General features: G+C 38.3%; 2 protein-coding genes and 1 long non-coding RNA gene across 10 annotated transcripts; 1 reads left to right on the forward strand and 2 right to left on the reverse strand.

Moving 5' to 3' along the window:
• Window positions 1-8,685: 8,685 nt before the first annotated feature.
• On the reverse strand, window positions 8,686-37,480 carry LOC131195562 (Y+L amino acid transporter 2-like). Of its 5 annotated transcripts, none has more exons than XM_058177582.1 (11): window positions 33,748-37,480; window positions 30,840-31,040; window positions 23,396-23,917; window positions 21,497-21,622; window positions 20,451-20,595; window positions 20,114-20,237; window positions 16,066-16,169; window positions 11,974-12,070; window positions 11,225-11,374; window positions 10,502-10,685; window positions 8,686-9,721 (listed from the first exon to the last, which is right to left on the reverse strand). In XM_058177582.1, the coding sequence occupies exons 3-11, from the start codon at window positions 23,898-23,900 to the stop codon at window positions 9,630-9,632; spliced, it is 1,527 nt and encodes a 508-aa protein (XP_058033565.1). In that variant the 5' UTR covers window positions 23,901-23,917; window positions 30,840-31,040; window positions 33,748-37,480; the 3' UTR covers window positions 8,686-9,629. The 5 variants fall into 5 exon arrangements, with proteins under 5 accessions (XP_058033565.1, XP_058033567.1, XP_058033562.1 ...); XM_058177584.1 differs by having other exon boundaries at window positions 30,862-31,043; XM_058177579.1 differs by having other exon boundaries at window positions 30,840-31,043.
• A 6,595-nt stretch (window positions 37,481-44,075) lies between these two features.
• On the reverse strand, window positions 44,076-78,575 carry RIPK2 (receptor interacting serine/threonine kinase 2). Its single transcript, XM_058175521.1, has 11 exons — window positions 77,425-78,575; window positions 60,653-60,806; window positions 59,274-59,429; window positions 57,891-58,045; window positions 56,286-56,335; window positions 55,837-55,998; window positions 53,015-53,100; window positions 50,212-50,307; window positions 47,604-47,688; window positions 45,719-45,871; window positions 44,076-44,422 (listed from the first exon to the last, which is right to left on the reverse strand). The coding sequence occupies exons 1-11, from the start codon at window positions 77,652-77,654 to the stop codon at window positions 44,082-44,084; spliced, it is 1,668 nt and encodes a 555-aa protein (XP_058031504.1). The 5' UTR covers window positions 77,655-78,575; the 3' UTR covers window positions 44,076-44,081.
• A 62-nt stretch (window positions 78,576-78,637) lies between these two features.
• LOC131194475 (uncharacterized) lies at window positions 78,638-115,233 on the forward strand. 4 transcript variants are annotated; one of them, XR_009154193.1, is made up of 4 exons: window positions 78,638-78,754; window positions 95,001-95,206; window positions 98,282-98,469; window positions 114,871-115,233. It is a non-coding gene; the product is annotated as an uncharacterized LOC131194475 (long non-coding RNA). The 4 variants fall into 4 exon arrangements; XR_009154194.1 differs by having other exon boundaries at window positions 114,949-115,233; XR_009154195.1 differs by lacking the exon at window positions 114,871-115,233 and having other exon boundaries at window positions 98,106-99,940.
• The last annotated feature ends 28,946 nt before the right edge of the window (window positions 115,234-144,179 follow it).

Consider the following 144,179-nt stretch of genomic DNA (forward strand, 5'->3'; position numbering starts at 1 on the left):
CTACTTAAAGGAAATTTAGAAAAGTGTGTTCCATCTCCTTATTCCACTTTCTTTGCAAATGTCACGCTACCTGTCTCCATCATAATATTTTTCAGTTGTCTCTCAAAGGATTCAAAACTTTTTCCAATAATAATGTAAGAATCTTAGATTCTTAATTTAAGAATCTTTAAGTATATTTAATTTTTCTGCTTCAAATTGCATAGTTTTAAAAAAAGCTTTTTCTGCATTTCTCAAAGTGGGGGTACTCTTAAATGAATTATGATTATCCCCATTATTAAGAATTATTTTCTTAAAGAAATGGGAATAAAATTTCCATTATCCAAACATGAATGGGAGCTTTAACTGAACTACAAGTGCTTTGGTGGCAAATCAAAGTAGGCAGTTCCAAAATGCTTGAATCAGCCCACATTACAGTACACTTTAATTTCATGCTCAAGGCAGGACATTGTTTCAAATTATACACTTGAAATGGTTCAAAACCTAATGTTTTGCATATCTTATACGTGAGATTATATATTATATTTCACTGAATGAAGCCTAATTATTTTAAATACTAAAACTTTGGATGGTCTTAGTAGTTTTGACATTGTTTATCTTAGCACAAATAAAATAGTCTGTGCTTAGTGCAAAAATTATTCAACATTTCATTAACAAAGATTGTTGGGATTCTAGGTTTATTTAATCCAATATAAGAAATAATAGAGATTTTAGCTGTCCTTGATACTGTGTTGTTAAATTTAATTCAATTTAACGCATGCACATAAACACATGATTATAGTAGTTTGGATCTGCTAATATATTTTTCCATTCTATTTGGATTATGCCATACTATACTCTGAGAAGTGTTGGAGTTAAATTTTTAAATCGTTACGGTTTTGTTTACTGAGTTTGGACATTTGAAAATTGTCATCCTGTATGCGATGATTTTGGAAAATTAAGTATCCAATATCTAATATGTTGTGCCTGTGTGTCTACTTTTATCAGACTATATTTAGAATGATAAAATAAGTCATGCGAATTTAAGTCCTCATCTAGTGACAAAATGTTCCACTATACATTATAATACGGTTTATCTTTTCTTCTAAAAATCTCTTCTGTGTTTAATTTCCTGGCACATGTGCAAAAGGATTATTAGCTTTAGAATCTGATTGTGTCTTTCCTAATGCTTTAAACAAACAGCAACATTTTAGTTTGCTATGCAAATTCCTGTCAGTTATGCTGTGTTCAGTAAATTCCTCTGTGTTAATGTTTATATCTCAATGAACACAAAAGACAAAGCAGTAGGAGTTAAAGTATTAATGCTTGTGGAAACATTTCAAAAGTATATAAAAAACTTGAAACTGATCTACTGTTAGTGTTCAATTAAATATACAGTCCATTTTTTATAATTCATGCTAGTGTGATGTTTTTTAAAAACTAAATCTGTTAACTGTAAACCACCCAGAAATGAGTGTGTTTGTGAAATGGGCGCCAAACAAAACAATAAATTAAAAAAATAAAAACGCAAAAATCTATTGTATTTGAAATCATTATTATATTTTTTAAAAAATTAAAGGGATTCATTTTAATCCATAACTTCTTCCATTTGTTTTAAAAGAGCAGAATTTCAAATGAATGTACCATAAAAATTGCTTATTTTCCTATTGTTTCCTATTGCAAAATAAAGTGAATTGGATTTCCTTTAAAAAATATTTTAAATTGCATATGCCATTTGCTGCATTTTGTTCTGCAACAGAAAACTGCATTATAGAATACTCATAATCAGTTGGCAGAGCTCCTTTACAAGATACTTTCCTGATTATTATGTTACTTTACAGCCAAGGGCATAAATCATTTTTTTTGTCACCACGAATACCATTGTGGTGGTGGTGGTGGTGGTGGTGGTGGTGATGATGATGATTTTAAAAAACTTATTTCCTTGCAAATCTTCTAGTGATATCCTTCATATATGTGAATGGGATTCTTTCGGCATTTGGAGAATAAGTTCTCTCTTAGCAGATAAGTGTCCAAGAAGGAATGCCCTAATAACATCATTGCATCTGTGAGATTGTTTGTATTTGCAATCAAATAAATATCTGAATAACATAAAAAAGCTTGTTTTGATTCAGTATTTGTGATAGTTTGGCCATTTTTTTTTACAGCCTTGCCCCTTACTTGGAGTCTGTCAAAAGACATTCCTCTGTTAGAAATTGTCTTCTTGAGAAACATCTTCTCTTTTCCACTCTACATCTTATTGAAGGAAATAGACTATAAGGGAAAGGAAAAGAGGATGAAGTTGCTTATCAGTAGTGAATCCCTGAACAGCAAGCACATTGATTTATCTTCCCTATTTCGATGAGATCTTTTGAATGTTTTTATTTTTATTTTATTTATTTTGTCACAACATCATACAAAAAGATTATATAGTATATAAACACATATATGAGTAAATATAAGGAGGTATAAGCATATATATATATATAGGAAGAAGAAAAGAAAAACAATAGGACAGGAACGGTAGGCACGTTTGTGCGCTTATGCACGCCCCTTATGGTCCTCTTAGGAATGGGGTGAGGACCATAGTTGAAAGTTTTTGGTTAAAGCTTTTAGGATTATGGGAAGAGACCACAGAGTCAGGTAAAGTATTCCAAGCACTGATGATTCTGTTACAGAAGTCATATTTTCTGCAATCTAGATTAAAGCAGTTAACATTAAGTTTAAATCTATTGGTTGCCCTTGTATTATTGCAATTAAAGCTGAAGTAGTCTTTGACAGGAAGGACATTACAATAGATGATTCTGTGAGTTAAACTTAGGTCTTGTCGAAGGCGACGGAGTTCCAAGTTTTCTAAGCCTAGGATTTCAAGTCTGGTGGCATAAGGTATTTTGTTGTTTTCAGAGGAATGGAGAACTCTTCTTGTAAAATATGTCTGGACACGTTCAATTGTATTGATGTCAGAGATGTGGTGAGGGTTCCAAAGAGGCGAGCTGTATTCTAGAATTGGTCTAGCAAATGTTTTATATGCTCTGGTTAGTACTGTGGTGTTTTTGGAAAAGAAGCTACGCAAGATTAAGTTTACAACTCTTAGAGCTTTTTTTGCTATGTAGTTGCAGTGGGCTTTGGCACTTTAGATCATTTGACATGAAACCTCCAAGGTCTTTAACGGATGGGGTCATCTGTAAGGTAATGTCCATCTAGTATGTACTTAGTTTTGGGTTCTTTTTCCTATATGTAAGACTGAGCATTTGCTGGTTGAAATTTGAGCTGCCAATTTTAGACCAAGTGGTTAGATGATCAAGGTCGTTTTGAATGATAGAAGTATTGTCTGTGGTGTTAAATAGTTTGACATCATCAGCAAAGAGAACACAATTACTTGAGATATGGTCACAAAGATCATTAATGTATAGTATAAAGAGTGTTGGTCCAAGGACGCTGCCTTGAGGAACGCCACTCTTGACAGGAACAGGATTTGATAAAGCATTGCCAATTTTGACCACTTGTTGTCTGTTAGACAGAAAAGCAGATATCCATTTGTGGAGGGGTCCTGAGATGCCATAGGATGTTAGTTTTAGGAGAAGTTTATCGTGTACTACTGAGTCAAAAGCTTTGCAGAAGTCTATGTAGATTGCATCTATTGATTTGCCTTGATCGAGATTTGAAGTCCATATGTTTTTGCAGTGGAGAAGTTGTAAGTTACATGATAATTTTTTCCTGAAACCAAATTGTTTGTTGGAGAGTAGGTTGTTAGTTTCTAAGTGTGAGGTAATGGATTGGTTGATGATAGATTCCATGACTTTGCAGGTGACGCAGCAAAGGGAGATCGGTCTGTAGTTTTCGACTAAGCTGGGGTCTCCTTTTTTGAAGATAGGGATGACTGTGGCTAGTGACCAAAGTTTGGGAAGAGAACTGGTAGTGAAAGCTTTATCAAAGATAATACTTAGGGGTTCTGCTATATTAATGGAAAGTTTTTTTAAGAAATATGCACATAGTCCATCGGGTCCAATAGAAAGCGATGGTTTTAAGTTGTGAAGAGCTTTTCCAACGTTGTCTTCTGTGAAATCTATATGAGTTAAATCATCATAGTCATTGCTGGTTCGTTTGTGGAATGTCGGATATGTGTTATCGGAGTTAACAAAAACTGAGCCAAAGAAAATGTTGAAGAGGTTTGCTTTGATTGTTTTGTCATTGCATTCTTTGTTGTTAGAATCTTTTAGTGGTGGGATGAATCTTGAGTCTTTAAGTTTATTGTTGACAAAATTATAAAAGGCACGATTGGAATTTGTGTGTAGAAGGTTTTCTTCTTGCTTGGTGAGGTAATTTGTGCATTCAGTTTTTATTTGGTTGCATATGTTTCTGTAGCGGTTTTTGAAATTTGTAACATAGCCTTTTTTGTTTCTTTTCCAGAGGGATTTTTTTTTTGATTGAAGCTTTTTTATTGATATGGGTAGTTTGTTTTTCTTGGTCATGGTAGTCATTTGTGGTACATATAGTTTAATGACTCTATTGATTTCAAGTAGGAAGACTATAGTGGTCATCAGCGATTATGCAGGTTGCAAACAGATTTTGCCAGTCCAGAAATGAAAGATCGTTGTTTATAAGGTCGTAATTGGCTTTTTTGAAGTTGTAGTTGGGAGTACTGTTGTTATGATGATTTAAGTATGGACGTATATTGAGACGAAAATCAATCATGCAGTGGTCACTGTTGGAAAAAGGTTCTTTAATTTGTAGTCTGTAAATTGAGTTTGAATTGTTGCAGAAGATGAGGTCAAGGCAGTTGTTGGGTCTTGTATTGTTAGTTACAAGTTGTTCAAGACCTAGGTTTGTAACAGCGTTGTATAGTGTAGTATGGATTGGGTCAGTTGAACATTCATTAGTTGTCCAGTTAATGAGAGATAGATTTAGGTCACCCAGGAAGATGAGAGGATATGGGCAAGAGGTAGCCCATGTTAGCATTGAGGTTAGCATATTTGCATGGGTAATGTCATAGTCAGGGGCTCTGTAGCATAGTAAGAATCGAAGAGTAGTGTCAAGGGATAGGTCGCATACTATAGTTTCAGGAAGAGAGAGTTTATATGCTACTTGGATATTTTTTAGATTCAGTGACTTTTTGTAAAAGATAGCCACTCCACCACCTCTTCGGTTTTCATGATCTGATCGATAGACTTGATATTCTTCGTTTGAGATAATGGAGTTAGGAAGGGATGAGTTCAGCCATGTTTCACAAACAAAAATGATATCAAATGTGCCACTGTTTAATAAGAGGATAAATTCAGGTAATTTGTTGACTATGCTTCTTGCATTTATCAATTTGCATTTGAGATCTCAAGTGATTGGTGTTGAAGAGGTAAGGGGCGTGCATACCTAGTTTTGGATGTTAGTAGGTTGGGGGTTGTGTACAACAGATGGTTGTATAGATGGTTGGATGGTAGTGGATGGTTTTTTGATTGCAGGTTTTATTTTATTTTTGTCTATATTATTTAATATTTGTTCCTACATATCGTGCCCTCTTTTTGTGGCCAGGCATCTCTGCTTTTTTGGGCACTTCCATGTATATCCTGCACTTATTCATGGGTTGGAATGGGAATTGTTAATAGATTTAGGGAACTGGAATCAATGATCTTTCCTAAAAATGTCCAATCTTCCGTATTAACTATACAGCTGGAACATTGGAATAATTACTATATAATGATATTTTGACAGACTTCTCTAATTTATCATTTTGAATTGAACAGATCAGCCTTCAGGCTAAAGATTACATTTGGGCAATTTTGTCAACAATAAAAGCTCAGCAACACAAATGCTATCAAAGGGAAGGTGGGTCATGTTCTGTAAACTAATGGCATATTTGTCTTATGGCAATATTGTTTTATTGAACAGTTATTATTGTTTAAAAAGCAGATAAACAAATTGCCCTTTACATGAAACAGTCTGGGCTGAAAGTAGAATTGAACACTCTCATTCTATAAACAAATTCCTTCCACCACAGATGAGACATTTTCTAGCTTCATCCATGGCTGCCTTCATTCAATAACAGTAGAAAGATCAAACAATTGTTGGGATTATTTGGATTGGAGCAGTTGGGGAAGGAGGTTTTAATACTTTGTCATTGTTCCAGTTCCCCAACAATTGATTTCTGATTAACTGTTCACTCTACATAACCGTGTAAAGCTCTCTTTGTCCTGTTGAGAAGCAAAATTATGGATATAGCTCAGTGGTAGTCAACCTGGTCACTATTGCCCACTAGTGGGCGCTCCAGGTTTCATGGTGGGAAGTACGGGTTTTGTCCGATACTGAAGCACTTTCCTTTTTTTTTATTTAATTGACTTTTAAAAAAAAATTCATAGCATTATTTAAAAACATTTTCATTAGGTTTTCATAAAATTCCCTGTGACAATTTAAATTTCTGAAAATATACTATTTGTATCGCCCGCGCATAAGTTTAGTTCACGTTACGTAAGTGAAACTAAATGGCGCTGTAGTGCGACTGCAAACAAAAGAGCCTCGTCCCAGAATAGCTCGCGCATCTCTCCCACAACCTAGCTGTAACAGACAAGCAGAGCTGGTAGCCGGCGCCCCTCCCAAACCCAATCTGCTATGTGCGAGAGGCATGCACAGATGATACACGATGCATTACTGTGGAACCGGTGAGTGGTTAGAAAATTTTACTACTAACAAGAGATACAAAAGTGGGTGGTAGCTATAAAAAGGTTGACTACCCCTGGTATAGCTAAACTTGCAACCCAGCTGGTTCCTGAACACTACAATTGAAATCTAGCTCCAATTTGGCACTCTCCGTCTTTCTCTCCACACACTACACATAGAGAGATAAAATATAAAATAAAAATTTAATAATAATTATAGGTGAGTAGTTATTTGAGTCTGTTCTTTCTCTGCAAAACCTGGAAGTGTTTAGTATCAGAAAACATATCAAAATCTATAAGCATGATGGAATATACTTACACATTTTTGGGGTCCTTGATGCTCTCTGAGCTTGGTTATTTTCTTGCAGACATTTCATTACAACTAGGTAACGTAATCAGTGCAAAAAGGGAGTGGGTTTGCTCTCATATACTCTTCCCTGAGGGTATATAGCTGCCCCCACTAGGTTGGATGTGTCATGATCCTGATTCTTTCCCATAAGCTTTACTATCTAGTGGGACCTAGGAAGTACCCCTGCCCTGGGGAAAGACAACATTCAAGCTATTCCTAATTTTACTCTTATGGCAATTTTCCTCAGGGGGGTGACATAGCCCAACATTACCAAATGTCAATTTTAATCTGTGTCTTCATAGTCATATCGAACACTAGCACAGAACAACCCCAAGAGGATACATTTCCATTTTTGAATATAATGCATGAATCACTATTACTGCTAAACAGGAATCAGGAATCAGATTTAAACAAATATACCTATGCACACACAAAAAAAGATCTATCAGAGTAGTAATATACAATCAGAATTATATTACTGTGCAAATACATATAAACATTTGTAAATAAGCCTTTTCTGAAATCCCTTTCTTGCAAATAAAATAGCTTTTTTGTTCCACAATATAATGTGTGGTAAATTTCTTATCATAGGACCATTCTGTATATGATTTTATCTGCCAACTTTGGTCTATCATTTCTTCCCAGAGGGCTACTTTTCCTTTATTACAAAGAAAACATTACACCCATTTCTCAAAAATTACTCAGTGTTCCTATAACCTTAATATGAATCTTGCAACAAATGAACTCTTCAACAGTATTACTAATGCTAAGAGTTCTCCCTTTGTGTAATATTTGGTGTTTGATAAAGAACACGTTTATTTATCTAGTATTCTATGTTTAAGGATTTAAAACCAATGATCCTGGGTCAATCTCACTCTTCTTTTCTTCCTTTCTCTTTCAGTCCAAATAAGGCTGCACTCCTGTGCAGCTGAGTGAGGAAAGCATATTTTCAAGGACCAAAAACAGACAGGATGAACTAATAAGATACGCCATTATTAAGTGCAATACTGATATATAGTTTGGCTATAAGATCATTCAACTACTTTGCAAGAAGATTGGCTGCATATCTTACCTATTTAAAAAAGAAGAACTAATCCATAGGAGAGAAAAGAATAGATCAGAAAAAGAGAGGAAAAGAGGAATGTCAGAAATGTATTTTCAAGAGTGAAAATGAATGCTTTTAAGTTTGGTTGAACAAAAAGATTGTTTTAGCATTACCTACCGTTGTTCATCTCTGTTCAATCACTGTCAGTAACTTCCTTTAAAACATTTTTAAAAGCCCAATCAAGTTGTGAGATTAATAGGAAGAAATATCTAGATGGATTAAATATTTTTCTAGGACTCCACAGATTCTTTCATTCTTCCGAAAAATATTTTGCATTAAAGTATAGCACTTTACAAATTGGTGTACCAATATTGTATCACAGTACCATTTTCCATGAGTTTATCTAAAAAGTGAATTAAGGTACCATTGCTCTATTTTAGTGGTCTAAAGGAAATAAGAATAAAGCATATTTTAAGTCCAGCAGAATGTGATGTGTTATAAATTAGCATATGTTGAACTAACATCCCTGTATAAATTTCAGATGAGAATTTTATAGGGAATCTTTGGGATTAAATTCATTTTAGTTCTGTTCCAAAAAAAGTTTTATACAAATTCTGAGAATTATGATTCTTCAGTTATGTATACAATGGCACACAAAGTAGTTATTTAAAACTCAGGTTTATTCAAAACTGAAATAAGTTTGACAGTCATCTATCAATTCAGCATGCATTTTTAAAAAATATATAAAACATTTGGACTGAATGAAAATAAAAATCTTGATTGATGCATACAGTATTTTACAATATTACAAACAATTGAAGATTTAGAAGAAAAAATGATAGTGTGGCATACATAGTTTTCACTGACAGCCTGGTACTGGTGTCATAACTGTTATTTACAGAATCACTAATAGAACGCCTGATATGTCAACAGCTCACATTCCTCTTCTGAAGATGCTGCTAATAGCAAGGTTCTTTACTAATTGTATTTTTTCCATAATACATTAATCTCCCAAGAGAAAAGGCACACTGTGGTATAACAGTGACAGTAACATTTGATGTTTCAATATTGAGCCTAAACATTAGGCACCAGTACAAAGACATACAGTGTCTCCACTGATACCCTTCATGGATTTGACTCAGTGACACAAGATAAACTCTACTGATACAGACTAATTATATTCATCCACCAAATAAATTGGACACCTTCCTTGGTAAAAGAGAATGCTTTAGAATTTTCAAGGATGAACCTGAAACTTGATATCTTTAGTTTGTCTTCCTTCCATTATTTAAACTTTTCCTTCCTATTTGATTGGTATCTATGTCATTTTTCTGGGAAACTCTAAATCCCTAGTGTTTGCTTTCATACAATGGATTGCTTATTTTAAAAAATAACAATCCATGTTTTATATATATATATGTATATATAATATGGGAATATGAAGAAATCCCTTAAATTTATAACAAAGAAAAGGTGGATAAAGTAAAATAGTCTGGGGAAAAAATACAGCAAAATGTTGCACAGTACAGTCATACATTTCTTGGTTTGTTCTACAGCACAAAGGAGTATTTCCAGCTGTTTGGATCTGTAAAGTGTAGTGATTGTCCAAAATAGTCTACTTCGCTTTGATTTCCAATGTCTTTGTTTCAGGGTCCATGTCTGTCAGACAGCAACAGAATAACTTCTGAACATACTGTGTCGTGGTAGCTGTAAGATTAAAAAAATAAAGTCACCATATTATAAAAATGATAATTACATCAGCACTACCGGAATTTCGTACGATGTAAAAGTCTTCATTAACACGGCAACCCTGCTTTTTATAACAAATTGGTTACTGACATTTGATATGAGATAGGGATACAAAAATTTTTGGAAGTTAAGGGAGAGATAGAATGAGGAGGAATGCATTATTTTAAAAAAAACCAGGGCAAGGTAAAGACAAAAGATGAAGACCAAAATTTAATTTTATTCAGTCTAACTTACATTAAACATTAGCTACAATTAAATTAACCAAATATAGTTGGAAAAATTATTCCCAGCTTTCATTTTCTTCTTCTTCTTCTGTCTCATTAAAAGTTATAATTTAATGGAACTATTCTGAGGAACTATATGCAAGGTTTTGTGTGGAAGGATGTATGTGGTTCTAGGACCTTGGATGCAGTGGTGGGATTCAAATAATTTAACAGCCGGTTCTCTGCCCTAATGATTTCTTCTGACAACCAGTTCACCAAACTGCTCAGAAAGTTAACAACCGGTTCTCCCGAAGTGGTGCGAACTGGCTGAATCCCACCACTGCTTGGATGGTTGACTCCCACATGCAGGGGTATCTGGCTGGAAGTGTCAAAACATAAAGCTATGTTTTGTTCCAAACTGAAGAAAATTCTTGGATGAGAAGCGAAATGTTTTCAAGGAAAAAACTAAGACGCTCAGTTGCCATATGGATGATATAAATTTGCAAAATTGTAAATAAACTATGTAGTTTCTTACCAGAAAGCCAATGAAGATACCGAGGTCTCTTTTCTACTGGTAAATAAACTCCCAAAAAGTAAGCAGGAATCCCAGAGAGTGCAATGCCAATTCCAATAACAGAATTGATTGTATCACTATAAAGAGGCACTATAACAAGGAAAACTGTGCATATGCAATATACAATGGGAAAGAAGAGGCTGAGCTGAAAATAAAAAAAAAGATAATTCCAAGTTAAAGTAAGTGCTTCTGAAAAATGTTCTCATTACCACAACTCTCATAATTTCAAGTAAGCTTTTCTATAATTATGTTTCATATCCCAGAAGAAAATAATTATACCCATGACAAAGAATATTTCTTAGTGCATGGTTTGAAATTCTCGGAAACAACAGTAGCAAGAACAATCTGATCTTCACTTTAATCCAGAAGCCAGTTTAACAGATAAAAAGTAGATATCAGAAATATTTTGTTTGCGTCTCAAATTAAAGACTTGTAATTGGGTTACCACATCAGAACTGCAAATATCTAGCCATGACTACCTAACACTTAAAACATTCAGAAAATGCTAGTTCTTTGTTGCCACCCAGTGAATGTATGCATTTTTTGCAGCCTAGGGTTTTTTTGGTCCTATAAGCAAAAAGTCCGTGGTTTTATAAATGAAATTCTCCACAGAGGCTTAATATAAAAATTAGAACTATATATTAATGGTTGCAATTTTAAGCTTTAATTCTCTTATGTACTTACTTTAATGGGCCTTGGTCTATCTGGCTGAATATGCCTTAAATATATTAATCCTGCAATGGATAGTCCGACAAAGAACCAATAGCTGAAACAGTAGTAATTTATCAGGAGAAAGACATCTTCCACAAGGAGGTAAACCAAAGTCATTAAACCCTATCAGGAGATAAAAGAGAAAGAACGATAGAGGAAAAAAATAAATGTATGCTCTAAATCAGTGTTTTCAACTTTCAGCAACCAAGTTCACAACTTTAAGATGTGTAAACTTCAACTTCCAGAATTCCACCACCTGCTCTAAATGATACTTATCACTGATTTGTGTCATCTGATGCCTTACAGTTTCCAAATTTAGTCTCCATTGCTAACAACTTTAATCAGATAAAGTGCACCAATTGGAGACTTCTTTTTGTGCTAATTGCCCTTGAACTTGACAATGAAGGAAAATATGTGGTCCCAATCCCCAGCTAGCTGCTATAGAGTTACATTTGGGGAGTTTCTTTATTTTTGTTGTTGCTGACAGTGGCCTGAGAATAATTTGACTAGAAGTCTTATACACAACCTCAAAGACATACCACTAAATCTAATCCAGTCTTCAAAACTGACATGAATTGGGTCCTGTTGTGACTGCTTGAACAATGCCTACATATTCAGTTTGTGAAAATCAATTGCTTGCCTCAGTTCACATAAAATAAGTATATGAATCCAGGTTTCAAAATAAGCAAAACTTTCTTTTCTTATGCTTTATCATTACTTACATTAAAAACAAGAGCAGGAACAGGGGTGAAACATTTTATATGAATTAAGCTCAAGCTATCAGGGAGGTGTCCTTCTCTAGCTCCAACATAAAAAAGTCTATCAAAAGTGGAAAAAAAGTATTAGTGTGTAATTCTATACATTCACAATAATATTGATGTAAATCATAGCATAATATAGATACTTCCTCCTCCTCCTCATTTAAAATAATTTATAATTTTAATTTTGTTCTTCAGAGAATTCAGGGTAGAACATCTTTACAATTTTTTGCAAAATGAATTAGACTGCGTAAAAATGATTGACGCAAAATTACTGTTCTGTCCTCCTCGCCTCCATCTGAGCGATGGCTTAATTAGCCGGCACTATCAGCTCTGGCAGCAAACTAGTGAGCGCCTGCCAAGTGTCTCTGTTATCTCCCTTGATGCCGATGAGTCAACAAACAGTACTTCAGCTCTAGTCAAGCAGCTGATTTGCCTGCTACGAAGAGGCATAGCAGACCTTGCTGCTTTTATATCCTGTGGGGTGTGGCTGCATGATTCAGCACTTCCTAGGCCTGCCCCACTCCTGCTTCTGTTGTTCCCACCTCTTCTGCCTATGAAACCTAGGGTCCAGCCAGGCCTGATTGCCATCAGTTGGGTCTGGAGGTGTGGCCTGGGGGGGGAACAGTCAAGGGACGGAGGCCTCGTTATCTCCTCCACCTGGCCTGCCTCTGGCTCCTGGAGCTGAGCCAGGGAAGCCAGTGCTCCCGAGGTAAGTCCTGATGGCCCTTCCCCCTCACTTTACAAGTCACTTTCTGGCAGGGGGCCCGGCTCGGGGGCACAGACACAACAATTACCTAATTTTTTAAATTGACTATAGAGTTTTGAAACTGGATCTTCATGGATTAAGTTTAACATTTTATCCCCAGCTGTGCTCCTTGTGGTGATGTGCTAAGGCAGTGTTGGCTAACCTTTGGACTGACCAAAGTGCACATGCGCCCGAACCCCCAAAATGCAATGAGTGTGTGGCTCCCATGCATGCACCCTGCCTTCCTGCGCATGTACCCCACCCCCCATGCATGTGTGCGCAGCCCCATGCATGTGCCCCACCCCCCCATGCATACACACATGTCCCCCCACGTGCCCCCCCATGCATGCATGGCAGTGACCTGCAAACCAGCTGGTCGGCAGGAGGTGCACGCACATGCGTAGCGGAGCTGAACTGGGGTGATGGCTCACGTGGCATCAGAGGGCACTGCGTGCCAGCTCTGGCACACGTGCCATAGGTTCACCATCACAGTGCTAAGAGATGCAGTCCCCACACCATCCATAGGAAACTGCCCTTTGTAATTCCATTATGAAATTAATCATGTGGAAATGTTTTTTAACATTATGTATACATTACCAACAAGGCCTATTCCCTGAATTGGACAAAGACACAGTGCAGGATAAGATATTTTTTGTTTAAATAAAATATGAAATTGCCACTACCAAAACTAGTAGATTGTAACTTCTTTGGGAAGATGACATGCAGCGCCATTGCTAAAAAAAATCTCTGTCTTGTAATCACCTACTGAATCTCAGGATAAATTACTCAAAACCGCATTCGTGTAGTCCAGATAGTTATACAGTATGTAGAAGAGTGAGATCCTTTAGGAAACATTGCTCTTAACCACTTAATATAAAATTGGTGCATAATGCACATTTCTGAACCCCTCCTTTACTCTTTAGATTACAGTCTGGGACTTCCAAGAAAGAAATGGTACAGCTCTGTTAAAATTGGAACTGACCACTGTGGCGGAATGAAGAACCAGCATGGAGACTGGCTCTTTGTAATTCCTCTCTGGAAAAGGAGGGGACTTGAGATCTCCCATAAATGCTCCAGACAATTGCTGCTTGTGAAGAATTTGCAAGACAGCACTATCTGATCAGGATGCAAAGGACTTGCTCAAATCATGGTTGGTGCCTTTAAAAGGGCACTGAGTTTGGATTTTCTAATTTTCTAATTTTTTAATTATTTTCTAATTTTTCTAATTATTTTCAGAAATTGCTTGTTAATTGCTTTTCAGCTATTAGGAACAGTTGGATTACAGGTTTTATAGCACCAGACGAAATTCATTCAATTTTTAGCAAAATAAATTTTAAATGCCAATTTAAAAATTAATTTTTTTTCTTTTGGAATAAATAGGAAAAGGATAAGTAGAACCTTGATTTTGGAAAGTTACAAATGGACTAAGGGTCTGGAGGATTTTAAATAAGATTTTGGAATTAATTATAAGGATCCTTGTTATTATCCTTTTAAAGACAGGATTTCAAAGCGACTTTAAAAGTTGGACACTAGAGGGAACCAGAAGGAAGAAAAAACAGTTTCAGCTTCATAGTTATATTAATAAAAGGAACAGCTTTTAGCTGTCTTGTTCAAAGAAAATACATGTTTGCTTCTTGAGCCATTTCCAGGAATTAATGAATGAGCAGAAAACATTATGGCGGGGATATTAAAAGCATACATTGCCATAAATTTCTGGGCTGATAGTACAATAAATTTCTGTGGTATCCTGAAATTAAGTCTCCTTAACCCAGTGTCCCCCAACAAATATATTGGTCTTCAACTACCACAAGTCTCAGCTAGCATGGCTGTTGGGGATGATGGAATTATCAAAGATATAGCACCTGATCCAGTGGTGGGATTCAAATTTTTTAACAACCGGTTCTGTGGGCATGGCTTATTTTGGGGTGTGGCTTGGTGGTCATGTGACTGGGTGGGCGTGGCTAGCTTTTCATGTGACTGGGTGGGCAAGTCTAGCTGCTCATGTGACGGGTGGCCATGGCTATGGGCATAGAAACTACTCAGAGGGCTAAAAAAAGTCATTTCTGACAAGTCCTCACACTTATGACCATCCTCACATTTATGCCCATTGCAGCATTTTTAACAACCATGTCACTCATTTCACAACTGCTTCTCTTCACCACGGTTACAAGATAGGGCACAAAATGTAAAATGTGAAGACAGTTGTAGATGTTAGGACCAGTCAAAAGTGTGAGGACAGGTCAAAAATAACTTTTTCAGCCCTCTAGTAGTCCCTATGCACAAAATGCTGCAACAGGCATAAATGATGACCGGTCATATGTGTGAGGACTGGTCAAAAGTGCGAGAACCTTTCAGAAATCACTTTTTTCAGCCGTCTGGGTAGTCCCTATAATCACTGGCTAGAGAGACGCTTGGATGCAGGCAGGCTTCGGTTGGCGGCTGCATGGCGCTTGGATTGGGTGGGCAGCGAGGTGCATGGATCGGGTGGGCAGCAGCTTGTGGCTGATCTATGCACCTCGCTGCCCACCCGATCCAAGCGCCACACGGCTGCCAACAGACACTGGTAACTAATGGTGGGGAGGGGAGGAGCAAGGGGCAGGGCCAACTGGCAATTTAACAAACGGTTCAGCCGAACCGCCTAGAACCAGCAGAATCCCACCACTGACCTGATCCTTGTAACAGGCCTTTCCTAAAATGAGATTGAATTTTGCTATCATATTGATGTCTGATGTTTGAGGAAGAGAAATGAGAGAGTAGTCTCTTAAGAAAAAAAGAGTGATAACAAAATAAATTTCACTAAATAGGAATATCCTGTGCCATCTGTCTGTCTGTCTGTCTATCTATCTATCTATCTATCTATCTATCTATCTATCTATCTATCTATCTATCTATCTATCTATCTATCTATCATCTATCTTTCCACAGACAATTTAATAAAATTGTAATGCTTTTTTCACTTATTTAGTAGACCACGGGACACACAGGAAATGCTTAATTTTCACATAATAATTTCTCCAGTAATTTTCAGCCTATGTTGGTTTTAATTAAATTCCAAAAGAGGATATGAACTCGCCTCCTCTTGGACTTTTTGACTAGTGGTGCCTCCTACCTGTCATAGGTTGCTAGGAAACTCTTTCCCCTAGGGAAAATTCAAGACAAGATCCACCCAGTTTCTTTTCCTAAAAAGTCTGAAGGAGAATTTTAAAAAGCGCTTTATTCTCAGCATTACATTGTACAACAGAAACATTTATTAAGAATTGGCTACTGACTTATCAGCCCACTAGTACCCATTTCCTAGTGTCTCATACCTTGAAGCTGCAATAATTGATGAGTTTAATCCTCCATAACAAGACATTGCCACTGCAATAGGGATGATCCATTTAGCATGGCTAAGAGCTTCATTACCAAATGTCTGCAATAGAAAAACAAAGAAGAAAAGATTCATTCATCTAGTTTCCCTGTGTCGGGGAAATTGACTGCATGAAAATTTAAGTTCTAGCATAAAATTATACTCAGTGAATTCCGACAATACCAGCATCTTGATAGAGCTTTTGAATTTAGGTATGCAACATGGACAACTAGATTTCTAGCGGTTAAGTAGTAAAAGACAATAAAGCCAGAAAAAAATTATCATGATCTGATAAAAATTTTTTATAATCATACAAGAATTTTGTAAGTCCCAAACTTCCTCTAGGTAGCAAAACAAATAATCATCTACCTTATTTGCTCCTGCTCACCTAGCAGTTTGAAAGCATGCAAATGCAAGTAGATTAATAGGTCCCACTTCGTTAGGAAAGTAATAGCATTCCATGCACCTTTGACATATAGCCATGGTGGCCACATACATGACCACGGAAGATTTCTTTGGACAACACTGGCTACCTCGACCAAAAAATAGAGATCACCTTGCCCTAAAGTCATCTACAACTGGATAGCCTTCACCCTTATTTGTTTTACAGAAACTTTCCTAACATGGTGCTCTCCTGAAGTGTTGAAACTATGCGGTCAAGAATTCCCTACTACATTGCAAATAACGTCTTCTCTTTATATAGCCTGGGAATTGTAGTCCAAAGTAAATATTTATTTATTTATTTATTTTGTCACAACAATATATGTAGGTATCATACAAAAAGATTATATAGTATATAAACACATATATGAGTAAATATAAGGAGGTATAAGCATATATATATATATAGGAAGAAGAAAAGAAAAACAATAGGACAGGAACGGTAGGCACGTTTGTGCGCTTATGCACGCCCCTTATGGTCCTCTTAGGAATGGGGTGAGGTCAATAGTAGAAAGTTTTTGGTTAAAGCTTTTAGGATTATGAGAAGAGACCACAGAGTCAGGTAAAGTATTCCAAGCACTGATGATTCTATTACAGAAGTCATATTTTCTGCAATCTAGATTAAAGCGGTTGACATTAAGTTTAAATCTATTGGTTGCTCTAGTATTACTGCAGTTGAAGCTGAAGTAGTCTTTAATAGGTGACCAGGTTAAAGATGTGTTTCTAACAGTTCCATAAGATACATATATACTATATATGGTACAGGGAAGAATAATCAATTTATAAAGGAGAATATTTGTAGCCCCGGGTTGAAATGAGGCTCCTTGGTGATCTCAGAACTTGGTTGTTTTCTTGCAGATGTTTCATTACCTAAACTACGTAATGTAATCAGTGCACTGATGATTTTACCTAGTTTGGGTATTGAAACATCTGCAAGAAACCAACCAAGCTCAGAGAGCAAGGACCCCGCAGTAATCAACTTACTGTGAGTGAAAACAAAGGAAGGAGAAAATCAGCAATACTGAGTAATGTGCATTATGTATGTTGTAGAAAATATAATTTGGTTCTACCACTTTAAATAAAAGCTTTCCCTGAGTGATAATGAGGTATTCTTACCAGCTAGTCATACCTATTAACTAGAAAGTTGTTTTCAAGTGTGTTGTGACCAATAATAAAACATCCATTGACAAAACACAAACCAGAGAGTGTGCTTATCAGTTCCTCCAGCCCTTGAGGAGGATTCCTATCCTTCTGTTGTTGTTATGGTTGTCCTGGACAGATGGATAGCCAAACTTTGATACAGCACACCAATCATTTTATAAGTATACTTATGGGTCTCATGTGGAACCCAGAACCATTCTTAGGATGACAATGATACCCATTATTATTATTTTTTTGCAGCAAGGTCTTTAAGAGGCGTGCTTAAGAGCACCAGCGTGCCTACCGTCCCTGTCCTAATGTTCCCTTTTATTCGTATCCATTTCATGTATTCATAATCATGTTTATACTTGAATCTGTTATCTAAACATGCTTGATGAAATAAATAAAATAAATAAATAAAATAAATAAGTCAGCTGTACATTTTAATTATTTTGTAAATAAGATAATTTATTATTTAATATCATTGTAATAATGTACATAAAAATGGGGGGGGGAAATGAACCAAGTTTATGGAACCTAGTGGGAACCTATTGGCAACGTACTGATGATTCTTGATATAGAGTTGATATTTCTGTTCTGCTTTCTAGCAGTGTTCAAAGGTCAGATTGACCATGCTGTAATTTGAAAGAGATGTTTTTGAATCAACATTGGATTCGAGTGTTGGATGAGAAGCAACAATTCATGGGAAAGGAGTCCTGTGTCTCCTTCTATTTATGTCCTCTGTTTAAGGTCCATGGAACTTACTGCTGTAAGTAAAGTGACCCAAGGGTCAAAGTATTCCCAAAGAAGATAATTTGATAGCTTCCAAAACATGGATTGCTCCTTCAGAATAATAATTCACTTTCAAAGTAAGACTCAGCTTTGCTAATTCAGAATCAAGAGGTTATATTTGCAATGCAGCGATAATGTTGCTTAGTTATAATTTCTAACCGCTTCCTGTCTAATTCCCGGATCCTTAGTTCTTAACTATTGCTCTTCTACATGTTCTAACTAATTTGTCTATCTCTATTTTTGTCCCTTAATCACTGATAAAAATATCTAATTCTGTTTCTAAGCTCTCAAGCTTCAAAGATTGCAAAATATATGCAAATATATCTCATTTCCATATTTACTATCTACAATTTTAGTTCAGAATTATGCTGATAATAAATTCCATCACTTGAAAACAAGGAGGCATTGCTATATCCATACATTGCCATCTCATAAATCTTTAAAAAGCAGGCAAAACATGAATTGCATGTAGCTCTGAGCATCCAGCAAGTTCTAAAATTCATTAGCAAAATTATTGCATTTTGCTTGTAATATTTCAGACCATGGGGTTGGGGGATGTTCAGTTAACATGAAAATAATGATTTACCAGGTGATTTTTGCTTGCATTTGCACCCCTAAACAACTGCAATACCTCTCCTATCTCCAATGGGCCCAAAGAAAAATCCAATCATTTTGTTCTACTGATACTGAAAAATTACTAAATTATCTGGCTTTTCCAGAGCTTGAGGTTTTCTACTGCAAATATTGCTTCTTGTGACAAAGCATCTAAGAAAATGAGCTGATATTAAACCTAATGTATACTTCTATGGATAAAAATGTAAAAGATTACTAAAAATTAAAATCAGCAAAAAATGTAATTGATTTAGTCATTATGCTGTCCCTACCCAACATAGATTTCCCATAGGTAAAGGTTCCCCTTGCACATATGTGCTAGTCGTTCCTGACTCAAGGGGGCAGTGCTCATCTCTATTTCAAAGCTGAAAAGCCAGCGGTGTCTGAAGACATCTCCATGGTCATGTGGCCAGCATGACTAAATGCCAAAGGCACACGGAACGCTGTTACCTTCCCACCAAAGATGGTCTGTATATTTTATGTGCTTTCAAATTGCTAGGTTGGCAGAAGCTGGGACAAGTAACAGGACCCCATTAAGCGGTACTAGGGATTAAAACCGCTGAACTGCCAATCTTTCAATCGACAAGCTCAGCGTCTTAGCCACTGAGCCACCACGTCCCTTAGATTTTCCATAGCAGTAGGAAATTCTACAAGATAATTTGAGCACACGAGAAGTTTGGTTCAGAGGCACTTGTAACATACGGGTCTGATGAAAACAATGCTGTGCCATTTCATCCTGTGCTTTTGTATGTGCCTCATGACATCATACAAAGGTCCCAAAGGGATGGTGTTGCGGCACAATATCACAGTACTGTTTTTGTTATTTTGATGAAAGAAGCACTGTGTTGGGACTGCATGAAAGGCAAGTGGTAAGAATAATGTGTTTATTACTAAGGTCAGACTTCTTCAACCTGCCGTTCTCCAGATGCACTGAGGAGTTGCAATTCAATACATGTAGATTTCCTGAGATTGGGGAAGGCTGCCCATCAGAGGCACCCAACAATCTATAATGCACAACATACCACAGCCACGGCATCACTTGCTAAGAGAGCAGTCATGTCCAACACGACATAGTAGGCCACATTGGTCAGCAAGTAAATAATAGTCACTATAGGCATTGATATTGCAATGGAAAGTGGAAGGTTTCTGAAGAAAGAAAGAAAACAAACAAACAGCAGAATACATTAAATGCACCTAAATTAAGGAGAAATCCAAAGGAATAAAGCAAATATTAATACAGCGGTTTGTATAGGAAAGTATCTTGCTATATTACTGACCTTACATATATCTACATGTAAAAAATCACGTCAGATGCAAAAAGAGGAGGAAGAGCTATATTTATCCAGAACAAGCATGTACCTTTCTGGATTTTTCATTTCTTCAGTGACAAAATTCAATGTATCCCATCCAGAGTAGGAAAAGAGGGCAGAATAAAGAGCAAGTGCAACAAATCCTGCATTTGTTGTAGAACCTTCAAATGGTTCCTTGAGGTTGTCAGTTTTTCCTGTGGAAACATCAGAAGTTTCAGGTTTTGTTTAAATTTAAGCATATAGATACTTTATACATATTCAGGTAAAAATGGAGCAGAACCGAAATATTCACTGCACAAAAATCATGGTAACATTTTCCCTTTCCATAACTTAATTTGTAGTTGTTTATATTGCTTGTAAATTCTTTTTAGCCTTCTGGGAAGCAAGTCTATTCATATCAGCTTTCTGGCATCAGAGGAGAAAAGTCACAAAAGATTATTATTTGAGCAAGATATACCGCTTGGAAGCAAATTCTTCCGAGAATTTTCTTTAGTGGAGTTACTTTGCCCACATTAGATTTAAAAAGAAAAATGAACTCAGACCAGCTCCCTGTTATAAAATATAAAATAAAAACTTGCATCTAAATTGCTGAGTAATTATCTGCTCTAGTAATTATCTGCTGGCAGTATATTGTTAAAGGTGTATTTGGAAATAATGATGACTAAGATTTTGACACATTACAAAAAATGGATTTCAAGAAGAATGGGATGCTGATAAAGGTTGTTTTATCCAGTCTTAAAAACTGAATTATTTTGGTGTTTCCTGGTCTACAGCCATAGGAGTAATTATATAATATAATTTATTACATTATCTGATCTGCATGTCCAATATGAAGTTATTCAGAAAATTATATATATTGGAAAACAAGAGTTGTATGGAAATGAAGTGCCCAGAGGTTCATGACCCTAGAAATTACTGCAGATGGATCACAATGTTTTTTTTCCCTGCATAAGAGGAATAGATCATGTCAAATACACACACACGCACACACACACACATAGCATAGAGCCAAAAAGTAAAATCTGATTTAAAATCAATGTTTGCCTCTATCTACTATTTACTTTGTCATATTTATAACAGTAAGTTCATTCTTACCTTGACTAACTTTATAAAGGCCCACAGATATAACCATGATAAGAGCCATCAGTTTTGCATATGTGAAAATATCCTGTACTCGGGTTCCCCATTTCACATTGACACAATTAATAAAAGTCAGGGAGCCTTACAAAAAAAATAGGAAACAAACTTAATAAACTTTGTTAGAATACAAAATTCTAACAAATTTGTTAGAATTTAATAAGAATACAAAAGCTATTTGAAATATCTCTTTTGAACAGCCTGACTGTTTTGTTTTTTGAAAGTGTACATAAATATATTAAAGAGCTACAGGCAGGTCTTGTTTAATGACCATATTTGGGATCAGTAACTTGGTTGTTAAGCGAAGCTGTTGCTTAATAAAATTACAATTATGCCTATGAACATATTTCAGCTTTTTTTTTTTTTTGCTTTTGAAGATTGTAAGTGGAGGGATTGGTCATAAAGTTACTTTTTCATCACCATCATAACTGTGAACAGTCACTTAAAGAAGCAGTTGCTAAACAAGGACTAGCTGTAAAGATGAGCGCCCAATGCAGACCAAAAACAAATTTGCAAGCAGGATATAAATAAATGAATCCCTATCTCTCCTACATTTCCCTTTAGTTGGAGGCAGAAACCAAAACAACTGGAATAACATAAGAGATTCTTTAAAGAAAATATGATTTATATTTGATGAATAATGATATAATTTCTGAGCAAGTTTAACCAGATTTGCCAGTTTTAGGATGGAAAGAATTTGTCAATCAGATCACATGAGTAAACCATGAAGAAATGCCATCCTAAATGTCCTCTTATTTCGCCATCGGGCTGATTAAGACAAATTGTGAGGATTTGTTACAATACTGCACATACTTTCAGAGAAATAAATCAGAGTACTACAATTTTCAGTAAAGGTTGGAATGATTGCACAATTTTTTGAATTCCTTCCTCAGATATTTAACTTATATGGGCTTGGCAAACCTTTCTGTTTTGTTTCAGTTTCCCATTTTTAAAGAGCAGAAATGCAAATGATACAGAAGTATTGAGAAGGTGAAAATAAGTTCAGTTTCAGTTATGTGCTGAATATATATATAATAATATAAAAATATGACCATTTTTAGATGCAAGGCCAATAATAGTGAATTGTGAATTTGCTGCTCAAAATAGCTGGAAGCCACCAGATTACTATCATCTAGATCAGGGGTCTCCAACCTTGATAACTTTACGACTTGTAGACTTCAACTCTCAGAATTCTGGGAGTTGAAGTCCACAAGTCATAAAATTGCCAAGGTTGATCTAGATCTAGATCACATGTGCAAGGTTATAATGTTGTGTTAGAGGACAAAGAGGGTAGAGTCAAATTATTTTTAGATACAGTTAGTCCAATATGATACTACTTGATAATTTCTAACATGAAATATTGGGTCACATTCCAGGGCAGCTTATTTAACTCTCATACATGGAGCTAAATAGTTGGCCTATGTATTTTGGATCTTGCCCACTTTAAATAATAACATAATTTACTAGATAATAACGTAATTTACTAGATTAGTCAATGTCTTTGAATTCCAGTTTTTTGTTCTGTTTGGTTTACCATTTTATCACATATGAAATCAATAATCAAGATCTAAAGAGGACATTCCCAATGAAAACAAAAATCTAAAATCCCCTGCGTACACACTCTTCCCTCTCTGGTAGTTAACAGGAAACTATACAAAAACCTTTCATATTTAACTGCTTTCATCTTCAAACCAAGTCTACTGAGCTAATAAGAATTTAGAAAGTTCTTCTGATGAAATGGCAGATTCTGGAATTTATTTGGCTCACTGTTGTTCCAGAAAATGAATAAAACGTATTACATTCTAAAACTGCACTATATAACAAATCATTGCAAGGACCAAATAAAATTTTACTTACAGATGCAGGCTGCTGCAATCAACCTAACTGCTCCATAGGGTGGCTCACATAATGGAAATATTGGCTGCACAATATAATTAGCAAAAGTAATCGCTATGACTGCCTGAGTGGTAGGTTCAATGATCAACAAGGAAGACCATAGTCTGATAAATGCTATAAATCCTCCAAAGGCTTCTAGAATATAGGCATAGCTTGCTCCTGATTTAAGTATGGATGTCCCCAGTTCAGCATAACATAATGCTCCAAACAAAGAGAAGACCCCACCAATGGCCCAGAGGAGAAGTGCAAGTCCATACGAGCCGCTGTACATCAGCACACCCTTGGGCGATACAAATATTCCTGATCCAATCATGTTCCCTACAATTAAAGAAATGCCGTTAAGCAAGGTGATTTCTTGTTTCATTTGCATTTTTTCCTTCTTGTTCTCTGCCATTGAGTCCAACTCCTGTAATTCATTCTTGGGTTTATGTTTTTTATTGCAACATGTTGTCCAAGGACCCGTCATCTTCAGTTAATCATTAGCTGGAAATAAGAAGGAGAGAATGTTTTGTCTGGGGGAAAAGAATGCGGAAAGAAAGAAGTAATAGTTATACTATAACACTTTAATGTTATGGAGGTTCATTTCTGGTGTCTGTAGGCAGGAGTTTTCAAATATGTTCAAGCCATTGAATATGTTAGTTTAATAATACCGTAATAATCACCACCATCATCTGAAACCTTGTTCAAAACTCTTGTAATTAAAAAATGGCTGCATTCAACTGAATTCTTTGTTTATTTCTGTAGCCTTTCACAGAACTCCATCAAGTTTTCACCCAAGTCTTAGGCTACAACCTCTGGTACTCCAGGGTTTATCCTACACATAACTGCCCTCACTGCTGGTATACCTGGAATGCACTTGTTTTATAAAATAAGTGGGCTTTGTTTGGATAGAGGACAGGAGAAGAAAGAAAACATTAAGTCTAAAATTCATGATTAGAAGAGCTACTTGTCTTTGCAGAAAAGTCTTCATAATAAAATTATGATTTCTGGTTTATGAAAAGCAGACTTTGAAACACTGATTCCACACCTTTTCTAAGTAAAAACAAAAGTTGAATGGCTTTGGTTGGAAATTTAAAATACTAGTAAATACATAGTACATAGTATTAGTGTGATTAATTATTAGTAGAAACCTAAGCAGTGATAGGCACCACATAAAGTTTAGCTATTACAGGTAGTCCTCGACTTAGGACCACAATTGAGCCCAGAATGTATGTCGCTAAATGAGAAATTTGTTAAGTGGGTTTTGCCCCATTTTATGACTTTTCTTGCCATATTTGTTAAGTGAATCACTGCAGTTGTTAATTTAATAACATGGTTGTTAAGTGAATCCAGATTCCCCATTGACTTTGCTTGTCAGAAGGTCGCAAAAGATGATCACATGACCCTGAGACATTGCAACAGTCATAATCTGAACCAGTTGCCAAGCATCCAAATAAAAATCCTGTGACCATGGGGATCCTGCAACGGTCATAAGTTTGAAAAATGATTATGCGGCATTTTTTTCAGTGCCGTTGTAACTTCGAATAGTCATTAAATGAACTTTTGAAAGTTGAGGACTGCCTGTACTTTGTATAATACACACGGAAATTTAATTTGGAGAACTTTCTTTTGAAGCACTGTATGCACTATGTGTTAAAACCATAGAAGCAACTATCCAAGATATGACTCAATATTTTTTGAAGGCTAATATAGTATTCCTTGCATTTCTACATGCAGAATACTACTAGTGGGATAATTGATTTGTTTCAGTGTTGCTGAAACAACCTGATCAGGGACAACCTGATTAGGGACAGTCCCTGGAAAATTTGGACCAGTCACTGTCTTTCAGGCAACCCACATGATTGGGAATTAGGAGATTTGAGCCATAGAAGGCACTTTAACATCTGAAACAAAAGGTAGAATCTCAGGGCAATTGGAAGTCACTTTTTCTTTGCTCACAATGCCAGGCTTGAGTCAGTCAATTCCTGTTGCATCCAATGGATCAACATTTGGTTGATCTGGATAAAAACATACCCTGCACTTGTACGAAAACACTAAGAAGAAAAAATTGAGGTTTTTTTGTTATAACATCTGAGGAAACCCTATCAGGTTTTAGAGCATCAAAAATTGTACTGGCTGGTACTGGCCACTCAGGCGGTGACACGAGGCTGGCTCCAGAGGATTATCAACGCTTCTTTGTTGGAAGGGGTTTTCCCTGCCGCCTTGAAAGAGGTGGTGGTGAGACCCCTCCTTAAGAAGCCCTCCCTGGACCCAGCTATTTTGGGTAATTATCGTCCAGTCTCCAACCTTCGCTTTGTTGCGAAGGTTGTAGAGAGTGCCGTGGCGCGACAGCTACCCCAATACCTGGATGAAGATGTCTATCTAGACCCGTTCCAGTCCGGCTTCCGACCCGGATATAGCACGGAGACAGCTCTGGTCACATTGGTGGATGATCTCTGGAGGGCTAGGGACAGGGGTTATTCCTCTGCCCTGGTCCTATTAGACCTCTCAGCGGCGTTCGATACCATCGACCATGGTATCTTGCTGCGCCGGTTGGGGGGATTGGGAGTGGGAGGCACCGTATATCGGTGGTTCTCCTCCTATCTCTCCGACCGGTCACAGACGGTGTTGACAGGGGGGCAGAGGTCGACCGCGAGGGGCCTCACTTGTGGGGTCCCTCAGGGGTCGATTCTCTCGCCCCTGCTGTTCAACATCTACATGAAGCCGTTGGGTGAGATCATCAGTGGTTTCGGGGTGAGATACCAGCAATACGCTGATGACACCCAGCTGTACTTTTCTACCCCGGACCACCCCAATGAAGTTGTTGAAGTGCTGTCCCGGTGTTTAGAAGCCGTACGGGTCTGGATGGGGAGAAACAGGCTCAAGCTTAATCCCTCCAAGACGGAGTGGCTGTGGATGCCGGCATCCCGATTCAGTCAGCTGCAGCCGCGGCTGGCTGTTGGAGGCGAGTTATTGGCCCCAAAAGATAGGGTGTGCAACTTAGGTGCCCTCCTGGATGATCGGCTGTCGTTTGAAGATCATTTGACGGCCGTCTCCAGGAGGGCCTTCCACCAGGTTCGCCTGGTTCGGCAGTTGCGCCCCTTCCTTGATCGGGATGCCTTATGCACAGTCACTCATGCGCTCGTTACCTCTCGCTTGGATTACTGTAATGCTCTCTACATGGGGCTCCCCTTGAAGTGCACTCGGAGGCTTCAGTTAGTCCAGAATGCAGCTGCGCGGGTGATAGAGGGAGCTACACGTAGCTCCCATGTAACACCGCTCCTGCGCAGACTGCACTGGCTGCCTGTGGCCTTCCGAGTGCACTTTAAGGTGTTGGTTATGACCTTTAAAGCGCTCCATGGCTTAGGACCTGGGTACTTACGGGACCGCCTGCTGCTACCACACGCCTCCCACCGACCCGTACGCTCCCACAGAGAGGGACTTCTCAGGGTGCCGTCCGCCAAACAATGCCGGCTGGCGGCCCCCAGGGGAAGGGCCTTCTCTGTGGGGGCTCCCACACTTTGGAACGAGCTTCCCCCGGGTTTACGTCAAATACCTGACCTTCGGACATTCCGTCGCGAACTGAAGACACATCTCTTTATCCGCGCGGGGCTGGCTTAAATTGGATTTAATGTGAAATTTTATCAATTTTTTAAACGGGGTTTTTAGTTTACGGAAATTTTTAATTTCAGGCTAATTTAAATAAGTTTTTTAAATGGTATTTTAATCTGTATATTGTATTGTTTTTATCTTGCCTGTACACCGCCCTGAGTCCTTCGGGAGAAGGGCGGTATAAAAATCAAATAAATAAAATAAATAAATAAATAAATTATCTCCTCAAATCTGTCTTCCAACTTCCCAGTTTCAGCCACTTAAGATAGCCATCTAATATTATTTTATTCTCATTATTAACTGTTTTTATTATAATACTTCTATATAATTTTTGAGTTTTATGTCTATTTGTACACCACTTAGAATTGCTCTGTGAGGGATAGGGTGGTTTCTAAATGGGATAAATAAATGAAATAACTGAACTAATAAGCATGGCCTTGGAGTTAATCTTCACTTCCTCCACTTCTCTTCCTATTACACAACATAAAATATCTTCTTTTATCCAATGAAAACACTGAATAACCTCAGCTATCACAGCCTATTGAGCATATTGAACATTAATATTGCTGGCCCATAGACATTTTCTAATTCATGCATGTCGTACTTTATGCATTCCAGTTTTTCTTTGACCCAAGATATTATAATTGGATTCATATAATAACCCACAATGTAATTTGGTTCAGCATCTTTAGTAAATAAAGTCAATGAAGCTTGTTGAGAAATCATGATTAAAATAAGTGTGACCAACGTGACTTAAAATGTGAGCCCAGCTATATTATCTCAAATTGATAGCCAAGATTTCTAGCCTGCCACAAGTAACCCATGGTATAGTTTCTTCATTTATTTTGATATTAGTGTATTACAACAAACAAATTCCACAATACAGAGATTAACTCTAAGTTTTACTGGCAGCAAAACTCTATTCCTGAATGTTCACATTTGCCTTAATGACAAAAAGAAATAGCTAAGAATCAACATAGACCTTTACAGATTTCCTCTGGTAAAATGAAGAAATCAAGATATTAAAGTTCCTGGAAGAATGAAGCTAAAGCTATGTTTGGAGAAGTAATTCCAGGTTGACTGTCAGCAGGAATAGGGGATAAATTTGTTCAGTTCATTTTTGAACATGAACATATCACATTTTTAAACTATTAAAATTCTAATTATTCCCCACATTTCTCCTGATTCCAAATTTTGCATCCACCATTTTTTTTAAAAAAATGCAATTAGGGTAAATCAATAGAGGGGAATATAAGGTATATAGCTCAGGGTTGAACTGAATCTTGCAGACATTCCATTAATCAGCTAGGTAACATCATCAGTGTGAGTGAGTATAGGATTTGCTCTATGTTTAGGGAAAGTATATATTAGGGAAAAGTCTGCACAAAACTATTTTCAGTCTTGTTTTCCTTGTTTGCATGCCATCCTCCATACATTTGGATTCAAAGAAGATTCAGATAATTCTTTAAAATCTAGTGTAAAAAAATGTGGTGGGATACTTTCTTTCCAGTCAGGTTTTTCAGAATGATTACCTTATTATTACAAAAACAATCAAAGAAAGCCTTTTGAAATGTATGAATCGATCTTTTGTAGGGCATATTACTTTGCTCATTTTTTTTTGACAAACACCCCCAAAACTTAAGCAGCACAGTAAAAATCAGATGTATAGTACCTGAGCCCATTAAATTATATTCTTCAGCCTGAGGTAGTGGGGGGGACACAAGGAGAAAAGTAAGAAAATCAAATTATTGAGTGATGGTGATGATGTACTGTTTATTTGATGGGTGGCTTGATAAACCAATGAGAATAAACTGGGGCAGAATGATCTGTCAAAAATGTGAAGTCTTTTGTAAATGAATATTAAAAGCTTAAACCAATAGCAATGTTTTTTTTCATTCACAAAAAGTTCATAATGTGAACTAGCAATGTATCATTTGGTGTAACTGTATCACAGTTAAACCTCCCTTTAGTATTACTTTGCATTTAGTAGTTATTACTTCAGTAAATATGCAGAATGATTCTAAATTGCAAAAGAAATTATTTTTAAAAAATAATTGTGGTAGAGGAAAAATTGAAAAAAGTAAGATCAAGGGAAATGGATTTATGTTGTGGATGAAGATACATAATATTAATAAGAAATTAATAAATGGGCTCAGTGGTGAAATCCAAATTTTTTTACTACCGGTTCTGTGGGCGTGGCTTGGTGGGCATGGTGTGACTTGGTGGGCGTGGCTTGGTGGCATGGCAGGGGAAGGATACTGCAAAATCCCCATTCCCACCCCACTCTGGGTCCAGCCAGAGGTGGTATTTGCCAGTTCTCCAAACTACTCAAAATTTCTGCTATTGGTTCTCCAGAACCTGTCAGAACCTGCTGGATTTCACCCTGAATAGGTTCCTATTCTTCATAACAGCATCTATATAGATTTTTGTTGAATCAAGAAAATACCCTTTCTTGTGAAAGGGACTGTAATCCACAAAATTATATAATAATTTTGTTCATATTGAGGGTATATCACAGGTCTGTGACTCTACCTTGATCTTCCACTTTTCACTATTGTTACTACTTCAGTTGATGTTTGAGCCAGAACTCAGTTTAAATTCTGTCTTCTCTTATCTCTTTGGTTTGTTTTCTTCTTTTATTGCCCTGGGCAGAGCCTTCTTTCTCTTCTCTGCTCCAAGTTCCTGGTCTGGTGAAGTTGATATTGCTTACTGTTAGTGACCAGAAAGAAAATATGTAGACTAGAAGGAGATCTATATTTGTTTTGGAGTTCAACTCTTATAAGCCTTGGACAGGATGTCTAGTGGCAATGAACTGTGAGAATTACATCAGAGAAACATTTGTTTATCTACTTTTACAGTACTGGATGAGCTCATGGGACAGTGAAATAGATTTACAATACTAAACCGCCTGGCTGTTATGGTTTTCATCAAAACATTACTTTCAAAACAAATCTTAATCTTAGGAAAACTTTCCTAAGAGATAGCATATATTGCTCTAAGATTTTTCACCTAAAACAGAGCACTTGTTCGAATCCACAGCGGTATATCTATAAATATTTGTTAGCTTGCTCATTGTGTTTGGTATGAATTGGCAATGAAACCCATGCAAAGTTCATTTGAGTTTACCACCTCTTACCTACTTAAAGCAATAATCTTCAGAAATAAATGGAGGTAAATCATCAGTTAGGGGTTTGTTACTTTTGACATTTCACTTAGGTGAGAGGCTTATGTATGCAAATGAAATAAAACACTCTTAAATAATGTATCATATAAGAGAAATGCCTTTACTACCATAGTTGGTGAATAATTAATGGGTAGAAAAAATAGCTGCACTAAGCCATGCAGATCAAATACAGTACTGGAAAATCATCTGAAGCAGAACTCAGTATACGATATAGCTATTGAGTTTGATGAAAAATAAGCTGTAAGAGAAGTCTTTGAATGGATGATGCAATTTCATATGCAGTGTCCTAATATTTCCTAGTGTCGCACACCATGTTTCTGCTTATCTACAATATTGAAAAAGTCCCTTTGTTTCACTTTCTCTAACTTGGCACTTACCAGATCCATAGGACTACAGCACATACTGATGGGGTAGGATGGAAGCTGTAGTCCCAAGTATTTGGAAAGGGCTAGTTAAGAAAGTATATTTCCCAATGAACATTTTTTTAAGTGTAATTTCAACAACAAGATCCTCTCCCCTTGCTTTACCCTCTCAATGGCCCCTTTCTAACGACTGAAAATATCAAAAGGAAAAGTCATTCCTACCTGAAATTAGTCAGTAAGGGTAAAAAGGAGTAATAAGGAGGCTCACCCATGAACGATATCTTCCTTACTTTAGAGGGAAAGCTGCTGTAACTTCAGAAACGGAATGGTGATCTCACTCTAAGTAAGCAACAGAGCAAACAGCTGCCTGATGCAGAGTGGAAACTGATATGAATATGAATAGCCTCTTCGCTCTTTCTCTTCCCCCTTCTCTGTGCTGCTATTTGAGCAGGAAATCCACAATGAGCCGCTGCTGCAACAACAACCAATAAAATAAACTCTCTTCCATTAAACAGCTCAAGTGTACTAATGAGCCACAACTGTTGATGTTACAGCCAAGCTTTAGTGTGCTGTAGATATTGCAGGAGAACTGTGTCAGTCTATGGTAGCCAAAAAAGAATCCTAGGAATGTAGAACACAACAAAAGGAGTCTGGTAGCCCCTTTTCAGACTATTAAATTTCATTAAAAGTCATAAGGCTCGTGAAAAGGTACTGAAATGGAGCTACCAGACTCCTGTTGTGTTCAGAATATCTCACAGATGTACTGTACTTGCTAAAAAATAAAAGAATTCAACAGGACGTGAGCTCATTTTAAGAGAGACGTTGCTTTATGTGATCAGGGATTGGCTCCACATTCATAGGATTTTTAGTTGTTCCTTTGATTTCAGTGTAAAATGGGTGATTTTAAATATTTTATACAACAGTGCTTCCTAAACCTTTTCCTTCATACCCCTAAACTACTTATCAGAAAGTCCTTTTAACCACTTATCAGAAAGCCCTTATTTAAATAACCCTGTTGTGATTGGCTGATGGGTTCATGTATCATTACCCAAAGAAAAATCACTTTTATCCAATTTTGGCTAATTTACCCAGGTTTGAAAATAAATGTTAAGGTGTAAACATAAACCAACTTGTTTTATGAGCAAGGAGTAGAACTAAGGCTAGATGGAAGTATGAGCAGAAAGGAATTCAATCATGAGTCACTAATTCAGAGTCAAAATCAGCCAAGCCAGAAGAAAAGATCAGCAGTAAACCAATCTCATGATATCATGAGTCAGGGATCACAGGGGAAGATATTACAAAGAATGTATAACATTCTGATTGGAATATCTGTTGATTTCAGTGGGAATCCACAAAGTTGTAATTTACAGCATTATTAACTCAAAGAATGGCTATTTTTTGTCAGCTGTGTCTCTGTATTTACATAGATAAACCCATTTAAAATAGAAGTGGAATTGGCAATGAGTAAAGGTTCTATTTGCCTTCTTCATTTCTGTGCTAATTTTAGGGAAGTGTACCTGTCTAAAGCAATCTTCATACACTTCAAAGAGTCTACCTGAATGTCTAACTTTCTGAATCCAAAGAGAAAAATAAAAGTTCATCGTAAGGTAGATTCAACAGTTTTCTGGCAGCTTTACAGCTTGATACTGTGATAGACATCTGATTTATGATCTCTATATATTATAGCTGTTATGAAAACTGTTGAAAACTGTTACGTACCCAGTATTTGATTTTACTACTCTGTTCAACTGTACTTATTTTTAGGATTTTTTTTTTATAAGAGGCTATTAACTCTGTCTTGCACTCTGTTATAAAGACCAACTATTAATCTTCTTTGTTTAGATATTTCAAAAATGATATCATATCCTGCCTCTTTTCTCAGGGCTAAACATCTAATTTCTGCATTGCTCCTTGTAAAACTTATGTTCCTAGATTCATGATCTTCATTGTCTTTCTTTGAATCTTTCTTAAATATGTTTACCCTAACTGGACACAAATGTGCGGTTTATTCCAAACGAACACAGAATATAGTGGAATGTTAATTCTTTTTAATATCAACAGATAAAACAGCCACCTTAGAATTGACAGTTAAGGTACTGAAGTGGTGAATAGCTTTTTACTTTTTAGGATTGACAATCAACAGTAAAACCCAGTAGTCAAGAAATATATCGCAGACTAGCTTTTGATAAAACAGAAATAAAGCCTTGGAAAAAATATCTAGATGCTCTGATTTTAGAATTGTGCAGGTAATGGTTTTCCATGTAATACTCTATGGAAATGAAAGTTGAATTTTAGAGTATCAGACAGAAAAAGTTCTGACTAGCATTGATGATGTTACGTAGTTTGGGTAATGAAGGTATTTAGATCTATTAATACTGCATTGTTGGTTAGTGTGATTCCTTGGATGTTATGTTTGTGTTCCATTTATACAGCCAGGTCTGAAACAGCATTTTTGTAGAATTGTTAAGGGTTATCATCCCATGCTCCTATCTATGGTGCAAAGGTGCCCCACTATGTCCTTAAAATGATTCTATTTCAGCTTCAGTTAACAATTGAAGCAACTTATATTTAACTTAGCTGATCCATTTTAGCTGATTCCTTCTTCTTTTGGCTGTCGATATTATGTGGGATGTTTTGTCAATTATATGGTTGATTATATGGTCAATGACTGGGATCTGCCCAGCACCATTGGCAAATTTAGGCCATTGTGGGCCATAACCCTTTCCATTTAGTCCCTTGGCACCATTTTCCAGGACTATTTATTTGAGCAGCTGGAGAGTAGCTGACAAAGCACTGAGGTGGCTAATCAGAATGACTAGCACATGAACCTGTACATAATTCATGTATTATGAACATGAATTCATAATGCCACTGAAGCATTTCACATCAAAGATTATTTGCCCAGGTTTCCTTCATCCCATTCCATAACTCCATCCTCATAACAAGGAGTTTGATTGTACTTACTGGTTATTTCCCCTCCCCTACTGATTAATATTAGTTTTGCTGATACTCAAATATTGATCACCTGTCTTCATTTCTCATGGAATTAATTCTTCCTAGCTTCATCCCAATGTCCCCAGGTGTGTGTAGAGATCACCCTTTAGATGTTATTTGAAGATGCTTTCAAATTAATTCAAAACAATCCCAACATGTAAAGATGTAAAGAAAAGGCTTACCGCACATCCACTGACTAGATGTTCCTCACAGTCATATAGTCCCTTATTTAGAGCGTGCTGGTTGGCATCCAGAGGCTGAAATGAAGCAAAGTACACAACAGCCAAAGAAGCTGAGTAGAAAAACAGTCCCTATGGAGCGTCTTGTGAGCTGCAGTTTAAGAAGTTAATGAATGCTGGAAAACTGTGAGGCAGTCAAAACAAACCAGCCAGTCAAGGAATGCATTTGTGTCCCTAAAGTCAAAGAGCAACTGGAAGCAGAGTAGCCATGGGGATATGACCTAAGTCAGTCAGGCCCTGCCTTGTTTTTATTCTCAGCATCTGCTAGTTAAATTCCTAGCTCTTGCTTTCTCCAGTTCTTCTCCCTCCCTTTCCGCTCCTTCCACATACCCTAATTGCTTGGGATTTTTAATAGCAGCTAGCCCTAGAAGAATGCATTTGAAGAGTAAATATTTGGATATAAAACATTTTGGTGTTTCTGTTTCCCACAAAGGTTCAAGGTTCAAAACGCTTTTCATAGACTTGAATATTGGCCTCTATTCAACAATATGCACAGCTGAATGACAAGAAATATAAAATTATGTTCTAGGTAGAAAAACCCAGCCAAAACACAGATGCAGAGGTACATGGTAGGAAATAGCAATAGCAATAGCACTTAGACTTATATACTGGTCCATAGTACTTTTACAGCACTCTCTGAGTAGTTTGCAATGTCAGCATATTGACACCAACAATCTGGGTCCTCATTTTCCCAACCTCAGAAGGATGGAAGCTGAGTCAACCTCAAGCCCATCAGGATCAAACTGCAGACTGTGAGCAGAGTTAGCCTGCAATACTACATTCTAATCACTGCACCGCCAGGATTCCTACAATTTAAAAAGGATGCTGAAGAAATGGGAAAAGTACAGAGAACAGTGTCAAAGGTAGTGAGCAACTTGAACTCTAAGTCTTATGAAGAAGTGATCGCTGGTCCTCAACTTATGACCATTCATTTAGCAACTGTTTGGGGTTATGACAGCCCTGGGGGGGAAATGACTTATGTTGGTCCTTGCATTTGCAGCTATCACAACATCCCCACAGCGACATGATCCCAATCTGGGTGCTGGATAAGCAGCTCATATTTATGATGGTTGCAGTATTCTGGATTCACATGACTGCCATTTGCAATCTTCCCAGCCAGCTTCAAACAAACAAAGTCAGTGGGGAAGCCGGCAAGGAAAGTCACAAGCTGTGATCACTTGATGTCTCATTTAACAACTGCACCACTTAACTATGAATTTTTCAGTTGTTATTGTGGTTGTAAGTTGAATTGCAAAAGAACTAGGCATGCTTAGCCTAAAGATGAGAAGGCTAGGAGCAGACATGATAGCCATCTTCCAATAGTGATACAGCCGTCATAGGAAGAGAGTATATCTACAGGTGGACATTTTAAAGAGGTATATCTAAGCTTGAAATAAGGAAGAATCTTTTTCTTTTTTTTGAGAGCTATTAAACAGTGGAACATAACTTCCTAGAAGCACAGAAGGTTTCAAGCAATCCCGTTTGAATGGTCTGAGGATTCCTGCTCAGGGACGGGGGATGGACTAGAAGATCTCCAAGGTCCCTTCCAATCACATAATTCTATGATATACTAATCAGAGAGGTGAATTCTGAATAACATTGAAACATGGAATTTCCTAGGTTTATGCAATGCTTACATAATTGAGATCTCTACAGTCCAGCTTTTTATACTAAATATTCAGGTTGCTTGGCTACAAAAAATTCTGTCAGGAAATTACAAGTCATGACAAAATATTTATATCCATGAAAAACAAACTGGTGAGTTTTTTGTTTTTTTGTTTGTCTTGCCCCCAATTGCAAAATTATAATTCGAGAGGGCTTACTACTGCGAAGCTATTTCCAGTTCTGAGAAATTCTATTCCTTCTGTAATGGTTGTGCTATTTTAAGATAGCAATAAATAAGAAAGAGGGACTGAAAAGCCAGATGATTATTAGGCGTTGCTTCTTTTTCTGCAGGATAATGATTTCCAAGATTCTTTCAATTCTATTATTCAATAACGTATCCTAGAATTTGCAGAACTTTTTTGTCTGAAAGTAGGATGGCCTCATGCCCACCAACTTAAGAGGACAAAACCCCTCAGATCCTGGTGAATGCAGGATTAAGTTGAGCTGTGCACAAACACTTTACTATCCACACCCCAGTTCTCCCAATTTTCCATGCTGCAGAAATCTTGATGCTCCCCCTCTTCATTTTAGAGTAGGGCAAAGGGAGAAAGAGTGACTTTCCCTGAGAAACAAAACCTCTACTTTCCGTTTAGATCACAAAAATCTGCAGATGTCAGACTGCTAGTCCTCTAAATCAGTGGTCACCAATGGGTGGTCCATGGATCACTGGTGGTCCACGAGAAAATGTTGGTGGTCCACAGAAAAATTATTTGCATTTTTTATATTGCACTAAATTAGGAGTCCTCAAATTATAACTCCTGGGATATATGCGATGAACATTTGTATTGCTGCAGAGAGTCTCCCACTTTGGGGTCTTTTTGTGTGGATCAGAGGGGGCCAGAAATTCCGACTTGGGGTCTGTTTTAGCCTCCTGGTGCGGGGCTTTGGGCGAAGGCTAGAGGGAAGCGCCGCTGGTGGCGAAGAGCCGAGGGCCTTGTTCCAGTGAGACTGCATCATGCCCTGGAACTGGCTGACCATCTCAGCTCGTTGAGCCTCCAGGTGCCATTACCTGGCCTTGCACTCCTGCAGGTCTTCCCTCTGCTTGGAAAGCCTATGCTCATAATCCTCAGTGAGGTGCTTCTGCTGAGCCTCCTTCTTGGCCAGATCCAATTTGAACTGAGCCAGCTGTTTTGCCAACTCTCTTATGGTGGCTGCTTAGCTCCAACAACTGCTTCCTGTTGAGGCCCTAAGGAGCCCGTGCGGGCAGGCGAGGAGTGGCTGGGAGGGGAAGGGCGAGTAGAAGCTGGCAAGGCACCCTCAACGTGAGTGACATCAAGTTAGACATCGAGTTGGCCACACCCATCCAGCCGGTCATTAGGCAGATTATATTAGTGGTCCGTGGGATTTCAAATTATGAATTTAGTGGTCCCCGAGGTCCAAAAGTTTGGAGACCCCTGTTCTAAATCTTGCTGAATTACAGTATAGTGCAGAGGTGGTATTCAGCCAGTTCGGACAGGTTCGGCAAACCAGTAGGGTGACCTCTGCCCACCCACCTGGGCGCAATTCTGTCCTATATGGCTGTGTTTTTGACGCTGCACGCATGTGCAGACGATGCACGTGAGCGAATTGCCATGTGGTTTGATGTTGCACGCATGTGCAGATGGCATGCATGAGGAATTGTGTTTTGTGATGCCGCACGCATGCACAGATGGTGCATGTGTGACGGTGGGTTGCTAACGGTTCACCCCAAATCGGGCAAACAGGTAGCGGCGGCAAGCTCCGGCCACCCACTCGGACATCTCTGTGCATGCACAGAAGCTTCTGCGTATGCGCAGAAGCATCGCATGCACCGCAAGCATGCGTGCGCCCATGAGCAAACAGGTAGCGGCCAAAATTGAAGCCCACAACTGGTGCATGAGAGAAGTGTGCATGAGCGTGCACACGCTCACATTTCCGGTGCTGGGCAAACCAGTTGTATATGAAGCCCACCTCTGGTATAGTGCATCCTATAATGTGCATCCATATGTGCATACAGTCACACGTACAATGCTTCTGAGTAATCAAAAGTACAAAAGCACAAAAGCACAAAAGTACAAAAGCAAGCGGGGTGAACGTAGCATAGACATGCTTTCTTTTCTTATCCCATTTTAATGTGGATAGAAATTAAAATAAGAAAAGAAGTGATATGCCGGATCAAAATACTGGAACCAAAATTCCAAAGGCAGTGTTTGGTTTTGGCTATTTGCTCTGGGTTGTTTCTGCCCCCCTTCCCAGTTGTTTCAGTCCAGATTAAGACTTTCTCCTTCTGGAACACTTCAGCTATGGAAGTCATGCAACAAGAGTAACAAGCCAGAGAACTGCATAACTCTGACTGGTGGTTCAAAGTATAATCTCATTCTTTCTTTGATAAAGGCCATATAGGTCAGAGGTGGGTTTCAGCAGGTTCTGACCAGTTTTGAGGAACCGGTAGCAGAAATTTTGAGTAGTTTGGAGAACCGGTAGTAAAAATTCTGACTGGCTCCGCCTCCATCTATTCTCTGCCTCCCGAGTCCCAGCTGATCGGGAGGAAATGGGGATTTTGCAGTAACCTTCCCATGCCATGCCTACCAAGCCACGCCCACCAAGCTATGCGACTCCCCACCAAGCTATGCTACCCCCCACCAAGCCACACCCACAGAACTGGTAGTAAAATTTTTTGAAACTGATACAGATGCAGGTTTCAAAGCTCAATCTTTCTGATCCCATTAAACGGTTATAATTCTCTGCTTCAAACAGGTTCAGTCCTAGCTTGTAATTTTCTCGTTATACTCTTTACCCAACCAGAGGATGACATTCCCTTATGACATGTCATGGACAATAAAGCTTCCAAACCATCAAGACTGTTCTGTTTAGTGCAGGGGTCTCCAACCTTGGCAACTTTAAGACTTGTGGACTTGAACTCTGGGAGTTGAAGTCCACAAGTCTTAAAGTTGCCAAGGTTGGAGACCCCTGGTTTAGTGCATTATAAGTAATCCTTGATTTATGACCACAATTGAGCCCAAAATTTCTATTGTTAAGTTTGTTAAATTTAACAAATGTTACATTGTTAAATGAGTTTTTGCCCCATTTTACGACTTTACTTGCTACATTTGTTAAGTGAATCATTGCAGTTGATAAGTTAGTAACCTGGTTGTGAAGTGAATTTGGCTTCCCCGCTGACTTTGCTTTTCAAAAGATCCCAAAAGGGGATCACATGACCCTGGGACACTGTAAAGGTCATAAATATGAACCAGCTGCCATGTCAAGCATCTGAATTTTGATCACATGATCATGGGGAATGCTACAAAGGTTGTAACTGTGAAAAACGGTCATAAGTCCCTTTTTTCAGCATCGTAACTTTGAATGGTCACTAAATGAACTGTTGTAAGTCAAGAATTACCTCTAGTTGCCTGGTCCTCTGCTTGTAAAGATTATTCTACTCTCCTAAACTAAGCTAAAAATATATTTCAGAAATAATTGCTGGCTTCTTTCTTCCAAAATAGGCCAATAGCTAGAACGCATCAGTGGCTATTATTTTTAAAACTATAAACTTTGACAAGCCACGAATATGTCAAACTGTTAATATGTTTGTATCTGACGTCTTCTTGGCACTTAACACAAAGTGTTTGACACTGACATTACATCTATTACCATTACCTTATTTGACTCCTCTCTGTGCTTTGAATCTGTAACAAAATATTAGTGTTAAAGTTCATATCGGTAGGCCTGCCTGCCTGAAAAATTTGGGGTGTTCTTCAGCTTGGTTTGATACACCCTTGTTTCGAGGAATTTGATGAAATGTTTATAACTGTTCTGTTTATAACAGAGTTGGAAGGGACTTTTGGAGGTCTTCTAGTCCACAGGAAACCCTATGCCATTTCAGAAAAATGGTTGTCCAAACTCTTCTTAAAAACCTCCAATGTTGGTGCACTCATAACTTCTGGAGACAAGTTGTTCCACTGATTAATTGTTCATACTGTCAGGAGTGTTAGGTCAAGGTTGGTTCTTTCCTTGATTAGTTTCCATCCTGTTATATGAAACTAGGGAGCTCCATTGGTAGTAATGACTTATTGGATCAGATCCTCTCAATGTTTTTCAGAGGGCAGGTCCTTGGGTTTCATTGGCTGGCAAATAACATACTCTACTCACATTTGCCAATGACAGCTCATCTACTCTGTGAATAATAGGGGAAAGTGATTGGTAAAGAAAGCACCAGAAATAACTGTGGTCCACTTTATCTAGATGATAACAGTATTCAAAGGAAAAATATCTCAGTAATCCAGCATGTGGTTGACATGCAGAAAATACCAGGCTCCATTAAATAGCAGTGCCTTGAGCAACCACACCCAAACAATTAAAGAGCTTTTCCCAACTCAGGGGGAAATGAATAGATTAGTTAAACTAAGGGTGTAACAGAGTTAGGTGACAAAGTCTTATCTTCAAAAGCAGCAAGCAGGCATTAGCTGAACGTTAAATGTGAGATCTCAAATAAGGTACAAATATAATGCATCAAGTCAACATTTGTTAAGGGTAAACTTAAGGCTGTACATGAAAGTTTGTCAGAAGTTAGAAATTTTTTTTTTAATATAATAAAATTAAATTAAATACTGGTTATCAGTCCATATATATTAATTAATTTTGAAGGGATACTGGGTGCTGCATCTTAAGACTTTAGTGGAGTATATGAAAACCTACAGCCTCAAGTTGTACACCAATGCATTTATGAATTATATCCTGTATGCATTCTCAAGGATTCTTACAACATTCTTGTTAAGTGGATCAGGATTGTCTCCCATTTTGTAGATAATAAGGGATGAACTTTGGAGAAACAAAGTACTGACTTATGTTTTTGAACTGTTATTTGAAGACTCCTAAGAATACAATGGACAGCCAAGGCAGGGTAGTGGAGGGGAGAATCATTAAACAAAACAGCCCCGAATTTTTGCTTAAGGCACAAATGACCTGGCTAAAATTATCCTATCTTTACTAAGACCTAACTCTCTAGAGAAGGCTCCTGAAGCAGGGAAAGGTGGAAGGAAAAAAAAAAGAGAACCAGCAGTAAGGTGGATGGACTCAATTACAGTAGAGATAAGTATACCATTGGAAAACCTAAAGGACCAAGTTGGGGAAAGTTTGAAAAAAAAATTACCAATATAGTCACCAAAATTCAATACTGACTTGATGGCACATAATCAATCAATCAATCAATCAATCAATCAGATGAAATTGAGAGATTTTTGGCTTCCTAATACTGTTTAATAATCTGTAACTGTAGCAATATTTGAACCAAGGACCTTCTAGATATATAGAAACAGAATTATGGAGTTGGAATCATTTAGTTCAGCCACAATTTGCATTTGTATACCGAATTGTGTTTGAATCCTACCAGCCACATGCGAATTAAGATTCTATAAATTAAAAAAAAACAAAAACCTTATTTGGTTACTAAAGAACATTATGTGGTCTCTCTTCTGCCATAGCACCTCTATTCCACCAAACTATATTCAGCAGAATCCTTGATGGTTTAACTGGATAAGAGAAGAGCTTCAAAGGCATTTGTTCATATAAATAATGATAGATAGTAAATCAGGATTTTTTTGGGGTCCCTTTGAGTCAGACTTAATTCCTGGGCACTGCCTCGACAGATTCCTGTAGTTTTATTGGCAAGAATTCCAAAGTGGATTGCCACTGTCTCTTTCCCAAGGCTGTGAGAGGTAACTGACTCAAGGTCGCCCAGTTGGCTCCTTGCCCGACAGAACTACAACTAGATAGCCACTCTCCTGTTTTCTAACTCGACATCTAAACCACTACACCAGACTGGTTTTATATGATTCATACATATTTTATACTATAATCTATCCTTGTGCCATTTATCACATAGGTGGACTACTTGAAGAATCCTTTCCTCTTTTTAGAAAATGCCATTGTCCTACCCTCTCATACCTAAACAGAATTAGAGTATGGAATACAATTTCATTTTATGAAGAGGAGGCATTGTGAGGTAAAACCTCGTTCACACTTGTCTTCAGTTCCTCACTGTCTTTAAAGCAGTGGTAGTCAACCTGGTCCTTACCGCCCACTAGTGGACGTTCCAGCTTTCATGGTGGGCGGCAGCAGTTTTGTCCAATAGTGAAGCACTTTCCTTTTTTTTAATTTGACTTTTTAAAAAATTTTCATAGTATTTTTTAAAAACATTTTCATTAGGTTTTCATAAAATTCCCCATGACAATTTATATTTCTGAAAATATACTATTTGTATCAACCGCGCATAAGTTTAGTTCACGTTACATAAGTGAAACTAAATGGCGCTATAGTGCGACTGCAAACAAAAGAGCCTCGTCCCAGAATAGCTCCCGCATCTCCCCCCGAACCGGTGGGCGGTTAGAAAATTTTACTACTAACAAAGATACAAAAGTGGCAGGTATAAAGGTGGTAGGTATAAAAAGGTTGACTACCCCTGCTTTAAAGTGTTTCTTCTTGAAGCAGAAGTGGCTGTTATATCCACCTTGCCACACCTACTTTTGAATCAAGGTACACTGAACACGGATTACTTTTCATTTTAGCAAAGTATTCATGAACAATTTGAACTATAATCAATGGGGCCTCTATAAAAACCATATAGATTTTTTCTAAATCCCAGCATAATTCATTTGCACAAGGTTCTGCTCTTTGGGGGAATTAATGTTCTTTTTTTTAATTTGCATTTATATCCATTATATCCATTTATATATATGTTCTTATGCCTTGGGCCAGGCAAATCTGGGATTGAGATGTTTTTTAAAGATCATGAACAGACAACAAATTCCTTTCAATAAGAACTTAGAGACCACTGGGTTTGTTTCCCCATTTTACAAAGCTGTAAAACGGTAGTGAATGCATTCCAAAATTCACCTGGGATTTGTCTCATTAGATCTGGTCAATGTTCGACATAGCCAAATGGGGCATGTATATTTTGCTATGGTTAAAAGACAAGCAAATTCATGTAGAAGTGGTTCCTATTCATATAAAATATTTTATAAAGGGGAGTGTTTTATACATTTCTACTAATTCACTAACCCAGTAATCCTTCCCTATTTAAAGACAGATTTAATTGACAGAATGCTTCAAAAGACAGGAAGCCCTTTTGAGTTACCTGTTTTTGTATTTTATATTCTTTTTGTATAATTTATATTTTCTTTTTAGTAATTCCACAAAACACAAATTTATTTTTTTTTTTTTTATTCAAAAAGTTTTTATTAGTCAAAAAAGGTTTATACAAATACATATCAGGTATGGTAAATTTTCATTTTTCTTATCTAAAATAAGAATTTTACTCAAATTTTTTAACACATACAACAGCCATAAGGCAAGCAGGTGACACGAAGTAGCTAAGTTTGCAAATTTTAAATACGTAATAAAGAAGAGTCAAGAATAAACAGAATATCGTACAAAAGAGAATAAGGAAAACCAACACAATCCCAAATATCTTTATCACTTCCTAGTTTTGGATCTCAGAACTCTGGGTTCAGCCTGACCCAACTCCAGGGCCGCAACAGCGGCAGCCGCTCAGCCCCATGATCTATAACCTCCCCTTCTTCAATTCCTGGGTCATCTGATTCCAGGAAGGCTTTGTGTTCCTCCACATAGGCCGAAGCCTCCGCAATTGTACTGATTTTTTTCGTAATGCCCTCCCGGAAAATCATCAATCCCTCTGGCATCAGCCATCTGAAGCCCACTCCCTTCTGGTACAATTTGCTTGACAAAAAATAATATTTCTTTCTTTTTTCACGTACCTGTCTGGGAATCTGCCTCAGAATGGCTATCTCCTGCCCCTGTAAATCAGTGCCCCACTCCTATGTTTTCTAAGAATTTCATCTCTCGTCTCTCTTCTCACAAATTTGACATGAACCTCTCTGGGAACTGCATGCGTGCGTGCATATTGCGAATTAACTCTATAAACTCGATCCACATCCCAATTCATGAAATCAACACCTCTCCCAAGAAATTCTCCCAACAATTTAGTCACAACATCTCTCAAGTCTTCTTGGTCCACTTCTTCCAAATTTTGAAACCTAAGGAAATAAGACATTTTATCCATCTGTAGTCCAAGCACAGCATTGCCTGTCGTCTCCTCTCTTTTCTGCACTGCCCGCATCTCACCCTCCAAACCTTCCACTTTCTGCTTGTTTTCTGCTGAAACTTGTTGAGTATCCTTTAAATCCTTTTGGATAGTCACAATTTCTGCTCTTATTTCATCCAATTTCTTGTCCATATTAGATAACTTTTCCAAAATTCTCTCCATCTCTCCAGCAGTTGGTCTCTGACCTTTTGCCATTAAGGAAAAAAAAATACAAAATCCTCAGGCAGGCACGGTATCCTTGTAATTTCCTCCGGATCCACCAGGGGGCACTCACAGGAGCAACGAGTCCAGAGTACAGTTAGTCAACCAGGAAGCCGAAGGGAAGTGATGTCATCAAAATAAACACAAATTTATTCAGTGAGGAAAGTCCAAGTGTGTTGTTATTTTTAAAAAGGGCAAGAACATTGTGTAATACTTCCATTTGCCAGATGCTCTCCCCCTCAGCCAGCAAACTAAGATCCTCAGTATGGAGCCATGCAGCAGAAACATAAAGAGGTACTTCAGAAATAGAAATCTAGATTGCAAGTCCTGACATTTATAGATGCAAAGAAGTGCTCCTGGATACAGGAGGTATATCTGGGTAAGGCTGAAGTCCCATCTGTCTGTTATCTTTCAGTTTTTGCACGATGATTCTAGCGACATCTTCTCCTTGACTGTCAGTAGTATCAAGCAGTTGCCTGACTCTTGAGGTCCTTGTAAGTTTGGTGTTAACGAGTTCATAATCCTCTTTCATGATTAAATCCTTGGCGAGAAGGGCATCTAAACACTGGTTAATGCAAGTGTCGGTCATCTGATGGACAATATCCTCTCTTTTAGTTTGGATCCAATTACGAGCTACACCGAAATCTTGTGATTGCACAGTCCTCAATATAAAGCCTAATATAGAGAAGGAAAGAAACGAACAACAACAAAAAAATCTGACTCAGTCCTAAAATAAAAATAACATCAAACTACACAAACCAACTTAAAGAGAACACAGCATATTTTCCTAATTTTTTAGCATCGTACTTCAAAAAAACTATGTCCTTTCACCTTTATTAAAATAAAAGCTATATTCTCTAATTATTTCCTATATACTAGCTCTTTCTTCAGCAGATCCTTAATTGTGTAATCTATTTTTTTGTCATATCTGGACACACAGCCATCGCTTTTGTTAGATAAAGATGATGGGCAGGTGAAAGATGGTAAGGCAGATCACATACATTGTTGCAGTCTAGAAACCCCAAACATTAGACTAATATTTCTATCTTGTTGTTTTACCTGAATATTAGGGTCACCTAAAGCATTTGGAAACTGTTATTCAGAGTTATTAAGCAGATACTGTGTTTCAAAAGTCACTGTGTTCCAATTTGTGGTTCTCTCCAACATGAAAGAGACAATCCTGGCAGAAATATGTCTATATGTTCCAGAAACAACTATCTTCTGTACATGTACCTTCAAATGTTTTGTATAACATAGCTTACAGAAGTGGGTCCTAATGGGTTAAATTTCTTTTAGACGTTCACTTCATTTTTATTATACTTATTTTGTTCTAAATATCATTTTAAGGAACACATTTTAAATGTTATTTAATGTTGTAAATCAATATATCAGAACGTTAATTATAATAAGTATAGTATAATCCTATACTTCCGAAGGGCATAGCTAAATGTTTATGGAGATTTTCAGTCATCCAGGTCAGGGTTGTCCCAAAGGTGCTTTTTCAAGAGTTGAAGAAGCTTCTTAGATGAGAAGTGAAATGACTTCAGAGAAAAACCAGAAAGTTCAGTTGCCTCCTGAAAAAGCACCTTTGGGTATAATCCTCATTGTTTAAAACAATCACAAATTCTGCAGTGACATGTAGCTTCTGTTCAAAAGTTCCACCTTCTATATACTTTCCATTTTCTTCTACATTCTTAAATGTGTATGAGCTGAAACCATAAAATGATTAATAGTTACAGTATATCTCTCTCTGAAGATCAATCTTTGTGATAGACGGTCTGTACATTGCTACTAGGGGAAAAAAATTATTTCTTTTTATAAATGCCCCCATCAAATAACTCTCACAAATATGTAAAAGAGAATAATGCATGCACATTGGTGAAAAATGTGTTGTTATTTCTAGAGATCTGATCCAGTTACATAACAAAACAAATTGATCATGAGTAGGATTCAAAACTCTCAGCTGCATACCTGGATTGGCTCGTGCTATCTGTAGCAAGCCTGGCATGGAATTTGATGAATTAGAACTATCTGTGTTAGATGAAGAACTTTGTTGAGATACGCAAGACTGAGTACTCTGGGAGTGTAGAACATAACTGATCAGGGAGTGTGGTTCATCCTTAACTGTCACAAAAGGAAAGTATCTTATTAATTTAATTTAAAAAAGAGTAGAAAATAAAAACAAAGCATGAAATAAACCCAGAACTACTCTGTCATTTACCTACAATTTACCTACCATCCCAGCCACACTGCAACACACCAAATGGCTGCAACACAACCAGTAGATGGATTTTCCTTTTTCTCTTGTTTCTCTCATTATAACATCAAAAGTTATTTTCTGTGAACCAGAGAGACACTATCTAGTTATGATGTACTAATAAGAGGTGAGGGGTCCTTGGTGATCTCTGAGCTCGGTTGTTTTTCTTGCAGAAATTTCATTACCCAAACTAAGTAACATGATCAGTGCTAGTCTGAAGATTCTAGCACTGATAACGTTGTCTACTTTGGGAAACATCTTCAAGAAAACAACTTAACTTGGCATCTCAGGATCCCTTCACAATTGGATAACAGCTTTTCTATCAAACAGACAACAAGTGGTCAAAATTAGCAATGCTCTATCAAATCCTGTTCCTGTCAAAAGCGCCGTTCCCCAAGGCAGCGTTCTTGGACCAACATTCTTCATATTATACATTAATGATCTCTGTGACCATATTACAAGTAATTGTGTTCTCTTTGCTGATGATGTCAAACTATTTAACACCGTCAACAATACAGCTACCCTTCAAAAAGACCTTGACTTTTTATCTGAATGGTCTAAAACTTGGCAACTCCAAATCTCAACCAGCAAATGCTCTGTCTTACACATTGGAAAAAAGAACCTAAACACTAAGTACAAGCTTGATGGACATTACCTTACAGATAACCCCCACCCTGTTAAAGATCTTGGAGTTTTCATATCAAATGATCTAAGTGCCAAGGCCCACTGTAACTACATCGCAAAAAAGGCCTTAAAAGTTGTAAACCTAATCTTGCGTAGCTTCTTCTGCAAAAACATTACACTACTAACCAGAGCATATAAAACATTTGCTAGACCAATTATTGAATACAGCTCGCCTGTCTGGAACCCATACCACATTTCTGACATCAATACAATTGAACGTGTCCAGAAATATTTTACAAGAAGAGTTCTCCACTTCTCTGAATACAACAAAATACCTTATGCCACCAGACTTGAAATCCTGGGTTTAGAAAATTTAGAACTATGCCGCCTTCGACATGACCTGAGTTTAACTCATAGAATCATCTATTACAATGTCCTTCCTGTCGAAGACTACTTCAGCTTCAATTGCAACAATACACGAGCACACAATAGATTTAAGCTTAATGTTAACCGCTCTAATCTTGATTGCAGAAAATATGACTTCAGTAACAGAGCTGTTAATACTTGGAATACACTACCTGATTCTGTGGTCTCTTTCCAAAATCCCCAAAGCTTCAACCAAAAACTATCTACCATTGACCTCACCCCATTCCTAAGAGGTCTGTAAGGGGCGTGCATAAGAGCATACCGTTCTTGTCCTATTGTTTTCTTTCGTTATATCCAATTAATATAGTTATTACATACTCATACTCATATATATGCTTATACATTGTATAATTATTTCATGCTTATGCTTACATATACTGTGTGAAAAAATAAATAAATAAATAAATAAATAAATAAAACCAAGCTCAGAGAATAGACAAAGGACCCCACATTTCAACCCTGTGCTGCAAATATTCTTCTTTATCGGTACTCATAAGAGGATTGTGTAATTGCCAACAATCAAACTGCAATTGTATGCAGAGTACATACCATCTGAAAGAAGGTTGCATGGTTTTGATATATTTTGGGGAAGACTTGACGGATAAGATTGAGCATCTTGGGATGAACAGGAATTCTGGAAAGAACAGAATCACATGGAACAAAGATTTAATTTTCTCAACTGGTAAAATTTAGCAAACAAGTACAATGACCACAAAATGTACTAGTGATTATGCTATATATATTTAAAACCCTAGTTTCTTATCAGTAATTAAAATAAACACACACACACACAAAGAAAAACCTACTATAAAATTATATATAGTATCATGGGATTATTTTCAGCTTTAAAATTATAATGGGGCTGCAATACTAGCTGTCCAGGGCCTCATGTGGCCCACGAGTTGGACATGTATGAAGTACATGAAATAATGGCTTGAGTCCATGTGCCCCACATTTATGAAACATCTTGGGGTTTTTTCTCTGCATACTCATCAGTAGGATATATTTCTGAATTAGTATTGCAGAGTTTATATATTGAGGTCTGAAGGTATCTAGAATAATTTTACTCATCCTTATGGTTTTCAAATTTGTTTAGGCTAAATTTTTTGGAATTGATGATCAATATAGCTAAAATCTAATCTGTCTGTGGGTGCCAGGAAAGTTATTTTAAAACTTTGCATTCAAAATTGTTGATGATAAGTACTACACACAATCACTAATTGACTCAACCATATTGTGGTTGATTTAGAATGCAACAAAAGTAGTGCAAAGATTTTTGTGGTAAACCAAAGCTAAATTCATTGTACAATTCATGCATACAGCTCTTCATCAAGGGACAACATTTTCACTGCCTTAAATACACACACACACACACGCAGAGGTCTATAATAAAATAGCATTGTCACTCGCCTTCAAATTTCCACATGAAAACTACCAATGATATTTTATTGTTTGGCATTTTATCATTAATAATGACATCAATCATGTCTATACTTTTAATTAATGACAAGTCTGTGAGAAACATCCCACCGAGAGAATGTAGCTAGCCTAAAGTTACCTGGAAACGTCTATGGCTGATGGTGCACTTGAACCCAAGGCTTCCAAGCCTAATCCAACGTTAATAACTATATAGATTCTCTACCACTGTTGTTGTCATTAAATCAATCCGTTATGCCTAGTCTCTTGTTCTACAGGGATATTCACCAAATACAGGGTCAAATTAAAGGTTGACCCATTAGTATGAAATGATCAAAGACTATGGTGGAATTGTATCTCCTTTTTACAGGTTTTTTGCTCTTCTCCAAAGGTCTGTGGTATTTCTCGGTGAATGAAAGCTAGTGATTTCCCCAATGAGAAAAACTATTTTTTCCTCTTTTAAAAACTTCTAGGAAGGATGCTATATCTTTTTTTTTTTTTACATTTATATCCCGCCCTTCTCCGAAGACTCAGGGCGGCTTACATTGTGTAAGGCAATAGTCTCATTCTATTTGTATATTTATATACAAAGTCAACTTATTGCCCCCCCAACAATCTGGGCCCTCATTTTACCTACCTTATAAAGGATGGAAGGCTGAGTCAACCTTGGGCCTGGTGGGACTAGAACCTGCAGTAATTGCAGGCAGCTGTGTTTAATAACAGGCTTCTTACAGCCTGAGCCACACCGCGACCCCGCGATCTTAAATGTGGTGCAATTTCCCATTGTACAATCTGTCCCAAATGAGACAGGTAACACAGCAGGAGGCAGCCTAATACCTCTTGATATGCTGTAAAGTTTCTCTTCCCATCCTGAAGAAAAACTATAAAAGTGTTTTTGACTATCTGATCTTTCAAAAGGATGAGCCCTTCCAAAGTTCAGAAATTTCCACACAGGCATTTTCCAAACCCTTCCTGGGGATTAAACAGCACAGAGAGTATCAGCTACTGGCTGATTGAAATGACCCTCCGTGTTAGGTATCTTTCAGTGTCTTCGATAGAGGAATGGACTAGTCATGCAAATATTATATGGTTTCTGAAATAATATTGACTTTTAAGGTCTGGAAGATCTATTTATTTCAAGGACAACAGTGCTCTGAAGACACCTCTCTGTGCCTAGATGTTATCCCAGTTTCACCTTTTGGAAGCTATTCTTTTTAAAATTCATATCTGCTCTGTGGCATTCAAACATGGAGGAGAAGTCCCTCTGTTTCATAGTGTGGTAAACAGATATCAGCAATTGTCCATGTTGGGCATTTGCCATTTATCAGGTTTATCTCCTGCCTTAAGGAGGGTCTATGAATATGCTAATTTATAGGTATGTCTATGATTAGCATAGTATAAAGTTGTTCAGCTATCCCCTGACAGAACTTCAACATAGGTCTGAAATGCTGAATGTTAATTCTTGGCAAAGAGCTTATTGTTTAGCTCATCATAAATCTTGCATCACTGGATGAGACGTTGATGTGTACCAACCCAATATGGACCTCTGTGGCTCAGACTGGTAAGACAGTCTGTTATTAACAGCAGCTGCTCGCAATTACTTGCAATTGCAATTACCTGCAATTACTGCAGGTTCAAGCCTTATATTCTCTCTGACTTTCTACAAAACTGACCACTGATCTTTGGCAAAAAACAGTTTAACCATATTAAGGTGTTTATGATAATAGAAAAAATGTTTTACCTCTTGTATACTAGTGTTCAGTGGTATATTTAAAGATATTGATTCATCACTGGATATCTTGTTAGACAAATGGACACAACTCCACTCATAGTGTGCCTGAAAGAGACATTGGCATAAAACAAAATGGTGTTATGAGATCAAAGCATAATTATGAGACAAAATACTCAAGAGTTCTGCCTTTGAGTAAGGCTATGTGGGAGAGCACAATCTGGGACATGTGCTCACCTACAGCCAACTGCTTTCAAAGATTTTTATTGTTTAACACAGCAATACATGAATTTATTTTGTAAATAAACTATAATTTATAATTTTTATATTATATAAATATATTAAATATAATAATAAAAATAAACAATACATAAATAAATGGACAGGATGTCTATGGAGATTCTCGGTTATCCAGGTCTTGGTTGTCCCAAAGGTGCTTTTTCAAGAGGCAACTGGGCTTCCTTGTTGTTTTTTTTTTATTTATTTATTAATCATATTTATATACCGCCCTATCTCCCAAGGGACTCAGGGCGGTTTACAGGCACTAAAAACAGATAAATAGAATATAAATACAATATAAAACATTTAAAAAACTTATTCTAAAGCCCGTCCAATTAAAAATAGAAATAAAACCCAATTTAAAACCCAAAATTTAAAATCTAGCTCAGTCCTGCACAATTAAATAAGTATGTTTTAAGCCCGCGGCGGAAGGTCTGAAGGTCCGAAAGCTGACGAAGTCCGGGGGGTAGATCGTTCCAGAGGGTGGGAGCCCCCACAGAAGGCCCTTCCTGGGCGCCGCCAGACGACATTGCCTCGCTGACGGCACCCTGAGGAGACCCTCTCTGTGAGAGCGCACGGACGGTGGGAGGTATTCGGTCGCAGTAGGCGGTCCGTAAATAACCCGGCCCAATGCCATGGGCGCTTTAAAGGTGGTCACCAAAACCTTGAAGCGCACCCGAAGGCCACAGGAAGCCAGTGCAGTCTGCGCAGGATAGGTGTCATATGGGAGCCACGAGGCTCCATCTATCACCCGCAGCTGCATTCTGGACTAACTGTAGCCTCGGATGCCCCTCAAGGGGAGCCCCATGTAGAGAGCATTGCAGTAATCCAGGCGAGACGTCCCGAGTGCGTGAGTAACCGTGGATAGGGCATCCCGGTCCAGAAAGGGGCGCAACTGGCGTTTTTCTTTGAAAACGCTTCGCTTCTCATCCAAGAAGATTCTTCAGTTGAAGAAACTTCTTGGATGATAAGGAAACGTCTTCAAAGAAAAATCAGAAAGTCCAGTTACCTCTTGAAAAAGCAACTTTGGGACAAATGGACACAACTCCACTCATAGTGTGCCTGGAAGAGACATTGGCATAAAACAAAATGGTGTTATGAGATCAAAGCATAATTATGAGACAAAATACTCAAGAGTTCTGCCTTTGAGTAAGGCTATGTGGGAGAGCACAATCTGGGACATGTGCTCACCTACAGCCAACTGCTTTCAAAGATTTTTATTGTTTAACACAGCAATACATGAATTTATTTTGTAAATAAACTATAATTTATAATTTTTATATTATATAAATATATTAAATATAATAATAAAAATAAACAATACATAAATAAATGGACAGGATGTCTATGGAGATTCTCGGTTATCCAGGTCTTGGTTGTCCCAAAGGTGCTTTTTCAAGAGGCAACTGGGCTTCCTTGTTGTTTTTTTTTTATTTATTTATTAATCATATTTATATACCGCCCTATCTCCCAAGGGACTCAGGGCGGTTTACAGGCACTAAAAACAGATAAATAGAATATAAATACAATATAAAACATTTAAAAAACTTATTCTAAAGCCCGTCCAATTAAAAATAGAAATAAAACCCAATTTAAAACCCAAAATTTAAAATCTAGCTCAGTCCTGCACAATTAAATAAGTATGTTTTAAGCCCAGCGGAAGGTCTGAAGGTCCAGCTGGCGAAGTCCGGGGTAGATCGTTCCAGAGGGTGGGAGCCCCCACAGAAGGCCCTTCCTGGGCGCCGCCAGACGACATTGCCTCGCTGACGGCACCCTGAGGAGACCCTCTCTGTGAGAGCGCACGGACGGTGGGAGGTATTCGGTCGCAGTAGGCGGTCCGTAAATAACCCGGCCCAATGCCATGGTGCGCTTTAAAGGTGGTCACCAAAACCTTGAAGCGCACCCGGAAGGCCACAGGAAGCCAGTGCAGTCTGCGCAGGATAGGTGTCATATGGGAGCCACGAGGGGCTCCATCTATCACCCGCGCAGCTGCATTCTGGACTAACTGTAGCCTCCGGATGCCCCTCAAGGGGAGCCCCATGTAGAGAGCATTGCAGTAATCCAGGCGAGACGTCACGAGTGCGTGAGTAACCGTGGATAGGGCATCCCGGTCCAGAAAGGGGCGCAACTGGCGTTTTTCTTTGAAAACGCTTCGCTTCTCATCCAAGAAGATTCTTCAGTTGAAGAAACTTCTTGGATGATAAGGAAACGTCTTCAAAGAAAAACCAGAAAGTCCAGTTACCTCTTGAAAAAGCACCTTTGGGACAAATGGACAAGTACATCCCTTTAGCTAAACATGCTTACAATTCTACAGTATCAGTAATCAGGTACCCCAACAGGGCAGTTTTCTGGTTACAAATATCTCAGTGGTCTTATGGTCCCATAAGCTCCCATATATCTTAGCATAATTCAGACTGGGCAAGTGAACATCTGCATATGATTAATAGTATGAGAATTCTAACTTCAGATACATGGATATCCAGTTTCTTTTTGGGAATAATTTCTATTCATAATAGATTATAATATGAGCACTTACTTTGGCCCTCTTTAAATCTATTACTGCTTCAAGCATAGGTATCTCTTCAAAGGTCCTCATCACAGATTCAAGATCTATTAAGCACCCTAAACAAAGATACTCACTATTAGGTCTCTTAACAGTAAGTTTAAATTATGGAAATTACATTCCTGAAAAATATTTTAAAGCATACTCCCTATGGCCAATTTGAAGGATGTCAAAACCAACTATTTCTGGGTAAAACTAGATAGTACTACATCCTAGATGACCTCCAAGGTCCCTTCCAACTCTGTTACTGTTACTAAATCCCTTAAATCTTAAAGAAAGTATCTTTCACCAAATTATTATTGTTATTATTATTTACTTTTGCCAAAACTGATCAAAAACAAGATTAAGATTTCAGGTATCTGAAGGCATAATTTAAAAGATTACTTTTAGAGTTTTCCCTCTTAGTAATAATAAAAAAGAAATACTGAATGAACACAATAAATCACCATCTATGTAGTATCGGATATGATTTTGAGTGCATTTCAATATAGAATAACTGGCATGTATAGTGAGCTGAGCGCTATCTGATAGCCAGAACAGGAACCAGGAAATATCAGGATTAAGAATTTGCATGCAACAAACATATTACATGGCTTTAGGTAAAGTAGTATGCTGCAGAGTAAGAATAAGGGAAGAATGATATTGACACATTCACTCTTTTCAGTCATCCAGTGAAATTGAATAGAGATCAGGCTACAATACAGAAGCAACCCTTCCATTTAACCATAGGTTTTTACACACTAGGTAAAAAACCAAAGGCCCAGATCCTACAGACAGCTCTATTCATACAATTGTACAAAACTTCTCCTTCAGCTAAATGCATGAAACTGGGAAGAGAAGTAAATCAAGGATCCATTCTTCATCTATTTAGAAGTCCTATACATATGGAGATGAATTCTTGAAGGGCATGAGAACCTTCTTAACACAATGAAAACATGTGTTTATTATCTCCCCCTTTTTTTTAACTGTCAAGGAAAGCCCATCTTTCAAGCCATCAATAGCAAAAAAATAAAAATAAAAAGTGAGAAAAACAGAGTATTCATATAAAAATTGTTCTAGACTTTTCTAAGTCTAGAGTACCGACACTTTAAACCTTGTCTGATTTGTGTGCCAATATAAAATACACAAATATAAGTAGTCCTCAATTTACAACCAGCTGCTTAGCAAATGTTGGTTATGACCGACCTGAAAAAAGGGACTTACAACCTGGATGTGAAGTAAGAGTTAGTCACATGATTGGACTTCGAACGCTCAACAACACTGTTCCATTTATGGCCATTATTGTAGTATCATTTGCAGTTGCATTTTAACCTGGTTTTGCTGAAAACTGAAACTTACTTCCAGATTTTGCCAAACCTGCACTCCTAGCGAACCTTTATTTCCTTAATGACCACTGCAAAAAAGGTCATAAAATGGAGTCAGTCACATGAACGACTCTTTTTATGACCTCTGTGATATATCACTGTAATGAACAGGCTCCATTACGGTTGTATGCTAAGGACTACCTCTACCCAAGAAAGCAACCAGACTGCTTTCTATATATTCACCCTATTTAAATTTAAATATTAGAATATTTATATGAATTGACTATAATAATACAGTATTAGTTGTGATATCAATGACTTCCTGAATCCAAATACCAGATATCTGATTAGTACAAATGTATCTGATATTATTGGATGGTTGTGTTACTGCCTGGGTTGTTCTAAAGCACTAAACAATTTTACAAACAAGAGTAATATATGCATCACAAATTTATTCACAGACTTTCTATCTCAGTTCTGCATAGCAGGGCTGGGCAGAGACAGCAGCCACATGGGACTTGCTAAGAATTGGTTGCTTTAATGGTTCAAGAAGAGGTCCTTCTCTCATGCTCACATGCTTGGACAATTACTGGTTGTATTCCTCCATGTCTAGCAACTGTCTCAGTTTTGCAATTCAGCTGTAAAATGGGGAAAAGAGTAAACATATCCTCACTGAGGGTTTCAAAAAGCACAAGGAAGACTTGCTTGACTGAGCAACCTTCAGTGAATAGATAATCTCAAAACTTCTCACTGCAATTGAATCACAAAATAAATATAGGGTTACCTATTAGGTAGACATTCCCCTTAGTCAACAGGCCTGTACATTTTTTAGAATTTTACAATTTTTAAGGGGAAAAGGGGCTTCACAATTTCATTGGTCATGGACCAAGCAATGGCCCACAATTCCTTAATATGTATTTTTGCGTGTTTGGAATGGAAAGTGTGCCCATATGACTACAGGAAAAAGTATAGCTGCTTTAACAAGTTGTTGACTAGTGCTACATCACATCTGCTCCAAAGCATTTTTTGCTCACTGAATCCAGCCAACTGATGGTGATGGGAAAGACCCACCTAGTAGGTAGTCCTATTTTTATAATGGTAAAATAAAGCTTAAAGGCCAATGCAAATTATACTTAACAACTTTAATGCACAAATAAAGGACTCCCAAGCAATACTTGAGATCAGGGGTGTCCAAACTTGGCAACTTTAACACTTGTGGACTTCAACTCCCAGAATTTCTCAGCCAGCTTTGCTTTGCTGGCTGAGGAATTCTGGGAGTTGAAGTCCATAAGTCTTAAAGTTGTCAAGTTTGGACAACCCTGCTTGAGATGCTTCCAACCATTGAACAGTCTTGAACATTGTATTCAAGTGCGGCTTTTCCTCAGTAGAGTTGATATTGAAGCAAGAGAAGCACTTCAGCAGATGCAACAAATATACAACAGCAGAGTATAGCCGGAGCTGCTGAGTTACCTATCATACAGGGAAACTCACTTGAAAAAGATGGTCTTTCCTCTGGATTGGGTGCCCAAGCAGATTCCATTAAAGACACCATCAATTCTCGGTAAGGAATATCAAGGGGCAAAGTCTCTTCCCCAACATCTGGACGCTTCCCTTGTGACATGCTAAACATAATTTGTAAGTAATGTACAACGTCTGCAAAAGTCAATACATGCCTATGTTAGAAATTTTAGAAATTGAAAGGCAAGTAGTAAATTCACACTTTAGATTAAATTGTGATCTAAATGTAATTTAAATTTTTTTAAAGCTAAGTATTATCCTGCCCTCCCTACTAATATTCTGCAATAGTCCAATACAATACAAGCTTAAGACAAAGGGGAAACAATGGGCTTTAAAAATACTGTTTACATTAATCTGAATTTTAACAGGTCATTCTAATTCAGCTATTCTTTAACAGAATTAGATAAAGACAAAAATCTGACCTTCGAATGGTTTTTTTCTTGACATCACTTCCCACATAATAATGGCATAACTGTCACAAACAAAAATGCACGTTAGTATATAATTTTAAATTAGTTCATTTTTCCCTAATAATCTCAGTAAAATGAAAATATCCCAGTTACTGTTGTTTTGTGGTAAATCTACATCCCAATCTAACAGCAAAGCAAGTATATTAGAAATATTCTCAGTGACCAGTTGGGACAAATACCTTTGGTATCTTAAAAACACAGTAATTTCTTTATATATACAACACTTGTGTATGTGTGTGTGTGTGTGTGTGTGTGTGTACGTATGTACGTATGTATAAATAAATAAATGAATAAATAAATAAATAAATATTACACCTAATACAAATTCAAGGATACTTTCTCAAATGTTATTTAAATATTAACTATATCAATTGCATTCTTAGATCAATATATCCCTGACATACTAGAAATTAAATAGAGTACATTTTAGGTTTCCATGCTAATTCTACTCTTATGTAGCTACAAAGGAAACTTTGGAAGATTTCACATCTATTTTTTATTGAATACATCCCCTTTTTGTATAAATATAGCAAAACTTCCTTCCATACAAGAGATGGCATCTTAAAATCAGAAGCTGACTTTATTCAAGAACATATGATTAAGATAAACCTACATTCAATGTATAGGACTAAGCTTTTCTTTTTAATTAAAGAAAGGAAGCAATATTTTTGAAAATATGCAGAAAGCTATATTGAAAGAGAACCCAAAGCAGTTATTTCACTAAACCAGAGTTTACCTGAATGCAGGCGCTTTTGATATGTATCATTGTTTGTTGCTAATGTGCATGCATAAAGCACTGAAGCAGCCAAAGTCCTTAATGAAATCTGCAAACTCTATACCTTGACTTTCATTGTTAGTTAGTTAATACCCCTGTAAAAATTTTCTGAAGGGCAGCTTTTCATTAATTAAATATGCTTGACTTGCTTTAAGTAACCTGAAAAGGGTTAAAATGTTCCTTTCAGGAAGCTAGTAATAATGAGTTTGGCTTAACATTTTTGTGACCCTATTTCACAATAAGATACATGTGTGTATGTGTGTTATTCGAAACTTAGGGATGAATTAGATTTTTCAAGCATGTGTACAGTACAAAGCCTGAGAGAAGATATGCATGAAAAAACTTGCATTATGCAAGACATAACTGAACAGCAAAGTCATAATTGTATATAGGAACCCATCCTTAAATTGACTCGAGAGGCAGTTTAAAAATTTAATTAAACTGACTGCCAAATACCAGATGCAAAAGTGCATTGGTTTGTTGACTGCTATTGAACAGGAAAAGAAAAGAAATATACCCCAAACAGGCTGATTAGAAACACCACTAAGAAAACAATCTTCCTAATAAAAAAATGTGCTGATCTTAACCTTCACAAAGAAGTATAAAGTATTTCTATGGAGACTGAGACACCAAGGTATACAACATTTTTGGCCTTTATTTTTATCCCACTGCATTTTACATTCAGTATCTGCAATGCCCGATATGGCTGATTTTTTTTTAATATTTTATATTTTTAAAAATAAGCACACATTGTTCCAAAAATCCAAAACAGAATAATATACCTGTATATATCATGCTTTACACTTGAACGGATTTTGCTAGTATCATAACATTCAGGTGGTATGTAAATGATGGTCCCTCCCTCAGAAATTGATTTATCCCCTTTTGAAAGTGTCATGGACACCATGCGCCATTTTGATAAACCAAAATCTGCAATCTGAAAGATGGAAAAGAAGCTCAGGTCACCACGTGCAGTTCCGAGACACAAAGGTTTAGGTTAAGTCCATTAAAAATATCTACTTTGGTCAATGAAAGGCTGTTTTTATGGAAAGAAGTTTATTCTTTTGAACAGAACTTTAAAATTGCAACAATTATTTCAAAAAGGTAGGCAGTTCAGAAAACAAAAGGGACTGGCTGATGAAAGAATGAAACCATAAAATACTTTGTGAGAATTTGTTAAACTAGATAATATGGTAATTGCCAACTCACATATATGTCACTTGCTTTTCTAGACATATTCTTAAGTCATTAGACCAGTGGTGAAATCCAATTTTTTTTTACTACTGGTTATGTGGGAGTGGCTTGGTGGGCGTGGCAGGGGAAGGATACTGCAAAATCTCCATTCCCACCCCATTCTGGGGCCAGCCAGAGCTGGTATTTGCCAGTTCTCTGAACTACTCAAAATTTCCGCTACCGGTTCTCCGAACTGCTCAAAATTTCCACTACCACTTCTCCAGAACCTGTCAGAACCTGCTGGATTTCACCCCTCCATTAGACTAACCTTGAGCAGAGTTCAAATTTACCAACAGCAATATTTTATGTTATAAAACTAAAATCATGGTCACCACAAACCTTCTTAAAGTTCTCATTTAGTAAGTGGCAATTTTTACTTCCCCTTCTAAGACATAAATATGAGCAATACAATTATCTACTAAACCACAATATATTGCTTTTCTGTATATCAATCACACAAATAAATAAGAAAATTGAAAGGAAATTTAATAATTTGCAAACTTCTAAAAATATGGTATGTAGAAAAGAAGATGGAAACTGATCTCTTGAAATTCAAGGGGAGGACTAGGATTAACAGGTTAAAATTAAAAGAAAGGAAATCCACAGTGAGTATTAGGAGGAATTTCCTGATAAGAGCTGTTAGTGAAATAGGCTAGAACAGGGGTGTCAAACTCAAGGCTCGTGGGCCACATTCGGCCTGCAGGGTGCTTAGTTTTGGCCCACAGGGCCACCCTAGAAACAGTGAGGGACCAGCCTGCAGTGCCTCTGCCAGCAAAAATAGGCTCCCGGGCTCCGTTTCTGGCTGCGACAGCGTCCTGCAACTCTGCCAGTTAAAACAGAGCTCGGGAGGGCCGCACACGGTACTGTACTGTACTGTAAAGTTTCTATCCCTGATTTTTCTACTTCTGCACTGTAGAAAAGCCCAGTCTTACCTTAACATGGAACTCACTGTCAAGTAAAATATTCTGGGTCTTCAAATCATGGTGCATGAGTGGAGGACTCAGGTTGTGAAGATAATTTACTCCCAAAGCAATTTCATACAAAATGCGATACCTGAGTGACCAAGCAATGTCAGGATAGATGTTTTTCTATTTAGAAAAGAGAAAGAACACAACACAACACATGGCGATATAGAGACACAGAATGGAATGATTGAAAAAGCATCTTGAAACTAGCTGATCTACCGGCTTATGTATTTATCAAATTGTAAAACCATCCATCTCCCTCACAGTACAAATACAGTATTATAAAATCTAAAAACAGCATATAAAATTTAAATGAAGCAAGGATGATTAAAATGTTAACAGTTAATTAAAAGGTGGGGGGGACCCTTTTCAGGGCACTAACCAGCCCCACAGCTGTGTGAGCCCCAAGCAAAGCAGCAGAGCCTGCTTTCAAACCTTTGCAAAAGGCTAGGAGAGTTGGGGTCTACCTCACCTCTGGGGTGGGGGGAGATGTTCCACAGACCGAAGCAAACACAGGGAAGACTCTTTTTTGGACCCTAGCAGTCAGAATTCTTTAGCTGACAAGGTCCTCAACAAACCAGTAACTTCTCCCTGATTGACATGGGCAATGTAATGGGATACTATGGATAGAATGTAGTATTGCAGGCAAATTCTGCCCACAGTCAGGAATTTGATCCTGAATAGCTCAAGGTTGACTCAGCCTTCTATCTTTCTGAGATCAGTAAAACTCAACTTGTTTGGGGGCAATATGACATTGTAAACAGACCAGAGAATGCTGTAAAACACTGTAGAGTGGTATATAAGTGCTATTGCTATTGTCAAGATAACCTGAAGAAGTCTTCCTTAAGTCACCAAGAATTGACCTCAACTAGATAACATCTTTACCCTTTACCAATTGCCATCAGTTTATTTATGTGCACAATAATTAAAACTACACAATTAAAAATTAATAAATTAATTACACAACTAAAACTATTTCATACTCATTCTCAATCTATAACAACATTTTGAATATAATAATGAAAAAATGTATATATTCTGGAGAATGGCTATATTCAGTAACTTTTTAGAGACTCCATAAAAGCATTTGTCATTCCATATCAATGAATGAAGATGGGGAACTTGTTCTCAAATTGTCCCTTTCTGGACTAAGACACAACACTGGTCAGAACATGTGCTCCTCTTCTTTCTGATGCATTAAGTTAACTCAGTATTTCTCACCTTCAGCAATTAAAAAATACGTGCACTTCGATTCCCAGAGTTCTCCAGCAAATACGAGTTGAGGTTTCCTTATTTTAAAATTAATAAAGTAGCTCTAAACGCTTGCTACAATTGTGCATACTTACCTCATATAAAAGTTGGTTCAGTGATCCATTAGGCATATATTCTGTCACAATACCCAGAAACTGAGGTTCATTGCAAATTCCCAAAATTGGTAGAATGTAACTGAATCTTGCTTGATGTAAAATTTCAGCTTCTTTTAAGAGACTGTCTCGCTCACTACAAGAATAAATGGTAAAACAATAGTCAAATTTACTTATCTTTCAGCTAATAGACTTAAAATGTACATTGTGGAAAGACACAGCTAAAGGAAAAGAATAAGTCTTGTTTACATATTAATTTATTTAAATCTGTTCTTTCTCTTTGCATGTTTCACCAGCTGCTGAAAATATACAGTTGTTTTTAATTCTATTCTCAGGATTTCCATTTTGGGGCTAGTTTTTATTTTGCTAGTCATTCTGTGGAATATAGCAAACTATATTTCCTACAGCTTTATACATTTTTACCTTAAAATCAGTCCTAGCAAGTTGGTTCAGACATTAAGATAATTTAGAATTTTAAACCGGGACCAAATCATAGCATGAATTTCTGCTTCCATTTTAGGCGTGAATAAAAGTGCCGTTTGAAAATGTTAGCTTCTTTTTTGTATTTCCATAGATTACTCAACTACTGTATGTTTTATTAAAACAAGCCGTCTGCAAACTAGATGGTTTTTTTCCATGTTTTAAAAAGTTTTATTACATATAAAAAATTCCATTTCTAAATAGCGTGTTGTCTGCGTACAAATGATTTTGAGAGATAATAATCATAATATTTACAGTAGTCTTCATCACATTGGTATTGGTCTAATAATACTAATAATACTAATAATACTACTAATACTAATACTAATACTAATAATTATTATTTAAAAGCAATTGGCGCTGACAAGATCACCATTGGTCACCTTACTGGGATCTGCTCGCATAATTCGCTGATACATCGCGCAGTCCTAAACACTTGGGAAGTGTTCGACTAGTGATCTGTGATATGAAATCCAGCATAGTTATCTTGTTTGCTGTGTATTTTGTGTAAATGAAATAATAATAATAATAATAATAATAATAATAATAATAATAATAATAATAATAATAATAATAATAGCTTATCCATTTTAATACCTTTAAAACCTTCTTTACAAAATTAATCCTTCTCTTATATTTCCACATTTTTAACTTCTGTTTTTAATTGGCTAGCCATGGAAAAAATGAGTCCCATGTTAACTAGTATTCAATTTCTTCCTTTTCCTTGATTTTAAACAAACTAAATGTTAATGCTCATAAAACCAGTTAAGTATTACTAGTTTTATTTGACATAATGCCGAAGAGTACATACAAGATAGCTTCATCTTGTTTTCTGTGATGAAAAATAAGTATTTACTCTTTGTGGGAATTAGAATTTTGCCTCTAATAAAGGCATCCAAATTTTAATTATCTTCCAATAGTCGTTTCACGTCTCCAATTCACCTGACGTGGTGACCATATTTGAGCTGCAAAATTCAGATGATGGATAGATACAACAAAGAAAATCATCTTTGCTGCTTTCTACTGGTTGTTTGGATTTTTTCCCAGTCTAAGAATAATTTATTTATTTATTTATTTATTTATTGTTTATATTTATATACCGCCCTATCTCCCAAAGGACTCAGGGCGGTTTACAGGCATTTAAAAACAAGAAATACAATAAATACAATTCTAAAAACAATTAAAAAACTTATTCAAAAGCCTTAATTAAAAATATAAAAATTAAAACCCAAGATAAAACCCATAAACTAAAAACTAACTCAGTCCTGCGCAATTAAATAGATATGTTTTAAGCTCATGGCGGAAGGTCGAAGGTCCGGAAGCTGACGAAGTCCTGGGGCAGTTCATTCCAGAGGTGGGAGCCCCACAGAGAAGGCCTTCCTGGGCGTCGCCAGGCAACATTGCCTCGCTGACGGCACCCTGAGGAGTCCCTCTCTGTGAGAGCGCACGGGTCGGTGAGAGGTATTCGGTAGCAGCAGGCGGTCCCGTAGATAACCCGGCCCTATGCCATGGAGCGCTTTAAAGGTGGTCACCAAAACCTTGAAGCGCACCCGGAAGGCCACAGGCAGCCAGTGCAGTCTGCGCAATGATTGTGTCAATCATTCTACCAAGCATGTGAAGTTGTGTTATTATGTAATAGGGGAGCCCACCGGGCCATTGAGTGCCAAAAGCAGTGGGAGCGTGGGGTGTGTGTGTCACACACGCAGGCGTGGGGAGCGTGGTGTATTGAATTATGGACGTGAGCACACGCGTACACGACCCCCCTCCCCCCCATGCTCCTTCTGCTTTTAGCACGTGACGGCAAAAAGATTAGTCATCACTGGACTAGACTATGGAGGGTGATGCTTCAGAAATGCTTTAAGAAGCCAGTTTATGAGATACACCTTTTAATTTTGCACACTCATCTTATTTCCACAGATGGAATCTAAAAAATTTGGTTGGCCACAACAACAAAACCAAATCTCCAAAGCTTCTGGAGAAGAAAGCCTTTTCCTTTAGACTATGTTCCAATTCATTTAGCTTCATGCTTGCCACAAAGATGATGAATTTTTCTTGATGCTGTGCTTCACAATGAACAGAGTGTTCTTGAAGCACTCTGGAGGAATACATCCCACTGTTTTTTTCAATCTTGAAGCCACAAGGGACCCTCCCATCCCTTCACAGAACCAAAAACAAAGGCATGTATTTGTTCCACTACTCCATCTACTAATGGCAGTACCAACTGCCGCTCTTAGCCATTTTTTCCTGAAACAATTCAGGAATGAGACAAGCTCCACGTTTAAGATGTTGAGGAAGGACATACCGGATCACAAAACCTGCAGCAGCATGGTCATTGTTCATTCATGTAAGAGAAACCTACAGCCAACAAAAATAATTGTACAGGTAATCCTCAAGATATGACCACACCTGAGCCCCAAATTTATGTTGCTAAGTGAGAAACTTATTAAGTGAGTTCTGCCCTATTTTACGACTTTTCTTGCTGCAGTTGTTAAGTTAGTCACATGGTTGTTAAGTGAACGTGGCTTCCTCATTGGCTTTGCTTTTCAGAAGGTTTCAAAAGGGGATCACGTGACCCCCGGACACTGCAACCATCATAAATGTGAATCAGTTGTCAAGCATCCGAATGTAAATCACATGACCACTGGGATGCTGCAACAGTCATAAGTGTGAAAAATAGTCTGAAGTCATTTTATTCAGTGCCATTGCAATTTTGAACGGTCACTAAACGAACTGTTGTAACTTGAGGACTACCTGTATGCATACCTATATGCATCACGACACTCATTCAAATGACACTGATACAACAAGATAATCTTTTAATATGGATGCTCATTAGAGACCAAGAATTATTGGTCATACTTATTTAAACTTCGTATCCACTTGAGGGAAGCTGGACTGGCAGAAAGTGATCGGCTAAGACAGGAGTGTCAAACTCAAACCCCATAGAGGGCATCTGGCCCATGGGACCACCTGGAAACAGCGAAGGACCGGCCTGTGGTGCTTCTGCCAGCGAAAACAGAGCTCAGGAGGCTGACATGGCCTTCCCAGGCTACATTTTTGACTGTGACGGCTTCCTGCAGTCCTCTGCCAGCGAAAATGGAGTTGGATTAATTCCTGGTATTTATGCAATAAAACAATTTTAACTTTGGGAAAGGTGCAGAAACAAACTAGAAATAAATCAATGAACCATAAGCAAAACATATATTGTCATTTAAATTGCTAATTTGCATTATTAACAGTAGGCTAATCATAAATCACAGCTGAAAATTAAGGTCCAAGTACCACAACAAAGTATGATATATTCATTGTCTCTACAAAGCCAGAAACCAGCTACAACATTGTTTGGTACAACAGGCTACAAAATGTAAGAACATGTTATGTGCATATCAAGCAGAGCGAAGACCTCAGTGTAAAGTTAAAGAAAAAAGAAGGAATCACAGTAGTGAATCATTTCAAACTGTAACACTCAGCATTATTGGCAGGGGTAGTATACCTTTTTAAAACCTTTCACTAACTAAAGCCAAACTGTGAGAGTAAAAGCAAAGTCTTCATCATATGAATTAATGTTAGCACTATTTTAATTTTCAAAATGTTGCAAGCCAGAAATTAACTTGTTTGGCTGAAGCTTTGACTCTTTTCAACTGAAATCTGAAATATAGCTTGTGTCAAGTGCAAGAAATCAGGAAATCCAGGCAGTTCAAATGAATGTAAAGTTTTATTGCAAGCTTAAGAATCTGAACTACTAACAGTCAAAGCAAATTGGTTGTAGAAAAGAGTCAATGAATTCAAGGTGGGCCGGACTTAGGTGCAAATGGACTGGAAACTGATGACATTTGACCTCTTCCTCAGCCTGATCATCTCCTACAACATATTACCTATGTCTGTTTGGAGAATTTTTTGGGAGAAACTCATGAGCAGAGGTTTTGATTACATTCAAATAAACTACACTTATTTTCTCCCTTTCCCTTTGTGTATGTGTGTGTGTGTGTGTGTGTGTGTGTGTGTGTGTGTGTGAGAGAGAGAGAGAGAGAGAGAGAGAGAGAGAGAAGAGACAGAAAATCTGGGCAGTGTCCCAGATTTTACCATCAGATTGTCCTAGTTCCCCAACATCTATCAAGGACCTTCTTATCCAGTCGACATCTGAGCTGGAATGATGTGTCTTGTTCATGTCACACTTTTGAGGTAGGCAGGTGAAGCATTAGGGACACTTTGCTCAAGGATCCCCATTGATAAAATAGGTACCAGTCAGGAGTTTAATCCAAGAGTTCCATATCAAAGGTGGTACTCTATCATATACTATATTATCCAGCCACTCATCAGAAGACAGCGGTGGTGATAGAGCAGTGTCAAATTACAGCAACATCAAGAGGAAGTATGAGAAGCTGGACAAGTACCAAGATCTGAAAGAGGAACTAGAAAGTAAAGGAAAGTGGAAAGTGGAAAGTAAACGCCAAAGTAGTCCCAGTGGTGGTAGGAACACTCGAGACATTGAGTGAAAAAGATGTTGAGACTCTAGAAAGAGTGCAGAGAAGAGTAACAAAGATGATTAGGGGACTGGAGGCTAAAACATATGAAGAACAGTTGCAGGAACTCAGTATGTCTAGTTTAATGAAAAGAAGAACTAGGAGAGACATGATAGCAGTGTTCCAATATCTCAAGGGTTGCCACAAAGAAGAGAGAGTCAAACTATTCTCCAAAGCACCTGAGGGTAGAACAAGAAGCAATGGGTGGAAACTAATCAAGGAGAGAAGCAACTTAGAACTAAGGAGAAATTTCCTGACAGTTAGAACAATCAATAAGTGGAACAACTTGCCTGCAGAAGTTGTGAATGCTCCAACACTGGAAATTTTTAAGAAAATGTTGGATAGCCATTTGTCTGAAATGGTGTAGGGTTTCCTGCCTGGGCAGGGGGTTGGACTAGAAGACCTCCAACGTCCCTTCCAACTCTGTTATTATGTAATTATGAGACTATGACTCCTAAACTAGAAGAGTTGCTCCAACAGATTCCATGAACAACAATAGAGTTCTCTGTCCAAACAACTGCAGTGCCAGGGACAGCTAAGATCCTGAGCAGAACCTTCAAACTCTTTGCCATTGCGTGCCAGAAAGAGGGGGCGCGCGGGGGGGTGCATGTCCACACCCATAATTTTATGTGCCCCACCCCCACCCCCGCGCATGCACACGCAACTCTTTCTCCACAACACGCGATGGCCCGGTTGGCCCGTTTTTCTCTCCTACCTGTCTCCAGAGCCTTTTTATGAGTCTGGGAGGGTGGAAAATGGCCTTCCCCATTTCCCTGGAGGCCCTCCGGAGGCCAGAAACATCCCGTTTACCAACTTCCGGTTGGACAGGAATTGACTTTTTTGCTGTCCCCAGCCTCCAGACTCCTAGAGAGGCTCCGCGGGGGGCTGGGGGCAGCAAACAACGTCACCTCCTGTCCAAATGGAAGTTGGTAAATGGGCCGTTTCTGGCCTCTGGAGGGCCTGGGGAGGGGTGAGAAAGGCAATTTTCCATTCCCCCAGACTTCTAGAGAGGCTCTGGAGCCAGGTAAGAGAGCAAAACAGGCCTTCCCCACCACCACCCAGGCCCTCTGGAGGCAGGAAACAGCCTGTTTCCCAACTTCTGGTGGGCCCAGAAGGCCCGAAAATCAACTGGCCAGTGCCAGCATATGCACCGGAGCTGAGCTTGTGTGCCCACTGATATGGCTACATGTGCTACCTGTGGTATGCGTGCCATAGGTTCACCATCATGGTCCTAGACCTTTGATAGAGGACCCAAGATTGAGGAAGATACGTATCATTCACAGAAGATGAGAGTGGAATTTTTATACATATAAATCTAGAGAGAGAAAGTATAAGTATGATAAATACATGCCCAAATCAGAGGTGGGTTTCAGCAGGTTCTGACCAGTTCTGGAGAACCGGTAATGGAAATTTTGAGTAGTTCAGAGAACCGGTAGTAAAAATTCTGACTGGCCCCGCCCCCATCTATTCTCTGCCTCCCAAGTCCCAGCTGATCGGGAGGAAATGGGGATTTTGCAGTAACCTTCCCCTGGATTGGGGAGAATATGAAGATTTTACAGTATCCTTCCCCTGCCACGCCCACCAAGACATGCCAGGCCCACCAAGCCAAGCCCACAGAACCGGTGGTAAAAATTTTTGAAACCCACCACTGTCCCAAATGTATTCTGGCAAGCAAACAAATTAGGTAAAAAACTGGAAAATTTGAAATCTAACAAACTTGAAAGATGCTAGTGAAGAGGCTGTTGATTGTAACCTTTTATAGATAGAGGCTAAGAAACAATCAGCCAATGAGTTGGATTGGAAGTGGGCTTTGTTTAATGCAAAGGACATAATCTTGGGAACTGCAAATTATTATTCATTAGAAAGTGACAAACAACACCATGTGAAACTGACACACCAATCTATGTAGGAAACTACAGTCAGTTTTCTATGTTTCTATATTTCTAATCGCATTTCAAGAGGGAGGCAATATTTCTCCTCTCGGGAGAGATACATTATCAACTCCTCCCAAAAATCACATCTCACTGTCTGGAAAATGTCTAAGAAGTTCCCCTTTTGTACATTTTACAATAGGCTTGCTAGAAAAGCATTCATGAGTCACACACATGGTTGTCCTGTCATTTCTTCACAAAGGCTTCTCAGAATACAGCTTTGCTGTTAATAGTTTATCAGAAGGCAAATAATCATCCTAAAATGGCAAAACCAATAGACCCAACTCTTAGATGCAGCCATGTAAACTGTCTCTGGACGTTATCACTGAAGTGAAATTTTGAATATCAGAAAAGTTAATAGGAATAATCATACATACTGTATTCTGATTAAATCTAGTTATTATTTATTTTTGGTTCTAGTCTGCTGGTTATTGCTTCCAAAATGCTGCCACTTAAAGGTCAGAAAGTTACATGTGCCTTTTATATAAGAGTATCATCCTTTCATAACTGGCTGGGAATTTGAAAGCGAGTGACCTAGCACTAGTGGTGGGCTGCTGCCGGTTCCGACGAACTGGTAGTTCTGACAATCAGCTGGTCCCATCCACCTGCTCCCACCCTATGCTATGCTATGCTATGCTATGCTATATTTCCTTCTTTCTGGCTCAGCTGATTCACATGGCACAGCTGATTTCTGCGCCTCCACTGTTCTATTTACTGGGGCTGCCTTAGAAGGTAAGCAGCTAAGCTTCAAATTGTTGTATTTTGAAGGCTGCGTGCAAAGCACGCCCCCACAGAACCGATTGTTAAACCGGTTGGAGCCCACTACTGCCTAGAACTTATTCTAAGGGGTGTTTAAATTTGCAGAAAGGCAAATTCTCTTGAGACAAACTCAGAATGTGATGACTACAAGAGATCACCAGGTGATTTTCTTAACAATATTACAAAAGTGACTTGCCATTACTGAATATCTTGATAGTCTCCATGCATCTCTTTGAAGAGCAGCAAGGTGCTGCTATCTGCAGTTTCTCACAAAAAAACGAAACAATACCTTTTTTCAGCCTTCAGAGTCTCTCACCCAAATGCTTATTCCAGTAGGCTACATTTTGGGAAAGGTATAGGATTGGGACAGTGACAGGGCAAAATGGGCGCTTTAGCTATTATATGGGTTTAAGGCAGTGGTGAAATCCATTTTTTTTTTACTACCAGTTCTGTGGGCGTGGCTTGGTGGGCATAGCAGGGGAAGGATAGTGCAAAATCTCCATTACGTCCCCACTCCTGGGGAAAGGATATTGCAAAATCTCCATTCCCACCCCACTCTGGGGCCAGCCAAAGGTGGTACTACTGGTTCTCCGAACTGCTCAAAATTTCTGCCACCGGTTCTCCAGAACCTATCAGAACCTACTGGATTTCACCCCTGGTTTAAGGTGCTTGTTTTAATACTTAAATATTCTCACCTTGTGATAAAAAAGTCCTACCTCTGCCTCTTGCACCACATACTGCATTAAGAGAAGTTGCATACCTTCATAATTAACTTTAGGGAATGCTAAAGTTTCTTTCCCACTTTATTTATTTAGAAAATGTATATGGCTGCTCATTTTATGTACATTTGCAAAAAAAAAAATCTGTATAAAAGAAATCCACAATTTGCCCAAAATTAAAATAATAATGTAACTTGCGAACAGGAAAGCATAACATCCCAACTCTGAAACATAAGGAAAAAGCCAGCTTTTATCAACCTTCCGATGGCCAAGAGAGTTAGATCCAAGAAAATAATTATCTTTTCAAAGCACAAATTGTGCTTGTTGATTTTAAATGAATTTATTCTTTTTCAATTCTTGTTCTTTTCTTACTCAACTTATTTTCTTATTACTCAATTCTTACTCAGTTCTTTTGTACTCAAGCACTTTTGTTTTTATTGGGGAAAATATCATAATGCTATTCTTTACCTTCAATAAATTTAAAGTAAAGAGTTGTATACCTACTAAATAAAGATAATAAAGAACCATAAACTGCGTGCATTGCTGATTTTCTTTTGTTACCAAGTTATTTCATACCACATGTAGCTTGTGTCTTGCCCCCAACACCTGTCAGTCTGACATTTGTTTCTTTATGGTGCTTAGCAACACATACACTGGTTATATCTTGGCTCTATTCCCATCTCTTTAAATCAAAATATTTTGCTGTTAGCATGAGCAAAATCTAGGCCAGCATAAGTGCTTTGATTCATCCTGTAGAAGCAGAATTGAGTTCATGTTTCTTATTAATAGAAACATAGCTGTGTCTTATATGATAGCACAGAATGTGGCTTCTCCTATGGAAATCAGAGCAGCTTCCCCAAGAGGAAGTCTTCAGTAAACTGTCTTTGCATGTACTATAGATAGAACCATAAGGAAGTAAGAGTGAAAGTAAGGAGTCTGTGTGTCTTCAAGTCAGTTTCTGACTCCTACCCACTACCAGGACAAGTCCCTGCAGTTTTCTTGGCAAGATTTCATAAGCGGGTTGTCATTGTCCTCTTTCTAGGGCTGAGAGAGAGTGACAGGCACGAGGTTACCCAGATGATTTCATGCCTAAAGTGGGACTAGGATTCATGGACTCCTACTTTCTAGCCTGATGCCTTAACCACTAAACCAAATTGGCTCTCCAGTTAATTAACTGAATTAAGAGGAAATACTGAAAATAAAAGTGGTGCTTTGTTGTTGTTAGTTGCGAAGTCGTGTCCGACCCATCGCGACCCCATGGACAACGTTCCTCCAGGCCTTCCTGTCCTCTACCATCCTCTGGAGTCCATTTAAACTCATGCCTACTGCTTCAGTGATTCCATCTAGCCACCTCGTTCTCTGTCGTCCTCTTCTTTTGCCCTCAATCTTTCCCAGCATTAGGCTCTTCTCCAGTGAGTCCTTCTTTCTCATTAGGTGGCCAAAGTATTTCAGTTTCATCTTCAGGATCTGGCCTTCTAAAGAGCAGTCAGGGTTGATTTCCTCTAGGACTGACAGGTTTGTTTGCCTTGCAGTCCAAGGGACTCGCAGGACTCTTCTCCAGCACCAGAGTTCAAAGGCCTCAATTCTTTGGTGCTCAGCCTTTTTTATGGGCCAACCTTCACAGCCATACATTGCAACTGGGAAAACCATAGCTTTGACTATACGCACTTTTGTTGGCAGGGTGATCTCTCTGCTTTTTAGTACGCTGTCTAGATTTGTCATAGCTTTCCTCCCCAGGAGCTACTTCTATTTATTAAATAAATAAAGACCAGCTGATGATAGAAATAAAAATTAACACTTGTAAGTGTACTTAAAATACACACACACACACACACACACACACAAACTTGATCTGAGCTTCGGAAAGTGGAACTGGACATTCAGGTAATTGTATATTATTAGTTACCATCTGGAATTGAGCAGGAATGATCCCTTCCAAATTCATTATTATTCTATCTAATTCATAACTAACCAAAGCATCCAGCACAGGGCTGGATATTCAATTTATAGGACTGCTTTTTTATTGTCTACTACTCTTTCTATGTTGCATAACTCTTCAGCCTTGCCCCTTTTCTTCTTCATCCAGATGCATCAGCTAGTTACCTATAGATAACTATTGGTTATTGTAGTGTACTAACCTTTGAATGTATCTCCTTGCCAGCTTGCCAACAAGCCAAGGAATCATAAAATTTTTGTTAAGGAATTTATAGTTGAAAGAAGTGAAATAAAAGTTTATGTTCATTAAATGAACAGGAAACATCCTCAATTACGCTTATTCAACAGGAATAAATATGGAATACAATGAAAATTTAAACATATATCATAGTACAAATGAATCTTGTCAAGATTCCAGCCATTAACCTTAAGATGTTTTAAATAATTCTTTAATTCCACTTTTCTGCTAATGACAGTCAGCCCTACTGACTCTACCTTGAATTGTTTAAGCTCCTCTCTCTTTTTGGGCCTACAATTTTTACGTGTATCTATAACTTTATATTCCTGCAAGTCTATGCAGTAATTGAACAATAGGGAGCAATATCGATTTTGCCTTTTTGTATTTGCTTGTACTAACGAGAAGTAGTTTTACAAATATAGGCACATTAGATTACTTTTCAAAACTGTAGTTCTATTCTGAAATATTTGTAGAAGTCTTCCACATCTCAATTCCAAAATATAGACAGTGTGTTAACATATTAGCATTTTTACCAGATGTCTTGAAAAGGGGATAATTCCTATTTAGTATGCCTTATGTGCTAGTATTTTAGAAAGTGTTCTGGCTAGAAAACTGATCAGGTATGTTTACAATTTGGATAGTTAAGTTCTGCCATATAGGAAAACCAAAACTCATCAGGAGTGACTGACTTTATATTAACCAAGAAGTAAATTGTAATTGAGGAAATGAAAGTAGCAAAAACACATGGAGAAATGCTGGCATTCTTGATTTCAAGGAAAACTAAACCTGAAGGAAATGGAATCAACATCTCTGACTTTGAAAGCAGAGATTTTGAGAATAACAAAGTGTAGAATTCCATAACAAATAGGAAAAGTTGTCCACAATAGGTGAGAAATAAAATAAGGCTATGCAAAGCATTCAAAATGGACACTTCACAAGCTATTTAATACAAGTGAACACTTTTAGATGTATAATCAGGAAATGTACATGTACATATTACTGGGGACATTCTTCCAAGCAACTGTACAAGATACTAAATAATATTAATACTAAAAAGAAAATTGGAAACTAATGGAGTATAACAAAACGATACTTAGTAAATGTGCAAAAACATTAATGGAGATTTCAAAGCAAAAGAGGACACATTTAAGAGATTGTCAGAGAGCCATCTTCTCAAGGAAGAGTGTTTACAGGAAGCCTGGAAGGTATAGATGGGTGGTGTCAGGAAATCTCCAGTTCAGAAGGCGTTAAGACTGGCAGAAGATGCTATGAACAAAAGAAAGACTTCCAAATTATGATCAAATAAAAAGAACAAGGAGGAAAAATTCAATATACTAGCTCAGGGTTCCTCAACCCCTTCTCTCTGGCCCCGTGGGAACCAGGCCAGGCAAGTGTAGGCAAATGCGCGAAGCTCCATTTGTATAAGCTCTCCGCCAGCTCACCACCGCTGCTGGTCCATAGAGCGGGAAAGGTTGAGGACAGCTGTACTAGTTGCTTAATGAAGAACATTATGTAGATAACACGGGTAATAAAGGGACTCCTTATTTTCAGTTAGCCAGTAAGTTTAGTACTGTAGTACTATTAGTAAGTTTAGTTTAGTAAGTCAGATGAGTTATATCCTAGGATACTGAGTCAGCCGAATGGTCTGATGAAACATTTATGCATGATTTTTATGAATTGCTAGAGAACCCTAATGGGAGCAACAATGGGAGTAGGAAGCGAGCTATTTCCTTAGCAGCCCCTGTCCTATGGAACACCTTCCCCCCCCCCCGTCGTTTGGCAGGTCTCCACGCTGTTAGTTTTCCATAAAGCATTAAAGACCTGATTTCCCCTCCCCCAAGCATTGGGGGAATTAGATGATATGTTTGTATAGATCGGCGCCAGTTTTTGTTTTTACTTTTTAAAAAAATCCCTTATGTGTTAACTGAGCTTGTTTTAAAAATGATTTTATTGAGGGCTACGCAGAGTTACATAAGTGACTATATAAATGTTTTAAACAAACAAACACATTTGGTAATAATGTATGCCACACCACTGAAGAAAGCTGGTTTTCCTATTTTTAGATATGGCAAAAATGAGGATCCAGGGACCACAGTTCACTTGATCTGGCATCGAAAAATAGTAGAGCAAATTACAAAGATTACTATATTTTTTGCAGTATGAGACACATATTTCCCCAAAAGAGGGTGGAAATGTTGGTGTTTCTTATACACCGAATACAGCCATTTTTGGCCTCCCGAAGCCCTGCCCTGCTCGTCCCATTTTTGTGAAAATTGGGCCCGTTTTTCACAAAAACAGGGTGTGCAGAAGGTTTGGGAGGCCTGCAGAGTGCTCCTGGGGTTTTCACAAAAATGGGGGCGTTTTTGCCCTACCCCAACCCCCAGGAGTACTCTGCAGTCCTCCCTAGCCCTCTGCATGTCCTGTTTTTCATAAAAATGGGCCCATTTTTTACAAAAACGGGGATGTTTTTGCCCTCCTCCAGCCCTCAGGAGCACTCTACAGGCCTTCCAAACCCTCTGAAACATTTTTGCAAAAAATGGGGCAAGCAGAGTGTTTGGGAGGCCTGCAGAGTGTTCCTGGGGGCAGGGGAGGGCAAAAAACCATTTTTCTTACTTACTGAAATCTTGGTGCACTTATACATTGGTGCATCTTATAGTCCGAAAAATACAGTATATATATTACAAATTATAACCATTTTGAAAATAATGGTTGTATTACCACAACCCAGCAAAGATTTTGACAAGAATAACCAGACTTGTGGTTGTTGTATTGGACAGTTCCTCTGTATAATGTGGGAATGCTCTAGGTTTAAGTATATCATGATTTCAGCAAAACATCTGACAAAGTAACCCCAGATAGCTGTAAAGGTTTCCCCAGCCCAGTTGTGTCCAACTCTACAAGTGATGCTCATCTTATCTTTCCTACCTAAGGGAACCAGCATTCATGTGGGTGGTATGACTGTTCACTGAGGTGCATGGAATGCTATTTCCTTCCACCAAAGGGGTACCTATTTATCTATTTGCATTTGCATGCTTTTGAATTGCTAGGCTGGCAGGAGCAGGCCCAAGAATGGAAGCTCACCCCATAACACGGAGTCTTGAACTGCCAACTTTTCAGTTGATGACCCAGAGTTTTAACCACTAGGCCAGCACGATCTATAATATAGTATATGGCATGACAATTAGCTGGATACACAGCTGGCTAAAAAAATCATACTGAAAGAGCATGCATGGGAATGCTCATGCATGGGAAACCAAGAACATAGGTAAACTTCAAAGCAGTTTCTTTATTGCATATTCAGGTACAGACAAAATATTTCTAGACTAAAGCACGTTCTGTATAACTATAAATCATAAATGATGAGAAGAAATTAGGGAGGGTCCCTCCTGGGCTACTTCCTGAATAGCAACAACTCAAAACTGCTTTATGTTTTTCTCTATGTCTATCTCTCATACTTCAATGCCAGATTCCACCACATCTCAATGGTGATTCCTCATACATGATCACTGACTTAAATACCACGAAGTTCCTTCTTTCTCAGGTAAAGAAAAGCTTATTAATATTGATACTGAAACAAAACTGTCTGGGATAACTAATACATATAGAAAATTCCAAAGAATGTTGATAGGGTAAATAAATGGTCGGAGAAGAGAAAGTAAGTCAGGGAGACAAATGCAATTTTCTTCACTTTAGGCAATCAAAATTGAATGTAAATGGGATGGAGGTATCTGGCTTGGCAACAGTAATTCTGGGGGGGGAAATTCTGGAACAAGCATTAAAACTGAATGTATCAGATATGATTGGACTGCAAAAATGCCAAAGGTAATTTTAGACTGCAAAAACAGAAACATCGTTCCAAATAATGAGCTGCAATTGTTTCATTTTGTTCTGTTTGGTCAGATTTCAGCAGGAATCCTGTGTTCAGTTTTGGTATTGCATTGCATAAAGAATTCAAAAAATTTGGAACAGATTTGGAGAAAAGCAACAAGAATGATCCCGAAACTAAAAACTAAATCTTATAAAGGCAAGATGAAGGGAACCTTATCATTCCAGACTGGATAGCTGCTAACTGAAAACAATGGTGTCCCAAAATGGCCTAAGAACTTGAAATTATTAATTTCAACATTGAAACAATGAGTTATTTCAAACATCTGGAGTAGAATTCTGATACAAAACTTAAATTCCATCTCTTTAAAATATGGCAGGATCTTCTAACAGTGCCTGCACTGCTCCTATTCTCAAAGAACCAGCTAATATTAGATTTATTGAAAAGATAAACTGGATTTGATCTACTCCCCTTACCACCTCAAAATAATAGGTAACAAAAATGACCATTTTGTGCAATCACCAACTGCTCTATGTTGCTGCTAACTGCCAACTGAAATTCTGGAGATTTCTTCCCACACAAAATGTGTCCCTGTGACACACCTGTATAAGTGTCTTAGTTGTATGCAGGCACTGTTTACCTGCTGGAAACCATAAACCAAACCAGGATAAAGTTGGAATGCAAATATATATTTATATTAACTTAATTAAAAATATGAATTAAAATTATTTGCCTATTTACAAGGGTATTATCTCTACATGCACTATCCTCCCTTTCCCTCAGAAATGTATGCATATACACAAAAATATGTGGACCCAGATTGTTGTGGGCAACATGCTGATTCTGTAAACCGCTTAGAGAGGGCTGTAAAAGCACTGTGAAGCGGTATATAAGTGCTAATGCTATATCCCTCCTTCCCTCTTGCAAAGCAAAACAAATAAAAAAATCCAGGATAGCAATTATGGGACAAGAAGTATTCTAGGAATCCCATCCAAAACTATACTGCAGAATCATTTTGTTTTCCTCTGCAGGCATGCTAATATCCTCTCAAAACTCTGCAGTATTTCCTTTTTTTCCTGAAAGAGAAAGTGAAAGAAACTTTACCAGAATTTACCAGTCTGAGGAATCCTTTGTGCTCTTTGAGCTTGCTTGTTTTCTTGCACACATTTCATTAGCAAAACTAGTATCATGCGCACTGATGATGTTATCTAGTTTGGGTAATGACATGCCTGCAGGAAAACAAGCAAGGTCAGAGAGCACCAAGGACCCCTCATGTCAACCCTGAGCTACAAATATTCTCCTTTATTTACCAGTCTGATCCTGAGTTACTTTTCCAACCCACATAATAGGATCCACCACTAGTGTGCTAATAATCTTTTGCTTAAGGTGCAAATTAAATTTCCTATAAAGTTGATCAGACATTGCCCTTAGAGCTCATTATCTTTAGCTCATTATCTTCTTGCCAAGGGCAAGAACTGGTGGGAGAAAAACAGGCCTTATCATGGCTAAGAACAGATAGTCCCCAACTTATGACCATAATTGAGCCCAATATTCATGTTCTTAAGTGAGAAATTTGCTAAGTGGGTCTTGCTCCATTTTACAACTCTTCTTGCCAGGTTGGTTAAGCGAATCACCGCAGTGGTTAAATTAGTAGCACAGATATTAAGTGAATCAGCTTGTCAGAAGGTTGCAGAAGGTGATCACATGACCCCAGGACACAGCAACAGTCATACATGTTGAATCAGTTGTTAAGCATCCAAATGTAAATCATGTGACCATGGTCGATACTGCCATGATCATAAATGTGAAAAAAATGATCACAGGTAACTTTTTTCAGTGTCACTGTAACTTCGAACAGGTCACTAAGAGAACTGTTGTTAAGTCGAGGACTACCTGTATATAATCCAGTGGTGGGATTCAAGTAATTTAACAACCGGTTCTTTGCCTTAATGATTTCTTCCAGCAACCAGTTTGCCAAACTGCTCAGAAAGTTAACAACCGGTTCTCCCGAAGTGGTGCGAACTGGCTGAATCCCACCACTGATGTAATCCCATATGAACCACATATAAAAATGCCCAAATAGGGCTACTACCCCCAAAGAAAAATGCATAGATCTAACAATTATAAGACTTTTCTCTCATGAAAAGGAGGATGGCTTAGAGTAGGGGTCTCCAACCTTGGCAACTTTAAGCCTGGAGGACTTCAACTCCCAGAATTCCCCAGCCAGCAGAGTTCAAGTCCTCCAGGCTTAAAGTTGCCAAGATTGGAGACCCTTGGCTTAGAGAGCAGCAGTGGCCTTTGAGCAACACCCAGCAGGCCTTGGCACCTAACCCTAAAAGTTACCTTTCTAACAGGCTGCCCTGCAGAGATTTGACAGCCACCGGGATCCGCCAGTCTGCGTGACGGGCGGAGGACACCGTCCCATAGGCCCCGCGGCTGACGAAGCGTTGGTCCGGGAGCTTGTTGGATGAGATGATGGGGAGGGTGTAGCTGATGTTGCAAGGCGAGCAACTGGCACTGCTCCCGCCGTCGGGGCCTCCGCCGTTCGTCCTCATGCTGCAGCCAGAGGCCATCAAACCAAGGCAAGCTCTCCGAAAAAAGCGTCCCTCGGCGTGGGAACTCAGGCAAGGGGTCCCAAACGATGCCCGGCGGTGGCGCGCTGGAGGGGACCACCTACCCTTCCCAGCGACCCCCACCCCGGTAATCTCAGCCAAGAGATCTTCCCGAGACTCGCTTCCAAGCGTCTTTCCTTTGCATCACAGCCTGCTCTCCGAATCGTCCCGGCGGCTCCTCCGAATCGTCCCGAACTCCAACCTACTGCTTGCTTTCTACCAGCCGCTCAGAATATCATTCCCGGCCCGTCCTTTCTCGGCCGCCATCTCTTCCTTTCCGGAGTCCGGCTGATCGATCGAAAGCGAACTTTTTTTTTTTTTTTTTAAGGAACCGCTGCTCGGCTTTCCTTTCCCAAAACTTGCCTCCCTCCCGCCCACCTCTCGACGCTTCTTTTCGCCCACTCCCTTCGGCGGAACAGGTGACCGAACCTCGCGCCAGAGAGAAGTAATTGCGCGTTCGGTCTTGCGATTCGCAGGACGGCGTCGCCTTCGAAAGGGGCGGAGAAGTACCTATGGGGGTGGGGTGGGACCGCGGGCTTCGATTTCGAAAGGTTCGGAAGCCGAATCGCCTCCCCACCTTCGGGACGGCTCTGTTTCGGGCAGAAGGAGTAAAATCCGGAGGACGAGGGACGCCCAAGAAACCCAGCCCGGTGCAACTGGCGATGCCCGCGTCAATGGCGCCTTAAAATCTTCTCGCGGGGAACTACTGGATACTCCTCTCAAGTGGGAGAGTTGGGTAGCTCTGAGGAAAGAAACGCGCTCCGGGAGGAAGGCGGTGTCTCGGCTGCGTTCCCAAAACCTCCGACTCCCTCCTGTATTCCGGAAGAGCACAAGCTCGCAGACTGGAAAGTCTAGCTAATGCCCGCCTCCGGTCAGTCGCCTCCTTGTTGCCGCTGCGGTTTTGGCGGTTCTCCTCCCCTGTAGTTACTTAAGGCGGAACCGTTCACGTAGTGGTCCCTTTGGCAGGCGACTCCTCAGCAGGCTTCGGAGAGGAGAAAGCTGCGATCCCGTCAATACTATATTAATTGGATATAATGAAAGGAAACAATAGGACAGGAACGGTAGGCACGTTTGTGCTCTTATGCACGCCCCTTACAAGCTGGTCCTCGAGTTAGTCCTCGATTTACGGCCGCAATTGAGCCCAGGACATGTCGCCGAGTGAGACATTTGTTAAGTGAATTTTGCCCCATTTTACCACCTTTCTTGCCATAGTGGTTAAGTGGATCATTGTAAGCTGTTAAGTTAGTAACATGGTTGTTAAGGGAATCTGGTTTCCCCATTGACGTTGCTTGTCAGACGGCCGCAAAAGCTTTATCCCAGGATTCCGGGACACTGCAACCGTCATAACTATGAACTAGTTGCCAAGCGGCTGAATTTTGATCATGTGACCATGGGGATAATCGTAAGTGTGAAAAACAGTCATCAATCACTTTTTTCAGAGCTGTTCTAAATTTGAACGGTCACTAAATGAACTGTTGTAAGTCGAGAACCAGCTGTAGTTGCAGGCAAGCAAGAAGAAATATATCTAAATTCCGCAAAGTCTTGATTTATTTGGGCTAAAGGTAATAGGCCAGGATTTATACTGAAGTCCTGTGTCAGTCTGTACTTTTACAGTATGTACTTAAATATTTGAGGTTATCTAAGAAGCATCACCCCATTAGGATGTGTCAGCTAACCATACAATCTTTAGTCCGTGCTTACATAACATTAAGACAATTCTCAACAAGCAAATAAATTTTTGTCTTAGGTTGTTAAGTGAGTCAAACCTATCCTACCTCAGTGTATAAATCTCAATCAACAAAAGTGAACATAAAGTTTAATTAATGCAGAAGAAATAAAACATTGTTTTTGACAGTTTCCACATGAATCTGGTTCCTTTCTGAGGAAAAGAGGAACTTCTTCATATTTACTGAGATCAAAGGATCTAAGCTAACCTAAAATAAGCAGCGGGAGAAGTTTTTGGTCCTGCCCTTTGGTTCATTTTAATCATGTGGAAGCCAGCGGAGAAGGGTAATTTCCAGAAAACATGCCGAGTTAGGGTGCTTTTTAAGAGAAAGCAGAAGTTTTGCTAAAAGAAAAAAAACCCTATATTTTATAACTTGGCGCAAAAATCTAATAGACATCATTAAATAGACATTTAATTAACATCAAAAATTATTTTCAAAATTGAGAGGCAATTCTCTTTCAATTCTTCTATAAGTCTTGATAGAGTGTAAAGTCTCATCAAAACACTGATGATGTTACCTAGTTTGGTAATAAAATGTCTTGAAATATCTCTCTGTCTCTCTGTCTCTCCCCTATCCTCCTTCTTTCTCATCAATTTCTCTCTCTCTCTCTCTCTCTCCCCCTCCCTCCCTCCGATTCTATAAAATTGGACCTGCAATAGCTTAACCTTGCTCCCTACCCCTTGCCCTTTCTGCTGGCTTCAAGTTCTCCCAATATCTGCTGATTCTCCCTTGTCGGTTTTGATGGCTTCATGAGAGATCTGCATGGATAACCTTATTCTATCTTAATAATCATTTTTTAAAAAAATCTGGCAATTCACTACCATAATCTATAGAAACAGGACATTATGACATTCTTGCCCTAGAAACAAGTTGTTGAATATTGAAATGAATTCCCAGTCAGAATTCCCAAGCAAAGAGCAACTGGTCAGCATTCTTCATGTATGGAAATTGGAAACTATTTGCTTTCATGTATTTGGGAAATTCCTGTCAGAGGTCTTCATCAAATTTGGCACTTTCCTAGCTATTTACAACAGTGTTGGGTCTTATAAGCAGTCTGATTTACGCAGTTTTGTAAAATGATGTACTATTTTCTATTTTTTAATGTATTTATTAGATTTAGATCCCACCCATCTCACTTTGAAAAGTAGCTGGCCTACTTTTTAAGTTCACAAAGTACAGAATTAGAAACTGAGTTCTAGTTCCAATTAGAAACTGGATGATATAATTGATAAAATAGGGGGATAATATTTTATTACATAGTATGTTAATTTAATATAGGATATTGTATCATGTAGCATTAATTAATTGGAAATATTTCCAAATTCTGTATACTTTTCTTCTCATGCCCTCCAGTGTCTTCAACATTTCAACTTTCATGATACCCAGCCAGTTTAAGTAGCTGTTCCGTCTTTGTTTCTGAGTTTTCTTCTCTTTTATAGTAAAAAAAGAAGCGGACAAACACCAGAAGACATTTTCAAGCATTGTCACCAGATTGATGGGAGTGGGGGTATTGGACCAGAACTAGAAAGATTAGAAAGAAAAAAAAGCTAGAAAGAAATTTAAAATACTCCGAGCCTTAAAAATAAAAAATTTATTTTTAAAAAATAAAATTTGGACCAGTTATTCTCTTTCAGCCCAATTGACCCTCTAAAACAGGTTAAGTGGAAGGAATGTTCTGCACAATCTTCCAGCGAAAAGATAGAATAAATAAGTAATAAATAAATAAATTTGAACCCTTTGTGAAATTCTGTGTTTGAGAAAGGCTATTGTGCAATTAAAGCTTAATTTGGAAACGCCCTGGAGGAGGGCACCAAGCAGTGCCTATGAAAAAAGGAAAATGCTTTGTTGAGGTAATACATTTGGCCACAGCTTTGGGTCAGCTTTTAAGCAGAAAAATAGACTTATCTCAGATTGGACACAGAAGTCAGGCTAGTCAGAAATGCTGGGAAATTCCCTTACTCCCCCCCTGTCCCTTCTGGCTAAGTTAGTTGTCAACAGGAAGGAGGAAATAGTTCAACTCTACAGAAGGACTGTAAGAGCAACCAGAGATCCTGCAGATGCATTGCTTTGGGGAGGAGGGTGGAAGGAGCTCTATGCGAACTGCAGATCTTTATCATTACAATTTTAATGGCATCCTTTTTATACACGTTGCTTTGCACGTGGTCAGTTGGAGCCACTTGGAGCATTTCATGGAAATTCCCATCGAACGGATCCTGAATGTAGTGAAAATGAAAGCAGCAGTTGGGGAAATGGGGGCGGGGGGCGGGGGAGAAGGGGAAGGGTGGATTAACAGAATTGATGACTGGATTTCCTCTTGTAGTTTTATATTAAAACTACTATGACACTGTTTGTCATAAAATTTGGTGATTGAGCAGTTTGAAAAATAAACATTTGATTTAATTGATTATTTGTCAACCACCCTGAAATATTTGAAGTTTGGAGAGTGCTTGAATTGAAATAAAGTGTAGGCCTTTTTTTTAAAAGATCCAATAAGTATCAATTGGAACGCTTCACAGATTCCTTTTCTTTTTTTTTTCTTTTTCCTGCTCGCTGTCATTCCAGGCTTCTTGATCACACCTTATTCTCCTGGAGCTGTTGAACCAGTTTCCCTCCACTCTCTTCTTCCATCCTCCCTTCCCCCACAACCTTTCCATCCCCTCCGCCCCCACAGCCTTTTCTTCAGTGTTTCTGCATATCTCTGGGTTTCCCCTCCATCTTTCAATACCTCCCTCTTGTTTGCAGTTATTGCTTATTTTTGACTGTCCATGCACCAACCTTCCTTCCTGAAGACGGAAAATGGAATGTAAATTATTACATGTGCTGTTGGTTTTGAAACCTGTTACTCATTAGGAAAAATGACTTTCTCACTTTACCTTTCTCCCTACAGCCAATTAATTTACAAATAAAATCTGGCTTAGTGGCACAGTCTTGCATTTTACTTGATTTGCTTTTAAGATGTCAGAGTTCAATTGAGTTGATTAACTTTGGAGAGAAGAGGCTGCAAATGAGCTGCCTGACTTGGAGAAATAAGGGAGGCCATCTAGTGCAGCGGTTCTCAACCTGTGGGTCGGGACCTCTTTGGGGGTCGAATGACAATTTGCCAGGGGTCACCTAAGACCATCGGAAATATGGGAAGTATACTTGCAAGTTGAAGAATCGCGCTCCAATGGTTGACTCCACAAGCTAGCTGCAGGCTCTTCAAATCGCTAGCCGAATTCGGCTTCAGGCGCGATCAATTAAAAAAGAGAGAAATCTTTGCTCTGATGTCTGCCTCTCAAGCCAGCTGCAATCACTCTCAATCGCTAGCCTAATCTGGCTTCAGGCGCGATAAACTTAATAGGGGAGGAGTCTCCGCTTTAATGCCTCTGTCCTCAAGGCAATCGCAAGCAGTTCAGATCGCTAGCCAATACGGCTTCAGGCGCGATAAAATCAAAACGAAAATAATTTTACAGTTGGAGGTCGTGGGGAATTGTATTAAAGGGGTCGCCACATCGTGGGGAATTGTATTAAAGGGGTCGCAGCACTATAAAGATTGAGACCACTGATCTAGTGACATAATGATGTCACTAAAAGGGCCAGAGCCATTTTTCCCCATAGAAAAGAATAGAGTAGATAGGATACAGATGTTGGGGTGGGGGAAGCCATTCATTGGAGGCAATCCATTCTCAACCCCACCCTTATTACATTGATCAAAAAAGTCTGAAATCACAAAATTTGAGGTGACTTGGGCTATTTGGGAAGTTTTTAAGGGTAAGGTGAGAATAGTTTGATTGCCCTTGCCTCCTGTTCCCACATCCTAGAAGGCAAAATAATTGGTAAAATTGGATCAAGAAACAAGATTTGATGTCCATGGACTTAAGAGATAAGGGGAATCAGTGTTGGAATTGGGAGCATTTGGCTCTATGTTGCCACTCATTTTGAAGAAAAACCACCAAATTTAGCTACTAAAATTGTGATATGATCATGGAAATTAAAAATGGGGTTGCAGACAATAGGTTATCCGGTCAAACGGTATTAGATAACCTGAATATTCAGAAAGATTTCAAAGTTCTGTGGCTAGATTGTTGACTTGTGGATTATGTCTTTGTTCATGAAGGTCCTCTATAGCTGTTCTTTAGTTCAGTAAAAATGCTGATTATAACCTATAAAGAAGAGACTTTGTGGTCAAATATTAGATGAGAGATCTTTATCAGCCCAGCTACCATGGGAAATATGTTTGATAGAAAAACAAGAGAGGTCTCCTATATTAGGGGTCTCCAACCCTCGTCCCTTTAAGACTTGTGGACTTCAACTCCCAGAGTTCCTCAGCCAGCTTTGCTGGTATGAATTAGCACAGTGTAACCATAAGGAACAATATGAAGAATCTTAACTGCATTTTCTAAAGCAGGGGTCTCCAACCTTGGCAACTTTAAGACTTGTGGACTTCAACTCCCAGATTCTGGGAGTTGAAGTCCACAAGTCTTAAAGGGACCAAGGTTGGAGACCCCTGTCCTATATGACTGTTCCTAACCTGTGTTATTTTCGGTTTCCAGCAAGGAATGCTTTGATTTTAGCAGACCTTTGGGTATTTAAAGTGATTTGTGGAAGGCTAATAGGAGGGAAATGGTTGATTGGTTATCAATATTGTCTTTATGATACCTGAACTGTGTTTATAATTTTAAAACAAGGCTTTTCAGTTGCCAGAAGCATCAATGGTTGGAAAGTTGAGGTAAAATAAGTAAAGGAAATGAACCTGGCGGGGGGGGGGGGGAATTCATGAATATGATCTAGCGGTGTTCTGAACATTTGAGATGTTAACCATTTTTTTTTTTGCTACGCAATGGCCTTCTTTATTTCTACTACTGTTCATGTATATGTTTATTATGTTTTATCGATAGGAATAAAATACAAAACAGAAAAACAATACAGTAAAATATACGTTCAACAGTAACAATAACAAAGAGAAAAAATGTGTACATAAAAAGAAAAATGACCCAAACATCCAACATTAAACATATAACAAAATCCTCCCTGGCTGGATGCTGAAAAGAAAAATAAAAAAAACCTAATTAGATTCTTTTTCCCTCACATACTGGTCCATAAATAGTTATAAATTTTCTCATCCTTATTTAACAAGAAAAATATATAAACAAATATTTCAATTGAGGAGGTCTCTATCTAATAAATGAATCAACCCAACATCTAATATATATCAAAAGTAAAATAAAATAAAACAGTCAACAGGTTAGTCCAAATATTATAAGGTAAAGGTAAATGTTCCCTTCGCACATTCGTGCTAGTCGTTCCCGACTCTAGGGGGAGGTGCTCATCTCCATTTCCAAGTCAAAGAGCCAGCACTGTCTGATGACAATTCCATGATCATGTGGCTAGCATGACTAAACGCCAAAGGCACATGGAACACTGTTATCTTCCCACCAAGGTGGTCCCTATTTTTCTACTTGCATTTTTACATGTTTTTGAACTGCTAGGTTGGCAGAAGCTGGGACAAGTAACGGCGCTAGGGATTTGCAAACTGCCAAACTGTCGATCTTTCTGATTGACAAGTTCAGCATCTTAGCCACTGAGCCACCACATCCCCAAATATTATACTAGCCTTCAAATACCCATTAACTTCTGTTATTGTATTTAACACATAGAAAGTCCACAAATGGCTTCCAGTCTCTTATACAGCTGTCTAGTCTGCTATCTTTAATCAAGGCAGTTAATTTTGCCATCACTGCTAGTTCAGTCAGTTTTAAAATCCATTCTTCAACAGTCAGGATCTCCTTTCCTTTCCAGATGTTAACCTCAATGGGATAATGTTTAATAGGATAAACTTGAGATAATAACAATGACTTATTGTATGACTCCAAGGTGAATTTCCCAGTCTTCATGCTATTTGCAGATGCATTGCTGTCTGTTGGACAAATGTAAATCAGTCAGGATTCAACTGGGTTTTATTTTGTTGCAGGGGTGTGGTGAACCTGAGCGGTAACTCAGTGCTGCAATTTAATTAATGAAGGGAAATAGTTCTGCCTTAAAGATTCAGGAAAAGTTGATCTACTCTGACAAAACACTTTGCTTGATGTCAGAGGTTCTGGCATGTGAACAGCAAATACCTAACAAAGTTGTGCAGTCACGTCACACTCTAATTCAGCAAAGCAAAGTACTTCTAAAAGATCTGCACATCTCATCTAACATTACCTTCTTATTAGATATTCAAACCTTTAGTTTCTCACTCAGTCACTGAGGAACTATTGTATAAAAACCTTGGTTAATAAACTTATTTGAGTTCAGTTTGCTGTGGAGCAAAATAGGTGTGGTTAAGTTGTTGACTATGACTGGGAACAAAATGGGAACAATTGGCCACGGCTGCCTGGCTACTCCCACTCCACTGACTGTGAGATGTACATACCACTTGATTGCAGCAGGGTAGAAGTTTGATAGACAAATAACTAAATACATAATGTATATGTTTGAATAGAATAGAATTGAATTTTTTATTGGCCAAGTGTGATTGGACACACAAGGAATTTGTCTTTAGTGCATATGCTCTCAGTGTACATAAAAGAAAAGATACTTTCATCAAGGTACAACACTTAAAACACTTAATGATAGTCATAGGGTACAAATTTAACACTTAATGATATAACACTTAATGATAGTCATAGGCTACAATTAAGCAATCAGGAAACAATATCAATATAAAGGATACAAGCAACAAAGTTACAGTCATAAGTGGAAGGAGATGGGTGATGGGAACGATGAGAAGATTAATAGTAGTGCAGATTTAGTAAATAATTTGACAGTGTTGAGGGAATTATTTGTTTAGCAGAGTGATGGCGTTCGGGAAAAAACTGTTCTTGTGTCTAGTTGTTCTGGTGTGCAGTGCTCTGTAGCGTCGTTTTGAGGGTAGGAGTTGAAACAGTTTATGTCCAGGATGTGAGGGGTCTATAAATATGTATAATTTACTAATTCCAAGATTATATCAACCTAATTTAAAAAATATGCTATTAGAAGTCAATCATGATCCCCCAGATTTATTTCAAACACTACTATTGAATACAGCCACAGGATCAGCCTTTCCCAATGCGGTGCCCTGTTGGATTCACTTCCATTATCCCTCACCAGCAAATAGCGTCAAAGAGAAAAGCTTCATTGAGAAAGACTTCATTGAGTACTTGTCTCATAATCTGTGTGAGGACATATTGTGTATTCAGGTAGAAGTCTTGCAGTGGCCTTCTCATGGAGCCAATTCAAAGTGATGACAGGGCTATGAAACAAGTTTTCACTGGCTCCCATGCTCTTCTTCTAGTAATAACATCAAAAATGTCCACAGTTGGGTATTTCCCACGGTTTGGAAAAAGTCAGTGAAAAATATTATTTTTCCATGTTTCTAAAATTGCTTCCATTCATTAAAAATAGAAACCTATAGGACATTGCAAAGTCCACACTTCGAAAGGAAATATGCATGGAGAAAAATTATTGTAATTATTTAGAGTATAAAATCGGAACCATGATAATCTAAGACTAAATCTTTTCTCAGGTACAAAGCTTCCTGACTGATCTTTGGCCAGTTATTTAATCCATAGTTTCACTGAGGAGTTGTGAGGATTGCTGGAGAAATGGTTGTTGAAGATGACAGAACTAGTGGAAATGGCTAAATTAACTTGTTTGATTAGTGAAAGATTAACAGGTATGTTTATTAGTGACTGGAAATCTCTTTCTACAAATGAGAAAAAATAACTTGTGACTTGTGGGTTTGAAGATTAGACAGGAAGTTTATAGAAAAAAAATATTATGATTTAACCTGAGAGTGAGTGTGTAAAACTGCTTCCTGCAAGCATGGAGACAGAGGTATAACAACCTCTTTCCTTACCTATGAACAGAAATAGTCTCTTCAAAACTCTAAAGAAGCACAGAATGGCACCCATGGGAAAATGAGTGAATGAGGAAAGCACTAGACTTACAGAGAAAAGAAGACTTTGTAAGAAACAAAGTTTTACTCTGGGGAGTTCAGCTGAGTAGTGTTGTTATTCTGCTGGGAAGAGAGCTTCCAATATTTCACCTAATGAGTCCAGGCTCTGAGTCCAGAATTTGCACTCAAAATATCCATTCCAGTGGTGGATAGTTTTTATAGCTTGCTGCTCATGCAGGAGAAGAGAAGTAAGAGGAAAACTACCTTAAATAAACTGGATAGTTTATTTAATAGCAAAAAGACAAAATAAAAATGGACCTTGAGTTTATGAACAAAAGTTTACAAACCTGCCTAATCTATTTACATGCTATCAGAAAAATATAGTGCATTTGTTTGTGGGTCTTTCCCTACAAGAGTAAGATTTGCCCGCTTTGGCATCCCAAAATCTGAGGTTTTGAAATATGTTAAAATCCAGTTTCTGTAATCTGCCAGTCAGCATTCTATTGATTATACCAATTCCATTGATTATGGAATTATTATGGAAGATAGTTATACCAGACTGGAAAAACCTTATAGTAATGTATTTTACATATCTTGACTGCCATCTTGTGGTACTATAGTAGTATAATTAGTTTTCATTGATGACAATCCTCTCTACACGTATCTAAATTAAGACAGTATAAAATGCCATATTCGTTAAAGGACAGGAAACATAAACATGATTAATGGGGAGATTGTAACTTGCTTAACTATCCTGAAGTTATTGGAGGGGAGATAAGCTAACAAATGTGTTTAATACTCTCTCTTTTTTTATCTGATAATACCAGGAACAACATTTTAAAAGGACTATTAGCAACACACTTAAAATGTGCTTAATAGAGATTAGTCTAGTCTAGGCTGCATCATAGAACCTCTTCATTCACTGGCACTTAAGATTCCTTCTTGATAGTCCTCAATAATCAAGAAAGTTTTCTAGACTGTTACAATTAGTATGATCCATTCTGGATTCCATTCATGTTCCTCTGCCCTGGTCCTATTAGACCTCTCAGCGGCTTTCGATACCATCGACCATGGTATCCTGCTGCGCCGGTTGGAGGGATTGGGAGTGAGAGGCACCGTCTATCGGTGGTTCTCCTCCTATCTCTCCGACCGGTCACAGACGGTGTTGGCGGGGGGGCAGGGGTCGATTCTCTCGCCCCTCCTGTTCAACATCTACATGAAGCCGCTGGGTGAGATCATCAGTGGCTTCGGTGTGAGGTACCAGCTGTACGCTGATGACACCCAGCTGTACTTTTCCACACCGGGCCACCCCAATGAAGCTATCGAAGTGCTGTCCCGGTGTCTGGAAGCCGTACGGGTCTGGATGGGGAGAAACAGGCTCCAGCTCAATCCCTCCAAGACGGAGTGGCTGTGGATGCCGGCATCCCGGTACAGTCAGCTGAGTCCACGGCTGACTGTTGGGAGCGAGTCATTGGCCCCGATGGAGAGGGTGCGCAACTTGGGCGTTCTCCTGGATGAACGGCTGTCTTTTGAAGACCACCTGGCGGCCGTCTCCAGGAGAGCTTTCCACCAGGTTCGCCTGGTGCGCCAGCTGCGCCCCTTTCTAGACCGGGATGCCTTATGCACAGTCACTCACGCCCTTGTGACGTCTCGTCTGGATTACTGCAATGCTCTCTACATGGGGCTCCCCTTGAGGGGCATCCGGAGGCTTCAGTTAGTCCAGAATGCAGCTGCTGGTGATAGAGGAGCCTCGTGGCTCCCACGTGACACCTATCCTGCGCAGGCTGCACTGGCTACCTGTGGCCTTCCGGGTGCGCTTCAAGGTGTTGGTGAACGTCTTCAAAGCGCTCCATGGCATAGGGCCGGGCTATCTACGGGACCGCCTGCTGCTACCGAATACCTCTCACCGACCCGTGCGCTCTCACAGAGGGACACCTCAGCGTGGCGTCGGCGCGACAGTGTCGTCTGGCGGCGCCCAGGAAGGGCCTTCTCTGTGGGGCTCCGCCCTCTGGAGCGAACTCCCCAGGACTCCGTCAACTTCCGGACCTCCGAACCTTTCGTCGCGAGCTTAAAACTCACCTATTCATCTGCGCTGGACTGGGTTAGTTTTTAAACTTATGGGTTTTTTAATGGGTTTTATTCTAAATTTTTAACCGTGGCCAATTCAATAAGTTTTTTAATTATATTTTAATCGTATGTATATTGTATTATTTTGTATTTTTACCAGGCTGTGAACCGCCCTGAGTCCTTCGGGAGAAGGGCGGTATAAAAATTTAAATAATAAATAAATAAATAAATAAAATATTAAGGAATAATTGGATATCCAATTTTCACTATTATTTAGCTATGATGACCTGAACAGGCTGGTATAATACAGATATCTAATGAAGTCTTTTTCTTTCTTCTACTCTTTTGTTTGTGTTGTATACAATACTTTTGTTCTATAGTTATTTCAATTTTTAAAAAAAGAATAACTGAAACCATCACCTCTTGTCCCAGGTGATGCTTTTTTTAGCCAGTTCATTAATTGCATTTAAGTTTGCAGTAGAGAATATGATTGCATTCTTACATTATTAAGTGGATTATATAATAAAAATTGCCCTTCTACTTTTAAAAATATAACAAAATATTATGAAAGTTGCTGCTTCCTATACTACTTCTTCCTCTTATTCAGGCTCTTATTATTTTGCTTTATTTTCATCCTTTTGATTGTCAAAAACTGTGTGCTCTCTCTCTCTCTATCTCATTGGCATCTTAAAGCACATTCCATTGATTTGAGGCTGAAATTAGCATGTTTACATGGAGAGCAGTTTATATGTACAGGTAGTCCTTGACTTACAACCACAATTGAGTCCAAAATTTCTGTTGGTAAATGAGTTAAGGGAGTTTTGCCCCCTTTTACGACCTTTCTTGCCACTGTTGTTAAGTGAATCGCTGCAGTCATTAAGTTAGTGACATGATTGTTAAGTGAATCTGGCTTCCCCATAGATTTTGCTTGTCAGAAGGTTGCAAAAGGTGGTCACATGACCCTGGGACATTGCAACTGTCATAAATATAAGTTAGTTGCCAAGTCTCTGACTGTTGATCACATGACCACGAGATACTGCAATGGTCGTGTCAGAATCCCACTTTTTCCAGTGATGTTGTAACTTTGAGTGGTCACTAAATGAACTGTTGTAAGTTGAGGACAACCTGTACTTTGGAAGTAGCCAGCGATGCCTCTCCCAAACTCACCTTGCCAAATTACAATAGCAAAATCGCCATTTTTAGAAATATTAAAGTCTGCCTTTTTATTAGGTTGTTGAATAAGCATTGTCCTAAAATAGGTGCATTAAATCTTTAAGAAGTTTAATGCGTTTACTTTTTTCCTCCACATAGCATGGCCAAATTTAAAACAGATGTATAAAAACTTTTTATTAAAACTAAATGCTATTCTATTACAGGTAAAATGAAATGGTGTGTGTATTTATAGACAGCCCAGAAAAACTTTTGCAGAACTGCAGCTGGGCACTCTGCTTAGCCACTTGATGTCACTGTTGCGACAAGTTCTCTGATCTTCTAAAAATAAACAGGAGCAAATTATCTCTCATTTATAAATGACACTTGTATTAATAAGAACTTGAATGAAACATTCTCAGTTAGTCTTATCTCTATTTGTAACCATTTTAAGAATAAATTGGTCCTGTTTAAAGCAATTCTCGTCCCATCTTGGCTTTTGAAAACGATTCAAGTGCTTGTGAAACCTAGCACTTCTTAGGTTCCATTTTATTAAATGTTTTGGAAATGCCAGATTTTGTTGGAAGAATGTTCATGAAGCTACTTGCCAGAAGTTTATTTTTTGGGTGCTGCAAAATCCTTGTATAGATCCAATTGAATACCACTTCAGCTATGTGACATCAAGTCATTTTTTATTCCCAGCGACTACATAGATTGATGTGGTTTGACAGAATAGTCAGAATTCAATGATTAGAATTCACATTTTCATAATAATTATATTCAAATGCCACTTTCTTAATAGTTCTACGGAGTTATTCAGGTTGCTCAAGCAATAAGGGAGGAGGAGATCAGCTCTACCTTCCCCTCCACTGACAAACATCTTACCCCAATATGCTTTGCAGTGCAGATCCTTCACCACTTTTGGAAAGTCCAGGTGCATTTAACATGTGAAAATATTCCCTGTTCAAAACTCTGTAGAAAAGTCTCCATTGCAAAGACTTACCTAAAGTTGTAGATGAGAACTGGGGGAAGGAGGGGGGAGGGGTAACTAAGTATTCATATATCTGTTTCTATCCATTACATCACTAATTTGAATGCCAGCATTTGCTTATACCAGGGGTGACAAACTTGATTTCATTGAGGGCCGCATCATGATTGTGTTTGACCATGGAGGGCCAGGTCAGGTATGGTTGGGTGGGCGTGGCCAGCTTGACGTCACTTGTGTCGGGGACGCTTGTGGAGGCCCGAATGTTCTGCCAGCAAAAATGGGCTCCTGAGCTCTGTTTTTAGCTGCAATTTTATTTATTTATTTATTTAAGCTATCGAAGTGCTGTCCCGGTGCCTGGAGGCCGTACGGGTCTGGATGGGGAGAAATAGGCTCAAGCTCAATCCCTCCAAGACAGAGTGGCTGTGGATGCCGGCATCCCGATACAGTCAGCTAAATCCGCGGCTGACCATCGGTGGCGAGTCATTGGCCCCGATGGAAAGGGTCCGCAACTTAGGCGTCCTCCTGGATGAACGGCTGTCTCTAGAAGACCATTTGACGGCCGTCTCCAGGAGAGCGTTCTACCAGGTTCGCCTGGTACGCCAGTTGCGCCCCTTTCTGGACCGGGATGCCCTATGCACGGTCACTCACGCAGTCGTGACGTCTCGCCTGGATTACTGCAATGCTCTCTACATGGGGCTCCCCTTGAAGGGCATCCGGAGGCTACAGTTAGTCAGAATGCGGCTGCGGGTGATAGATGGAGCCCTCGTGGCTCCCGTATAACACCATCCTGCGCAGGCTGCACTGGCTACCTGTGGCTTTCGGGTGCGCTTCAGGTTTGGTGACCACCTTTAAAGCGCTCCATGGCATTGGGCGGGCTACTTACGGGACCGCCTACTGCTACGAATATCTCTCACCGACCGTGCGCTCTCACAGAGGGTCTCCTCAGGGTGCTGTCGGCGCGGCAATGTCGTCTGGCGACACCCAGGAAGGGCCTTCTCTGTGGGGTGGAATGAACTACCCCGGACTTCGTCAGCTTTGGACCTCGGACCTTCCGCGAGCTTAAAAGCGTATTTATTTAATTGTGCAGGGCTGAGCTAGATTTTAAATTATTGGTTTTAAATTGGGTTTTATTTGATATTTTAATTCTAAATTCTGGGCTTGTTAGAATCAGTTTTTAATTGTTTTATATTGTATTTATATGTCTTTTAAATGCCTGTACACCGCCCTGAGTCCTTCGGGAGATAGGGCGGTATATAAATTTGAATAAATAAATAAAATAAATAAATTTATTTATTATTCACACTTTTATACCGCCCTATCTCCCTAGGGACTCAGGGCGGTTTACAGCCATATAAAAACATATATATATACAGAATAAAACATTAATTTAAAAAACTTATTACATAGGCCGAATATTTAAAATAGAGATATAAACAATAAAACCCCATTTAAAACCAGATTTAAAATTTAAACATTTAAAAATTTAAAAATTCTAGTCCAGTCCTGCGCAGATAAATAGATGTGTCTTAAGCTCGCGGCGGAAGGTTCGAAGGTCAGGAAGTTGGTGAAGTCCTGGGGGAAGCTCATTCCAGAGGGTGGGAGCCCCCACAGAAAAGGCCCTTCCCTTGGGTGTCGCCAGTCGGCACTGCCTGGCTGACGGCACCCTGAGGAGTCCCTCTCTGTGAGAGCGCACGGGTCGGTGAGAGGCATTCGGTGGCAGCAGACGGTCCCGTAAGTGGCCTCCTGCAACCCTCTGCCAGCAAAAACAGAGCTAGGGAGGGACATATGCAGACCTCATGAGCTCCGCTTTCGCTGGCAGGCACTGCGGGTCAATCCTTCGCTGTTTCCAGGGCGACCCTGTGGGCCAGCTCTAGAAGCACCCTGCTGGCCGGATCCAGCCCCCAGGCCTTGAGTTTGACACCCCTGGCTTATACCAATTCAAGTTTCAGCTTAAAATAAAATTTTATCTCAAAATGAATAATAGTATATCTAAATCAAGGATGATAAGTTCATAGTCTGTGATTCATATGTCTCCCCCACTGGACACCTCTAAGACTGAATCATTAATATTTGGCTGGGAATTATATCCTAATTACATTTGGAAGGAGAAAGCTACAAAAGGCCGCTTTGGACTACAATAGAAGGTTAGAAATAGTTGGAAATAGAATACAGGTGACTTACAACAGTTCATTTAGTGACTGTTCAAAGTTACAACGAAACTGAAAAAAAAGTGAGTTATGATCATTTTTCACACTTATGACCTTTGTAGCAGCCCATGATCATGTGAACAAAATTCAGACACTTGGCAATTGGTTCAAATTTATGACTGTTCCTGTGTCCCAAGGTCACATGGTTACCTTTTGACAAGCAAAATCAATGTGGAATTTTATTTCACAACTGTGATTTACGCAGATTTACTTAACAACTGTGTTACTAATTTATCAACTGCAGCGATTCACTTAACAACTGAAGCAAGAAAGGTTGTAAAATGGGGCAAAACTCACTGAACAAATGTCTCACATAACGACGTAAATTTTGGGCTCAATTGTGGTCGTAAGTCGAGGACTACCTATATTAGATACAGATATGTTATTTATGGCAAAGAGTCTTCCTTCACTGGAAAATTCTTGTGGTTTAATATTTTTTCCTAAATCCAGACCTGTCCTAATAGCATGTATAATTTGTTATTTTTAACTGTATTTGTCCTTAGAGTAAAAAGAATTTAACAGTGATACTAATGATGAGACGCTGGACTTAGTGTTATTTTTAGAAATTTCATTTTTTTAAAAAATAAATTCTTATCTGCCACCAATCAAATTCTTTTCTTCTTTGGTTACAATATAGCAATAACACTTAGACCAAACTTGGCGACTTTAAGACTTGTGGACTTCAACTCCCAGAATTCTGACTTAGACTTATATACCCTCCATAGTGTTTCACAGCACTCTCTGAGCTGTTTATAGTATCATCATATTGCCCCCAACAATTTGGGTCCTCTTTACATGTACAACCATAAAGTCTATTAATTAATCCTGCTCTTTCTATAATTGACATTTTCAGAAATGTTCAGAAATGTTATCCATCTTGTTGTCCATAATAAGAAATTCATTCTGTAATGCAGTCTGAGATTGCAAAACGTTACTACATCGCCTTCTTTTGAGCCTCGCAGGGCTTGTTTTCCCCCACCCCAACATCTAAGTCTGTTTATTGCTCTTTGCCAGTCCGGCATATTTTTATCTGAAATTCAAAACTGATCTTAAGAAAAGCAGCCAAAGTCTTTGATTACATGAATCAATTGTCATATAGAGTGTTGTGGTTGTGACATTGTTAATACTACATCATAGTATTTCATCTTGTATTTCTCTCACTGACTTTTAATCCTGATTGTTCATGTATCTTTTTGAGTCTTGTTTGCTAGAATTCCATGGTAATCTTTGCTGTTTGCTGTTGACATATGCTTTCCATCCATTCGTCTCTAGGATTTATTTTGTCTAGAACATGGTGTCAAAATCAGTGGTGGGTTTCTACCAGTTCACCCCAGTTCTGGTGAACTGGCAGTGGTGGCAACAGGAGGCTCTGCCAACTCGTCCGGACGTCACCACAGATGCTCTGCGCATGCGTAGAAGGTTCTGCGCATGCACAGAAGCGCCATGCGCAAGCTCATAGTTCTGAACCGGTAGTGAAGGTAAGTGGAACCCACTACTGGTCAAACTGGTGGCCCATGGGCCGGATGCATCATGCGCAGGCCATGGCCACCCCAACTCTGGGAAGTGGGGAAACATTGTTAAAAGTCATGTGATGGCAACGTGACGCTGTGAGTTTGACACTCGTGGTCTAGAACTTCCAATAGAAATATTCTTTCCAAGTTATCAAAGGCTTTTTTCACACCTAAAATATCACTTCCATTGTGTTCCAGAAGCCAAGAAAAAGGTGCAGAGTTCCTTTTAAGTAGTTTCCTAGTTTCTTCACCTATAGACAGAAATCTTGCCAAACTAAACCTACTATTTACATCATTCTGTGAAATTTTAGGGAGGAGCAAACTTGACCCTCTTTCTCCCAACCAAACTATCTGGACTTTATTGTGTATTGGTCCTCTGAATTGCAGCCACTCTCTCTGGATCTCTAGACTACTTTCCACCACAGTTCTTTTCTTAAAGTTGATATTTGCAGTACGTTTTATGATAAACCCATTGTTCTCTATCACGCTCCTCTTTGGATTATCACCTTTTGGTGTAGTAGGTTCTAATTTGAAAATATTCTGTCTTGGACACTCAACAGATTTAATAGTAAATAATTTATATAATCAGTGTTCAATAAATAAAATTGTCTCTATGACTGAGACTCCCTTTGTGCATTAAGGTTATATCTTCTGCCTCCCATACCTTTGTTACTGTTATTTGAATTTCATTCATTGTCTTCATTAGTATTTCCACCAGTCCTTCTTCTACCTTCTTGTAATATTGGGCCATTATCCTTAGTGGTTTGATGCCCAATTCTAATTTTCTTTTTTTTTCGTTTTGGTTCTTTAATTGTTATAGAATTAGTTTGTATTTATCTGTATTCTTCAGTGAATACTTCATGTTCTGTATCTTAAATGCATGTTTTCTGATCTTTTTCTGCCAGCCTTATGCTTTTACAAAACTTCAAAGATTCAATCATACTAGATGAATTGGAAAACTAAAGGGAAAAAAAATCAATAAAATTTACTTCAAGTTATCATTTATTGTAAGGGCAAATTGCTGTTTTACAGATGCTATATAACTCTGTCAATGATTGCCAAGATCGAAAAAGTATCTAACAGTATGGATGGATCTTTGTTGAAAATGTTGAAGAAACTTTCTACTATATGTCTGGTTATGTAGCAACCCCCCTCCCCCCAAATACTGGAAAGTAATACATCATAGTATTTTAAAAAATCCTAAAAATACAATTCAGATTGATAGCACAGATGCTTTTATTAACTATAATCCCTGAAAACAGAAATGAAAAAATATCACAATTTACTAAGATATATCTGAACACTTGCAAGAACAAACCTTGTTCAATACTGGAAAAAAGAAATCTTGCTAACAACATTAGAATAAAATATTTTCTGTAATGGCAGCCATATTCCAAAACAGAGCAGGCAGCAACAAATTAGCAGGCTTTTAGCAAGGAGTAAAAATAATTTTATGTCCATTATAGCCCAGGTTCATGCCTATGGATTTATTAATGAATAGTGGAGTGGATTGTACCATATCAGTTCTGCTACCATTAAATTTATCTGCTTCTGTAGCTTTTAATTGTATTGGCTGATGGGTTTTAAAGTAAATTTTAATTGAAAGTTTGTTACATTTTAGTTTCACTGTGTTATTCTTGCAAATTACCAAGGGAGTCAGCTGCTAAATATTAAAATAGAAATTGAAGGAAATCAGTAGAGATTTTAAAGATGCCGATTTTACTTATTTAAAATTTTTGTTTGCAAGATGACCCAGATCTCAAAATATTTAGTTAAAAGATTCATGGTGGACCAGATAATTGTTGCATATTATTTCTAATGTTGTCTTTAGTAATAGTATTCACTGTTAATCACTGGAAAACAACTGTGATGGCATTGAGCTCATGTCTGCTTTATAATTTTTCCATGGGAATGTAGCTTAAGACAGGGAACATAATATTGATTTAGTTAGGCCTTTAATCCAATCCAAGAGATGGACCTTGTATTATTAGGAACAATAATCAAAAGACTGACAAAGGATCATCATCTTTTAATGACCCCATAATCCCTTGTGGGATAGAGTCTGGGCAACTGAATGGATCTGAGGGATTATTGGCTGGACGTCCTTCCTATCACCAATGTGGAGTTATATTCAGCAGATATATTCTCATTGTGCCCAGAGAGAGAAATATCTGCCTCTACCTAGGATAGAACTCACAGCCTCCAGATTGTGAGTGAGGCGAGAGCTCTACCTCAAGGCCACCACACCACTCAAAAGACTGACAAAGGATTATATGATAACATCTCTTAGTCTCCTTTTTGTTAATTGTGGTGATGCTTAGATGGCTGAATTTCTAAACCCTGACTATTTGAGACTAGGACTTCTTAAAATGTATTTATCCCTCTGGATTTGCTGATCAGTTCACACTTTCTTCATAAAGAAGAACAGTTTAGTGATGCCAAGATTTTTCACCTATGAATCACACTAAGAGACACAAGTTATTTACGAGAGAGCCCATTGCTTATCATATATTGCAGGAGGATCTGACATTTTGATACCTGCATGTAAGCACTTCTTGACACTCATCTTAATATATGAAAGAACAAGGCAACATATTGCCTTGTGGCAGGGCAGAGACTTCTTAGGAGTCTAATGGGGAGGTTCTGGTAGAACAGCCATTGCTCCATTGCTCTGGAGGATCATTGCTCCCTTTGAGGTGGACAGCAAAGATGACTTAATTCAGAAAATATAATGACTGTTAATCATGTAAGGTTTTTTTTCCTTTTGTTTTGTTTTTTGGCTGTGGAGAAAATATAATTTTAAATTATTTGATAAAATCTGTCTATTTTGTGGCAAATTTGCCATTTGTTTCACTTGTCATCTTAGTTCTTGGGACGGTGCCAAAATGTGTGCTGATGTTTGACAACAGTGAAGAGGAGAGTCCACGGGTCACACAGAATCATTGTGGAGGATATGTCCTGGTCATTGTCCACCTTTTTCTGAGACCTCCTTAACACACTGCTTTTTGAGACTGTTGCTTTGGTCTTGTGACTGTTTTGCAGGCCTGGGCAAAGCGTCAATCAAGGCTTCAACAAAATACCTTTTGATTCGGTTCACTGATGCAGAGCAGCCTCCTGCTATTCAGCGCCACATTGGAGATTGTGCTCTGCACTGCATCAGCTCTTCATTGACCTTCAAGATGCAAATATTTCCATGAAGTAAAAGAACCAGGAAGATGGCAACCTCAAAGGTGGGGATACAAAGTGTTAAAGTAGAAGGCCTTTCTTTGCTAGATGCTATCTTGAAGTAGATGCCTTCAGCAATTAAAATCAAGGGTGACTCCCAAAAAAAACTCTTTCTTCTCTTCCTCCTGTTGTAGTCATTCATTATTGGTTTATAGGGGTTAAAACAATGCTCAGAATTTAATTTTACTTTCTCTTCTATTCTTAACTGTTTACCCATTGAGGAAGCAAAAGAAATGTGATTCTAATTTATTTATTTATTTATTTATTATTCACATTTTTATACCGCCCTTCTCCGAAGACTCAGGGCGGTGTACAGCAAATAAAACGACAATAATACAAAAACCATTTAAAATACCATAACAAAATTAAAAATCTAATTAAACTGCTGTATACTTAAAACTATTAGATAAAAATACAAAGATAAAACCCCTGTTAAAAGCCCGCTAAAATCCCCAATTATTAAAATCAATCAATCAGGCCAGCCCCGCTTGGTGAAAAAAGAAAGTCTTGAGCTCGCGTTTAAAGGTCCAAAGATCAGGGAGAAGACGGAGTCCCACCGGCAGCTCGTTCCACACATGATGTTTTTCCTTAGTTATTTTGGATGATTATGCAACTGATTATGATTATGGCCCTCAATGAAACTCTATTTCATTGAGGGCCACATCAGGGTTGTGTTTGACCTCAAGGAGATGGAAGTAAGTGTGGCTGGAATAGGTGTGGTCAGGATGGGCATGGCCAGATTGATGTCACTTGTTGAGGCTCCATTTTCACTGGCAGAGGGCTGCAGGAGGCCATCGTGGCCAAAAACGGAGCGTGGGAGTGCTGCACGCAACCCTTCCTATCTCCATTTCTGCTCGCAGAGGCACTGTGGGCCAATCCTTTGCTGTTACCACAGCAGCCCTGCAGGCCAGATCTAAGCACTTCACAGGCCGGATCTGGCCTCTAGGCCTTGGGTTTGACATCCCTGCTGTAATTCAAAGAACTGATTTTTTTTTGAAATCCACCAAATATGCATTGGTGTTTTTACCCATCCACTGTGAATATGGGGTTATGAAAATGGGTGATACTTCGTAAAAATTTACTGTCCTTGGTCTGAACCAGTGGAACTTCTACTCTCTGCATCCAATCACATATGCCCAAAGTTCTGTGTGGCAGAGGCAAAAGTTATTGACATAAGATTCATCTGAGCAACTTTGTGTAAGTCGTCTGTTTGATTTATTACAGCATTACATTTTTGGTTATGAGGGAAAGAACAAGAGGGAGAGTATTTTTAGTTTAATTTATATAACAGATTCAGACTCTGAGACTCAAAAATATTACACATAAAAACGTATTTTAGTAAAGATTTTTTAGTTTTATTCTGTCTTCAATAAAGTAGGAAAAACAATATAATTATGTATTGGGAATTGCAGATTTATTTCTTTGTATGGCATATATTATACTAGTTAGATATGCAGTGCATGAAAACAATATTAGTGCTGAACCTTTCACCATTTCTGAAATTACTATGTTGCCTGATTATATGACATGAAATCTTAGAACTTCAATCAAGTCATATCAGACTAATTATGTGGATACAGATTTTACAGGCTGGCAAACCTTAGTATATAAATCGCCTGACGAGTGAATTCTGTTCATACAACATAACAAGAAAGGAGGCAGGGAAGGTATTCTTTCTCCCTATTGTTTCTCCCTCAAAATCATTTTTTTTTTAATTCAATGAGTATTTTCATTCAAATATTTAAAATCATCTCTTGCATTTCTAGAAGAGCCTACAAGGTTTGGTTAAGTGCCTTTCTCCATATTGGATTTGGGGCAAAATTTCTTCCTTTATATCTCTTCACTTCCCCAATGGGCTCAAAAAGAGAATTTCTTGGCAATTGATGACTATTTTCTTTATATTGCTACTGTGGATAGTATCCCAACCTGGTATTCTCCAAAAGCCAACATGTCCTTGGAATATGAGTGTCCTTGGGGAAGGCTGTCTTAAAGTATTTAGGGAAGCTTTATTGTTGTATCTTACTTTGTTGAGTAGTACTTGCACTACTTTGGAACAGCAGTGAAATGTAAAATTTGATACTACCGGTTCTGTGGGCGTGGCTTGGGGGGTTAATGTGACTGGGTGGGTGTGGCCAACTTTTTTTTACTTTTAAAAGCATTTTTTGTTAAAAAATGCTTTTAAAAGGTTCTGATGATCCCAGCTGAGTTCCCTGATCATCAGAACCCTTTAAAAGCATTTTTACAGCCTCTTTGCCTGAAGAGTTAAAGGGTTCTGACAATCCGAGCTGAGCTGCGCAATCATCAGAGGCTTTTTTTTTACTTTTAAAAGCATTTTTTCGGCTGAAGTAAAAATGCTTTTAAAAGGAAAAAAAAACACCTCTGATGATCGCACGGCTCAGCTGGGCATTGGGGTGGGGGCAGGGATTTTTGCTAACGGTTCTCCGAACCACCTGCTGCCATCAGTACTGGATCTGGTGATCCAGTCCGAACTGGGAGCATTTCACCCCTGCTTTGGAATCAATCATCAAAGGGTGCTTTGAAATACCTGTCTGCACCATTTTAAGGTAGCGCCATCCTTTCCCAGGTTCTAAACATCTTTTTGTAATTGAATTCCAAATGTTTTAGAGTTCTAATTAAGCATCAGCAAATCAACTCTTTCTTGAAGACTACAGAAGAAAGAAACTAGTAAGATATTATATATCCATGTTTGTGTTGACTTAGTCTAAAGTAGCTTCCTGCATTAATTCTTAATATATTGGAAAAATAAATGGTAGTTGAACTTTACACCACTATGAGTAAATATTTTAACTACAGCAATGAAACATTTAACTTTTCAGATAAAGAATCCTCTTGGTTTTATAGCAGAAAATGGATGGTACTTGGGAAACAAACAAACAAAGCAGCCCACCCCAATACTTTTAGTAGCAGACCTTTGATGAAGTTCAGAAATATTTATAGGTATTCCCAGCATTATTAAAAAAATGCCTTTGTAGCAATTCTTTCCATAAAAAGCTGAACATTATATAAAAATAAATAGTCTATGGAGAAGGATTATTTTTTTTCACACAAACTCCAGCACCTGCAAAAGCAGCCAATCAAATTTGAACAGATGCTCCCTTGACAGATAATGCAGCAGGAGGCATTGGTAAATCAGTCATAGGCCCTACTTATAAATCACAACATTTCAGAGGACTCACTTCAGCTCTTGCAGTTAAAATGCATTTTTTATTTCTCTCTCTTTTCTTAATAAGTGTAAAGGGTCAGGTTGATATTGAACTTGAAATTGAAAATTATGTCATAGAAGTGTACAGTGAGATCCATTGTTCAGGTTCAGTGCTCAAGGTTGATACTGTGTTATAGTCTTTTATATCCTACCAGATCTCCTTGAAATGTGCATGAGAGACTGGCTGGCATTGTTGGAGTCGGACAGCGATGAGGCTGAGGTGAGGCCAGGGCTATCGGGAAGTGAGGTGCGGACTCCAGAGCCTCCAGTGACTGATAGTAGTGAGACAGAGGAACAGGAGGAGCCTGTTCCTAATGCATGCATTTTCCCCCCCACAGATTCAGTTTATTATTACCTACTTGGGCCTGGGTCACAACAGGCACTTAGACTGGGTATGTTCACTGGGTTGTGAAAGGATATTTAAATCTAGCATTGTTTTTTGAATATATTTTATTATATTTTTACTTTATTGCAGCTCAGGATCAAGCTGGAATTCTAACCTGAATTGTAGAGTTATGCCTTGAACATACATGCTAGGTTTTGTACTAAGAACAGAAAACTTATATGATCCAATTTTCATATACGTGTTTAACATAACATAGCATAGCATAGCATAGCATAGCATAGCATAGCATAGCATAGCATAGCATAGCATAGCATAGCATAGCATAACATAACATAACATAACATAACATAACAACAACAGAGTTGGAAGGGACCTTGGAGGTCTTCTAGTCCAACCCCCTGCCGAGGCAGGAAACCCTACACCATTTCTGACAAATGGCTATCCAACATTTTCTTAAAAATTTCCAGTGTTGGAGCATTCACAACTTCTGCAGGCAAGTTGTTCCATTTATTGATTGTTCTATCAAGAAATTTCTCCTTAGTTCTAAGTTGCTTCTCTCCTTGATTAGTTTCCACCCATTGCTTCTTGTTCTACCCTCAGGTGCTTTGGAGAATAGTTTGACTCCCTCTTCTTTGTGGCAACCCCTGAGATATTGGAACACTGCTAACATGTCTCCCCTAGTCCTTCTTTTCATTAAACTAGACATACCAAGTTCCTGCAACCGTTCTTCATATGTTTTAGCCTCCAGTCCCCTAATCATCTTTGTTGCTCTTCTCTGCACTCTTTCTAGAGTCTCAACATCTTTTTTACATTGTGGTGACCAAAACTGAATGCAGTATTCCAAGTGTGGCCTTACTAAGGCATTATAAAGTGGTTTAATCCTTGCGTACTACAAAATGGAATGGAATTAGGCCTGTAGCTCCAAATGACTGTTTCCAAATAACATATTAAACCAGATCGGTTAAAGAGTTAACAACTACGTTCACTCTATTAAGTTTGTTCAGTGTTAATCTTGGTTAGTTGTTATAACTGCTTAGTAACCTGTATTAGCCCAGTCACTTCGATTAGTTTCTGGTTCAATGACTTGTGCAAACAAAAAAAATAAGACAATTCAGTTACCAGGCGAAAAATGTGTGAACATAGCCAGTTTGTACACATGTATCTCACTATATGCAAGACTGGGAAAGTAACAGATAGAGTTATATACGTGTGTTGTTTTTTCTGCCAATGATGAAGCTAGCAGATGCAATTTAACTTTTGTATTGTGTTGATGGAATATAGGGAACAGAACATGGTACGCAAAGTATTGTATATAAAATATAATCTAGCAAGCGGACTGCCATTTCCTCAAAGTACAGGAAGTGTCTGATTGAAAAAACAACAACTAAGGAATCTGTGATGTCAAGGGAGGAGATTCTGCAACCAAGCATCCATTACAGAATCAGTTATACTAAGTTTGAGTTGTCAAAAGACTTGAATCCAAAAGATGAAGTTCCCAAGTCTAAGTTTAGCGTAAGCCATCTTAACTGTAACCAAGAGGTTTATAATCGATTGAGTTAGCATGCTCAGCATTTGTTCTTTTAAAAGAGAGACATTTAAGGCCAGAAGACTTGTTCCTCCAGTGCTTTTTATTTTGTAAAGAAAAGAAAGAGTTGAGAAAGAAATGTGAAAACCAAGACATATGAGTCTTCATTCTAATCTCCAGTTTGAGCGAATTGGTCCCTTGATGCAGCAACATCTGGATTGTTGTCCTGCTCCATGGTCAAATGGCTTCTTGAAACCAGAACCTGCCACCAAGAGATACATCTTAATTAACAGAAAGTGCTAGATAGGCAAATCAAATGAAAACATTCGTATTGTTTAATTGTTTGGAGATAACGTGGCTATGGACCTGTGCATAAGGAATGGGATTCCTCTTTGGTTTCTTTTTTCTGTTCTTTCCTCAGTAACTCTAACTGTGCTCCAAATGACTTCAATTACATATTGATGAAAACTCTATTCCATCCTTTAATTAAATCATTCTAAAATAATTGCCAATAAACAAATAAAGAAGATTAAAAAGACAATGAAATAAAATCAAATAAATCAATAAATAATAGATATGTTGCTGTGCAAAAATTTGAAAAGAAATTAAATAATCAATTTACAGTTCCTGTGTACCATTCTTGTGTCAATATAATGTAAATCAAAGCGAGAACTAAATGAGAGATTATTATTGGGTTGTTAGACCCAAAAAAATCAATGCTAATTTACCTTTAGTCTAACTACTTTATTACAACAGCCTTAAAAATCAAGGTAAAGCAGAGGTTTAATAATAAATACAAAAGAAAGTTACATTAACAAATCAACTTTTTTCTTGTTAATATTTTTATTGAGTTATAAGATGAAATAAGATACAAAATACAAAAGAAAATAGGAAAACAATGAGGAAGAAGGGGGGGAGAAAAATGAGGAAGGATTAGGAAAAATAAAAAGAAGCATTGACTTCTGACTCTTTTTGTTGCAGTAAAACAAGGCATTAACATCAAATCACAGCTCTTTGTTTCTTCATAATAATATAGACTAGTAATTTCTTTAAATATGATTAAATAAATAAATAAATAAATATAAGGATCTATCAGTCTAATTGGTAAAACCCCAAACCAAAGTTTCATTCTTTTCCATTTCAAACACAAAGTTCATAAACAGTCTCCACATGGAAACAAAAGTATTTATAGTCTTTGTCTTTTATCAAAATAGTCAATTTTGCCATTTCGGCCAACTCCATCAGCTTCTGCAACCATTTGTCCATGGTGGGAATCAGTGTCCTTCCATATTTGTGCATGGCAACAGCCTTATGCTGTCAACATATATAGTAGCAAAGTTCTAATTCTTTTTCTCCAAGTCTTTTTTCATTAGGTCCAAAAGGAAAATTTCTGATTTCATCTTTATCTTTATTTTCAAAATTTTCTCAATTAAAATATGAATCATACTCCAAATTTTTTTGCTTTATCACATGTTCACCCTAGATGATAACAAGTCTCCCCTTTACTTTTAACAAATCAACTCTTTTCAAACAAACAAAAATCCTTTATGATTGCAGTCTCTCCATAAAATTGCACATATTCTTGCCCAAAGCCCCTTCGATCCTGAATGCAAGCTGCATATGAATTCAAGACTTTTGAATGGAAATGAATGAAGATAAAATATCACTTCTATAAGAACTGAACCACAACACTGCTAACTTCACACTGCTTTATGCAGTCAAAATCAAAACCCAGTATTTAGCTTGCTTGTTTATTTATCTGGGACAAGAAGTGAAATGTCTCTTGTAGCTTTATACAGCTTGCCTGAAAAAAACCCTCACAATTAGCTATGTTTATCAAAATGAAGTCTCTGAACAGCCCACTGCACAGACATAGGAGGTTAATGGTGTATGAAGCATTAGCAAAATCAGGACTGAATGTGCTGATGTCCGAAAGAATTGGCAGCTTCTATGAGGAATGCAACATCATGAGTTCTTGTTTTAGAGGTGAATCCCTCGGTCAGGACTACAGCCAGAGATGAGGCTATTTCTGCAGGATTAATTCAGCCTCCAGTCCTTTCTGTGGGAAATATGAACCTTCTTCTATACTTTCATTTGACCTTATATGACCAGGAGTGGAGGTGGGATGGAGAGATATAGTTACAAGCATGATGTCCCATTCAACAAAATAAGCCCCAAAGCAGAAAATCTGCATTACCATATTTTGAAACAAAATTTATTGCCATCTATGAAGTGCTCCAGGTTAAGCCTTGGGCCATCTCATTCTACTACTGATTAGCCAGAATAAGAATGGCCAATCTTTAGTTTATGGGCATGCGATGCAAAGCAATAAGTAAACAGTGTACCTGTAAACAGACACTCATGCAAATTCATTTCCATATGCACTTTTGAACATATAAACAACATTCCACTCCCAAACATTTTCATAAATTGGGCAGGGTAATCTCAGCTATGGAGAAGTGAGGATAAAGATTCTGCCATTACAAGTTGTTCTGTTGCTAGCATGTTGCCCTGCCCTTCAGCCTTGCAAGAACAGGAAACTAGAGAAAGCAAAAGAAGCAGGCAGAAGAAGAAAAAAGGCAAGTGAGAAGTTCCTGAACATTTACTTACTTACTTGCAAATGGAAAGAAAGCAGGTAGGATTTGAGGAGGACTAGCTGTAAGCAAAAGAATGAACGTGCCAATATCAGTGGCAGATCAAAGGTCTTTTGAGGGCCAGGAGTATTCCAGATGAATTAGAATATAGAAGGAAAAACTATTGGCAAGCTATGCTTGAATCTCTATGGGTATTAGTAAGGTGTAGTAGAAGAGGATGCCCAAAGAAGAAAACCAGTCTACCAATTTTATCAAGATTACCGGTATTAACTACATCAAACATCAACCTCATTATCAAGGCTTTATTCTTCAGCATGTCGGTGTGCATTGAAATGCTGCAGTTGCTAGAAATGCAGTTGCTAGAAATGAACAATGCTACACAAAACATTTCAACCTCCCTGTCCAGTTTCCCCGCCTAAGAGTTTCCTCGTTTAAATCAGATTTATAACCACTGGTTACCAGTCACATTTTTGCTCAAGTGATACACAAAACAACATAAACTTCAAATGAGTAAACGAACACCGAGTGAAGTAAAATTCATGATAAGCAAAACAAAATATACCCTATGTTTCATGGGAGAATCTAGCCATTATTAGTGGGGGAAACATAGAGCTTCAAGTTACGAAACTTGAGGCATGGAATTGGGGGTGGGTGGGGGGGAATGGAGGAATGGAATGGAGAATGGAGGGGGAATGGAGAATCACCCTTTGAACAGAGGAATTGGAAAATGCTGATGGAGTGAAAAAAATGACAACAGTTTAGGAAGGATATAAATACAAGAGCTGTGCAAAGCAGTGCTTTCCCATGCTGAGGTATTCTCTTAATGCAGATCATTGCAGGAGGCAATTTAAGACAGTACCTCAGCTCAGAAATTCACTGGCTGCAACCCGAGGCTCAAATGCCAGCTGTGTTTTACTCCAGTGGGAAGGAGCCGCTGCTGCTGCTTCAGATGACTGCTTCAATCCAAGCTTGCCGAACCAAAACACCCTTTCCGAGATCTGCTCAAATAAACACAAATGGCCTTTTGAAAAGCTCGCCCAAATCTGCAGGCAAAGAGCTCAGAAAGCATCACAGAAGGATTTTCTTCATGAAGATTATGCTGGGAATGCACTGAAATGGGAAAAGTCAGGAGAGCTGCTGGCTGCTAGAGTGAAGGTTAATTAAAGGCAAGACTGTCACAGAGACACCCCTGATGGCCACCTAATGATTAAAAAAGTGGGGAGCACCACACTTGTTCCATAAAAATTTCGCGGCAATTCAACTTACAAAATTTTTTTAAATCAAATTACCTTTCATTAGACTAACTGAGAACTGGTAGGGGAAAAAAATGCAAGACACGTTCTCTACCCAAGATTAATTTATACAGGTATATAGAGCCCATGGCAGGTGGTGTCAGAATAAATGCACTACATCCAATGTGCAATGTTTCCCATATGTGGGATCAAAAATTATTATTGAGTCAGTAATACTGTATATTGCATTGATATTGCTGCCTTGTGCCTCCCAATTAAAAAAGAAAAACCTGTTAAAGAGACGAGTGTGTGTTTCTTCCCAAAGCTAACACTGGTCCACAGGGAACCATTCTGCAGCTATTTGCCCATGCACAGGATAGGAACCAAATGAGGTATGAGTCATCAGAAGGTGTAAAGAAGTGTCACAAATGTTGACAATGAACACAAAGAGAAATGAGGAATGATTTTGAAGCACAGCAGCTGAGCAAGCGACAGACTGTAATGTCTAACAAATACTGGCAAACGAAGATAAGAAGTGGCTGCGTGTGTGAGAAAAAATAGACAAATATTACATAGAAAGGGACAATAAAGGCAAAGCTTGGTGGGGGAAAAGCTAACAAAAAATTCCCCATGCTTGAAGCACTGAAGAAAACTTCTGAAAAAATGCAATCTTGTAAATATAATAAATCATTAGGCAAACAGAAATTGAGAAAATAACAGGAGTGAGAAAGATCAGAGGCACTAGACCATGATGACTAACTTTTTCCAAATCCCCCAAATGCAATGTGTGCACAGCAACCGCACATGCGGCCCCATGCACATGCCCCGCCCTCATGCATGTGCACGTGCCCCCCCATGCACATGTAGGCCCCCGTGCATGCGCTGCAGAGACCCGAAAGCCATCTGGTCAGCGGGAGGCGCAAGTGCATGCATGGCAGAGTTGAACTGGGGCAATGGCTTGCGTGCCACCTCTGGCATTCATGCCATAGGTTCGCCATCATGGCACTAGACTATACCATTTGGTTGGCTGTGTTGGTGGGGGATCCAGAACTTCTATAGATTGTGACTTGGATAAAACTGAAGAAGACATTGGTATTATTATTGTGATTTACTGACTGATGATTATGTGCTATCAAGTTGGAGCCAATTTTATTGACCACATAGATTTTCTCCAGAATGATCTCTTCTCAAACTCTTCTCAATTACAGAGGATATGGTAAACTCATATCCTCTGTAATTGACTCAATTGTTCCTATTGCTGACCATTCTCTTCCTTGTCTTCCACCTTTCCCAACATTATATTCCGTCTACTTGCTTCTTCAAAATTCAGCTTTTGCTTCTGTAGACTGTCATATGCCAAAAATTGCAAATGATTGCCAGCAAAGTTCTGATCTTTGTAGATATCTCCTGGCAACAGAATGTCTTTTTCAAGCCCTTCATGGCTTTTTGAACCACATTTTACACTATGAAATATTTATTTGAGTGCTGGTTCCTTTATTGTTGATACTCTATTCTAAAAGGAAGAAGCGGTCCATCTCTTCAGTATTTTCATTGGCAATTCTAATGCTGGTTGCTGTACCTTTAATAATTTAGTCTTCTGTATTCTGTTGGAATGCTATGCACATTTTTTTTTAGATTGATTCAGAAATCTGAACTGAATTCCAGCCAACTTAAAATATAAATGTGGACTTCCAAATCTTAAATTTTGGAGTGAATTAAAAGTAACAATTGAATCAATTTTCTCAATCAAATAATCAGATCTTGCTTGTTTTAAGAGATATACTCACCAATTGCAGTTATGTTACTACTATATTCTATTTGTGGTCTTGTTTGCTTGGCTTTTTGCTGGAAAATAATGAAGGATTTTGGCTTGTAACCCTGCCCAGTTTTTATTTTTCAGGACAGAACTTTGTACTGTCCTGCTATAAGTCTTGATGCATGGAACCACCAGAGGAATAAGAACAAGGGCCTTTAGATGATTGCTTACTCCAGGAAAAATATCACAAAGTTTAATTAGCCTGGCCTTAACTACCAGCCAGAGAATGAACAGTTATAGTTAGTGAGGTGCCAATCAATATGAATCTGATACATTCTGCTACCTTGGTTAATAAGACAGTTTTCAGATCATTCAGCATATTTCACGTGGAGATTCATTCATTCATTCATTCATTCATTCATTCATTCATTCATTCATTCATTCATTCATGCATTCATTCATTCGTTTTCCTAATAAATGGACTTTCACCTGCAAATTCTGATGGATATGATTTTTAACCCCATATAGAAAGACAAGGAATAATTTGTTTAATGAGAATTTGTCACATAATTTCCTCAGGGCAAGGTTATTTTTACATAAATTCTTTCACAATTGCCTTTATTTAAACAACCAACCAAAATATAGTAGCAAAAAACCAGAGTAAACAACAAGAATACATTCCTTTATATTCCATTATATTTAGGTTCTTCATACTTATGTGCACAGAATTTCTTAAATTCAGTATAGGTTGTTCATTTAAATAGTAATTCTCCTTACATAACCATATGCCTGTAATGAGCCTTTTATAAGTTGCATCTTTTCAATACTGAAGGACTAGTCTCTTAGCATTAAAGAACAATACACTTTAATTTTTTTCATACACAATTATTTCAAACTATTAAATTGTTTTGCTTTTTGCATTGGTCCTGGGTTTGCAGAAGTAAGGGGGAAAAATCATGCTGGCATTTATTACCAGCTAAGCAAGCAAAGACTAGCAGATAATTTTTATTTGGCTGCAAATCCTTCCAATACCATTTGATCAAAAGGAAGATTACCATCATTTAGAGTCTGATATTAATAGTGCCTTGCTTTTCTTCACTACCATTTCTCATTTAATTTGTTAAGGACATTTGCTTTTACTTTTGAATTTCAGGATCTCTTGCTATCGACGTTCATTAACACAATGGCCATTGTGCAATTGTATTTCTAGGGCTCTATAGCCTACTTCCCTTTGCACACTTTAATTAAATCCCAGTGAAAGAAATTAGGATGGATGTCATCTCTCTGATGGAGTTTTCCAGAATGTGAAGTGTGAGCATTCACAGAGGTTTAGAGCAGAGGTGGTATTCAGCAGGTTATGACCAGTTCTGGAGAATCGGTAGTGGAAGTTTTGAGCAGTTCGTAGAAGCAGTAAATACCACCTCTGGCCCCTATTCTCTGCCTCCCCAGCTGATCAGGAGAAAATGCGGATTTTGCAGTAATCTTCCCCTGGAGAAGGGAGGGAATGGAGATTTTACAGTATCCTTCCCCTGCCACGCCCACCAAGCCATGCCCACCAAGCCATTCCATGCCCACCAAGCCACACCCACAGAACTTGTAATAAATTTTTTTTTAACCACTGGCTTAGAGAGGAAGGAAAACTGAAGAACAGAAGAGGAGTGATAGAATTCTCTGCTACCTTCAACATAAAGTAAGTCACTAAGAGAGAGCGAGAAAAAAGAAAACCCACAGACAGACTGAGGTTAAAGTAGAGAAATATAAACCTCTTTAGTGGGAGGGACATTCTGTGAGAGAGAAATTGCTAGACAGTAGTACTAAGTGCTATCATGATACCAATCAAGAGATGAAGTAGGAAAGGAGATAGAACTCAGTTTTACTTTCTGACAATTTGATTCTCCAGAGAAAGTTATTACGTCTAGTGGTCCTCTATTTCTGTCCATCTCCTTTCAACCAACCTTGCTATTATGCTACTTGACTAAGTGACTGAAGAAGCTTTGCGCACATAACTGAAATGAAGGAAGGATGAGCATTGCTCAAACTGACCTTTGTTTGCTGAAATGTTTTAGCTGCAAATGAAAAACCCTTTTCTGACAGAATAATCAGAAACTAATGGATTTAAAAAGCAAGCTACAAATGTGAGCAGGTCATTGAAATTATGAAAATTAGCATGACCTCTCATCAATTGAGTTAGATTTTGAAGAAACAATGGAAAGAAATAAGTCAAAAGTAATAATACCTGACTTACATCCACAGGTCATCAATCAGAGGCATTTAATGGTGCCATAATAGATTTCTGTAACCTTTCAAGAGCTACAAGGGCTAAGTCTGAAATCCTAAAGTATGACATATTATCCAAAGCTCAAATTAATTATCACATGTAAAGCTGGAGGGAAAGACTGTGATGATCAGATACAAAGACTGTAAACAATATGTGTACTACTGACTGTAGTCGATATTTTATGTCAATACAGAAGATGTTAGGACTGTAAATCATTATGTGAGGCTATACAATATTGCGGATAACAACAACAACAACAATGCTATATTGAAAATACATCAATGCGTTGAGAAGGTACATTTTGAGGTTTGTTCGGCTTTTAATGTATTTAAAGTAATGAAATGCCCATAGTTTACAGAATGGAACTGGCTGAATGAGTTTTCTTTTTAATCAAAGCATTTCTTATTTTGACTCTGATAATGGAGTTCCTGTGAGGTTGTATTCGTTTTGCAAGGGATGATTTGAAAACAGAGCAAAACAGGGGTAAATGAGACGTATTTATGAACTAATGTGATGATCAAAATCTAAACTTAAGGATTCTTTTCACTGGGTGTTCTGTCATGAATGAAATTAAAATAAACAATAAGTCAGAAGATGTTAGGCTAACTATCTGATGGAATAAAAGCAATCTGAAGCTGAGATTGAATACTATGAAAGATACAGACAAATGACCTACGGCAGGAGGGGGGGGATGAAAAGGGGATCTTTGGAAGACAACAGTGTTTTGCTATCCTGGAGGCAAATTGGATTTGGGAATTATGGAGTTGGAAGAATAGTTTGAACCAGAGGTGGGTTTCAGCAGTTCTGGAGAACCAGTAGTAAAAATTCTGACTGGCCCCGCCCCCATCTATTCTTTGCTTCCTGAGTCTCAGCTAATTGGGAGGAAATGGGGATTTTGCAATAACCTTCCTTTGGATTGGGGAGGGAATGCAGATTTTAGTGTCCTTTCCCCTGGAGTGGGGTGGGAATGGAGATTTTACAGTATCCTTCCCCTGCCACACATACCAAACCACACCCACCAAGCGACGTCCACAGAACCGATAGTAAAAAATTTTGAAACCCACCACTGATTACATACATCTGTAATTTACATGGTTAACATTAATTGTCCTTTTCAGGGTGGTACAGAATTGAGATTCATGTCTCTGTTGCACACATCTCCCATCACTTCTAGCTATATTTCCTGTTCTGAAAAAAAATTCGCATATTGTGTCTTCTCTTGAATTTAAGGCAAATATGAGGAAAAACTGCAGGACTGCTTATAGTGTAGTGATATGTTGAAAGAAAAGTACACACTGCATAGATACACCTCAAATATTTCATAATTACATTTAATTTAAAAACCTGCTCCCTACCATGTTGTTCTTGTCTTTAGGGGATTTTGTTTTACATGAAATTGGAGTAAAATGATTCAATAAGGTGATTAGACCTTTGATTTTGCAAAGTTACAAATGGACTAAAATGAAGGATTTGAAATAAGATTTAATTAATCTTATTAATTAATCATAAGAATCCTTCCCATAGGAAAATGTTTTTCTTTGAATTCTCTTTAAAAATGGTAGGATGAGACTTTGAAAATTGGACACTAGTTGTACTTACTAATACAGAACCAAGCAATTATTTTAATATTGGACATATTGAAGGATGTTTTTGAACAATGGACTCAGAAGTTAATTTTAAGGATATCTACCTCTTTAGATATGTCATGTTTAAAATATGTTACAAAAAGGAAACAAGTTATATTTGACAAGAGTGAGACTAATCTGAAAATGCATTTAAAAATGACACACCACAAACATGATATGGAAAAATATGCTACATTGGACATGCAAAAGAAGTTGGCTGATGTCTTAATAATTAAAATGGATGTACAAATATCAAACCAAGAAAGGAAACTGGATAATTTTCTTATACTAAATTTACAAAAGAGAGATGCTAACATTTTGAAAAAATTTATGAAACACAGAGAAAAAAAAAAGAAATCAAATTCTAGAACATTATTTGAAGGTACTAAAGATCCAGGTGGTCAGAAGTAAAAAGAAGGAATATAAAGTTGATTTATTTGACCAAAGTTAAAATAGATATATTGTTATCTCTGGTAACCATTAATGGATTTTTGCTGATCAGGACTGAAAAGGGGAGGCTTTAAGGATTTGTGCATAGATAAGAGATGGGATAAGGGAAGAAAATATCTTTTTATTTTAAGAGAAGGTGATAAGTTATTAAAATTGTTTATACTTGTGATGAACGGAGAAATCATTTCTTTTCATATTTCTTTTCTTTTTCTTTATTATTTTTCTTCTCTATTTTTATTTCTATTTTTTCTTTTCTACACGTTCTATTTTTCCTTTTTATTCTTGTTTGTAGTAGTTTTTATTTCTTTAATTGCAATAAACTATTGGAAATAAGACGTGCCTAAATTCTCTAAAATAATATCTGATTCCTTTCGCATAGTTTCAAAAACCCCTCTCAAACTCTAGTACCGGTAACTGAATTTAACAAGAAAATATGCAAGAAAAGAAACAGAGTGGCATGTCTGAATATTTCATAATCTAACATTACTGCCTAGAGATTCATTGAAAAAACTTTGTTTTGTTTGTGATGGTTCTGAGAGAGAAAGGCTGCCTCTGAGAATTCAGGATTTGGCATCACAGAATAGATGCATTTGAATTATATCGCTGTTTTGTGAAGAGGCAACATTTAGAGAAGAATAATGCAGCTCTCACACATGACTTTAGATTCTTTCCCTCACTTCCCATGAAATAAAAAATAAATGTCAATGCTGAACCTAGTTCCATATCAGCCAAATAAAATTTAAAAAAGAAAACAGCTTTATTTTGCAAATAATAACACTATATATATTTTTAATTCAAACATTCAGTCACCTAAAACTCATATTAGTTATTAAAAATACTATTAAAATACCAGTACTATTTCAAAGATCCAAGTCTCAGCTTCCTTACACATATGCTAAATAGATATTATCTTCAGAGGTAAAGCATATTGATATCAAGGGTGGGTTCTACTTACCTTTACTACCAGTTTGCAACGGGGCCATGCGTGTGTGCTTCGCTCATGTGTGCGCGTACTTCTGCACATGTGCATAACCTTTCTGATGACGTCCGGGTAATCTACCACTGATTGGCATATAAAATAAAGAATGGACTCATTCACAATACAGATTGAAATACATAGTTCTAACAGGTTGGACTGGGAACATCTTTCTAACCGAATCAGGGCTAAAAGTGCCAAGAACACTGACTTTTTACCTGGACAGTTGCTTCCTTAGTCCCAGGATTAGTACTAAATATGTGTTGCATTTCATGAGATCACTTGCTAAATATATACAGTTAAGTGCACAAAGTAGCTTTGGCTAATGAAAATGAGCTGAATTGGACCTAAGAATTAACGCAACTTTTCTTCTTCTTCTTCTTTCCTGAACCTGTTAATAGTTTTTTGGTATAAGAACTATCCATGGTAGAGGAAAAAGTATCAGACTACCCTTCCTGATTAATTGTCTTCTGCTATAGGCAACATCTACAAACTCAGCCTTTTGGGAACAGAACGCTGCTGCTGTTTATCTTGACTGAACTCAACAGGATTCACTTCTGTGTAGCAGGCATAGGATTATGCTATAAAAATCCAAGTCTCAGTTTGGGAGAAATAAACTAAGCCATTTCAAGGCAAAGATACTTTATACTGCAGCTCCATGTTGGGAGGCAGATTGGAAGCTTCAAGTTGTGGTGGATAATGTGAGATTCCTGGAAGCTCTTTTTCCATAATTTTGATAAACCAGAAAACAAATAAAACCCTCTTGTTTACCTTTGTTTTTTTTTAATTTGTGTGGATGGTCTACATAAAAATGTAATCACAATTTTGTTCTAGGTGCAAGTAAATAGCTCAGCCAAGATTTACTCCTTCTGCAGATTGTTTAGCAATGTAAATCTATCCCTCAGTTGTGCAAAAGTGGCTCGTTCAACCTTGAGATGTGTGTGTTTTCTCATTCATAAGATTTAGCAACCCTTGCTCTTGGAGATCCCTCAACATAAACATAAGATGGAATATATTTTTGTCAGCTGTTCACATACAAACCATCAGTCTGTTGTAGTATCACCTGTTGAACAATATACAGTATATACTGGGAAGGATGCCAATGGTTCTACAATTAAATATTTCCAAGATGTGTACAAAGGAACTGTTGTTCTTTAGTTCAAAGTATATAAACCCAGTTCAACAAAACAATGAATCCTATTAAAGTGTGTAATGCTTCCCTGTCTCTCCACACAAAAAAGACAGTTATTTACACTGCTACTTGGAAAAGAAATGGCCTAGAATTTGTAATAGTCAGAGGGCTGAATCTTTCAAAACAAGAATGCAAACTTCATGCATTCACATTAGTGTCAATGCATCTTAAAATCAAATATTTCCTTGCAATCAGTTTTGGTTTACTAAACTGAATCAGAAAAAGTTAGAGAGGTTCATTCTTCTTGGTGAATGTGACACAACCTAGAAGGCTATCTGATTCTGCTGCACTGGCATCACAATCTCAGTTTAGGACCATACACTTGCTTGACCTATTTACTCGCTCTTTGGTTCCTTAGCTCTTTACCTTAGCTAGATATAATTTCTGAAGTCCCAATCAACCAGAAAGAAAACTTTTTATTTACCATAATGGATGCTATTTACCTCTGTGGAGCAAACCAATAACAATTCCATGGTGACCTAATCAAGAGTCAAAGGAAATCTAACCCATCCTCAAACAGCTAATAATCAAAACACATGATAACTACCAAGCAATACAGGTATCATGATGATGCTGTTACCATTGTCCCTTGTTTGTTCCCATTTTCCTCATTTCATGCTGGGGATATATGGAGTTTTCCCACCACACAAACATGGGAGAACCTAACTTTTTTCAGTTTTAAAATAGCTTACAACGACGAGCTGCTGAGAATTATCACTCAGAAATATCTGGAGAGTTTCTTAACACTATACAACAGAAAGTCATTCCACAGAAGTGGATTTAAGCTGGTTGCAAAAACAATGTGGACGACTGCTAAAAAGCAGGAAAGAATTTGTCTATTTCATTGCTAAAAAGGTTCCCCTCGCACATACGTGCTAGTCGTTGCCAACTCTAGGGGGCGGTGCTCATCTCCGTTTCAAGGCCGAACAGCCAGCGCTGTCCGAAGACGTTCTTCATGGTCATGTGGCCGGCATGACTCAACGCCAAAGGCGCACGGAACGCTGTTACCTTCCCACCAAAGGTGGTCCCTATTTTTTCTACTTGCATTTTTAGTGCTTTCAAAACTGCTAGGTTGGCAGAAGCTGGGACAAGTAACAAGTAATTTCATTGCTAACCCTTAATAATTTTCCAGACACAATAGCCCCCAAAGCTATATGGAAGTAGGAACCATCTAAAATCTTGCTTTGTTCCTTCTCAAGAGGCAAATATTTTAAGCTAATGTTACTTGAACGGAGATATTTTGTAAATCATCTACTCTGTGGGAGAAGTGTCAGTACCTATTTCTGTCTCACTAACATGATGGAATTTGATTTCAAAGAACAAATTGCAAGGGACTCTTTATAGCCGAGGCTGCTCATTGTATTCAGCACTTGCTCTCCTCTGTATCACATGTCTGCATGACAGAAGGAGTAGCAGGTTTGTTTGGGCACATGCAAGGTACATGTGAAGTTCAACACACTCAGCTGGCTTCCTTCTATAACCTTTTCAGGCAGGAACATAAAAAGCATCACTGGTAGATTACAGCTTAAGGGGGGAAAAAAACATCTCCCAAGGCTGAAATGATTTTCAAATTACTTCTAATGTTACTCTTTGCCCTGCTTCTAGTTCAGACTAACAACACATCCATCTTGCTGAAATTTAATCGGAGAGTTTGGAATCACAATTTAGATATGGCAATAGGGCTGTAGTTATATAATATTTATAGAAACCTTGACTGGAAAAATAAGAGGCAGGATCCAACAGTACAGTAACATACAGGAAATCCTTGATTTACAACCATTTCTTTACTGACCCTTAAAAGGTACAACAACACTGTAAAAAGTGACTTATAACCAGGGATGAAATCCAGCAGGTTCTGACAGGTTCTGGAGAACCAGTAGCGTAAATTTTGAGCAGTTTGGAGAACCTGTAGTGGGAATTTTGAGTAGTTCGGAGAATCGGCAAATACCACCTCTGGCTGGCCCCAGAGTGGGGTGGGAATGGAGATTTTGCAATATCCTGCCCCCAGGAGTGGGGTGGGAATGTGTATTTTGCAGTATCCTTCCCCTGGAGTGAGGTAGGAATAGAGATTTTGCAGTATCCTTCCCCTGCCACGCCCACCAAGCCACACCACACCAACCAAGCCATGTCCACAGAACCGGTATTAAAATTTTTTGGATTTCACCGCTACTTATAACTGCTCCTCACACTTATGATTGTTGCTGCCTCCCTACAGTCATGTGATCAACATATGATGCTTGGTAATTGCCATTTGTGAACTGGTAACAGTTGCAGCATTCCAAGGTCATGTAATTGCCATTTGTGATCTTCCTTGCCAGCTTCTGACAAGCAAAGCGAACGTGGAAGGAAGAATTTGCTTAACAAACATTTGATTCACTTAACAGCTGAAGTCATTTGCTTAACAAATATTTTTAAAGAAGATTGTAAAATCAGGTGTGACTCACTTAACTGATTACCTGTACACGATATGTCCCACTGCCTAATTTCTTGCCCTCAGCCAGGTAACTAAATCTGCTTGTTCCTGAAATTTGGCATGTTGCAGCAATTTTTGTCGCCATTCTCACAAATGTGCAAAACAAAAAAAACAAAAAACCAACCCTTCAAAATCTGCAACTCTACGCAGACATTTCTTCAAAGCACCATTTGAAAATGGGGCTCATTTCTGCATAACAGACTTGTGGTCTCAGTGACTGCAACTGTACACTACCAGCAAGAAGTCAAAAGTGATATTTCTTAAGCAGTTTTTCACACTTTGCTGTATGCCTAAGTGACCTTAATTTTGACTTCAGAACACTTACTAATAAAATAACTTTGAAATGTAAATTAGTAAATAACCTGCATGATATTGTTTCCAGATCAGAAGAGAAGGCAATATTTCTTTAGATAAACTGATGATAACTTCAAATGGAATCAGATTAAAGATCCAGTTGCATCTTTACCTTGAAGTTAGTCCATTAAGGCTTATTTTATCTAGTTGGGCAGTCTTTCAATCGTTTAGCTTATTTTATAGAGTTATCTTTTTCTTGCTCTGCTGCTACATTCCAAATGAGGCTTTCATCTAGCAATAACCAACCTATTAAAGTGAAATAATAGAACGTTGATAAATATATTACTAGTGGCAGTCACCAGGTTAATGTAGCTTTAAACCACATTAGAGCAGGAAATAAACTGATTGGTGCCATAATGTTTCACAAAACTTATCTTGTTAAGGAATAAGGAAGTGCATACTTCAAAAATATTTCTGTATAATTATTCTTGATCATGTGCAAGTGCAGCACTTCTATGCTGATCTGCAAATCAGGGAAAAAATCATTTTCAGGAGCTGATTAATTAAACTTAATGCCAAATTTGGGATGTGTATTGCCACACCTTTAAGAAACAGGCTGCACTGATCTGACATACTAGAGTTTCTGCCTTTCAGTAACTACTCAGAGTTAAGCAGGTTACAGTTGTATTTGCTGTTGGTTAATGATGTCATTAGAGAGCCAGATTGGTTAAGGCAGGGATGTCAAACTCACGTCATCAAGGTGGCATCATGTGATGTATCGGGACTTTTCCTCCCTTCATTAAACTGGGTGTGGGCATGACCAGCGTGTGACACACCCAGCCCACGGGCTGGGATTTGACAGCCCTGGGTTAAGGCATGGGTGTCAAACTCGCTGGGTCATGTGATGCTCTAGTCCCATTTGGGCCAGTTAATTTCTCTTACCCCTAGGAAAGAGGTAATGGCAATAATTTCTGAATAATCTGTCCGGGCAATCTTGGAGGAATTGAACATAAGTGAAAGGAAGAAAAAAAAGTCATTAATAGGTTACCTACATGTAGTTGAGGGAGGGGGCGTACTCTAATACGTTGCCTAGACTAACAACAAAATATCTGGAGATTTCTAGTAGGCTGCTCCAGTCAGGAAGGGAGAAAACTCAACTAATCTGAGCATGCTTCTGGACGAGAGCGCAATAGGGTTGCTACTAGTTATTGAGTCTTTTCACTTTCACTAAAAGATTCAGAGCCTGTTAAACCTCTTTCTGGACTTGTGTTACCCAGGAAGCTAGAAGAAAACTGAGCAGGTGATAACAGATACGACAGCTGCATCTGTTGATGAGCTGCTCTGTAAGCTACATGTCCTCAGACTCAGCCATCAAAGGAAAACAAATTGTGTTTTATTTCCCAGAACGGATAACCAAAGCAATCTGGATAGAATATTGGAGCATTGCCCTGGACAAGTTAGAGGAAAGAGTTGAAATACAGAAAAGGGGTTTTGAAGTCAGCTTCTGTTTCAAATGATTTGCACCAGGAAGACCAGTAATTTATGGTTGCGGTGTGGAAAAAGCCCGGTGACAGAACCAGATAGTCTGAACACTTCAGTAGAGAGCTATGATAAGGGAGAGCTCCTCCATGTTCAGCAACAGATGGAAGCAATTGAGAAGAATGGCTGGAAAAGTACAAATGGTTTGGAAAAGTGTGTATGTGTGTCTTCCTTTCCCAAAACATGTAGAGTGGAGTGTGGTGAGAAAGAATCCACTTTTCAGTCCCTCGCTTTTATTTTAACATTATTATAACAACTTCTATTTCTTGCATTTTATCCCTATCTGACATTTCTTCTTCTTCTCTCTACAGTTGTATGTGTGTGTAAGTATCTGACAATTTGAGATAAAATGAGATTTTGTGCATGGAAGCTTATGTTTTAATAAAAGAGTTTTTAAGATGACACAAGACTCTTTGTTGTTTCTACAGATAAGAGAACCCTGGTTTACAGTCTTCAGGGAATGCCTAAAGAAAGATCTTAAGAGGAAGTATGGAGTAGCTCATTTAAATGCTAGACAATGTTTGGAGCACAGCACCACTTACACATACTAATAAGGATCAATTTGTATGCATTAGCTAAAGACTTGCTGGAAGTAATTTAATATTTTGTAAAACAAAGGCCTTTATCATATTTGAGTCGCAGCATGACACTGAACAAGGTCACCAAATAAATTTGTTTATGTGTATCTGGTCTAGGCTTAAGATAAGAGCACTATATTTACCAAAGATAGGGATCAGGTTCTTAATAGCTTTTTTGGGGTTCTTGATAAGCAAATATCTTTTTGTACTTAAGGATTTGTTTGTTAAAAGGTGTTAAGATATTCAACAGTGACTGTTTTCCAGAATCTTTTGCAATGGATTCACAGAGCCTTCATTCTCCCTCGTGTCCTTTTTGCAATATCCCAGCTTTTGAAGAATATGTATTTATTTTTAATAATGTGAACTTTATTAACTCTATAAAGGTATATATAGCCTGTTAGATATTTCTATACCATGTTGATCTCCCATCTCTGAAATGTCCCTTTCTCAAAACTGAATGTTTTATGGAAAAACTGCATAAATGTTGCTATTATTCTGGTCAGCAACTGTACTTTCAAGATATTAATATTTTCCTCCAACTATTAACTATTTTAATTTCAGAACTTTTAGAAATGTTCTTTGATGGGTTCCATGATTTAAATTGTGTTCCACTGTTCTGAAAATTAGACCGTTCCATCTGAAAATGGAATCGCCATGTGCATTATGTCAGCTAAGAACCGACTTTTGTTATTTATGAATTCTGGCATTGGCTAATCTCACAGAAGTATATTATGACCAGGAATATTCATGTTGGAGAAAACCACTGCTTGAATTCTAGCACAAGAACCTGGATTGAATTCTACTGTTTTGCTCTCCTCATAAGACTCCATCCCTCTGTTGACAATATACAGCAGCAGGTAGACACAGGTAAATAGGGATTGAAACTCCATTTCTTCCTAGTTCCTTTTGTGAAAGGAAAGAATCAAGATTAAAATGAGGTAGGCCTCAAATTTAATTGCCATATATTAACAGTGCAAACTAGAAAGATTTCGCAGGAAAAAAGCAATATTTGTAATCAGTTGCATTGGCATAAATTAATCTTAAATTTGCTAAGTAGATAGTCTCAGAAGCTATTTTGAACCAAGGAAATTAAAGAAACATTCAGAAATAAAGGAAATAACAATAATAGATGGCAAAATATTTCATATTTACATGTGAGTATGTGTTAAACTGCTGGTCAGTATTGGGAATGTGGAACTGATTCAGCAAAAAATACATCTGCTGAGGTCTGTTAGAAATAAGTTACAGTATAAAAGAAGGAGATGAGGTCTAGTTCATCGCCATTGGCTATAGCTGCTTTTTGCTGGACTAAGCTGCCATCTCTGGACCTCATTGCAACGGGCTGTTAATGTAAGTTGTCTTCTCCATGTTGGCTTCCTCATGTTCAAATTGCTCATGAAAATAAACCTCTGAATCTTAAAGTGAGAATTTTTGTTGTTTTCTGCTGCTGTCTCCTGTTTCTTTACTGGGACTCTCTTTAGGACAGGACTCATTTTATCACACTTTCCATATTACAAACACAGGTTGGATAGGCCCCAATTAGTGGCAGACGTAGTTATTAGAAATCTAACAGCAGTATATCAATCTGAAAATAAATATTTTTACATTTTCCAGAGATTAGGAATCTAATAACTTGTGCTAGCCCAAGGACTGGAAATCTGCCAAGCAGTTTCTTAGAGCCCCTTGGGATCTTACTACTGTCCATTCCCTTTTTCCATGGCTGCCATTTTAGAAATGGTAGTTTCAGGAAAGAGCAATGAACTCTGTCCTTTCTCGTTATCCAGTCTTTTTTCTTCAGCCCCATCCTCTCAGTAGCTGTCGTAATAGTTGAATATTTTCCATTCTGTTCTCTGCTGAAACATTTGTAACATTTGCTTGTTGAGAATGCCATTCTGTGGCTTAAATTGCTTCACCTGACAGGACTCTATCTCTTTCCTAGGGCAGACTTACACTTTCTTTCTGACTCACAACAGTCCAGACCATCCACCTTTCTGTGGGTGCAAAAATAGATGTCCTTTTGGCTTCATATTTGCATTTTCCAGCTTTGATTCAAAACTGCCTTAAGCTCTTCAGAATATGTTTTTCACCAATGTGACAGAGGAGCAGTTTAGCTCCAGTTGACTGATGCGCCTATCCCTCCATCAGCTGAGGAGTGGTCCGTGAGCTATTTTGTCCTGGATGTGGATGTTTTCATTTTTTAAACAAAAATCTTGTAGTTGATCCAACAATGGCCTGATAATTGCCTGATTCGTGAAACATCCTTACTCTTAGGAACTCTTGCTTCATATTAGCCTTTCATCTTCAAGAGGGCAACCCTTTCAATTTATAGGTGAAGCAAATTTCCCTTGCTTCTGCACAACCTGTCTACAATACTGCAAGTACTTTTTTCCCTTCTTACTACTTTGTTTCTATGAGACTGAACCATAACTTATTCTTTGCTACAAGATTTTCATGGACCTACAGAGGAACATGGGAATAAAAGACCAATTGATACCCTTTTGTGTTGATTCAGAGCAATGGCGATACCATAAAGAGATTTTTTTTAAAAAAATCTGGTTATAGGAGATAATGAGAGACAAGGGCTGAAAGAATCCAAATGTTTGCAAAAGCAAAGAAAAGACCCTGCTAGACCTGGCCACATAGGAGCAGGTCACCATGGCTTGTTTTTTTGCTTGATGGGAAGGACATGATGAAAGGGATTGACCAATGAGTAATGCAGCAGCCACTGAGCTTTTGGGCACCAGGGACCATTTCCACGGAGGGTGGTTTTTCTGTGGATGGGGGTGGCCTTGTTTTGCATGCTGTCTGGATCCCATGCATGAGTGGATGGGGCTTCGCTCACTTGTGCGACCTGGTTCTTGGTGGGTTATGGATAAGTGGTTGGGGAACCTCTGTTGTAATGTTCATAATCCATATTGAGCAACTGCTTAGCCTATCTGCCGATCTACAGCAGTTAGGACTGGAATTTCTGAAGTTGGCTTAAAAATCAGATGGGAGCAATTTAGGGTGCAAGGCAGAATTGCCCTATTGTAAGGTAGTAAAAAGACAGAAAGTAGGGATAAAATATATATATATCTGTGGCAGGGGTTAAATCCAGCAGGTTCTGACAGGATCTGGAGAACCAGTAGTGGAAATTTTGAGTAGTTCAGAGAACTAGCAAATCTCACCTCTGGCTGGTCCCAGAGTGGGGTAGGAATGGGGATTTTGCAGTATCCTTCCCCTGGAGTGGGGTGGAAATGGGGATTTTGCAGTATCCTTCCCCTGCCACGCCCACCAAGCCACACCATGCCCATCAACCCACGCCCACAGAACCGGTAGTAAAAAAATTTGGATTTGGATTGGAGTTCATGCATCCATTTCTTTATTTTTTTCTTAAAGAGGGTAGGTGGGAAATTTATGACTCTGCAAGTGTTATTGTATTCCAATCCCAACCATTACTGCAATTTGGCATCTTGTAATATTGATTCTTACAGTCCAACAAGATATGAAATCTTATAAACTTCCCATTTATATTTAAATTTTAATTGGAGGAATAGAGCCATGTAATTCAATTTAATTGTACCTACTCAGTCCAATTCTAAGCTAAGTTTGATTAGAATTGCAGCCTTTGGTTCCTGACACTATAATAACCTATAGCTACCCACACAGATTATACTACTGTAAAATCTTGGCTAAATGATTGTTGTAGTAAACGTGTTATCTGAAGAAAGACAGATTCCATAATTGGAAATGATTAGGAGATAAAGACATGCTTCTGGGAAATCCCCAAGATTTGAACTTTTTAAAAACTAAAGCCTCAAACCCCAGCACTTGAAGCCAAATAGAAAATATAATAGTGGTTTGGCATGGATGGGTGTGTGTGAATATTCATATTCAGAGTACAGGAATAAGAATTCTGTGAGCACCTAGGAATTGCTTTCACCATGAAAAGTCAACATCCTTTTCAATAAAAAGCAGGTCCTGCTTTTCTTTACTTTAACAATCTAATTTAGAAGGGAAAAAAGAGCATTATTGTTATTGTTATTGTTATTGTTATTATTATTATTCTTCACAAAATGACAGTATACACAGCAAACGTGATAACTATGCTGGATTTCGTATCACTAATCACTAGTCGAACACTTCCCATGATGATGATGATGATGATTTACTTTATTCATTAAACATGAAACTCAGTCAACTGAACATTCAAAAATGCATCACAAATATCATTGACTGGTGCTAATGGTTGATACGGGCTGCTGCCAGCATCCTAGGTATCAACCAAGTACCTTCTTAAGATGTACGATGCTTCAAGTAGTGCAGTTTTTTGCAGTTCTGCTGGTGTTATTGCAGGAAGCTGCAATTCGTTGATGTATCTTATAAAATTCTTGGACATGGTACCAAGTGCCCTGATGACAATGGGTATCACTGTTATGTGCTTCATCCATAATCATGTAGTAGTAGTAGTAGTAGTTGTGAAATAATTGAGAATCAGAAAGTCCTGCCAATCTTTTTATAAATCATCCGGAGATATGCCAAGAATCTGTTTCACGGCAATTAAAGTTTGTTAGACTTGGATTGCTATTGTGTTTTAAGCATTATTCCTATGCACTTTTGAATTGGTAACCTATAAAAGGGTAGTGGATGAATTGAAAAAGGCATCACACTGGCCTTTATTAATTGTTTTAACAAAGTTCATCCACAGATCAATGAACTAAGCATAGGTCGAAATGTAAACAAAACATTGGGCTGTAACCACTCATCATTTTGTTCTTGTTTGCATTTTAAAGAATGGATCGAAAAAAACTGCCATTCTTTTAACTTCTCTGCCAATTCTCTTCATCTGAAGTACATAAGATTGGCTGAGGTGAACCCTACTCCACACTGCCTATCTTTGTTCTGCGTAAGTGTGTGTAGCTGCACATCTTGTTATTTGTGTTGCTTTGGTTAAAAAGAATAACTTTTTTCGCTACACTCTGTTTTCTGAATTATTGTAATAATTCTGCTGCTGTTTTGCAATAAAGCCTAATGCAATATATATATTTTTTTAAAAAAAGGCTAACCATAATTAGAGTACGATTCCAAGCAGGATTCAAAATACAATGTATTTAATAGATGTTTCTGAGCCCTGAGCCTTGAGACTGCTATTTCCGAAAATTGATGTATTAGGTTGCTAGGTGCCCACTAACCTGAAGAAAAAAACTCCAGTATCAGTGGTGAAATCCAATTTTTTTTACTATCGATTCTGTGGGCGTGGCTTGGTGGGTGTGGCAGGAGAAAGATCCTGCAAAATCTCCATTCCCACCCCACTCTAAGGGCCGGTGAATGGCGCAGGCTGGTAAGGCCTGTTATTAAGAACACAAAGCCTGCAATTACTGCAGGTTCGAGCCCGGCCCAAGGTTGACTCAGCCTTCCATCCTTTATAAGGTAGGTAAAATGAGGACCCAGATTGTTGGGGGGGCAATAAGTTGACTTTGTAAAAATATACAAATAGAATGAGACTATTGCCTTATACACTGTAAGCCGCCCTGAGTCTTCGGAGAAGGGCGGGGTATAAATGTAAACAAAAAAAACACAAAAAAACTCTGGGGCCAGCCAGAGGTGGTATTTGCCGGTTCTCCGAACTGCTCAAAATTTCCGCTACCAGTTCTCCAGTATCTGTCAGAACCTACTGGATTTCACCCCTGCCCAGTATTCATTTTATGTGTGTTTCGTTGTAGAGAATATCAGCATATGGCAAATAGGATGCTGCAGAGGCCATTGGTTGCCTATATGTTGGAGGTAGAGTCTTGTTAATTAGATAAGGAAAAATAGGTGTATTAGTGGTTGGTGGAGAAGCTACCATAACTAGTGGTGCCCTACCTCTGGACAGGGCAGAAAAACTAGCTTGGTGGATAGCAGGTACTCCACTAACTTCATTTTTTATTCTTCGTATCAATATTTCTACTCTGTGGCAACATTAAGGAAGAAACAAAGGAGTTTCCAAGATCTGCAGCAAGACCTTTTTTCTCCAAACATTAGACAGATTCTAATACATAGCTGTTAAGCTTCATTCAGTTTGGGAGAGTTCAGACTAGTATTTCTCAAACTTTATGAGCCATAAATAAACTTGCTGGAGAAATATGGCCAGTCTATTTTTCCCAGAATTGATGCAGAGCCACAATGACAACCTTTGCTACAAATTTGGGAATCTCTATTTAAACCACAACACTGCAAACACTGTCTATTAATACAGGGGTCTCCAACCTTGGTCCCTTTAAGACTTGTGGACTTCAACTCCCAGAGTCCCTCAGCCAGCAAAGCTGGCTGAGGAACTCTGGGAGTTGAAGTCCACAAGTCTTAAAGGACCAAGGTTGAAGACCCCATTAATATATAAGCAAATATTAGGGTAAACTATAGAGACCAAAGTTCAAGTCTATTCTCAGCCATGAAAGGATGACTTTGGGTCAACTTTTTCCTCTCAACTCAACCAACCTCACAAGGTTGTTGTTGGAGATCTCATGAAGGAGGAGAATCCATATACAGGTAGTCCTCAATTGGTACCAGAATTTCCATTTCTAAGCAAGGTGTTTGTTAAGTGTGTTAAGCACCTGGCCGACACATTATGACTAAATTATAAAAGATACTTTAGTGTGATCCTTAGAGAAGCACACACACACTGGAAAGCACACTATCAACAAAAATCTGTGTATTCAATTGTTATTCAGTTTTTATTTTTCAGCTACTGAAGAAAAACTCCAGTATCAGTGGTGAAATCCAATTTTTTTTACTATCGATTCTGTGGGCGTGGCTTGGTGGGTGTGGCAGGAGAAAGATCCTGCAAAATCTCCATTCCCTCCCCCCTCCTGGGGGAGGGATATTGCAAAATCTCCATTCCTCCCCTCCTGGGGAGGGATATTGCAAATCTCCATTCCTCCCCTCCTGGGGAGGGATATTGCAAAATCTCCATTCCCTCCCCCCTCCTGGGGGAGGGATATTGCAAAATCTCCATTCCCACCCCACTCTAAGGGCCGGTGAATGGCGCAGGCTGGTAAGGCCTGTTATTAAGAACACAAAGCCTGCAATTACTGCAGGTTCGAGCCCGGCCCAAGGTTGACTCAGCCTTCCATCCTTTATAAGGTAGGTAAAATGAGGACCCAGATTGTTGGGGGGGCAATAAGTTGACTTTGTAAAAAAATATACAAATAGAATGAGACTATTGCCTTATACACTGTAAGCCGCCCTGAGTCTTCGGAGAAGGGCGGGGTATAAATGTAAACAAAAAAAAAAAAACTCTGGGGCCAGCCAGAGGTGATATTTGCCGGTTGTCTGAACTACTCAAAATTTCCGCTACCAGTTCTCCAGTATCTGTCAGAACCTACTGGATTTCACCCCTGCCCAGTATTCATTTTATGTGTGTTTCGTTGTAGAGAATATCAGCATATGGCAAATAGGATGCTGCAGAGGCCATTGGTTGCCTATATGTTGGAGGTAGAGTCTTGTTAATTAGATAAGGAAAAATAGGTGTATTAGTGGTTGGTGGAGAAGCTACCATAACTAGTGGTGCCCTACCTCTGGACAGGGCAGAAAAACTAGCTTGGTGGATAGCAGGTACTCCACTAACTTCATTTTTTATTCTTCGTATCAATATTTCTACTCTGTGGCAACATTAAGGAAGAAACAAAGGAGTTTCCAAGATCTGCAGCAAGACCTTTTTTCTCCAAACATTAGACAGATTCTAATACATAGCTGTTAAGCTTCATTCAGTTTGGGAGAGTTCAGACTAGTATTTCTCAAACTTTATGAGCCATAAATAAACTTGCTGGAGAAATATGGCCAGTCTATTTTTCCCAGAATTGATGCAGAGCCACAATGACAACCTTTGCTACAAATTTGGGAATCTCTATTTAAACCACAACACTGCAAACACTGTCTATTAATACAGGGGTCTCCAACCTTGGTCCCTTTAAGACTTGTGGACTTCAACTCCCAGAGGCCCTCAGCCAGCAAAGCTGGCTGAGGAACTCTGGGAGTTGAAGTCCACAAGTCTTAAAGGGACCAAGGTTGAAGACCCCTGCATTAATATATAAGCAAATATTAGGGTAAACTATAGAGACCAAAGTTCAAGTCTATTCTCAGCCATGAAAGGATGACTTTGGGTCAACTTTTTCCTCTCAACTCAACCAACCTCACAAGGTTGTTGTTGGAGATCTCATGAAGGAGGAGAATCCATATACAGGTAGTCCTCAATTGGTACCAGAATTTCCATTTCTAAGCAAGGTGTTTGTTAAGTGTGTTAAGCACCTGGCCGACACATTATGACTAAATTATAAAAGATACTTTAGTGTGATCCTTAGAGAAGCACACATACACTGGAAAGCACACTATCAACAAAAATCTGTGTATTCAATTGTTATTCAGTTTTTTAACTTTTGTTACATAAATCAATTGAAAGTCAGAAAGTCAGAAAGCTGTCATAGAGATTTGGACCATCACTTACACAACTGCCTACTATTTATGATGATTTTTGTGGGCAAGCACTTAAAGTAAAATTTACTTTACTTTTCATACTAGGATTTTTCTGCATGTGAAAATCAAGAGCACTGATCATTACAAATCTTACATTCATCATCATACATTGAAAACTTTGAACTGATATATTTAATATTTATGTGACAACACCGAATCCATAATCAACTATTTTTTAAAAGTAATTTATTTGTTGAGAAGAAAAACAGAAATGTTTGCAGTAAGGTTAAATAGAACTTCTCTATCTCTCTACTTCCGGCAATTCCCAAACCTTACACTGGATTTGGGTCGCTAGTAGCACATTATTCAACTATAATTAAATTATAGACACTGTAGTGCAAGTAGTCTGGCTTTTGCTATCTGATGAGAGATAGAAAACATTCGAACTGTGTGATTTGTCAAAACTCCCCAGAAGATCTTGATTATGGTAGCAGACACACTTCATTGCCAAAATAATCCCTTTTGATTTAGGTAGCTGTTCCAAGCAGAGTGTCTGTTCTATTTTATTGGCACATAACTTATTCTTTACAATGGAGTGCACATAAACAAAAGGTAGGCATAAGCCAAGACTATCAAAATCAAAGGCTATACCCCAGGGGTGAAATCTAAAAATTTTCCCTACAGGTTTTGTGGGCGTGGCTTAATGGGTGTGGCAGGAGAAAGATCCTGCAAAATCTCCATTCCCACCCCACTCTAAGGGCCGGTGAATGGCGCAGGCTGGTAAGGCCTGTTATTAAGAACAGCCTGTTATTAAGAACAGCCTGTTATTAAGAACAGCCTGTTATTAAGAACAGCCTGTTATTAAGAACAGCCTGTTATTAAGAACACAAAGCCTGCAATTACTGCAGGTTCGAGCCCGGCCCAAGGTTGACTCAGCCTTCCATCCTTTATAAGGTAGGTAAAATGAGGACCCAGATTGTTGGGGGGGCAATAAGTTGACTTTGTAAAAATATACAAATAGAATGAGACTATTGCCTTATACACTGTAAGCCGCCCTGAGTCTTCGGAGAAGGGCGGGGTATAAATGTAAACAAAACAAAAAAAACTCTGGGGCCAGCCAGAGGTGATATTTGCCGGTTGTCTGAACTACTCAAAATTTCCGCTACCAGTTCTCTGAACTACCTGCTCTCATAGCTACCAGATCGCGCGATCTGGTCCGAATCGGGAGCATTTCACCCCTGCTATACCCATTGCACCAGGGGTCCCCATCCCCCAGTCCATGGACCTGCATTGGGCTACAGCAAGCCAGAAACTGGGCCATGCAAACAAGCGAAGCCCCATCAGTGGGATACAGGCAGAATGTAAAACACCGCTCCCTCGGGTCCACTGAAAAACCTCTCTCCGCAGAACTGGTCCCTGGTGCCCAAAAGGCTGGGAGCCTTTGCAATAGAGGCTAGTTTAACCTGGAAGATTAAAAGTAAAGGTTCCCCTTGCACATATGTGCTAGTTGTTCCCGACTCTAGGGGGTGGTGCTCATCTCCATTTCAAAGCCGAAGAGCCAGTGTTGTCCGAAGGTGGTCTGTGGTCATGTGGCTAGCATGACTAAATGCCAAAGGTGCACGGAACGCTGTTACCTTCCCACCAAAGGTGCTCCCTATTTTTTACTTGCCTTTTTTACATGCTTTCGAACTGCTAGGTTGGCAGAAATTGGGACAAGTAATGGGACCTCACCCCATTACGCAGTGATCGACAAGCTCAGCGTCTTAGCCACTAAGCCATCACATCCCTGGAAGATTACCTGGAGGCAAATCACAATTAAGAAACATATAATTTTAATGGAAGGTAAAAAGTACAGCCAGCTACATTACCTTTCACCATTTACCCTAGAAACAAACCTTCAATGGTTAAAGTGAGATGAAGTACAATACTAAGGAGTTTTAATGTCAACCGCTTTAATCTAGATTGCAGAAAATATGACTTCTGTAACAGAATCATCAATGCTTGGATACTTTACCTGACTCTATGGTCTCTTCCCATAATCCTAAAAGCTTTAACCAAAAACTTTCTACTATTGACCTCACCCCATTACGCAGTGATCGACAAGCTCAGCGTCTTAGCCACTAAGCCATCACATCCCTGGAAGATTAAAAGTAAAGGTTCCCTTGCACATATGTGCTAGTTGTTCCCGACTCTAGGGGTGGTGCTCATCTCCATTTCAAAGCCGAAGAGCCAGTGTTGTCCGAAGGTGGTCTGTGGTCATGTGGCTAGCATGACTAAATGTCAAAGGTGCACGGAACGCTGTTACCTTCCCACCAAAGGTGCTCCCTATTTTTTACTTGCCTTTTTTACATGCTTTCGAACTGCTAGGTTGGCAGAAATTGGGACAAGTAATGGGACCTCACCCCATTACGCAGTGATCGACAAGCTCAGCGTCTTAGCCACTAAGCCATCACATCCCTGGAAGATTAAAAGTAAAGGTTCCCTTGCACATATGTGCTAGTTGTTCCCGACTCTAGGGGTGGTGCTCATCTCCATTTCAAAGCCGAAGAGCCAGTGTTGTCCGAAGGTGGTCTGTGGTCATGTGGCTAGCATGACTAAATGTCAAAGGTGCACGGAACGCTGTTACCTTCCCACCAAAGGTGCTCCCTATTTTTTACTTGCCTTTTTTACATGCTTTCGAACTGCTAGGTTGGCAGAAATTGGGACAAGTAATGGGACCTCACCCCATTACGCAGTGATCGACAAGCTCAGCGTCTTAGCCACTAAGCCATCACATCCCTGGAAGATTACCTGGAGGCAAATCACAATTAAGAAACATATAATTTTAATGGAAGGTAAAAAGTACAGCCAGCTACATTACCTTTCACCATTTACCCTAGAAACAAACCTTCAATGGTTAAAGTGAGATGAAGTACAATACTAAGGAGTTTTAATGTCAACCGCTTTAATCTAGATTGCAGAAAATATGACTTCTGTAACAGAATCATCAATGCTTGGATACTTTACCTGACTCTGTGGTCTCTTCCCATAATCCTAAAAGCTTTAACCAAAACTTTCTACTATTGACCTCACCCCATTACGCAGTGATCGACAAGCTCAGCGTCTTAGCCACTAAGCCATCACATCCCTGGAAGATTACCTGGAGGCAAATCACAATTAAGAAACATATAATTTTAATGGAAGGTAAAAAGTACAGCCAGCTACATTACCTTTCACCATTTACCCTAGAAACAAACCTTCAGTGGTTAAAGTGAGATGAAGTACAATACTAAGGAGTTTTAATGTCAACCGCTTTAATCTAGATTGCAGAAAATATGACTTCTGTAACAGAATCATCAATGCTTGGATACTTTACCTGACTCTATGGTCTCTTCCCATAATCCTAAAAGCTTTAACCAAAAACTTTCTACTATTGACCTCACCCCATTACGCAGTGATCGACAAGCTCAGCGTCTTAGCCACTAAGCCATCACATCCCTGGAAGATTACCTGGAGGCAAATCACAATTAAGAAACATATAATTTTAATGGAAGGTAAAAAGTACAGCCAGCTACATTACCTTTCACCATTTACCCTAGAAACAAACCTTCAGTGGTTAAAGTGAGATGAAGTACAATACTAAGGAGTTTTAATGTCAACCGCTTTAATCTAGATTGCAGAAAATATGACTTCTGTAACAGAATCATCAATGCTTGGATACTTTACCTGACTCTATGGTCTCTTCCCATAATCCTAAAAGCTTTAACCAAAACTTTCTACTATTGACCTCACCCCATTACGCAGTGATCGACAAGCTCAGCGTCTTAGCCACTAAGCCATCACATCCCTGGAAGATTACCTGGAGGCAAATCACAATTAAGAAACATATAATTTTAATGGAAGGTAAAAAGTACAGCCAGCTACATTACCTTTCACCATTTACCCTAGAAACAAACCTTCAGTGGTTAAAGTGAGATGAAGTACAATACTAAGGAGTTTTAATGTCAACCGCTTTAATCTAGATTGCAGAAAATATGACTTCTGTAACAGAATCATCAATGCTTGGATACTTTACCTGACTCTATGGTCTCTTCCCATAATCCTAAAAGCTTTAACCAAAAACTTTCTACTATTGACCTCACCCCATTACGCAGTGATCGACAAGCTCAGCGTCTTAGCCACTAAGCCATCACATCCCTGGAAGATTACCTGGAGGCAAATCACAATTAAGAAACATATAATTTTAATGGAAGGTAAAAGTACAGCCAGCTACATTACCTTTCACCATTTACCCTAGAAACAAACCTTCAATGGTTAAAGTGAGATGAAGTACAATACTAAGGAGTTTTAATGTCAACCGCTTTAATCTAGATTGCAGAAAATATGACTTCTGTAACAGAATCATCAATGCTTGGATACTTTACCTGACTCTGTGGTCTCTTCCCATAATCCTAAAAGCTTTAACCAAAAACTTTCTACTATTGACCTCACCCCATTACGCAGTGATCGACAAGCTCAGCGTCTTAGCCACTAAGCCATCACATCCCTGGAAGATTAAAAGTAAAGGTTCCCTTGCACATATGTGCTAGTTGTTCCCGACTCTAGGGGGTGGTGCTCATCTCCATTTCAAAGCCGAAGAGCCAGTGTTGTCCGAAGGTGGTCTGTGGTCATGTGTGGTCATGTGGCTAGCATGACTAAATGTCAAAGGTGCACGGAACGCTGTTACCTTCCCACCAAAGGTGCTCCCTATTTTTTACTTGCCTTTTTTACATGCTTTCGAACTGCTAGGTTGGCAGAAATTGGGACAAGTAATGGGACCTCACCCCATTACGCAGTGATCGACAAGCTCAGCGTCTTAGCCACTAAGCCATCACATCCCTGGAAGATTACCTGGAGGCAAATCACAATTAAGAAACATATAATTTTAATGGAAGGTAAAAAGTACAGCCAGCTACATTACCTTTCACCATTTACCCTAGAAACAAACCTTCAGTGGTTAAAGTGAGATGAAGTACAATACTAAGGAGTTTTAATGTCAACCGCTTTAATCTAGATTGCAGAAAATATGACTTCTGTAACAGAATCATCAATGCTTGGATACTTTACCTGACTCTATGGTCTCTTCCCATAATCCTAAAAGCTTTAACCAAAAACTTTCTACTATTGACCTCACCCCATTACGCAGTGATCGACAAGCTCAGCGTCTTAGCCACTAAGCCATCACATCCCTGGAAGATTAAAAGTAAAGGTTCCCCTTGCACATATGTGCTAGTTGTTCCCGACTCTAGGGGGTGGTGCTCATCTCCATTTCAAAGCCGAAGAGCCAGTGTTGTCCGAAGGTGGTCTGTGGTCATGTGTGGTCATGTGGCTAGCATGACTAAATGTCAAAGGTGCACGGAACGCTGTTACCTTCCCACCAAAGGTGCTCCCTATTTTTTACTTGCCTTTTTTACATGCTTTCGAACTGCTAGGTTGGCAGAAATTGGGACAAGTAATGGGACCTCACCCCATTACGCAGTGATCGACAAGCTCAGCGTCTTAGCCACTAAGCCATCACATCCCTGGAAGATTACCTGGAGGCAAATCACAATTAAGAAACATATAATTTTAATGGAAGGTAAAAAGTACAGCCAGCTACATTACCTTTCACCATTTACCCTAGAAACAAACCTTCAGTGGTTAAAGTGAGATGAAGTACAATACTAAGGAGTTTTAATGTCAACCGCTTTAATCTAGATTGCAGAAAATATGACTTCTGTAACAGAATCATCAATGCTTGGATACTTTACCTGACTCTATGGTCTCTTCCCATAATCCTAAAAGCTTTAACCAAAAACTTTCTACTATTGACCTCACCCCATTCCTAAGAGGACCATAAGGGGCGTGCATAAGTGCACAAACGTGCCTACCGTTCCTGTCCTATTGTTTTTCTTTTCTTCTTCCTATATATATATATGCTTATACCTCCTTATAATTACTCATATATGTGTTTATATATTATATAATCTTTTTGTACGATACCTATATATATTGTTATGACAAAATTAAATAAATAAAAATAAATAAATAAATAAATAAAGTTTACAAATATCCCATTTTATTTTAGAAAGACATAATGAACATGGGCAATGCATGATAACATCACTTCCCAAGTCTCCAGAATAGTTTTCTAATTTTATTTTAATTTGTCTGAGTATTATTTCATTGGTATCCATGAGCTTTAAATAATCCCTTTCCTTTATGCAAATAATCATACAGTTGATTCTAAATAATTCCCTCTGAAAAGAGAAAAAGGAGTAAAAAACTGTTTTATTCAGAATGCCTGAAACTGGTCTGCCAGCAAGAATCTTTTTTTCCTGGACAAGGCAAGTTAATGAGTCAGGATCAAATCATAATTGCCTAAACTGACCATCAACAGTGTTCTATTATCTTAGGAAGAGCCCCACCCATCTTCTTCTACACTTCCGCAGACTGAATGCGACTTCTTCCACACACATTCTGAGCAGGGGTAAAATCCAGCAGGTTCTGACAGGTTCTGGAGAATCGGTAGTGGAAATTTTGAGCAATTCGGAGAAACAGTGAATACCACTTCTGGCTGGCCCCAGACTGGGGTGGGAATGGAGATTTTGCAGTATCCTTCCCCTGCCATGCCCACCAAGCCATGGACACCAAGCCACACCACGCCCACCAAGCCATGCCCACAGAACCAGTAGTAAAAATTTTTGGATTTCACCACTGATACTGAGTTGTAATCCCTCCTCACAAAGATATATTGCAAAAAAAGGGGTTCTCTAATATTTTTGCACAATGCTGCAGTATTTGACAACTAATTTCATATTATTTTGTAGTGCACAGATCTCAGAACCGCATGATTATTATTATTGTTGTTGCTGTTATTCTAAAAATAGAAAAAAATAAAATTCCCTTTCAATATGTGTGTGTATACATATTGCACACACAAGTACACCAGAGTAGAATTCTTTCTCGTTTTCTAATATATTTTAATATATCATATATTTTCAATACACATGCACATACATAAGTACACTGGAGTGGAATTCTCTCTCCCTCTACTTTAATATATATATTTTACACACACACATGCACGCCATTCCTCTTTCCATTTTTATCACCAAATAATATGGGTGTCTTCTCAGCAAACTTCAACCCTTTTAGATAATTCCGATGGTCATATCTACACGGAGGTATAAAGGATTCTCAGTAAAACTGAGAAAATATGAAACATTTACAAAGACTAACTCCTTGCTAGCCTGGGAATGCTACTTGCTTTTCTAGCTATATCCACTTTCTCATCTGAGGCGCGTGGTGTGATTTAACACATGACATAAGGCAAAGGCTGTGTGTGTTATCTCTGTATGTCTTTGGAACGTGGTGCACTGTATCAGTGTTAAACAAGGACTAAAAGGGTAGTATTCATTAGCGCCTATCAAATACTATATTTATTTATTTATTTATTTATTTTGTCACAACAATATATGTAGGTATCATACAAAAGATTATATAGTATATAAACACATATATGAGTAAATACAAGGAGGTATAAGCATATATATAGGAAGAAGAAGAAAAAAAACCAATAGGACAGGAACGGTAGGCACGTTTGTGTGCTTATGCACGCCCCTTATGGTCCTCTTAGGAATGGGATGAGGTCAATAGTAGAAAGTTTTTGGATAAAACTTTTAGGATTATGGGAAGAGACCACAGAGTCAGGTAAAGTATTCTAAGCACTGATGATTCTGTTACAGAAGTCATATTTTCTGCAATCTAGATTAAAGCGGTTGACATTAAGTTTAAATCTATTAGTTTCTCTAGTATTATTGCAATTAAAGCTGAAGTAGTCTTTAACAGGAAGGACATTACAATAGATGATTCTGTTACAGAAGTCATATTTTCTGCAATCTAGATTAGAGTGGTTGTCATTAAGTTTAAATCTATTAGTTTCTCTAGTATTATTGCAATTAAAGCTGAAGTAGTCTTTAACAGGAAGGACATTACAATAGATGATTCTGTTACAGAAGTCATATTTTCTGCAATCTAGATTAAAGCGGTTGACATTAAGTTTAAATCTATTAGTTTATAGATTTATTAGCTCTAGTATTATTGCAATTAAAGCTGAAGTAGTCTTTAACAGGAAGGATATTACAATAGATGATTCTGTTACAGAAGTCATTTTTTCTGCAATCTAGATTAAAGCGGTTGACATTAAGTTTAAATCTATTAGTTTCTCTAGTATTATTGCAATTAAAGCTGAAGTAGTCTTTAACAGGAAGGACATTACAATAGATGATTCTGTGAGTTAAACTTAGGTCATGTTGAAGGCGACGGAGTTCCAAGTTTTCTAAGCCTAGGATTTCAAGTCTGGTGGGATAGGGTATTTTATTGTTTTCAGAGGAATGGAGATTTTGCAGTATCCTTCCCCTGCCATGCCCACCAAGCCATGCCCACAGAACCAGTAGTGGAAATTTTGAGCAATTCGGAGAAACAGTGAATACCACTTCTGGCTGGCCCCAGACTGGGGTGGGAATGGAGATTTTGCAGTATCCTTCCCCTGCCATGCCCACCAAGCCATGCCCACAGAACCAGTAGCGGAAATTTTGAGTAGTTCGGAGAACCGGTGAATACCACCTCTGGTTGGCCCCAGAGTGGGGAGGGAATGGGGATTTTGCAGTATCCTTCCCCTGCCACACCCACCAAGTCATGCCCACCAAGCCAAGCCAAGCCATGCCCACCAAGCCATGCCCACCAAGCCATGCCCACCAAGCCATGCCCACCAAGCCATGGACACCAAGCCATGGACACCAAGCCATGGACACCAAGCCATGCCCACCAAGCGAAGCCCCATCAGTGGGATACAGGCAGAATGTAAAACACCGCTCCCTCGGGTCCACTGAAAAACCTCTCTCCGCAGAACTGGTCCCTGGTGCCCAAAAGGCTGGGAGCCTTTGCAATAGAGGCTAGTTTAACCTGGAAGATTAAAAGTAAAGGTTCCCCTTGCACATATGTGCTAGTTGTTCCCGACTCTAGGGGGTGGTGCTCATCTCCATTTCAAAGCCGAAGAGCCAGTGTTGTCCGAAGGTGGTCTGTGGTCATGTGTGGTCATGTGGCTAGCATGACTAAATGTCAAAGGTGCACGGAACGCTGTTACCTTCCCACCAAAGGTGCTCCCTATTTTTTACTTGCCTTTTTTACATGCTTTCGAACTGCTAGGTTGGCAGAAATTGGGACAAGTAATGGGACCTCACCCCATTACGCAGTGATCGACAAGCTCAGCGTCTTAGCCACTAAGCCATCACATCCCTGGAAGATTACCTGGAGGCAAATCACAATTAAGAAACATATAATTTTAATGGAAGGTAAAAAGTACAGCCAGCTACATTACCTTTCACCATTTACCCTAGAAACAAACCTTCAATGGTTAAAGTGAGATGAAGTACAATACTAAGGAGTTTTAATGTCAACCGCTTTAATCTAGATTGCAGAAAATATGACTTCTGTAACAGAATCATCAATGCTTGGATACTTTACCTGACTCTGTGGTCTCTTCCCATAATCCTAAAAGCTTTAACCAAAAACTTTCTACTATTGACCTCACCCCATTCCTAAGAGGACCATAAGGGGCGTGCATAAGTGCACAAACGTGCCTACCGTTGCTGTCCTATTGTTTTTCTTTTCTTCTTCCTATATATATATATATGCTTATACCTCCTTATAATTACTCATATATGTGTTTATATATTATATAATCTTTTTGTACGATACCTATATATATTGTTATGACAAAATTAAATAAATAAAAATAAATAAATAAATAAAGTTTACAAATATCCCATTTTATTTTAGAAAGACATAATGAACATGGGCAATGCATGATAACATCACTTCCCAAGTCTCCAGAATAGTTTTCTAATTTTATTTTAATTTGTCTGAGTATTATTTCATTGGTATCCATGAGCTTTAAATAATCCCTTTCCTTTATGCAAATAATCATACAGTTGATTCTAAATAATTCCCTCTGAAAAGAGAAAAAGGAGTAAAAAACTGTTTTATTCAGAATGCCTGAAACTGGTCTGCCAGCAAGAATCTTTTTTTCCTGGACAAGGCAAGTTAATGAGTCAGGATCAAATCATAATTGCCTAAACTGACCATCAACAGTGTTCTATTATCTTAGGAAGAGCCCCGCCCATCTTCTTCTACACTTCCGCAGACTGAATGCGACTTCTTCCACACACATTCTGAGCAGGGGTAAAATCCAGCAGGTTCTGACAGGTTCTGGAGAATCGGTAGTGGAAATTTTGAGCAATTCGGAGAAACAGTGAATACCACCTCTGGCTGGCCCCAGACTGGGGTGGGAATGGAGATTTTGCAGTATCCTTCCCCTGCCACGCCCACCAAGCCATGGACACCAAGCCACACCACGCCCACCAAGCCATGCCCACAGAACCAGTAGTAAAATTTTGGATTTCACCACTGATACTGAGTTGTAATCCCTCCTGCAGTTTATAGCTACCATTTGCTATTTAGACCCAGGCATTGGAAAGAAGGCAACCTTCTAATTTCCAATATATGTCTGTGGATGGATTTGTGCACAGAAGGGGAAGTTGCTTGATACAGAAGGATGCATATTTCAGCCAGCAGGCATGGACCAAGCTTTCCAGGATAAATTCTATTTACTAGCTTTTAATCTTTTTCTCTGAAATCATAAGAAAACGTGGAAGCTAAGATAATGTGCAGGAAAGGCAAACTCAATTTCAATACACAGCCATAACTGTTTAAGATTATGGCAGAGTATTTTCATGCATGTGTCCCTGCTCAAATATTTTTACTACTCACAGCTGTTTTTTTTTTTTTTTTGGCCTTAGTAATTCAACTGAATTAGGGGGAAATACTATAGTTCCATATATTTAAAAACTAGAGTTGCATTCCTTTTCTGTATGTAATACTATAGATTTAAGATGTACGAAAGAATGCTATTGTTTTTCAGGAAATTCAGACATATTGTGTATGTAACCCTTATTAGTTTCAGTAAACCCAATAAGTTTATATTGACTTTTTTACCAGATACATTGAAGCTATTAAGAAAGGGTAAAACAGTATTTTCTCTTCTTCAGAAGAAAACTCTGTTTTTTCCCCCCAAACCAATCTTCATAGTCATTTTCAACATCAGATATGCTGAGGGATATGATGCGTTCTCAACTACTCCATTAGCTTTCCACAAACTCAGACCACTAGTACTAGCACTTAAACTTATATACCACTTTACAGTGCTTCACAGCCCTCTCTAAGCGGTTTACCGAGTCAGGATATTGCCCCTAACAATCTGGATCCTTCTATAATACACTAAATGATTTACTGAAAATTCTAGAGGCATTTCCTTTGTTACTAAGAATAGATCAATTGTATTTTAAAATTTAAATTTAAGAGAGTGAAAGAATTCATTCCCAACAAATTTAATACATTTCAGAAAGCATTTCCTGGTTCCTGGATCAAGGTTTATAATTTAGTCTTTCTTAGCCGTTTCTCAGGTCTGCTGTAGCATATCAGCACTATCGTCCATGTTTCATGTTTCTAGACATAGATATATCATTCCCAACAAATTTAACACATTTCAGAAAGCATTTCCTGGTTCCTGGATCAAGGTTTATAATTGAGTTTTTCCTAGATCTTTCTCAGGTCTGCTGTAGCATATCAGCCCTATCTTCCGTATTTCATGTTTCTAGATAAAGATCTATCATTCATACTCCTAGTGAGAGAGACCTTCACAGAAAATCTCCTGGAATTTGCAGACTGAGTTGTCAATTTTTTGGAGTGGATCTTTTAATCTTTTTAAAAATTCTTGGTCACCTGATCAGCCTTTCTGGGTACTGGCCTACTTTTCATAAACCTTTTCTTCTCTGAGCACCATGCCATCATAACTTGAAGCAATTGCAATAAAGAATCCTCCAAAATTACACACTTATACTCTTCATAGGCTCCCTGCAGGAAAGATAAACAAACAACAGCTGTATTCCGGATGACTGAATGTGATCCAAAACTAGAGGGCACCACAACATAAAGTCAAACTATTCTCCAAAGCACCTGAGGGTAGAACAAGAAGCAATGGGTGGAAACTAATCAAGGAGAAAAGCAACTTAGAACTAAGGAGAAATTTCCTGACAGTTAGAACAATCAATAAGTGGAACAACTTGCCTGCAGAAGTTGTGAATGCTCCAACACTGGAAATTTTTAAGAAAATGTTGGATAGCTATTTGTCTGAGATGGTGTAGGGTTTCCTGCTTTGGCAGGGGGTTGGACTAGAAGACCTCCAATGTCCCTTCCAACTCTGTTATTATGTTATGTTACATAACTAGTTGAGTTGTTACAATATGGTGGTAAAAGACTTGAGAATGATTAATTTCCAGCTCCCAGATATTGTAGACATCACCTGTAGAATTTTTCAGTGTGTAGGATTTATGTGACTTATAATCAATGTTTGATTAATTTACAAATGTGCTCTTTATATACTGCTGACTGCTCTGTATTTCAGATTAAGAACTGAAAAAGGAAGATTCCAAGATAAAGAGATTTTAATGATCCAGCAATCTACCCTAACCTTTCTACTTATGAGATTGTATCTTCCACAGCATTCCTGGATGACTGAAATAGAATTAAACATGCTGGCTTCAGCTGATTCAGGCACATACTTTAGAACCAATAAAATTCCCTTTCAATATGTGTGTGCACACATATTGCACACACAAGTACACCAGAGTAGAATTCTTTCTCTTTTCTAATATATTTTAATATATCATATATTTTCAATACACATGCACATACATAAGTACACTGGAGTGGAATTCTCTCTCCCTCTACTTTAATATATATATTTTACACACACACATGCACGCCATTCCTCTTTCCATTTTTATCACCAAATAATATGGGTGTCTTCTCAGCAAACTTCAACCCTTTTAGATAATTCCGATGGTCATATCTACACGGAGGTATAAAGGATTCTCAGTAAAATTGAGAAAATATGAAACATTTACAAATACTAACTCCTTGCTAGCCTGGGAATGCTACTTGCTTTTCTAGCTATATCCACTTTCTCATCTGAGGCGCGTGGTGTGATTTAACACATGACATAAGGCAAAGGCTGTGTGTGTTATCTCTGTATGTCTTTGGAACGTGGTGCACTGTATCAGTGTTAAACAAGGACTAAAAGGGTAGTATTCATTAGCGCCTATCAAATACTATATTTATTTATTTATTTATTTATTTTGTCACAACAATATATGTAGGTATCATACAAAAGATTATATAGTATATAAACACACATATGAGTAAATATAAGGAGGTATAAGCATATATATAGGAAGAAGAAGAAAAAAACAATAGGACAGGAACGGTAGGCACATTTGTGCGCTTATGCACGCCCCTTATGGTCCTCTTAGGAATGGGGTGAGGTCAATAGTAGAAAGTTTTTGGATAAAACTTTTAGGATTATGGGAAGAGACCACAGAGTCAGGTAAAGTATTCCAAGCACTGATGATTCTGTTACAGAAGTCATATTTTCTGCAATCTAGATTAAAGCGGTTGACATTAAGTTTAAATCTATTAGTTTCTCTAGTATTATTGCAATTAAAGCTGAAGTAGTCTTTAACAGGAAGGACATTACAATAGATGATTCTGTGAGTTAAGCTTAGGTCATGTCGAAGGCGACGGAGTTCCAAGTTTTCTAAGCCTAGGATTTCAAGTCTGGTGGGATAGGGTATTTTATTGTTTTCAGAGGAATGGAGAACTCTTCTTGTAAAATATTATATAAGTTCTAAGATGATAAGGTAGCTACCTATGCGCGTAGGAGGGCAGACTTCCCAGATGTTCTGTTTTAGGTTAGAAAATTGAAGTTCCAGCCTCAGTTGGAAAATGTTTTGTGATACCCTCCTGCAGTTTATAGCTACCATTTGCTATTTAGACCCAGGCATTGGAAAGAAGGCAACCTTCTAATTTCCAATATATGTCTGTGGATGGATTTGTGCACAGAAGGGGAGGCTGCTTGATACAGAAGGATGCATATTTCAGCCAGCAGGCATGGACCAAGCTTTCCAGGATAAATTCTATTTACTAGCTTTTAATCTTTTTCTCTGAAATCATAAGAAAACGTGGAAGCTAAGATAATGTGCAGGAAAGGCAAACTCAATTTCAATACACAGCCATAACTGTTTAAGATTATGGCAGAGTATTTTCATGCATGTGTCCCTGCTCAAATATTTTTACTACTCACAGCTGTTTTTTTTTGTTTTTTTTTGGCCTTAGTAATTCAACTGAATTAGGGGGAAATACTATAGTTCCATATATTTAAAAACTAGAGTTGCATTCCTGTTCTGTATGTAATACTATAGATTTAAGATGTACGAAAGAATGCTATTGTTTTTCAGGAAATTCAGACATATTGTGTATGTAAGCCTTATTAGTTTCAGTAAACCCAATAAATTTATATTGACTTTTTTACCAGATACATTGAAGCTATTAAGAAAGGGTAAAACAGTATTTTCTCTTCTTCAGAAGAAAACTCTGTTTTTTCCCCCCAAACCAATCTTCATAGTCATTTTCAACATCAGATATGCTGAGGGATATGATGCGTTCTCAACTACTCCATTAGCTTTCCACAAACTCAGACCACTAGTACTAGCACTTAAACTTATATACCACTTTACAGTGCTTCACAGCCCTCTCTAAGCGGTTTACTGAGTCAGGATATTACCCCTAACAATCTGGATCCTTCTATAATACACTAAATGATTTACTGAAAATTCTAGAGGCATTTCCTTTGTTACTAAGAATAGATCAATTGTATTTTAAAATTTAAATTTAAGAGAGTGAAAGAATTCATTCCCAACAAATTTAATACATTTCAGAAAGCATTTCCTGGTTCCTGGATCAAGGTTTATAATTTAGTCTTTCTTAGACGTTTCTCAGGTCTGCTGTAGCATATCAGTACTATCGTCCATGTTTCATGTTTCTAGACATAGATATATCATTCCCAACAAATTTAACACATTTCAGAAAGCATTTCCTGGTTCCTGGATCAAGGTTTATAATTGAGTTTTTCCTAGATCTTTCTCAGGTCCGCTGTAGCATATCAGCCCTATCTTCCGTATTTCATGTTTCTAGATAAAGATCTATCATTCATACCCCTAGTGAGAGAGACCTTCACAGAAAATCTCC

This window comes from Ahaetulla prasina, chromosome 3 (genome assembly GCF_028640845.1).
Source record: "Ahaetulla prasina isolate Xishuangbanna chromosome 3, ASM2864084v1, whole genome shotgun sequence".
Classification (NCBI taxonomy): Eukaryota; Metazoa; Chordata; class Lepidosauria; order Squamata; family Colubridae; genus Ahaetulla; species Ahaetulla prasina.

Excerpts from the sequence above, each read along its gene's own strand:
- LOC131195562 (XM_058177583.1), bottom strand. The coding sequence starts at position 23,900 with ATGACGGGTCCTTGGACAACATGTTGCAATAAAAAACATAAACCCAAG. Across the intron at positions 20,596-21,496 it reads CCTTTATAAAGTTAGTCAAG|GAAAAACTGACAACCTCAAG; the intron begins GTAAGAATGAAC and ends ATGTTTCCACAG. Across the intron at positions 10,686-11,224 it reads ATAGACCAAGGCCCATTAAA|CTCAGCCTCTTCTTTCCCAT; the intron begins GTAAGTACATAA and ends TTTTATTTTCAG.
- RIPK2 (XM_058175521.1), bottom strand. The coding sequence starts at position 77,654 with ATGGCCTCTGGCTGCAGCATGAGGACGAACGGCGGAGGCCCCGACGGC. Across the intron at positions 59,430-60,652 it reads TGAACCAACTTTTATATGAG|AAAAACATCTATCCTGACAT; the intron begins GTAAGTATGCAC and ends TTTTCTAAATAG. Across the intron at positions 47,689-50,211 it reads TGAACACTAGTATACAAGAG|AATTCCTGTTCATCCCAAGA; the intron begins GTAAAACATTTT and ends TGTTCTTTCCAG.